A 144,179-nucleotide genomic window follows, 5' to 3' on the forward strand; every position below is an offset into this window, starting at 1 on the left:
ATTTAGGAGTCAGGTTAACGCAAACTTATTGTAGTATGCTTTCAAAATAAACCTTGCTTCAATTAGGTCTTTTGAAGGTTATAACGTGGCTTGGTTCACGGTTTTAGAAACAAAAGGATATAGGCTCAAAGTATATTTGTACCCACCCCATTCTTCGCGATGAACTTCAATCCTACGATCAGTTAAATCAAACTATACATTCAGGTTCCAAGAGGTTTTGGAATTGCACCCATGATAATGATGATCGTTTAAAGGCTAAGGGAATCTTTGAGATGGCAGTCACTTCTTCCTTTCGATAGTCACAACGTGTTATTGTCGTTCAAGGAATTTATTGACTTCTCTTTTTTGTTTTATCCCTAACTTTTGCCTGAACTGTTTCTTTTTTTGAGAATTACAGTCAGCGGGATGCCCCTAGTTTTGCCTAAGTCTCCTTCATAGGTTTTGACTTAGCGGGATCTTTTTTTTTTTTTTGTTTGGAATATTTTCTTTGTATTGGAAAGATAGTGTCTGCCTTGAGAATGATTAATGTTAACCATCTTGGTCACTTTTGATTGAAAACCCTTATTGAAAGGTGTACTTAACGATTTTCTTGAAATCGAATGCACAACCAAATTAACTGAGAACTACCCTGCCCCAGGTTAAAATTGTGGTTTTTTTGTATAGAAAGAAACACCAACTTCGAAGGCTCAAAGGGGTTGACGAGGGATTAACTTCTTATTTCTCCAGTGTTTGGGGATTGAAACAATGCATGTACATCATCAGCAAAGTTCTATTTGAAAACATACAATTCAACAACTTTGGTATTTCGTTATCATCATCCTCCCTCCAATCTTTGCATAAACAAAAGCTTGATAAAGAAAGTGAGAGAGAGATTTTTTTTTTTTAGATAAAGCATAAAGATAAACACAATGGATTGAATCAAAATACGCAATGCTCATTTCATTAAAATTAAACACTCAGGAACAAACAAAGTTTAAATGCAGTACATGAAATAAAACAAGGAAATTGCAAACAACGGGAAACAAGGCCTAGTGACTAATCGGTGACGAGGAGGAGCTATCCTATCACGAAACACTTGGCTTTAGGGAGGTAGCTCGTTAATCTCAGTCTTCAGCCACTTTGTTCATGCTCGGGAAAAGGGTTCTTGACAACATTAGGATTAATATCCTTGAAGTATAACAGATTTGCCCTCATAAGTTCTTGCACTCTAGCCTTCAACGCAAAACAGCTTTCCAAATTATGGCCAGCACCACCTTGATGAAATTCACAATGCAGATCGGATCTGAAACCGGGTGGAAGAGGATTCGGAGGAGTAAAAGCTCTTGTTGTAATTAGACCTTTCGCGACCAATGCAGGGTATAACTCAGTGTAGGTCATGGGAATAGGATTATAAGTCGTCCTACCACGATTCTGATCTCGGTTGGCAGCCTGAGGTTGAGGAATTTGAACTTGTGGAGCTTTGGTCACAGGAGCAGTTGCAACTACAATCGGTTGACCATAGTTATTAGTCCTCTGACGAGGTCTTCTGTCTTCACCAATCACAGCATTTGTTTCTCCTTCCTTTTTCCTAGGGAAGTTTCCAAAAGACTTCCTTGCCCCATTAGAAGATTCACCAGCATTGACAACCTTGCCTTTCTTAATCCCTTCCTCTAGCCTTTGACCGATAGTCACCAAATCAGTAAAGTTGGAGGATACGCTTCCAATCATCTTCTCCCAATAGAAGGGCGAGAGAGTGTCCATAAACATTCCAGTCAGTTCCTTTTCAGCCAAAGGAGGTTCCACTTGAGAAGCTAGCTCTCTCCAGCGTTGAGCATACTCCTTGAAGGACTCTCTTTCTTTTTGTGACATGTTTTGAAGTTGACGGCGATCAGGAGCCATGTCCAGATTGTACTTGTATTGCTTCATGAAAGCATCAGTCAAATCTTGGAAGCAATGGACACGACTCTTCTCTAGTCCCATATACCATTTCAGGGAAGCGCCAGTCAGACTATCTTGAAAACAGTGAATCAACAACTTGTCGTTCTTGGTATAGGCAGCCATCTTGCGGTAGTACATGGTCAAATGACTTCTTGGACAAGTGTACCCTTTGTACTTTTCGAACTCGGGAGTTTTGAACTTGGCAGGCATGACCAGGTCAGAAACTAAGCACATGTTTTCAGCAGCGACCCCAAAGTAATCAGCACCTTCCATGGCTCTTAGTCTTTTTTCCAGGAATTGATATTGTTCTTTGACTTCATCAATGTCACCAGCTTCTCTTTGACTTTCACTTTGATGATCTCCAGCATGGTACTCAAAAAGAGGATTTCCAAAAGTGGTTTGGGCAGCAGTGTGCACAATTGGCTGAGACTCAGTCATGATTGGTGCTTGGAACATTGGGCGTGAAGTTTGACCCAACATAGCAGCAGTAGCGTGAGGTGGAGAATAATCCGGAGGTAAACCAAACTCAGGCCAAGTAGTGGCAGGCCTTTGAATGGGAATGGGGTCTTCAACATCATCGGTTATTTCTTGAATGACAGTCCTTTGAGGTGGTTCTCCTCTAGCAATCAGAACTTGCAACATCTCAGTGAGCTTAGTCATTCCTGACTTCAAATCTTCAATCTCCATTCTGACTTCAGCGTTGTGTTGCTCTTGATCTGCCATTATTCGTCTGACGTTGGCTCTAGTCTCGTAATCGTGTGGAGGAACCAGCTTGACGGTTAACAGAAGACTGTTGAAGATGAACATAGATGGCATGAGTTGACAACTCAAATGAATATGGATGCATGTATGTCATGAATGATTAATATGTAATGGATTTCAAATCATATGGAACAGAAACATTCTGATTTCTTAGCACAAAGTGGCACACAATAGGATAGTTCTAAGGTTTTTTCGAACAAGGTTCTAGACGCAGTTCTCAGAGTTACAAGCTACTTTTGAAAACTTGGTCATCTAGCAAATAACTTCCCACACAACCATGTTTTCAAATGAAGCCTATTCTGAATGTGGTTTTCGCACTTACCCACGGTAATAGTTACGTTACGCAAGTTAGGCGCGAAACCACCATTTCCTAAAAGTCATGGTTCAAGGGTTATTCTAAAGGTCCCTAGAGTTAACGATCCAAATTGAAAACATCATCGCTCGAGTAAATAACTTACTCAAACAAAGACATCCTCTCAAAGGACCTACTCTAGGCGGGGTATTAGCATCTCCCACTTGACACTACGTCAAGCAAGTTTAATACTAACCCACCATCTTATCTTATGTGTTTCTTGAACTCGGGTGTAGAGCTTTGTCCAAAAAGTGCCAATAATCAAAATATTCCAACCATACGATAAGAAAAGACACAATAAAAGAAATAGAAAGAAAATAAATAAAGCTAACAATATCACAATAAAAACTAAACTAGGGTTGACTCTCTTAGGTATTCCCCAGCAGAGTCGCCACTTTCTGTACCGGTAAAAATGTGACTCGACGCGCTTTCGCGCGTTCGAAGTACAACAGAGTCGCCACCGAACTTTATTTGTTCCAAAGAGGAACGGGAAAATATCGATAAAACCCACGGATAAAAATGAAACGGATAAGATGGTCATCGTAACCAAATTAGGGTTCGGGAGTCGGTTAAGCAAGGGGAAGGTATTAGCACCCCTCACTTCCATCGTACTCGATGGGACCCATTTAGTCATTCTTGTGATTGTTAGCTTATATCTATTTGCGTTTATTTATTAGGTTGGAAAAAAGAATGGAACAAAGAAAAGGGTTTTTTATTATTATTGTGCTCGCCAAGACGTTTGTATCTTGTGCCTACGTATTCCCTAGTGCAATGGGAAAGTCAGAGCAATCGTAGTTCGGGCTAACTACGAAAAGTTGTTGATTGATTTTAGCGAGAGGTACTCGATCGCTTTCAAATGGAAATACTACGCGCACATGGATATGATATCACTACAAGAATGGATAACTAAATCAAGATAAGACATGATTTTGGCCATCATCGCATTCGAGTGGAAGATGTTAGATCTTCACATGTGGAAGTATGTTCGTATTGAAATTGAATAAGTGTCTCGTTTTATGAAAAAAGAGAGTTTTAAAATTAAAAGGTGTGAATAAATTAAAGTTGTTTGTTAAGAGAAAAATCAAACATTTAAACAAACGCTTAACGGCCATCGTCTAAATGCTTGAAAGAGAAAATTGTACAAGTACGTACAACCCTCTCGTAGGTGATGAAAAAGATTGATTTGAAGAGTTGAAAGACATTTAATTGGATCCAAGTATTTAAACAAAAGCTTAACGGCCATCGTTTAAGATACTTGAAAGAGGAACTCGCTAAAACAAGTTTTTTTATGAAGTCTTTTAATGGAGTTTAAACATTCGAACAATGGCTTAACGGCCATCGTCTAAATGTTTAAAGAACAAATTGTACAAGTACGTACAAACTCTTCTTTCCATTATAGATAAAATGATTTGAATGTTAAAAGAAAGCATTTTTTTGTTAGAAAGGTGAATTAAATCGAGTTTTATGGAGCGTTTAATGGAATCAAAGTATTCGAATAAAAGCTTAACGGCCATCACCCAAATACTTTTAGGACAAATCGTACAAGTACGTACGAACCCTCCTTTTCCATTAGAACTCAAAACTCGATTCGATAAAAAAACTATTTTTGTATCATTTTAAAATATTTGAAAAGAAATTATATATGTACAAAAGAAAATATATTTTTGTCTTTAAATAAATATAATAAAATAAAATGAACAATAAACATTTTTAATGATTTTAAAGAAAAATAAATCTAACTTTTAATTAAAAAGGAAATACTTATCATTTTGTTTATTAAGCAAAAAAGAGAAGAAATATGAACTTATAAAAAAAGAAATAAAAGAGAAATATATTGGGCCAGTGGGGGTATGAAACTCGGATAGAGTGTGAGGGCCCAAAGGAGTAAAGAAGCTGTATAAAATAAAGGGGTATGTTTGGGCCGGACCGGTTTGACCCGGTCTAACCTTTCGACCCAAAACGAAACGGGTTAAGAGAACCCTAGGGACTACACACACGCCTCTTAACCGTTTCTCTCTTCTCCCATCACTCGATCTCTCATTCTCGCGGATCTCTCTCGTGTACTCTCTCTGCGTTTCTTGTTCTCAGATTTCTAAACAAAAAAAAACAAAGAAGAACCAAAGAACCTGAATCTGGCCATGCCGAGAATCATCAATGTCCAGGAATCACAAACAAAATCAACCAAAATATTCACGGAAATTGATCAAGACGGTAAACCCTTAACCGAAGCCCCATACTCCCCAATTCATTATGATTCGGTAGAGATTACAAGTACAAGTAAATGACAAATCGAACAAAAAGGGAAATGAGAGACGAGTGATTTACATAGAAACAAAGAGACGAACAAAAGCCCAGGTATTCTCGCTCAGCCTTCTCTCTGCTTCCGTTTTGCTCAGTCCTCCTTCCTTTCTTCTTCTGTTTCGATTCTCCGTGTGATTGTTGCGTTTCTAAGTTGTGAAGATCGCTGTGGTGTGTGTTTATTGAGGGATGTGAGGGAGTTTTCAGTTTGTATCAGTTTGTGAAGGTTAATGTTTTTTGTAGGTGGTGAGGTGAGTTAAGGTGAGCAGAGTGAGTAAGGTTTGTCTGGTTGTAAATTTGAAGTTTGAGGTGAGGATGTGTGGTTGAGTGATTTCGGTGGTTAGAGTGTTCAGCGTTTTGTTGTTGTATATGATACTTCTGAGCGTGAGTGATGAATGGTGTTGATTATGGGTAATAGATTGAAGGGTGAAAGTCGCGGTTATGGAATAGTGAGGATAGGTTGTGAAGGTCTGCTGAAGGTTTGTGTTGAAGTCGAATCCCGGTATGAAGGAAGGAGTGTGTTTGTTTTATAGGCAGGGGTTCTCTTTCTGAGAATTTTCGTCGCCTCCTCCCCTCCCCCAGTTCTGAGGTTGTGGTTATATAAGGACTTTAGTTGAATTTTTGGGGGGAAATTGGGAGAGATTTTGAACAATTATGGTATACTGATTTTGGTACTTTTTACTTTTGCAGGTTGTATGGACATCTTGGTGTAAATTTCAGACTGCTATGAAGCTAGTGAAGCAGAATTTTGGAGTGTAATGGCAGCATAGTGGTGCAGAGTATTTGGACTGTAATGGCAACATTGGGAGAAGGAGAAATGCAGAGGCGTGGGAGAAAAGAGATTTGGACATATTATGCAGAAATTTAGACATTTAGACTTATTTGCTTTGCATAGTGTATTTTTTTTCAGCAAAAAATTAGAATTTGAAAAAAGACTTTTCATAACAAGAAGACAAAAATAAAAACTAAGAATAATAAAAAAACTAAATACTCATAATAATTTCAAAAATTAAACTAATAATAATGTTAAAATTTAAACTAATGACTAAGGCATAATTAATTTTTTTTATTGTAATGATACAAATATCTAATTCTAAATGGAACCTGAAAACTGAAAAAACTTAACTAAATCTTTTATATACATTCCTATAAAACTAAAAATAAAAATAGACAAAAATACTAAATCTAAATAGTAAAATAAATTAACAAAATTAAATTAAAGACCTAAAACTATTTTTGTTATTTTGAACTAAAAGATTAAAAGACATTTTTTCATATATTTTTTTTATAAATGAAGTTAAACCAAAAGTTAAAACATGCGAATGAAATCTATTTTTTGCTGACCTTACTAAAAGGTCGATTTTTTTCAAGATATGCGAAAACGTGACGATTGAATTAAAAGATATATAAATGTGACATGATCAAGAATGAATGAAATCAGTAGGTCAAAAATTGGGGTGCGACACCTAGCAGTCAGCAAATGGCAGTCTCTTTCAGCAGAAGACAATTTGCTCACTTTCATCCAACAGGGTCAACGAATGGCAGCCTCTCCCAGTAGAAGACAGTTTGTTCCCCTAGCAATTGGCAAATGGCAGTCTTTTCCCAAGAAAAGACAGTTTGTCTGTTAAACACTCAAAGAGATCGACAAATGGCAGTTTCTTCAAACAGTTTGTCTGTCTCTGGGATGTTTAGTTCCCCACAGAGTCGACGAATGGCAGTTTTCCTATTAGGAAAACAGTTTGTTGATTCCCCAGGCACTAGTCGACGAATGGCAGTTTTCACCCCGAAAACAGTTCGTCCGCCTTCCAACAAAGTCATTAGCCCCTCAAAAGAGCGCAGGCCCACATGACAATCTTTCAAAGATGCCAAGTCAAAAGGGAAGATGGTGAAGTTTCTTTACTACCGTCTAATGGCGTCTCATCTCCAAGTGCTGATGAGAAGTTTGATGAGGAAACAAACCTTTGAAGTTTCTTTACTACCGTCAAATGGCGTCTTATCTCCAAGTGCTGATGAGAAGTTTGATGAGGAAACAAACCTTTGAAGTTTCTTTACTACCGTCAAATGGCGTCTCATCTCCAAGTGCTGATGAGAAGTTTGATGAGGAAACAAACCTTTGAAGTTTCTTTACTACCGTCAAATGGCATCTCATCTCCAAGTGCTGGTGAGAAGTTTGATGAGGAAACAAACCTTTGGAAATTTTCTCTTTATCTGAGATATTGTCCAAACACAACTAAAACTAGTTTCGAGATATAGACATCCGAAACGAGGGGAAGTTGTTTACCTTTCTCTAAGTATCAACACTTAGTTAAAGAAGATGGATTGCGCATCCTACATTGCCATCCATTCACCAGAGTCCACATCAAGTATTTCTACAGGAGTTTATCTCCTCATCCCCCGCCGAATGCGACAACGGGATCAAGTCATGCAAAGACTACGTCAGTTACAACATCTCAGGAGCGCCCAAAATTCGGGCATTCTTTGATATTTAAGTCTCTTTTACGCAGGAGAGATCGAGATATCAATCTCTCTCCCTCCGGATAAAAGAAACTTAAATAGGGGCATCTGTCATACCCTAATTTTTGACCCCCCTGAGATGACATATCTTCAGGATTTTCATCAGGACAAGACAAGTACCCAGAGTAGTCATTTCTCCATCTGGTATCTAATCGAGGATGCTCAAAGACAAGAAAGCTCAGGCAAAGGATCAATCAATACAAAGATTAGTCTCTAATGCAATCATGGGGGTCAAGAACTTCATTTTTTTCTCATCTATGATTGATTAGACATCCAGTCATCTGAGTACAGGTTTACTCAGGTCACCAGACTAGGGTTTTGAGCCTATCAAGGACTGAAATCAGGAATCACATTTGGGAAACCCTAAAAAACTTCAGAGGGTCATTCAAAGACATCAATCATCTTCAAATAACTCATATGACAAGATCTACTGGACATCACACTTCAATTCAAAGTCTACAGTCATTATTTTCACATGGTCGACAAATTAGGGTTTTGACCTAATTCACCAAGATGGTTGACTTTTAATCAGGGCATGAATCCAAAACTCAAGACATGATTCAAGAATCTCTACTACCTCAATATAATCCATTTATATCATTCATTTGAGGAGAAGATCTTGTTTCTACACAAAAGCCCAAAAATTCACTTTGTCAGGAAAAAGTCAACTGTGAAGGATCATCATTGACTTTTAAGGTTTTTGGTCAAAAAATGACTTTCAAAGATCAATACCATCAATATATGGATGTCAAAGTCATTTGGCCAAATAAATTCAAAGAAATTCATCAAGGAGCGAAAAGTCGGGAATTAGGGTTTTTGAAGGCATGGTGAGAACTCAAAATTTCACCTACACAACTCAAAAAACTTCCAACATGAAAGTTGTAGATCTTGCAAAATAAAACAACATCTTACAAGGGAACTTTTTTCAAAAGATCAACCATTTATGAAGTTTTGGAAATTTTGAAGTTTAGGTCATAAACACTTAGAAAATTTTCTAAGTGTTTTAACCTAGTTTTCATCCAACTTTGGGCTCATTTTTCACAAATTTCCCAAATGATTCTGAAGAAGACATAAACTAATGATTTGAAGTAGATGTTTAGGGCTTTCCAAATTATGTTCAACCTTCTCAAAATTCAATTTGAGCTAAGAGTTATGCTTGTTCAAAGTTGGCCTCATGGAGTGAAATTATAGGTCATGCCAAGTTTTGAAACTTGCAATTTTATGCAATTGCCTACACCAATTGGTACCTCTAAACTTCAGAAACAATATAGAGGATAGGAGAGGATCAAATGCATCATTGCAAAGAGATTGAAGAATATTCAAAAATTCAATGCCATGTGATTAAGTAATCATTACAAAATGGAATATTGGTGAATCATCAAGGAATCTTCCCCCAAGCCAATTAGAGGCTTCTCTGCATCAGAATGGTTCCCTCAGATCACACAAAATCGATGGCTAGGGGATTGATCAAATGGAATCAAAATTTGTCATCATTGCACTTTGGATATTTTTGAATTCCTTCGTAACCAAGAAACCAAATCAACCTCACTAAGCAAGCTCTCCACAACCAATTGATCTGCATTCATTTGCCTATAAATAGGAGGGCATACTTCAGTAGAAAAACACACCAAAGCAACAGAATTCTTGCTTTCTCTCTTCTTTCTCCATACTTAAGGTTTTCAAAGGTTCTTTGGCAAGAAGACTCGGATTCTTCAAACCAAAGCTCTTCCTTTGGAATTAAGTATTCAAACACATTAGGGGAGTCATTTAGAGGTGATCCAGACCTCTGAAACACTTCTGGAAGTGAGGAATCATCATCTTCACCACTCACTTGGAGCTGTTGCAGTTGGGGTCGAGCAAGAGGTTCTGGGTACTTTCAGTCCAAGCTAAGCATCTCAACACCTTCAAGGAGGATCACTGAAGCTATCTGGATCGTTGCAACAACTCTGCAACACACTTTGATCAGAGCCCGATCTTCATTTTTCAGGTAAGTTTCCAAAGCTTCAAACTCTATGATTCACGCATGATAAATTTAAAATGAAGTTACCAGTTGGTTTCTGCACCTTCATAGATCATTAGCCCTCAATCAATTGCATCAAAGCATACATATATAGCATTTCATGTTTAATTTCAGTTTTAGGGTTCTTAGTGTTCATGCTTGCGAATTTTATGTTACACTTAGAATAAATGAAATTAAAAGACACCATCATAATCCTCGTCCAAAAACGAGCAAAATCCATGTTTACATCTTTAAGTTTGGTTGAGAAACGAAGGAGATAGCAAATTCAAAAAATCTGAAGCTGAAGGTTGAAGATGAAGATGGTGGCGCCATTTTTCAAATTTCCTGGGTTTTAGTTTATTTTATTTTGAATGGAAGGCGTTTTATAAACGAATGAATAACTTGCCCTAGTGGCCACACATGCGCTCTTAGTCTCCTCATGCCTCAAGTCTGGGGTTCGAATCCCCCTCGCCCCAGACTTTTTGTTTCTTTTATTTTTCCATGATTTTACCACTTGTTTGAAAATATAATGAACTGAATGCATATCATAAACACCATGCGCGCGCTGGCCCAGTGGTATAGTTTTGAGTCAGTGACCTCAAGGGCGTGAGTTCAAGCCTTGGTAGAGACATTTCTAATTTTTTACCACTTTTCACACTTATTTTCTTCACAACTTCACACAATTATTTAACCTATCAAATTAAATCATTTTCACTTCATTTTTCACACACTTTTTATTTAACATATCTATTTTGTGAATAATCAAAAAAATCATAAAAATATTATTTATTTCACATATTTTTATTAGGTTTAAAATAGTATGTTTTTAGGTGTTTTCTTAAATACTTTAATACATATTTTTCACTTTGTTTTAACCTAATCATTTTGTAAATAAAGTTTATGATAAAACCCTAATTGTTTAGGTCTTAATTAAGTAAAAAATCTTTATTTTTACTTTAATTAAGTTGACTTTTGTCAATTCTTAAAACTGTTTTCAATCTCCGATTAAACCAAATGATTAAGGTTTTCAAACAACAAAACCTTGTATCATTCCAAATCATTTTTCAATTGCTTTTACACCAGTACTGTAAAGTACTGGGCCTCTAATAGAGTGTAAGACCCAGCACCTTCTTTATTTTCATAGTTTGTTTTCAAAACTGTATTTTCAAAATCTTCTTTCTGTTTTCAAAACATTCTTCTGGTATTTGAAGGGCATTATTCCCGGTGAAACTCTTCAGATACCTATGTGACCTTTGTCCATCTTCACTTCTTCTGTTTTCAAAAATCATTGACTGTTTATCATATATATTCAACTGTTAACAAAACAAAAAAAAAAGATTGCTGTTGAGGCTCTGTACAGACTTCTTCAAAGGCCTCCACTCCATCCAGGTTAGGCTTTACAAGCTTTCAATTTACAGTCTTTGTTTAAATTACTGTAAAATATAAACTGTGCATATATACATATATTTGTTTAGAACTACGTTTGAGTATAAACCCTAGGACAGTTAAACTATATACATATTATAGGAATATGACCTAGGATTGAGAATGTCTTCCCGGTGAAGGCTCTATCCTAATTAGAGATCTGTAGTTCAAACCACCAAGATGAATTATTCCCGGTGAAACATCTTGGCAAAAACCTTAGAATCCAAAATAATAGGGCACATCTACCCAAAGAGGAATTATTCCCGGTGAAACCTCTTACCCATTTGCTTAGAGCCAAAATAAGTTCAAAACTACATAGCTTTCTCTTGTGCTATAACAAGGACCCTCGATTAGCCTCCTCTTGGGCTTTGTACAAGGACCCACAGGCTTCTTAAAAGCATTTCCAGCTTCCTCTTGAGCTTGTATACAAGGACCCATCAGGTTTCTTATAAACATAGGAACAGGTCTTTAGTCACCTTTTAGCCCACCCTGGTGAGTTTCTTCCAATTTAAACCAGACTTTAAACAAGCTAAGTTTGTCTCAATTTTACATTGAGTACACCTTTTGGAATGAGAGACATGGACAGTCTCTGTCAGCCTTATCTTCATCAATCTTCCTTAGCAGAGTCTAGGATCCATGTTTTGTTCATCCTCAGTAATGAGTCAGCCTTCATCTTGGGCTTTAAACAAGAAGTCTCCACTAGATAATCTTTCTGCCAATCTTTTCATCCTTTAATGGAGTGCTACCCAAATCATTCTTTCAAAATCCCTGGAAAGGGTTAGCCTCCAAAAACAATTAATAAATAAAATAAAGATTCATTTCTCTTAGGAGATAATTTCCTAAAAAGAGTAAAAACCCCTGGAAAGGGTCAGCCTCCACAAAAACATGATAAAGTCAATCTTTCACAAACAATTCCACCAGCTGAGTCAAAATCCCTGGAAAGGGTTAGCTTCCAAAGAAAAACAGTCTTTTAATCTCCAGTAGAGTTAAAACCAACAAAAAACAGTTAGCCTCAACCTTGGGCTTCATACAAGGCACCCAAACAATAAAACTCCCCTGTCAAGAGTCAGCCTCAACCTTGGGCATTGTACAAGGCAGATAATAGAGTCTCCCCAGTGAGTTCTTCATCATTCAATAGCCACAACCTTGGGCTTTGTACAAGGCAGATAAACCATATTTTCATGTGTCAAAGGTTCCTAACACTTAGGATCTTTCCCCATAGAGTCATCCATACTCAAGATTCATTTAAGAGTCTGCCACAACCTTGGGCTTTGTACAAGGCAGAAAATAATGTTTTCCCTAACTAGAGTCAGCCACAACCTTGGGCTTTGTACAAGGCACCCAAAAATAGAGTCATAGTCTAAAAAAACCAATTTCCTCAGCAGTTAGCCACAACCTTGGGCTTTGTACAAGGCACGCAAATAGAGTCTCCCTAAGTAGAGTCAGCCTCAATTCTGGGCTTTGTACAGAACACCAAATAAAAATCCATCAAATAAACACTCTCCAAATAGAGTCAGCCTCAATTCTGGGCTTTGTACAAAACACAAAAATACCCTGTAATTAACCCCCAGTGGAGCCATCTCCCAGAGTCAAATAAAACATTAATAAATCAATCAAAAAGCCTCAAGCTTGGGCCTCATACAAGCCAGCTAAAGTCAAATCTTTTATACAGTAGATAGACATAGCTTATCTCTATAGAGAGATATTTTTACTACTCTACCACATTCAAACAAACAAACATTACATTACATTTCAATTTCAATCAAGTCTCCCATTTAGGATTTTGAAAGGCATGAGCTGGCAGTAAAACCCAGACATGTGCTAACTTTCCCTAATTTGGACGAGCATCTTTCTTTCATTTAAGAGGCATCTGACTGGCATACTTGTACACACAAGTAAGGCCCCCCTCTTGAATGAAATGAATTCAGTTATTCTGTCACTCCTTTAAATGTTTGTGGTAGAATAGTACAAATACCTCTCTGTAGAGATAAATTCATGTCTCTTTACTGTAGACAGAGATTTAATTCCAAGCTTCAACCTTGAGCTTCAAGCAAGGCACCAAAAACATTTAATTTCCCTAGTTAGTTCCCCGAACTACATTAAGCTCTGACTTCCACTAGGGATATGTAGGCATGAGGTTCACAAGGAATCTCAGCGAGCTAATAAAAATACCAAAAATAGTCAGTTTGTTTGTCTGTCTGTCTTTTAAAATCAATTCAATTCCTTCTCCTAACACAAAGGAGAAACTTTCCCAATCATTAGCAGTAAACACAATCACAATGACACAGAGAAGGTTCCTGTAGAGTACTACAGATATGTAGGGTGTTTAAACACTTCCCTATGTATAACCGACCTCCCGGACTCCAGAATTTCTAGTCTAGGTGAAATCCCCACACTTAGCAAACTCCTAGGGTTTAGTTGAGATCTTTTTTTCCCTTTCCTACTCGTAGGACAAATAAGAAAGTTCGTGTGATATCGTAGGAAGAACTGAAACAAAATTCATCCCACCACGGGCGCATCCTCCTTCCAAATTTCGCGTGAAGGGTTTAGCGTGCCGTCCTCCCAAGTGAAATGGGGAGGTAAAGAAAACGACCACCACAGTCAGTTTGGTTACGCTCGAAGAGATGGTCTTCATCCTATGCTTATACAAAGCATTATGTTCAACTATGAAGATGATCCTCAAGGTCACCGACAGAAGTTTATACGTGCTTGGGACATGGTGAGTAGGATTGACAGCAAGAACTTGGGGAAAAAGAACTCCATTCCTTTAGAGCCTTACCTCAGATGGGTGCGCACTTGTGCTCAACATTTTGTCATGCCATATCCATATGTCAGACCTGTAATTGTGGAGCCCGAATACGAAGAAGATGTTCCCCAGGTTATTCTTAATCTAGACATGCCTACCGATCTTGAGGAGATGAAGAGATATTGGATCCAATTAAAGGAAGAAAGAGACATCTTTGAGGATCAATTTCGCGCTAAAGAGAATAAAGTGTTAGAGCTCACAAAACAACTTCAGGACGAACAAAGCATCAACACATTCCTTGGTGCAAAGCGAAAGCGTCCATGGGAGACATGAAGACTTTCTTTTATGCTTTTATTTTTATTTTTACTAAAAATGGAAAACATTTTTATGTTTTTGACGTTATTAATGAAAGTTTCTTTCTTGTTTGGTTTAAACAAATTTAAATTTCAAGGTCCTTCAAAGCATTGCATAAACATGAGCATATCATCCATAACATTGCATAACAGGTTTCTATGACAAGTTACTCATCTTCTCGCTTTTTATTTCAGCTAAGAAAATGAATCATCTCAAGCAATCAGTCAAGGATCTGCAAGCACAAAACGCTGAATTCCAAGCCCTAATCCTGAATTTGTCCAAGGGGAAAGAAGAGCTAAAGACCCTCCTTACTAAGAAGGAGAAGAAGACCAAGAAGCCCGTGGGTGTTTTCAACATAGAAAAAAGATTCAGAGGCCCTCTCAAAAAGGCCAAAGAAGTCGAAATTCTAGAAGATATTGAACAAGAGGAAGATGCTAGTGGAAAGACGGATCAAAAGAACAACAATGGTTCTGTCAAGCAAGACGAGGAAGAGGAGGAATACTACTATAAGGAAGAGTTCCCAGAGGATAAGTACAGACAGTTGGAGGAACGTATGAAGGTTGTGGAAATCTAGAAGGTATTAGGGCTAGACTTTGAGGAATTAGGACTTATCTCAGGAGTCGTGATCCCTCCAAAGTTCAAGACTCCGACTTTTGCAAAGTATGATGGAGTCTCTTGTCCCAAGCTGCATTTGAAATCGTATATGAGAAATATCCAACCTCACTCCGCTGACAAGAAGCTGTGGATTCATTTATTCCAAGAAAGTTTGTCTAGAACCCACCTTGAGTAGTACTATCAACTAGATGGTGCCAACATTCATACTCGGGAAGACTTGGCTGTTGCTTTCTACAAGCAATACCAATACAATGGTGATCTTCCACCGACTCGCATGCAACTACATGGCATGTCTATGGGGCCGAAAGAAAGTTTCAATGAGTATGCTTAGAAATTGAGAGACTTGGCTGGCAGCATTCAACCCCCTTTGGAGGACAGAGAATTGGTGGATATGTTCATGAGTACACTAACCGATCCTTTCTACAGCCATCTGACTGGAAGTTCTTCATCTAGTTTCACTTACCTCATATTGACTGGGGAACATGTTGAAAGTGGTATCCGAAACAGAAAAATTCAAGTGGATGCAACTCCTAGCGCCACAAAAAAGCCATACAATGGGAGAAATGAATCCAACACCGTTGGGGCAATCCTGGTCCCTAATCAAGCGTCGCTACAACAACAAGGCAATCATCATAAACAAAGCGCACCCAAAAGACAATTCACAAAGATCAACATATCAATGACTCAAGCGATGCAACACTTGTTGAAAGCAGAGCTACTTACACAAATAGATCCTCATCCAAATCCAAACACTTCCTCTCCTCTCTATAATCCCAACGCGAGGTGTGCATATCACTCCAAAAGTCCTGGACATGACACCGACAATTGCTGGACATTGGAGAATAAGATTCAAGACATAATCGATGTTGGGGAAATCAAGTTTGACCCTGCTGCAACCCCTAACGTGATCACTACTCCCATGCCCAATCACAACAAGATTGCTAATGTTGTGGATGGCTAGACGAACCACTTTTAGATCATTATATTTACTTTCATTTGCAATTTCTATTTTATTTGTTTAAACATTCGACTTATGATAGACATTATCTGTTTTAATAATCATCATTAATGCATTGCAAATGTTTATCTTGAATAAATCAGTTCGCTATCACTCACTTAAACTGTGTATTTACTTTGTTTATGTTTTGTGATATTCAACTCCTACTAAGTTGTAAGCCTTTTGAGGGAGGATGACAAAAACGATATCGTGAACTTATACAGTAATGCTTTTGAATAGACTATGTTGACGATGTACATGCATTGTTTCAATTCCTAAACAGTGGAGACATAAGGATGTTAATCCCTCGTGTCATACCCCAAAATTTTCCCGATCAATTCATGCTATTTATCAGGAGTCAAAATTAAGAGTCATGGGGTTTGACATTCCTATTGTCAAACCCACGCTCTTATGAAATATCCTGAATTAAAATAGGAGTTAGGATTGGGGAGTATCTGAGCCCAAACATTTGGCCCAATCCAGTCCACCATAAGGTTTGATCGTTTGAAAGTCCATTTTAAATAATTGGCTAATTCTTGGTGCATAACCTATTTTTATCGGATTGTTAAGTATTATTAATTCTAATTACTATTGTTAACAAATTATTAATTTTAATATTATTAAATTAAGAATTTGTTTCTTTAGTAATATTAGGATTAATAGTATTTTTCTATTTAGGTTTATTAATTTTATAATTATTGGGTTAATTGGGCAATAGGCCCATTAGGTGTAAAAGAAAAAAAACCTAAATTGACTAACATAAATAGAAAAAAAGTTTCCTAACAAGGAGGAGGCCAATTCCATTCACAAAACCCTTACACAATTGTACATAGAGGTCAATTTTGCTAACCCTTTTTTTCGGTCCCATACAAACACCGATACGGTGCAGAATTTCACACTTACGTATCTAACACTTGACCACCAACGATTCCTCACCACTAACCTTGACCTCATATACATAAACCAACCAATTACGCAATTGCTCGGAGGATTTATGTATAATTTTTTCCCTTTTTCACTGTAAATCAATGACCACATCCCATACAATACCTTCATAGTCTACCACGACCCGAATTCCACAACCTTCCCCTTAAACCAAACATACACAAACCGACTCACACCCTCAAACATCCAGGCGGCAAAAAAGAAAAAAAAAACAAAATAAAACATCATCACCTTTCATGAACATAACTCCATCAAAAAATACACAACCACGGGGATGAAAGGGATTCAAAAACCGGTCAATAACCTCCTTCCGTTCACGTCTATATACTGCTGTAAAAATTCACTCACCATTCAATCCATTGAATCCTTCCAAACCAGAGACATTCACCACCACCTACATTACCTGCAATTACTCAAAAAAACAACCGCAGAACTATTCCAATCAACACCCGGATCTGCCACTGCAATTCGACCTCGACACCGAGAGACACACGTATCAGATCCGTCCACCACCGATGCAACCGCCGACTAATGCACTCAGCCACGGTGCAAATCGCGAACGGCCAGCACCATGACGACCTCCACGCTTCCGACGTTGCGCTGCAAGCTTCCGCCGTGACGAGATTCGGCGAAGACGATTACTGCGGGTCCATCCAAACGTTCCTTCCATACTATTTACCTCAATCAGCCCACGTTCGCCGTCAACGAATTCACGATGCTCAACCCATCCACCAAGGACAGTTTCAGTTTTCGTTCCGCCATGGGTAAAATCTTTCGGTTCCGTTCTATCTCGTGACGCTATGCTCATGCTACTGTTGGATGTTTTTGTATTTAATCTAAAATATGTCTTGAGAATAGAGGAAACTTGGAATTAGTAGAAGGAGAAATTAATTGTGTGATGCTGAAAGTAGAAAGAACAAAGATGATATCATGAAGGAAGAAGGGGAGAATCCCTCTTTATCTGTTGCTGCATATGCGTGTATGGTGTGAACTTTTCCTTTATGTTTTTTAATTACAATTTCCACGTGCCAGATCTTAATTGGTTAGTGGGTTTGAAAAGTCAAATAAACTCTCCTCAAGAGGAACATTAGCGCCACCGGGCCCACTGAGATTCAACTTTCGAGTTTCCCTGAACTCTTTATCTTTTTTATATAAATTACTCTGGGCATGTTGTAAACAACGAAACAAGCGCAACACAATTGGTTGTTCATCACATTGGTATCCCAAAGGACCCAGGTTCGAACCTGGCTGAAGACAACAATTTTTACCATTTGTAAACTTCGCAGATCCAGTGCTTCGTCCCCCACACGTTCAACATACACCTTCAGGCAACCATCATTGGATCTCCAATGATCCAGATCTAACGCGCACCAAGATGAAGGCACACCATGGAGCCCCACAGGCGCAATACACAGGATCTTGCCCCAGGTTTCTGTTATTTTATTTTTATATATATTGTTTACTTATTATTTTTTTTATTTTTTTAACATATTAAGATATATATAATTTAATTTTTAGATTAGGATTAGTATAAATAAAGGTTAGGATTTAGAATTATTTAGGGTCATTCCGATTGTTCGATTATGTCGTTCATTCGACTTAATTGACTAATTAACCTTAACTATAAAATCACAATAAAAACCCTATTAAAACTACCACGTTAGGGTTTGCTCAATCCCATTGGCCGTTTGGCCAAGGATATTAGGATTTAATTTATTATTCATTCCGACTAAATCTATTGGTCGCGATGGTTAATAATCGATTAATTCAATTAATCAAATCCTATAAATTAAAATAATAATTATTTTGCTAAATGGTTGTAACCAAATCCATTGGTTATGATGATTAGCATATTTCTCCTTATCAATTCGTTATTATTTGTAATCAAAACTATCGGTTATGAGGGGTAACGGTAAATTAAAAAATTAATAATTAAAATACATTAATTCATTATTAGTGATAATCGAAACAATCGATTTGAATTGGTAATGGTGCGAAACCCCAATCTTTTAACTATGGTGATCAAACCTATTGATCATTGCGGTTAATAGTGCCATATCAAAATCAGGGTTGTACGCCCAAAGCTAAAACACTCAAAAAACACTTCAAATCAAACTACGGATTTGCATCCTTATTCAAAACTACGACAGGCCATTCAAAAAGCCTTCAAACAACCTCATACTAATTCTAAGGCGTACAACCCTGTGCCCGAACTACGTTGACTCTGATTCTCCATAAGGAGATACGTAGGCACTTGGCAACAAGGCGAGTCCCCCTTCCTCAAAATCTCAATTTTCCCCCTGTCGAATTCTTTAGCTATAAAACCTTGACAGTTAGCCATAAACCTTTATCTTTGAATATTAGCCTTTAGGAAAGGGTTGAGGGTGCCTAACACCTTCCCTCTACCTGAATATAGTAACTTACCCTGAATCTCACATCTGCGTAGGGTTTCCTATTCGCCCTTCAGAATAGGTGGCGACTCTCTAAAGCTTAATTTTTAGGCAGGTTACTACACCTCGTCAACCCTCTTTGAGCCTAAGAAGTAGAAGTTTTCTTTCTCATACAGATTAAAACCCTTTATCATAACTTGGGGCGGGGTAGTTACTCAGTTAACTCAATTATACTAGCTGTTATTTACACAAATAATGATGGGTTCACGAAACCAATAAGTCAGGAAGTCAATATCTATCAAACGAACAAGTTGTTAAGTCAAAACCTATGAAGGAGACTTATAAAAAATTGAAACATCCCGCTGACTGTAATCTCAAAATAAATAGTTCAGGTAGAAGTTAGGGATAACAAAGTCAAAGAAGAGGTCACTACAAATCCTCGACAAAAGAAAACATTAAAAAAAGGATGACTGCCTGTCCAAATAAAGTGTTGGTGCTTTAACCAGCACCAAATGTCAATGTTACGAGTTCAAGCTCTGCTAGGACTTAAATGCAAAGTTAACTGAGCATAGGATCGAAGAACATCATGAAGATTTGGATGGGTACAAATAAACTTTGAGCCATTATCCTTTGTTTCTTAAATCGTGAACCAAGCCACGTTACAACCCTTGAAAACCCTAACTGAAGCATGGTTAGCTCGAAAGCATACTGTCACCAAAAAGGTATCCTGACTCCTTAAGGTTTACAAAAAATGTTGAGTTGACATTTCATTTTACAAACATCGCGTTTCACAAATATCACGCTTTTACATCTCATGTTTTAATGTTCTTCAAAAACTCAAGATAGACATATGCATTGCATCTCATGAATTCATTATTAAACATATTTTGCTGCATAAATTCAAATGTTAGCATCAGGAAGAATTTGCACAAGATACGACTAATGACTAAAAGTCATCCCGAAGGACGAAACCACTTCAGTTACAATAACTCTTACACTTGACTCAATTAGAAGTCAACATATACAAGGGGCACGACGCAGTCTATCCAGTCAATACAGGGCAATCAGCTCAAGATTCCGAGAATCTCTCAAAAATGCCTGTCATACCCCAATTTTTCCCCTCGATTAATAAATTAATGCATTCACTAAGACATTCGCATTACCAGCATATCGTAGCATGCATTTCATCTCGCATAATGCCTAAAACGTCAACCAAAATATTTTTTTTGATCTATAGACATACTGGTTGAATTAATTCTCAAATGAACGTAAAATTAGCGGACGGAAAATTTCAAAATCGAGCTTGTCGACGTCAGTTTTATTAATCTACGGGTTGCATAGTTTAACCCGGCATGTTCATTTTTTTCCGACTCTTTTAGCGATCACACTTTTACCTGTCAGGGCCTTTTTAATCGGGTATTTTTTCTGCAAAATTCGGTCAAAACCTGTCTATTCACCGAAAGTATATTTTGCGCTTATCATTTTGATGCAGTCATTTTAAATTTTTGAGTATATTTCCATCCCATTTTAATTCATTTTGAGTCTTTAGATTTTTGTATTTTTAAGAAAAATGTCCAAGATAATTAAATATAGTTAATCTCATTTTCAGTTTAATTTTATTTTAATTTAAATTTGGTTGGAATTCTTAGTTAATTAATTTTAAATTATTGATAGACCAATTCAATCCTCTCCAAAGTTTCCCTCACACGAACTACCGCTCTTCAACTCTATGAATTTCTCAACCCATAATTTTCTCACTTAACCCTCAATTCCACAGTTTTTTCGGTCTTCTCCTTCATTCCCTGAAATTTCTCTAACTTCTCGTACACCAAGTCCTGTTTCCTTAACTACAAAACCTACACTCAAGGGAACCAAAAATTGATTTCCCAATCTGTCAAACTTCATAACGCACAATACAACCATCACCATCCTTAACAACCTGTAAAACTCAATTCCAAAACAACACCATACACCAATTCAATCACCATTAACACACTTGGTTTCACAAACCCAAACATACATCACAAAGCTTTAGAATTCAAAGAAAAACAACATAGCATTCAAAGTTGAGATGTAAGCAAAAGAAGAACAAAGCTAAAGAGTTTGGGTAAAAAAAAAGACAAATCCGCAACCGTCTCCTCCGAACAGCTGACGGGACCGCCCCAGCCACCGTCAACCTCCGATTCAGCTACCACCAGCGGCCAGCCTTGCCCAAATCGCCACCGCCGTTTTTCAATTAGTGAGTTTTCGTTGTTGCTCTTTTAATTCTTGAATCCATGTTGAATTTTGTATGATTTGTTTATGAGAACTTTGTATGATTTGTTTATGAGAATTTTGTATGATGTTGTTTGCTTTTAATATTATAGATCACTACCTTTGTGAGAGGTTATTACTGAAATTGTGATAACATACATCACTACTTAAAAATCTAAAACTTGGAAGTGACGTCGTAAACCGGTTATAGCGAAAAATTGGAGATGCGAAACTAAAGATATATGTTAGTCACTTTAAATGTTATCCTAATGAATTTTTTGTCTCTTCTTTCATTGTTAATATTTTAATTTTTATTTAATAACTTGTCCATTTAAATGATAGTTTAAGTATAGTTTAATTACTTAACTCTGTCTTTGTAATTGATTTAGTTCTATAGTAATTAATTGTCATTGACTTTATGTTTGTATTCTTAATACCTTGACCGGACTATCATATGTCCATCTTAATTCAAGATTAAAATCAAACAATTTCAAATATTTCTAAAAAAGCAATTTCTAACACTCGATCCAACGTCGAGTTGTCATTTCCAAAATATTTTCACAATAAACTTGGATATGAAAAAGGCTGGTTGAGCACTGCTTGCTCCTCCAACTCCGAGTATTTAGATTGTTGGTTGTTAGACCTATTGTCTAAGACTCGTCCTCCATAAAAAAAAAAACTTAATAAGTGAACCTTGTTTCACATCACCCTTTTTCATAAGAAACCTTTTGGGATGAAAAACGATTGGTTGAGCACTTTTTTGTTCCTCCGATTTCTAGTAACTGGATCGTTTGTTGTTCTAGACTTGTGATCCAATACTTGTCGTCCACGTAAAAAAAACAACTTAAACTCATCAAACTTCTTTTTTTGCCCTTGTGCGACTCTTCGAAAACATTTTCAAAACGAATGTGTCTTAGCCATTTCGACACGAAGAACGAACACATAGACTTAGCCTCTCAGACGAGCAAACAAGTCAAAGTTCAAACGTTTGAAATGTCTAACGCATCATTCTTCTAAAATCAACCAACAAAAGCGTGGTTTTTTTACCCCGAACTACGGAGCTCTGACTTTCCCATTGCACGAGGGAATACGTAGGCACAAGACACGACGTCTTGGCGAGCCCAATAAAATAAAAAAATTTCTTTCCTAAGTAGAAGATTGCAAACATTTTATGATAGTACTCGAACGCAAAATTAACTAAATGGGTCCCGTTGAGTACAACGGACGTGAGGGGTGCTAACACCTTCCCCTCGCGTAACCGACTCCCGAACCCGATATGGTTGCAATGACCATTCCCTTTTCTTTATAGGTTTTATTCGACGTTTTACCCGTTCTTTAGGAACAAATAAATATCGATGGCGACTCTGTTAATTTTTTTTCCGGCCGCGACAATGCCAAATTGATCTGGGGGCAACCAAGCCAAGATTCTGAGAATCTCTCAAGAATGATAAACAATCAGGGGCATGCACCCAAATGAGTCAGAAGATACTTCCCGATCAGTCAAGGGCATCACCCTAAGTTTATGAGTACTAGGGGCATCACCCATAGTATATGTCCAAAGTCCTTACTAGCAGACAGGCTTTGCACAACTTTGCCTCTGCTAGTAAGGACTTTGGACATATACTATGGGTGATGCCCCTGTTACTCATAAACTTAGGGTGATGCCCCTGACTGATCAGGAAGTATCTTCTGACCCATTTGGGTGCATGCCCTTGATTGTTTATCATTCTTGAGAGATTCTCAGAATCTTGACTTGGTTGCCCCTAGATCAATTTGGCATTTTTGAGAGATTCTCGGAATCTTGACCTGATTGCCCTGTATTGACTGGATAGACTGCATCATGCCCATTGTATATGTTGACTTCTAATTGAGTCAAGTGTAAGAGTTATTGTAACTGAAGTGGTTTCGTCCGTCGGGATGACTTTTAGTCATTAGTCGTATCTTGTGCAAATTCTTCCTGATGCTAACATTTGAATTTATGCAGCAAAATATGTTTAATAATGAATTCATGAGATGCAATGCATATGTCTATCTTGAGTTTTTGAAGAACATTAAAACATGAGATGTAAAAGCGTGATATTTGTGAAACGCGATGTTTGTAAAATGAAATGTCAGCTCAGCATTTTTTGTAAACCTTAAGGAGTCAGGATACCTTTTTGGTGACTGTATGCTTTTCGAACTTACCATGCTTCAGTTAGGATTTTCAAGGGTTGTAACATGGCTTGGTTCACGGTTTAAGAAACAAAGGATAACGGCTCAAAATTTATTTGTACGCATCCCAATCTTCGTGATGTTCTTCGATCCTATGCTCAGTTAATTTTGCGTTTAAGCCTCTAGCAAAGCTTGAAGTTGTAACATTGATGTTTGATGATGGTTAAAGTATCAGAGGTTTAATTTGGACAGGCAGACATCCTTTTTTGTAATACTTTCTTTTTGTAGAGGATTTGTAGTGACCTCTTTTTAACTTTGTTATCCCTAACTTTTGCCCGAACTATTTATTTCGAGATTAGAGTCAGCAGGATGTTTGATTTTTTACAAGTCTCCTTCATAGGTTTTGACTTAACATTTTTATCTCTTTTTTATGGATATTGACTGCCTGACTTGATGATTACAAAAACCCATCATTACTTGTGTAAAAACAACTGCTAATATAACTGAGTTAACTGAGTAACTACCCTGCCCCAAGTTATGATTAAAGGGTTTCAATTTGCACGTGAAGGAAAACTCCTACACCTTAAGCTCAAAGGGGTTGACGAGGGATTAACATCCTTATATCTCCACTATTTAGGAAGTGAAACAATGCTTGTACATCGTCAGCATAGTCCGTTCAAAAACATAATGTATGAGGTTGCAGTATCGTTTTCATCATCCTCCCTCAAAAGGCATACAACTTTAGCAGGAGTCGAGTATCGCAAAACATAAACAAATTAAATACAAATTTTAAAATGAGTGATAGAGAAATAATTTATTCAAGACAAACATATGCAATGCATTGATGATGATTATAAAAACGGATAATGTCTATCATAAGTCAAATGTTTAAACAAACAGAATATAAATTGTGCATGAAAATAAGTCTAATGATTAACAAAGTTCATCCTTCTAGACATTAATCGGTCTTGTCATGATTAGGCATGGGAGCGGTGATCACCGCAAGAGTCTCAAGAGAGTTGAACTCGATTTCCCCAACATCGATCATATCTTGGATCTTGTTCTTTAGGGTCCAACAATTATTTATATCGTGTCCAAGGCAATTGGAATGGTATGCACACCTCGTGTTGGGATTATAGCGAGAAGAGGAAGTACTAGGATTCCTCGGAGGGTCCTTCAAAGTGATCAACCCCAACTTCAACAAGTATTGTAATGCTTGAGCCAGTGACATATTAATCTTTTTGAAATGGCGCTTAGGTGCATCTAACTTGCATCGTTGTCGTGGAGCCAATGTAGAGATCAGAATTGTCCCTATGGATTGGTTGCGTTCATTACGACCTTTCAGATTGTACACATCATTATCCATATGAGGTTCCTCAGGTGAATCGAAATCAATGATCTTGTCATCAATTAAGTCTTGGATTGGTTGCTTTCTCTTTAAACTTATGATCTCTTCTTTGTGCATCTTAATCATCTCGTTTATTTCTTGGATGAGCCTATCAATCTCTTTTTCCCGTGATTGTATCTGATCTGGAGAGACGAAATCCTCAATCTTCCATTTACGGGAGAAATAGTCAAGCATACTATCACGCTCTTTGGCATTGGCCACCAACACCGCTTTTCCACTTCAACACCCCGTAGGCGCCTTTCGAGATCATCCTTTTCTCTTCTTAAAGGAGCAATAGTAGCAGCAAAGTTTTCTGCACTGAGATATATGGAGCGGGGTTTGTCTTTTAAAGCGAAACCTAATTGATGCCGAGCTAAGATGATATTGTATGTTATTCCTCCCCGGGTACCAAGAAGAGGTATATTTGGGAAATCTCAGTAACTATCAAACAAATGGGTTCCTTCAAACTCTTTTTGGTTCCAAACGATATCATCGTAAGAAAGCATCATGACTCTTTGAACCCAAGTCCAACCTTCTTCGTTCTTTATCACGGAACAGGGTAAGTACGAAATAAACCACTTATCTAATAGAGGTGCGCATCCAAGAACGCAACCTTTCCCTTTAGATGATCGATGATGGATGGAATGTAACAAGTCACCCACTAATGTAGGAACGGAGTTGTTGCTGATAAAAATCTTAATGGAAATCACATCAATAATTTTGTCATAACGAGGGAATAAGACTTGCCCATAGATCAGGAAAGCGAAGACTTTTTCAAGAGTGTCCATACTTGCAGCATTAATCAAGATTTCGGCCTGACTATACATGAAGTTAATAGGCAAACCATTATATTCTCTTTTATTCACCCAAGCCTTTTTTATTTCTGACCGAGGCAAATGCAATGCATCAACAACATCTTCCAACCTAGGAATCTCTTCTTCACCAGTGTAGGGCATCTGATTAAGTATCGGTAATCCTAGTATGGAGGAAAATTCCTCCAATGTGGGGACCAGCTAAAAGTCTCTATAAGTAAAGCAATGAAGGAGGGGATCATAAAACTGGATCATTGTGTTGAGGAGCGCTTCATCCACTTTGGTTCGTACCTGGCTGATTAATCTGTTAAGAGACTCAGAAAGCACAGAAGCACCAGAAACATTATCACAAAGAATCTTTAGAGATGTAGGCACTCTGTGGACCTCCGTTTTCGGCCATACCTCTGAGCAGGAGAGATACGTAAACTGACTCTTTTTATTGTTTATGCTTTCGCATTTTTGAAAATTCAGAGAGTCGCCACCGACCTTTTATTTTATCCAATTAAGGAAAGGTTTATAAAAGAAACAGAAAAAAGACCTTTAAGAAATTCTGGGTAAGGGGGTAGGTTATACAAAGGGAAGGTGTTAGCACCCTTTGTATCCATGGTTATCCATGGGCTCTTAAGTTTGCTTAGCTCACTTGTTTTTCGATCAATTTTCAATTGCTTTAGAATGCTCATATGTGGTTTCAAATACCTTTATAAATTTAATTTGTAATGATCCTTGTGCGGATGTATACAAAATGTTTGTATATCTTTCGAAAGATGTTTTGAAAAGAACGTTAACTTCGTAATGATCCTTGTTTGGATGTATACAAAGTATTGTCTTTTTGGAAAGTTTTAAAAAAACAACAGTGTATGAGAATTTTGTTTGTTTTGATTTGAGCAAGCAAACTAGAAGGTCTACCCTGAGTTGTAAGGTCTTTATCCTATTTCCTTTAAAAATCTATCCTTTCACCGGATACAAACAAAAGGTTCAATTTTGTACTCGAAACAGTAGAATTTTGACTTTGATTTTGAAAAGAATGAGAAGGGATTACCTTAGGAGGTGCAAGTGTGATTGTGTTTGGATTCAGATATTTTATCTTTGAAGTTAGTGATCTAACGGTTCAATTTTATCTTTGACATACACGCAGTTTATATATGCTGGAAATTAAAATGCGGAAATGTAAAGTGCGGAAAGTAAATCTACGCTATTACATCGATTGTGCAGGAAATGTAAACTAAGCCTATTTACATGAATTTGACATCCTATACATTTATCTAGGAATTTAAATTGCAAGAAAAATAAAAGACATGTTTTTGGATTTTTTATGATTGATTTTAATTATAATTAATGCATGATTAATTAAATTAAAATGAAGAAAAAAGATGAAAATAGATTTAAACCTAGAAATTAAGTTTAAAATATGTACAAAATGTTTGTCAATTAATTTTAAAACAAAACTAATTTTTTTGGAATTTTGGAAATTGATTTGAAATTTATTAAGTTAATTAATACATAATTATACAAATAATTAAAACTTAAAGAGAAAATTATTCAAAATATGTACAAAATTAGTTTATAATACATAAACAATATTTAATATAAATAATTTTTTTTTATGATTTTTGATTGGTTAAGATAATTAAAAAGCAAATATATAAATATATACTAATTAATTATGCAAAATATTGAAATTATGAAGAAAAATAAAATATTTTTATATCATAAAATAAAATATTATTTTAGAAGTCTAAAAATATTTTTTATGTATTTTTTGGATTTTTAAAATTATTTTTAATTAATTTAACAAAGAAATTAAAATAAAATAGAAAATAAAAGGATAATAATCAGGTGTGATGGCTTATGAGGGAACATGATGTGGTTGCGTGTTGTGATGCGTTGGATTGAAAATTTAATGAGATCTGATGGCTCAGATATTGAGGCACGTGGTAAAAGTGACACCTACAAAGCACAGAATTAGAGGCAAATTTAAAAACACGCGCGCGCGTTTTGTCCAATGAGGTGAAGACACCTCATCGTCTTCAACCTCCAGCCAGCATCTTTAACAGCGTTTTTGTAATAAAAGCGCTGTAATAGATATTTCCTAAACCTGCAAAATAGCGAATAGGGTAAAACGTGAAAATAAATTTGGCGCGACATGTCCATTTAATTCGTCTGGTCCATACGAATTCAATGGTACCACTTAGAACCTCTAATATTGCCTATTTCAGAAAGCCCTAATTTTGAGATGATGAACCCTAAAATGGTAACTTCGTGTATAAGCATTCAAAACTCAATTAAACTTCCAGAAATGATCTACACACCACACTAAGTTCAAATATATGTCTACATCTTGCTAGATATGCGTGTGTTATGAGATATAAGTTAGTTTTAGTTTGAACAAACCGTGGCCTAGGTAGCTCGATTTATGAGGTTTCAAGACTTGAAAATGATTGAGATATGTTCAGTGATGCTTGAGGAATGTATTTGAGTGTTTAGTTTGAACTGAAACAAGCTAGAAATTAAAATTCGAATTTTAGATTTCTTTGAAAAATTCAAGTGGTTACAAGCATGGTACAAGCATATGGATGGTTCTGAATCCGTGTTTTTTTTTATTGTGAAGTGTTATAGCCTTTATATAGACTATGTTGTGCTTAGAATTGAAGCCAGGAAGCATTGATTAGCTTTGTGGAATCTTGACTTTTCAAGCTTAAAGTTTAAGCCACCATTGCTTGATCTCCACATCTCTTGCCCTAGGCCTTCCTTGTAACTTCCTTGCTTCATAATTAAGTCACATGTGGAAGCTTTAGCTTAGAAAATAAGCTATGCTTTATCCTTCCTTTTTTCCCTTTTTTAATTTAATCTTAAATGATAAAATTAAATCAAAAATGGAGAAAAAGTGTTATGGGCTTGGTCTTGGTCGTGGGAGGCCCATAATATCATGGCAAACATGTTTGAACCATGAAAACTTGGCCCCATTTGGAAAAAATGCATTTTTGAGCAATGTTGGTTTTATGCATTTTCCAAAATTTAGCCAACTTCAACAAGGTGTAAATCCCTCAATTTTTGACATATGAAGGAGTTCTTGCACTTTTTGGAAACCTCAAAGAGTCCTCTAACCAATGTCTTTGGTCTCATGTCAAAATGACTTTTGATGCTCCTTGTGTGCCTTTTGAAAAAAGTGTCTTTTTGTTGACTTTGAAAATGACCTGTAATGTCTTTGCTCATATTTTTCAAATGGTGAATCCAATGACCATGGGACCAATTGCATTTGAAATATAATTGAATTTCCTTCAAAATGAGCTTTTGTTTGAATTTTTTGGATGAAGGATGAGAGAGTTATGACCAGTCAAAGTTGAGTTGACTTTTCAGGCAAAACCCCTAATTTTGAATCTTAGGGTTTTGTTGATTTTTGATCTTTCCTTGATGAATTATGATCATCCAATGATCAAATGATGAATCCTTTGACAAAATATGGACTTTGACAAAAAATTTCATTTTTGACTGTCTGTTGACTTTTTTGGTTAAACGGGTCGTTTGTTGACTGTTTGAGCTGCTGACGGTGCGTCTGAGTGAATTAAAGTCTGAAAATTTGTGTGATGGTACTTTGAGATATATGGATGTCCATGAAATCCATTTGAGGTCTCAAAAACTTGTTTCTCCTGTAAAAAAAAGAAAACCCTAGTCAGGGACTGTTTGTGTAGGAGACAGTTAAGCGTACCTGATTTTTGTGCAGTGTTGAGTCTCTGCTAATCATGTGATATTCAGAAGACTTCTAGAACAAAAATCTTGGAATTTTGAATTGTAAAAGATTGATTTGATTGATGGTACAAAACACTGAGAATTGTACTGCCAGCAGTTTGACTGTCGGCTGACTGTTCAGATATTGACGTGGCAGTTAGAGTGAAAAATCAACAGTCAAAATTAATTTTCTTTTTGTTGTTGCTTTTTTTTTTGTTGTATGAAAAAGAGATTTGAAAAGATTTTTTGAAAATAATGGAATATAGTACCGAAATTATTGGGAAACAAAAGATAATAATAATCTACTTGTTACCAGTACAGTCTGAGTTTCCTGATTCTGCGTCTGCAAAAAGATTTAACTCTGTACCAATTGTGTTAGTACTATTTATCTGTAAATAAATAAATAGCATGTGTGAAGTAATAAACGGTATTTGGCGTTTGCGTAAGAATAAATTCAACTGCAAGCCAAATTACTCTATAAGAAAAATTCTAAAAACTAAGTATTTCATATGTCAGGATATTTGTTGAAATAAAAATCCATGATTATATGAGACTCTTAATTTTCAGATTGGAGTTTTCTTGAAAAAAGATGCGGGCAAATTTTAGGGTATAACACACTCCCTTAAAGTTGAGGCAGAAAGGCTTACGAATTTTGATTTCCATGACCTACAAAACAAATTATGGTTAACAAACCTTTAACTCCTTGGAATGGGTTAGCCATGATATGTATGAATGATGCATGGATGCATGAGTCACAAACCCCGATAAGTCCACACAAATCACACAATTTCCTTAGGCTCGGTTTGCATGGAGTTTGACCATGTGAGATACCCTTCCCAAAGGTACTTCTATGGATAAAGAGATTTCAGCAACGGGTTCTTCCAGTGACCCAGAATTGTCAGCCCCTTCCAAAGCACCCTCGAACATGGTAAATACATACCACGCAATGATACTTTAGGAAGAAACCTATCTGAGATGTAGTATCGGGTCGCGACCATAACTTGGCATGCACCAAGAATAGCCCTCCCACTACGTTCCTAAGAGTTAAGATGGGTTAAAGGTGACTAAAGGTCCTTGAGCTCTGACGCACCCAAAGATACATGCGTAAACCTCTCATGCAAAAGAGGTACACAATAACCAGTGGAGGCCTAACTCAATCGCGAACTTCATTTTGACCAATCCCAAGCATGCACAAGGGAGGTCTCTATGACTATGCCGCTCCTATCTTAAGTGTTCTCGAATCCGGGTACAGGATTCGTCCTTCATTTATTTCCCAAAACAGCCCTGAAAAATAAAGCAAGCAAAGCAAACAACAGAAAACATTTAAGTGATCCTAAACTTTTAAGGTAACCCCTCTTTTATTAAAAAAATCTCCAGCAGAGTCGCCAGTTATGTAATACGGTGAACCACAATGTCAGTATCGAGCCCAGGCATGTCTTCATAGGACCAAGCAAATATCTCAACATTGTCTCGTAGCATCTGGATCAATTTTTATTTGACACCCTCTTCTAGCTCAGCCCGTATCTTGATTTCTTTCTTTTCTTTATCGGTACCTATATTCACAACCTCAATGGGCTCTTCATGCAGTTGTATAGTCTTTTCTTCTTGCTCTAGAAATCTGGCAAGTTCTCTAGGCACTTCACAATCTCCCTCACCTTCATCCTCAGCTTGGTAGATCGGATTTTCAAAGTCATATTTAGCAATAGCAGAGTCGTTATCAATGGGATCCAGAATGGATATGGATCTGTAGTGCATTATGTGGGTGTGTGTAAGAACACATAGCTATAGAAGAGTAAAGAAAAATAAAAGCGAACACACAATTTGAATATGAAACGTCCAATGCTTTTATTGAATGAAAATATGCTTATGAAATGACAAGCCCTAACAACGGACCGTTGTGCCCCGGGCAAGACACACGGTTTTAAAGTTTATTGTTTATGGAAGTACAAAAAAATAAAACTAGGAAACATAAAAGCAAAATAAAACTTAGGAATGGCAATTACTCCTGACTATAGGAGATGGAGACTATGTCTTCAGTTTTCCAGTTGTCCAGCCCTTCGTCAGGTGTAGGAACGATCCACTTGTCCAGGTTGCAATCATCTTCATCTTCTCCTATTGTATTGACCCCTTTACTGATGAAACGATACTTCAAACTTTCTGGGAGAGAGTATTGTTCTCCATTCTAATCTTTAGCAGTGCAGCCTAAACCCCATTTGTTGGATTTGTAAGGAATATTAGGGAGTTGCCCCCAGATAGTATAACCACCTTCTTCAACCACAACCCTAGTGTCTTTCAGAGAAGCCATTGTACGAGGAATTCTGGTGACTTTAGAAGCAGTGTAGGCAGGCTTAGCCTCAGGAGCAACTTGAGGGACCAATTCAAACGCCTGTCGGGGAGATTCGAAGGCTTCTCCAGTAAACCCAACATACTTGTTCTCATCTATAAAGCTTACCACATATTCTTCTTCACCATACACAGTGACGATCTTGCCTTTCGCCGAGTATTTTAGTTTTTGATGCAGATTCAAAGTCACAGCATCTGTCCCATGTATCCAAGGGCGCCTAAGAAGACAAGAATAAGCGGGATGGATGTCCATCACATAGAACACGGTGTTGAAAGTTTGAGAACCTACTCTGATTGGGAGCTCCACTTCACCATATATCGTACTCATTGAACCGTCAAAAGCTTTCACTATCATATCACTGGATTTCAGCACGATTCCTTCAAGGTTGAGTTTGTCTAATACCATCTTGGGTAGAACATTCAGAGATGAACCATTGTCAACTAATACGTGGGCCAGGGTGGTGCCCCCATGTTCAATGGAGATGTGCAGCGCCTTGTTATGATTCTTTCCATTGGGACTCAGATCAACATCAAAAAACCCAAGGTAATTGTTTATCGTCAGATTTGCAATACAATTCTCGAGTTAGATGACAGAAATCTCTTGTGGCACATGGGAAACCTCTAGAAACTTCATCATAGCTTTAGCGTGAGTCTTTGAACAACTTAGGAGTGACAACATAGAGTTCTTGGAAGGAGTATGCCCCATTTGTTCAACAATGTCATAATCACTCTTGCGAATTATCTTCAAGAACTCATTGGCTTCTTTAGGAGATGGATTTTCAGTAACAATCTCAACTGTGTCTGGATGGGTCCATGCAACGGTCCTTTACCTCGGGTATCAGCATTCTGATTAGGAATAGGGGTACCAGCAGGTGCTGCAATGTTTGGAGAAATTTTTGGAGAAAACACTCTTCCGCTTCTTGTCACTTTACTAGTTCTAGCAATGTTACCCACGTCAGGATTAACGTCTTCAACAGCCTTGTCGGCTACAAGTTCTTGTTTAACTCGTTGAATATAGACCTCGACACCATAGTTCCAAGGGATAGCCTTATCTGAAAAATATGGAATTGGACCAGACTTAGTGATGATCACAGGAGCCACACGGGGTTCAGCAGAAATCTTGATTGGAGCCTTAGTTGGGATCTTTAGTGGAACTTCGGAAATTACCGGTGTGTCTTCAATCTTCAATCCACGGGAGAAACCTTCACGTAAATTCTCTATAGAAGGAATCTTTTCAAACCTGATAGTGCGATGATGCATCCAGCCTTGAATTCCTCTTTTCAGGTTCTCACAACTATTGGGTTGGGATGCACAATAATAACAACCTAGGTCACACCTCGGAAATAAACCGGCTTGCAGAAGCTTTCTCTTGATATCCGGGAGAGGAGTTGACAGATCTCTCACATCATAGACATGGATCGTGTCCATGATAGCATTACAATTTTGTCATGTTTTGGCATAGGGGCAGTAATAACATTCGGAGTTTCTAGAGGTTCAAACTCAATTTCACCAGCATCTATCATGTCTTGAATCTTATTTTTCAGTGCTCAGCAGTTATCAGCATGGTGTCCAGGACTATTGGAGTGGTACATACATTTTGTATTAGGATCATAGTTTGGAGATGTAGGAGTGATATTCTTCGGAGGATCTCTTATAGTGATTAAATTGGCCTTTAACAGATGTTGTAGAACTTGAGATAAAGGCATGTTGATCTTAGTGAATTACCTTCTAGGTGCGTCTGACCTACGCTGATACCTTTGTCTGGGGGTTTGCTGAGGTGTTGGTGCATAGATTAGAACGGCCGCAACAGACTGGTTCTGATCATTCTTATTACGACCCCTCTGACTATGAATAACATTAGACTCATTTCTTCCATGCTATGGCTTCTTTGTAGTGCCAGAGGTGGTGCCTACTTGAATCTTCCCACTTTAAATACCACTCTCAACATGTTCTCCGGTCAATATGAGGTCAGTGAAACTAGATGAATAACTACCCAGCAGGTGACTATATAACGGCCCAATTAGCGTACCCCTGAACATGTCCACCAATTCTCTATCAGTCAAGGAAGGTTGAACTCTTCCAGCTAGATCCCTCCACTTTTGAGCATATTCCTTGAAACTATCCTCAGGCCCCATAGACATGCTTTGTAATTGCATGCGAGTTGGTGCAAGGTCAACATTATATTGATATTGCTTGTAGAAGGCAGCAGCCATGTCCTCCCAGGTGCGAATTGTGGCACTCTCCAGCTGATAGTACCATTCCAGTTGAGTCCCAGACAAACTCTCTTGGAAGAAATGAATCCACAATCTCTTGTCTTCAGTATGAGGTTGGATCTTCCTCACATACGATCTCATATGCATCTTAGGGCAGGAGACTCCATCATATTCAACAAAGGTTGGATTCTTGAACTTTGGAGGAATAACGACTCCAGGAATGAGCCCTAGCTCCTCGAAATCCAGCCCAGGTACCTTCATAATTTCCATATTTTTCAAACGTTCCTCTAGTAGCCTGTACTTCTCATCAGGATAGTCTTCTTCATGGTAATAGTCTTCTTCGTTAACATCTTGATTAGAAGAGCCTACGTTACTTTCGGCGTTGATCTTGACACTAGAATCATCTCCTTCTTCATCGTCTTTGGGAATTTCACCTTCTTTAGCCTTTTTGAGAGGGCCTTTGAATCTTCTTCCCAAGTTGAGAACACCTATCGGTTTCTTGGTCTTCTTCTTCTTAGTCAGAAGAGTTTTCAGTTCCTCTTGTCCTTTGGACAAATTCAGGATCAAAGCTTGGAATGCAGTGTTCTGAGCGTGGAGATTCTTGACGGATTGTTCGGGATCCATTTCCTTACTGAAATAAACAGCGGAAAGATGAGAGACCTGCTTATAAAAACATGTGATGTAATGTTTATGAAGGATATGCGGATGGGGATGAAATGTTTTCAAGGAACTAAAAGGATTTTAACACATATTGAAACAAAAGAAAAAAGACGTCATTATTAATTAAATTACGAATTCATAAGGTCATAATCCTTTGGTTACATCAAAGTGAAGATGCGAAAAAAAAATAAACAATAATAAAAACCTAGAAATCTAAATTCCGGGACTTTTGTCTTCCTAACGACGCTTTCTTTTCAGAGTCCTGACTTCTTCCTTGTGTGCCTTGATCATTTCTTCCCTTTATTGGACAAGCCTGGAGATTTCCTCTTCCCATGAGTTTATCTGATTTGGAGAAACAAAATCTTCAATCTTCCATTTGCGAGAAAAGTAGTCAAGTAAAGTCTCTCGCTCTTTACCATTTTCTATCAATACTTCTTTTTCAACTTCAGCTTCTCGCAAACGCCTCTCAAAGTCTTCCCTTTCTCTCTTCAATTGGTTGACAGTTGCAACAAGGTTTTCGTTTGGAGAAGGGACATATGGCTCAAACGTAACCGGAATAGCATGAGGAGCTATTCTTGGTACTATAGGCTTATCAAATGGGTATGGCATCCCAAATTCAACCACTCGGTCATAGATCCATTGGAATTATGGGTCTAATGGAATGTAGTTTCTCCTCCCTATGTCTTTTGCACCAACTTTCTTTACTTTTGACCACACTTTAATGAAGAGATCTCTTTTCTTAGCTTCATCAGAATCATAGCTGAAATATTTTTCACTAATATATAAGGAACATGGCTTGTCTTTTAAAGCAAAACCAAATTGATGTCGAGCTAAAATGGGATTATATGTTATTCCTCCGCAAACACCAAGAAGAGGTATGTTGGGGAATTCTCCACAGCAATCAAACAACAAAGTTCTTTCAAACTCTTTTTGGTACCAGATGACATCGTCAAAAGAAAGCTTCATAATTATCTGAGCCCAAGTTAAACCTTCTTCATTCCTTCTTACGGAATGGGGTAAGTGCGAAATAAACCATTTATGCAATATAGGAGCACATCCAAGAACACAACCTATCCTTTTTGACACTCAAAAATGAATAGAATGTAATAAGTCACCAAGTAGGGTAGGAATGGGATGCTTACTGAGGAATATCTTGATAGTAGCCACATTAACAATTTTATCATAATGGTGGAATAATACTTGCCCATAAATTAGCAAAGATAAAACACCCACTAAAGCATCCATGCTTGAAGCCTTAGCAAAAATCTCCGCCTTTTCGTAGAGGAAGTCAAGAGGTAATCCAGAATATTCTTTCTTACTAATCCAAACCTTCTCAATCTCAGCTTTTGGTAGGTGTAGGGTAGCAGCAATGTCTTCCCATTTAGGGTCTTCTTCTTTACCAATATAAGGAATACGAACAAGTACAGGAAGTCCCAGAAAGTATGAGAACTCTTCCAAGGATGGTACCAACTGAAAAATCTCTATAAGTGAAGCAATGTAACAGAGGATCATAGAACTGAATCATAGTATTGAAAAGAGTTTCATCCATATTAGTTTGCACCAAGCTTACAAGCATGTTGAGAGACTCACTGAATCTGAGAGAACCGAAAATTTTGTCACAGAAAACCTTCAACGGTGTAGGCACTTTCTTGAAAATAAGAAAGAACAGTATACGAACTTTGATTTCCATATTCAAAAAACCTACAAAACGACATATGGTTAAGATCCTTCAATTCCTTGAAATGGGTTATTCATGATATGCCCGAATGATGCATGTATGCATGATGCACAAACACAAATAAGTCCACACAAATCACACAATTTCCTTAGGATTGGCTTGCATGGAGTTTTGACTAGGTGATGTACCTTTATCCAAAGGTACTTCTAAGGATAAGGATGATATCAACAACGGGTTCTACCGAGTTACCCAGAATTGTCAGCCATCCTAAAGCACCCTCGAACATGATACATACATACCATGCAGTGATACTTTGAGAAAAAACCTATCTGAGCTGTAGTATCGGGTAGCGACTATACTCTTAACATACATCAAGAGTAGTCCCCTCACTACGTTTCTAAAAGTCAAGATGGGTTAAAGGTAACTAAAGGTCCTTAAGCTCCGACTCACCCACACATATTTGCACGAACCTCCCTCATACAAGAGAAGCATGCAAACATCCATAGAGGCCTAACTTAAGCGTGAACTCTCATATTGACCAATCCTCCACATAGATGAAGGAGGTCGCCATGACTATGCCACTTCCTATCTTAGGTGTACTTGAATTCGGGTGTAGGATTCGTCCTTCATTTAATTCCCAAAATAGCCCTGAAAAATAAAGCAAGCAAAGCAAACAATAGAAAACATTTAAATGATCCTAAACTTTTAAGGTAACCCCTCTTTTATTCGAAAAATCCCTAGCAGAGTCGCCAGTTCTGTAATACGGTGAACTGACTTTAAAGAAATGTCGCGATAAGCAAGAGTCGCCACCAACTTTTATTTTATCCAATTTAAAGAAAGGCTAAAAGAACAGAAAAAAACCTTTAAAAAGAAATTTTGAGTTCGGGGGCTAATTTATACAAAGGGAAGGTTTAAGGCACCCTTTGCATCCATGGTTTTCCATGGGCTCTTAATTGCTTAGCTCACATTGAAATTTTTGAAAATGTTTGCAGTGAATAAATAAAAATATTTGAATAAGTTATTTAGCTTGTAAATAAGCGTAGCCTTTTTTAAGGTTTTTGATAAAAGGGTTCAAATAAATTTAAACCAGAGCAAGAAATTAGGAGGTAATTACCCCTATTAAAAAGATTCTTTTAGCCTTTCAGGGCTATCCATACCATAAGAGGGTAGGAAGTCCTTTTATTGGAGGTTGAAGGGTCATCAAGATATCGTTCGCCATAAAACTGTCCCTACCATAAAGAGGGCAGGTAGTCTAAGGGAAGGATAAAATAGTCATTTTAGGCAACCAATGAGGACGCCTCAGCAATCGAAAGGGACTATCATATCACATTATACGCGACCTTGAGGGACGAGATCATATAACCGAATGCAACATCAAAGGGACTTATGATCTTTAGTGATGAGAATGAACTGAGGGCAATATTTGCTGAGGCATCCTCGTATGCGAGGGACTTGACTATTCTGTAATAAACAAGGAAATAAATAACAAGGCAACAGGCAACAGGAAACAAGAGAGGTTACCTTTAAAGGTGTGTGGGTGCACAATCACGTGATTCAATTCAGATAATTATCTTGTAATTAATTATTCTAAATTCCATTAGAGGTTTTCACGCCCTAAATTACTAACCACGCAGTTAATCAGAAAATAAAGCAGCAAAATTAAACCCTAATTACTATTACAACCTCGAAGCAGTTACATAATAAGGCAAAATAGTTTATGGGCAAACCACAAGAAATAACTAAATAGATGATACCCTGCAATGATAAGGCAAAATAAACCCGTGGGCAAACCACAAGGAAACAATATTATAATCTTGCAGGGAAATTAAGAAATAAAGGGCAAACCCCAAATGGGGAACAAGTTAACCACAGTTAAGTTAATAGAAATTAGCAAGGCAAGACAAAAGGCAAGTGGAGATAAGAAGAAAAAATAAATGGCAAATAAACAAAGATTAAAATGAAGAAGAATTTTTTTTGAAAAGATTCAGGGTAAACCCTGATTGTTAGGGAATGAGGTTTTATGAGAAAAACAATACTGAGTTAATGGATGACACCTACCTAAGACACCTATGGTGTTACCTAGGGTTTCTAAAATAATCGAGGCTAGACAAACCCTAAAAATTAATTATTGGTTTTTAACCTAATTAATTTTAATTCGATTAATCCTGATTAAATTAAACCTAATTATTTAACCTACTTAAATTAATCTAATTAATTAATTAAACCCTAAATAAATTAAACCTATTTTTTATTAATCAACTAAAAAAACCTAATTTTTATTAAGAACCTAATTTTTATTAACTAAAATCAATGTTAAGTTAATTAAAATAAAACAAATTCTAATAAAAAAAGAAGTATTTGAATTAAAAATAAAAAATAAAGAAAACAAAGTATTGGTTTAAAAGAGGAAAAAAGATTTTAGTTTTTATAAAAAAAAAGTTTAAAATTTAAAAGCGTAAAAATAAACAAACAAAATCAAAAACAAAAAAATTTAAAAGAAACCTGGCGCGCGATCCAGTATGTAGGGCAGAGGGAGGTTCATGGTGGGGACGTGTACTCAGACGCGTTGGATGAGAAGTGAGTGGAATCGGATGGCTGCTGGAACGAGGGAACACGGTAACACGTATGTCTTAACGCACCAGATCCCTGGAGTTCGAAATACTTCCGCACGCGCTTCCTAGCCAATGGGAGGAAGACATGTAGTCGTCTTCTTCATTGGGAAACATCAAATATGTTTTTACAGCGCTTTGCATAGATGCACTATAAAAGACTTGAACCTACCACATATGTCAATTGCTAAAACAACCAAACATGCATAAAAATTTATGGGGAGACCATGGTTCGACTCGGTTCATCCTTGCGAACTCAACCACGACTTTAGTTTGGTCTAATTTTGGCTAAATTATAAAGCCCCAATTTGGAGCGCCGAACCCTAAAAATGGTGGAACATCACCCCTGCACTTAAACTCAGATTCAAACATCCAGATATCAAGCAAAGATTATCATGAACATAAATATGGAATTAAAACATGTTAAGGATACATGAATTCATGAGATCGAGCTTGAAAAAAAAGAACAAACCGTGAGCGATTACGAACGATTTTGCGTGCTTGAAGGCCTGGTGATGATCCAGATAGCTTCAGGTATCTTTAAGGAACGTGATGGAATGAACAAAACTCCTTGCCTTGGCTTGTAACCCTGAATTCGATTTTGACTTTTCTTTGGATTTTTAATAACTCAATTAGGGTTCTTCTGGCCCACCAAAAGCGTCCCTAATGTTTGGCACATGCTGGGAATATATAGAGGGAGCAATTAGGTCAAGAAACTTGGATAAAATCTCTTTGATTCCATGATTGAGACTTTGAAAAGATTTGATTTGTAAATCTTTCTTAATACGGCCAAATTTTGATTTCTCTTCCCAATATTTACTATCACAAAATTAGATCCATATAATGTTTAATTGGTGATTGAATTTGGTTAAAAAAATATCTCCAATCAAATCTTTGATTAGTATCAAAATTATTTGATTTATATCATTTTAAAAATGAATAAAAATGAATATAAAATCAAATAAAAATCATAAATTCGTGGCATTCAGATTTGAGACTCTTGGATACTTGGGAACCAAGTTTGGACCATAAAAAGTTAGGCCTCTTTGAAAATAAATCCACTTTGAAGCCTTTTGTTTCACATTTTTCCCTTAAAATATCCCAACTTTGACAAGGCATATCTCCCTCAATTTTTAAGATATGGAGGAGTTCTAGGACTTTTTGGAAACCTAAAGATGTCATATACAAGCTACTTTGGAAGCTTTTTTCCATTCGAGGATTTTATCTTGATGATATTGGCTTTGGCAAAAACTTGCTTTTGGTTGACTTTCAAAAAGGACCTATAATCATTTGATCCATATCTCTCAAATGAAGCATTTTTGGACTTGGCTTGTGAGAGACAAAATTTTAGAAACTGTTGACTTTTTGAACAATTGACTGAGCAATCCTTGGAATTGAAGCTTGTAGTTTGAGCCATCATAAGCCATATGAAATCCATTGGAGACCTTGATTCATTAAATTTCTTTAAAGAATTCATAACCCTAGTACATTGAGCCTTTGTTTAGGAGAGTGTGCTTGAGGTTAAACCTTGATTCTTGAACCTTTGTCTGAGATGGAAAAGTGTAATGAGATGCAAAATTTTTGGGGTATGAAAATCCTTAAGGTTTACCATAAATGCCGAGTTAATATCACGTTCTTACAAATATCACGCTTTTACATCACCTGTTTTAATGTTTTTCAAAAATTTCAAGACAGACATGTGCAATGCATCTCATGAATTCATTATTAAACATATTCTTCTACATAATTTCAAATGTTAGCATCAGGAAGAACCTGCACATGGTACGAATAATAACCAAAAGTTATTCACACAGACAAAATCACTTCAAAAGCAACATCTCATACAAGGGGCATGACATGTTTTGTCCAATCAATCTGGGGAAATCAGGTCAAGATTCTAAGAATCTTTCAAGAATGTCAAACAATCAGGGGCATACACCCAAGTGGGGCTGAAGCTACTTCCTGATCAGTCAGGGGCATCATAATAAGTTTATGACTACTAGGGGCATATCACCCATAGTACACGTCTCATAAGGTCTCCACAAGGAGAATCTCTTCAAGTTCTCTACTAGATGTGGCAAAGCTATGCAAGGCATGTTCGACACGTCGATCAATACTCATTGGCGAGTCCCAATCAATACGAGTCTATGAACGGCAGTTACTATAACCGTTGGGGGCAATATTCAAAGCATCCATGTCTTCCCACAGATCGTATCCCCACAGAGCGCTCTTCAAAAACTATCTTCGAATAATTTCTCCCCTGAATCCACCATCTCCATCAAGGTTGGCACTCATAGTTGAGCTGCATCAGATTAAACTTCGGAGACTATATCCATCTCTCTTATCCTTAGTCAAGGGGGCTAAAGATCAATTATTCAAATTGTTGTCATCCCCAAACAGAAGTTAAAGATCTCCAACTGAATATCTTCCAGCATGAAGCGAGAGTTCCTATACTTGTACTCCATATTCTCCGCAACAGTCAAGGATTTATTTTCCCCGCCAGACGCTACTATGATTTGTCGTCGTCATTAACGACATTTTGCATTCATATATCATATATTTCATTGCATACGCATAACATTCTCATTCATCTAAAAACTGAAAAAATTCTAGTATGTAATACGGTGAACTGACTTTTATGAAAATGTCGCGGTACGCAAGAGTCGCCACCGAATTTTATTTTATCCAATTTAAAGGAAGGCTAAAAGAATATAAAAAATATTTAAAAAGAAATTTTGAGTTCGGGGGGTAATTTATACAAAGGGAAGGTGTAAGGCACCCTTTGTATCCATGGTTTTCCATGGGCTCTTAATTGCTTAGCTCATTTGTTTTCAAAAGTTTAGAAATGTATAGAAAAAAAGCAATTGAATAAGGACTTTAGCTTGTAAATAAGCGTATCCTTTTTGAAGGTTTCTGATAAAAGGTTAGAAAAAGATTGAAACCAGAGCAAGCAATTAGATCTTTGTGAATTGACACCTGGGTATGTCTTGTTTGTTTTGACGACCTTGTTGAGGCGCCGGTGTGGAGATCAGAACTGCCCCAATAGATTGGTCATGGTTTATCCTTTTCTGCCCATGCACAACATTGGACTCAGACTTCCCATTGAAATGCTTCTTTGTAGCACTTGAGGATGGAGCCACTTGAATCTTACCACTTCGAATCAACACGTTCCCTAGTCAGTATAAGTTCAGTGAATCCAGATGATGAACTCCCCAGCAAATGACTATTGAAAGGGCCGGTCAGCATGATCATAAACATATCAACCAACTCTCTGTCAACTAAGGAGGTTGAACTTTTCCAGCCAGGTCTCTCCACTTTTGAGCATACTCCTTGAAACTTTCTTTCGGCCCCATAGACATGCCATGTAGTTACATGCGAGTCGGTGCTAGATCATGTTGCACCCCAAAATTTGCCCATCTAATTTTATTTCTAATTGGCTTAAGCTGCACATTTCATTTGCATTGTCTTCATTAGGTCATCTAACACTTCATGTATCACTAACCAATAATTGGGCAGAGGATCAAAGGTCTTGAAGGTTTAGGATTTCTTCTATTTTTGAAGCTCTAATATTATCTCAAGCTTGTTTCAACTGGTTTTCTCATCAATCATGATTTGTGGGGTTAAGGTTCTAATTTATCGACCATTATGAATTCCCTTCTTATCAAGCCGCAAGAATCATTCTTCATTCAAGTCATCAAGAACAAAGATAAAGGCGCATTTCTTTACACAAGATCAGGATTCAGGTTTTATATGAGGATTGGATTTAGCAGCCAGATAGATGCGGGTTTTTTACACCATAAGTCATTTGGTCAGAATCTTTGTTATTTATCATGAGAAAAAGTAAATATTGGGGTCGTCTTTAATAGCTTTGGTCTTCAATTACCACGTGCATCCAAAGTTCGCAAAAGATTGGAAAGAGAGGGTCACATCCCTAAAATTCGAGTATTCGAGAGAAAAATATAAACTTCAAAGTTTGAATTGGAGAGAGTTATTACAAAAGAGACAAACATCATTCAAAAGAATTCCGAGCTCATTCAATATGCCAAGTTCATTGCTCAATGTCTTTTCATTATAACTTGTTCAAGCATCATTCAAACTCGTCAAAAATACATTGCTCTTTTATGCTCTACCAAGTCATGTGTTCAACTAAATTTCAAAAAAAAGAGAGAGTTACAATTCAATCTCTAATTACAACTGTCTTGATTGTCAAACCTATTTACATTCATTTCCCAATTCTATACTATAGCCTTGCCTCATGATATAGGACATAAAAAAGGATGAAGAAAGAACAAAACAATGGTCAAAAGCTTGCTCTAAAATCTGTCCGGAGGCTTGCTGAAAAAAACTTGATGCCGTCACCGCGCCCTACTCAATATAAATGCTGCTAAATCATCCTGCCATCATGATTGTCTTGCCTCAGTATGCTATGCTGCCAAGCCGTGTTTCAGTCTCATTCCAAACCTGCAAAAATGTGTTCATTTACCAGTCAAATCTACCAAGCTACAACATTCAAGAACAACATACAATCAGCAATACATATCATATTCAGAGCCAAAATCCCACAATCAGAATGCCATCCATAACGCTTCATAAACAAAGTGCCATGTCAAGATCAATTGCACACTATGGTTCCCACTCAATATCTACAGGCTGCAACCATGAAAACCAGAACACACACTCCATAACGGCATACAAATCTGCAGCATGTTTTAGCCACCATAGTACTACCCTGCAGCCAAGAAACCATTACCCTACTAATAATAACAGTTCTCATCCCTAACAATCAGCATCCTAACTGTCAAAACAACAAACCTATAGCCTTTCACTAACTGTCAAACTAGCTTCTAACTGAACTTGTAACCAACCTACAAACATATAAACAGAATTCATAACTAACCTAACAGCTAACAGTTTCCTAACTAACTACTAACAAACTCCTAACAGAATCTCAACAAACTCATAACCAACTTATAACAACCTCTAACCAACTTCAACTGGAAGCATAACAGAAAATCAGAGATTGAACTAACCTTCAAAAATCGATTTTCTCCACATATATATTCTCTTCTCCACCTTCACTCAGGGGCCCCCACCATTCTTTTCTTTATCAGTTTCAGATTCTTCAACAATTGCTCTCTACCATTCCACAATCTTCAACCCTTCACTTCATCCCCATCTTCAACAATCACTCTGCCACCATTTCTGCACTCTGCAACTCTCCACAATCAACTTCCATCTTCATCATTCACCAACACTCCCCTTCTCCACCATTCTCCAATCTCCAAACCTTCCCCCTCTCGGATTCCTCTTTGAAGTTCACCTTCACCGTCACCACCACTCTTCTTCCACTCTTCAATCTTCATCATCTTCACCACTGTGAACAACAACAAACTCCTCATCTTCAATCACCACGACCTTCACAATCTCATTCTTCATCCTTCAATCCACAGAACAACAGACAGAAGAAAGAATCGGAAGAAATCGAAACAAAAAAAAAGGAGAACGATAACAGAAAAAGAGAATTCACCTGCAAGAAGAAAACGAATTGTTCATCTGTTCTTCAATGTTAACAACAATCTCCAACAACATCGCCATCACCGATTCATCATCTGAATCGCTTCTGCATCACATTCAAGCACCGTAGAGTCTTCATCATCACCGCGATGCGTTCACGCCAACACGCAAGAGACTGAGTGAAAGTTCACCGGAGAAGAGGTTCGCCGCCGCTTTGTCACGAAGGAGAAGGCGGAGATAGCGACGCCGCGTTGAGAAGAGAGTGGGAGAGATCTGTCGAGTGTGTGGTGGCCGGACTTTGAATCGGAGAAGGGGAAGTTTGAATCGGTGAAGCTTCAGCCACCGCCGCGAGGGAGAAGAAATCCGAGTGAAGGGAGTCTGAAGGTCACATTACATTTTACCCTAATTCCCTTTTCCTTCTTTTTATTAATTAACGTTATTAATCTGATTAATTTGTATAATAAGAATATAACATAAAGTTTAATGTCCTATTAATTAATCTAATTGACATTAATTAGATAATTTTGAATTAATCAAAGCCATGGGTCAACAAGAGACTCTTGGGCCGAATTCATAGATACACCCCCTATTTGGCCCGTTCACCACTTTTTGGTGTGCTGAAGGAGATAACAAAAACCTGTTGGACCTGATTTAGATGGGCCACGCGCCCTCATCACTATTCGCACCCAGTAATTAATTTCGCACCCCCTGTGTCTTTTAGTTTTATTTGATTAAATTTAGGTTCACTTACCAATTTTTGGAAGTAAATAAAAACTAATTCTTCTACTAATTGTCAGACTTTAATCATGATTTTCTCATATAAAAATGACATAAGAAAATAATAGTTTTAGGCTTTTATTTTAAGTCTTTTTGCTTGATTAAAAATACTTGCTTTGTCATAAAAAACCATAAAAATAAATAGTCCTTTAATTCAATTTTTGTACTATATTGCGCATCATTTGCTTTCATATTTTTGCACCACATTTCAATTAAACTCCCTTAGTCCATTTTACATTAATTTGGTATCATTTGGTTGCTTGTAATTTTTACTTGTAACATTGATTTTGCTACACTTGTATTTTCATTATGTCTTACTCCTAACATTTAGGTATAATCATAACATTAGGCTAGTTGATCATTTTAGGCTAGTTTTCCTTCTTTTCCTTTTCGACTTTTAAAACATTAATAAAGGACGACGCGAATCATGCTAATGCCTTTTTTTAGTGTGAAAGAAATGATTGGGGTGTAGGCCCCGATGTATGTTCTTTCCCACTTAGCGGAAGAGAAATGATTGAGGCGTAGGCCTCGGTGTATTTCTTAACCGTTATTTAGAGAAACGATTGTGGCGTAGGCCTCGATGTGCATTCTCTAATTATTCAAAAACTGTATTTCATTTAGAGAAACGATTGTGGCGTAGGCCTCGATGTGCATTCTCTAAATATTCAAAAAAAAAAACTCTTTTTATGGCATGATTCAAGTCACAAATGAATTTCCCTTAAAAGACACCTAAACAAAAACATTTCAAAATATCTAATAAAGGCTCAGAGCTAATCAAAGTGAGGAAATGATGCGATGCCTTGTAGTAGGTTTTCGTCCATCATGGAATCACATATAAAAGACACAAACCAATCTCTTTTCTCCCTTGCCTCCGAGGCATTCTTTAATCGGACATGTTATTTCCGCTCCATTCCCAGCTTAAGACTCCAGAGGTCGAGCAGCGGAGTGCGAATGTAACTGTTCAACTAAAAAACACAAAAACAAACAAAAACTAAAGAGCCGAACTACGGCGCTCTGATTCCCGAAAGGGATACGTAGGCATCAAGTCGCGGGGCTTGAACGAGCACAACTATTTATAAACCTTATTTTCCCCGTGTTTCTTTTCTTTCATTTGCATGCATTCCCTTAGTAATTAAGCTTTAGATTTATACACCCTTAGAATAGAACAAACATAAGTGGATCCTGTGGAGTACCACAGACGTGAGGGGTGCTAATACCTTCCCCTCGCGTAACCGACTTCTTACCCGATCTTTGGTCGCAAGACCTTTTCTTATCCTTTCTTTATTCCAGGTTTTCTGATATTCCTTTCCCTCTTTGGGATAAATATATTGGTGGCGACTCTGTTCATTTTCGCGAGCGTGCGACAGCTGGCGACTCTGCTGGGGATGTGATAGACCTGTGCTGGTCCATTCCTAGCTTAGTCGATCCTAGCTTGTGTTTGCTTTCTTTGGGTGTTCATTTATTGATTTATTGCTTTATGGCTTTACTTCTTTATGCCTCGCATATCATGACTATTTATTGCTTGCATATCATGTTTATTTTCTCGCATCCTGGACTATATTATGGGTCCCCGTGGGGGCCACATATTTTCTCTCTGTTTACAGGTTGGGTGGGATTTCTATGAGGTAAAAGGCCCAATACCCAGGCCAGAGTGATACCTTAGGAACTAGGAATAGAGTGGCCATGACGGACAGAAGACGTATGTCTGATTGATCCGATCATGTATCCACGGACAGAGCTTGGTTGAAAGAGGCAATATCGTATGATTGCGCCTACTTTCAATCCTCTGTTGGCTTTTTGACCTACCATATACTAGATCCTACCTGTGAGAGGGGTTGGGAATTTTGTTTTGCAGGAAAACATGCCTCCATCCTACCTTAAACCATTCAGACTATCTATCATAATCAACGTCGAATCTCTGAATCTGGAGGTTTGACCTTATGTGACTTATGCAGAGGGTATTCAGAATCAACGTCGAACCTCTGAATCTGGAGGGTTCGACCATCCTTGACTTATGCACAAGTTATTTATCAAAGCAACGTCGAACCTCTGAATCTGGAGGATTCGACCATATCTTATTGGCCATGAGAAGTTGTTGTCCAAGAGGCCTTGATCCTTGATCCTGATTTATGTTGCATTTGCATCTCCATTAACATTTGTGCATTCATGCATTTGCATCCATGGTTACCAAGGACTCTTACACTCTTCCTCTCCATCAGATCAGTCAAAACGATTCCTCCACACCGATATCTGACAAAAGCTCACAGAACAAAGAATCATGGGGGATTATAAACAAGATCAAGCTACTATCAGAGAATCATGCCTCCTCATGAGGGTACCTTCCACCATTGGAGCCTAAAGACTTTGTGTTTGTCAGAGAACATTTCATTTGCATCAAAATAAGGCCAAGCCTGCCATTGTCTAGATTACTTCAAAGTACTTTCAATTGTATTACTTTTGTTGTTATCAAGTACTTCTCATTGTAAGAAACTCATTCTGTTTGAATAAATAAAAATAATGTAACATACATGTTTTTCTCAAATCATTTCATCTTTGTCATTATGTTCATTGATACTTCACTCATTTGTCTTAAGCAACTAAAAAAAAGGAGAATGATGAAAAATCAAAAACACATGAACTACTAACTGTATGCTTTTGGGACAAAGATCCTGCTGACGATGTACAGGCATTGTTTCAATTCCTAAACACCGGAGTTATAAGGGAGTGAAACCTTCGTAAACCCCTTTGAGCCTAAGGAGTAGTAGTTTCTTTTCAAAAAAAAAAAATATAAAATAATATAAATACAATGAAACCCTTCATCTTAACCAGGGGCAGGGTAGTCTTCAGTTAGTGCGACCGAGTGCTCGACTTTCAGGTGTTCCATTAGAGGATCAATCATATCTCAGATCTCACAACAAAAGAGGAAGAGCACTATCCACAAGTGAATGTCTCTCATTCACTAAGAAGAAGGCAGTCACAACCTTTTCATCAAGTCAATCACAAAAGTCATACAACTTGTTCCCGAACGAGACAAAAAGAATGAAAAGAAAGTTATAAATCATGATCAAAAAAGAGAAAGAGACAATAGCCCGCTAAGTCAAAGAAAAAGTCAAAAGAAAGAAAAGCTTTGAAGCAAATGACTTAGGCAAAAATTAGGGCATACCCCGCTGGACAACGAAAACCAAAGTCAAAAGAAACTTCTTGTCCAGGCAAAAGTTAGGGAAAGCAAAAGGCAAAAGCAAAAGAAAAATCCTCCAAGGGACAAGTTGTTGTGACCATCAACAAAAAGCACCAAAGGGTGGCTGCCACCTCCATCAAAGTCACAAAGGATCCTCATCCATCACAATCCTTCCTGAAAGGTGAACACTCGTGTCGAACTAGCTGAATGTAGGACTGGAGAACATCACGAAGAGGGGTGGGTTAAGTAGAGCTTGAGCCTTTATCCTTTGTTTCTCAAACCATGAACCCGGCCACGTTACAACCCTCAAAAGTCCTAATTGAAGCAGGGTTCGTTCCGAAAGCATACAAACTGTGAAATCATGTCAAACTGACTCCTAATGTTGCTTGTCACTTGTGTTAGTATCAGTACAACATTTTGACAAATAAAAACTTTTCTTTGAGATCAACATGTGCATTGCATTCTCATTATCTTCTTCAAAACAAAATCGTCTCTAAATATGAAAATAAGTACTTGATACCAAGGAAAGTTCCACATTGAAATTCCATCGAGTGATCTTACAAAGGCAAAAGTTGGTCATCCACTGAGCAAATATCTCAAACATCCATTTGGTGGAACAATTCCTTTCAATCTGGGGCATTCATCCCTTGATCTACACTAGGGCAGACCATCGCAAATCTCCATGATTCAAGCACTATCAAAGTTTTATCTCAAAAGATCATACAACCTGGGGCAAGCTAGTAACATGCCATCTCTTCATCTTCAATCAAGTGCCAGATATCGAGACAAGTGTCGAGGAGGCAAGTCAAACACCTCACCTTCGCCAACAATTTCACAAGCAATGACTTTTCCGCAAGGGCACTCTCCATCCATCCCTGGTACCTTGGAAACAAATCATTCCATTCATAGTCATGCATTAATCATGCATATCATTGCATTCTCATTGACATTTCTCCCACAACAATCCAATCATCAACAAATCAGGGGCATCCACCCCACCTTGATCCTCGATCAGAGTTTCAGAACTCCGCCTAATCTATTCCCCACAATAGCAGAAACCCTGACTATCCCATCAGTACACTGCATATAGAATTCATTGCATTGCATCTCCAGAAGTGCATAAAACAAATCAAGCATTGCATGTGAAACATAAGCCAAGTTACTCATCAGTTCTTACAAAGCATTCAATTGATATTCCACTAGATCACTCAGAGTTACCATTGTGGTGTCATCTCCCAAAGTTAACATCTTTCTTCAACCCAGAGTTGATGTTTGTTGTGTTCAACCCAGAGTTGATTTTCCTTTCATCTTTTAACCCCGAGTTAATTATATTTTCCTACTCAACCCAGAGTTGACGGTTATCTTTTTTCCTTTCCCACTCAACCCAGAGTTGACGGTTATGTCTTATTGATTTCTCTTTCCCACTCAATCCAGAGTTGACGGTCATTTCTAGTTGTTCATCTTTCCTCTCTCAACCCATGGTTATTATCCAATTCCTCGTTCAACCCAGAGTTGATTTCCTTGCCTTCTTTTTCAACCCAGAGTTGATGCTTATATCCTGTTCCGCTAATAATGATTTCATTTTCCGTTCTCAATCCAGAATTGATGTTTACCTCTTATTCGACCCCGAGTTGACGTCCCCTTTATTCTTCGATCCAGAGTCGACCCACTATTCTTCGTCAACCCAGAGTTGAGTTCTATTTCATTTCTAACCCAGAGTTAATTTGTTCAATCCAGAATTGATACACTTTTCCTCAGTGGAGTTGACACCATTTCTTCCCCAGTGGATCTTATCTCTCATTAGGCAAATTTTCAGGTTCACTTGGTATTTAATCTTCTTCTACCTCGAATGCTCGAAAGGCTAGCTCCAATCTCACCTTCAGGTTTAAGATGATTAAATAGGGGCAGCTGTTGCACCCCAAAATTTGCCCATCTAATTTTATTTCTAATTGGCTTAAGCTGCACATTTCATTTGCATTGTCTTCATTAGGTCATCTAACACTTCATGTATCACTAACCAATAATTGGGCAGAGGATCAAAGGTCTTGAAGGTTTAGGATTTCTTCTATTTTTGAAGCTCTAATATTATCTCAAGCTTGTTTCAACTGGTTTTCTCATCAATCATGATTTGTGGGGTTAAGGTTCTAATTTATCGACCATTATGAATTCCCTTCTTATCAAGCCGCAAGAATCATTCTTCATTCAAGTCATCAAGAACAAAGATAAAGGCGCATTTCTTTACACAAGATCAGGATTCAGGTTTTATATGAGGATTGGATTTAGCAGCCAGATAGATGCGGGTTTTTTACACCATAAGTCATTTGGTCAGAATCTTTGTTATTTATCATGAGAAAAAGTAAATATTGGGGTCGTCTTTAATAGCTTTGGTCTTCAATTACCACGTGCATCCAAAGTTCGCAAAAGATTGGAAAGAGAGGGTCACATCCCTAAAATTCGAGTATTCGAGAGAAAAATATAAACTTCAAAGTTTGAATTGGAGAGAGTTATTACAAAAGAGACAAACATCATTCAAAAGAATTCCGAGCTCATTCAATATGCCAAGTTCATTGCTCAATGTCTTTTCATTATAACTTGTTCAAGCATCATTCAAACTCGTCAAAAATACATTGCTCTTTTATGCTCTACCAAGTCATGTGTTCAACTAAATTTCAAAAAAAAGAGAGAGTTACAATTCAATCTCTAATTACAACTGTCTTGATTGTCAAACCTATTTACATTCATTTCCCAATTCTATACTATAGCCTTGCCTCATGATATAGGACATAAAAAAGGATGAAGAAAGAACAAAACAATGGTCAAAAGCTTGCTCTAAAATCTGTCCGGAGGCTTGCTGAAAAAAACTTGATGCCGTCACCGCGCCCTACTCAATATAAATGCTGCTAAATCATCCTGCCATCATGATTGTCTTGCCTCAGTATGCTATGCTGCCAAGCCGTGTTTCAGTCTCATTCCAAACCTGCAAAAATGTGTTCATTTACCAGTCAAATCTACCAAGCTACAACATTCAAGAACAACATACAATCAGCAATACATATCATATTCAGAGCCAAAATCCCACAATCAGAATGCCATCCATAACGCTTCATAAACAAAGTGCCATGTCAAGATCAATTGCACACTATGGTTCCCACTCAATATCTACAGGCTGCAACCATGAAAACCAGAACACACACTCCATAACGGCATACAAATCTGCAGCATGTTTTAGCCACCATAGTACTACCCTGCAGCCAAGAAACCATTACCCTACTAATAATAACAGTTCTCATCCCTAACAATCAGCATCCTAACTGTCAAAACAACAAACCTATAGCCTTTCACTAACTGTCAAACTAGCTTCTAACTGAACTTGTAACCAACCTACAAACATATAAACAGAATTCATAACTAACCTAACAGCTAACAGTTTCCTAACTAACTACTAACAAACTCCTAACAGAATCTCAACAAACTCATAACCAACTTATAACAACCTCTAACCAACTTCAACTGGAAGCATAACAGAAAATCAGAGATTGAACTAACCTTCAAAAATCGATTTTCTCCACATATATATTCTCTTCTCCACCTTCACTCAGGGGCCCCCACCATTCTTTTCTTTATCAGTTTCAGATTCTTCAACAATTGCTCTCTACCATTCCACAATCTTCAACCCTTCACTTCATCCCCATCTTCAACAATCACTCTGCCACCATTTCTGCACTCTGCAACTCTCCACAATCAACTTCCATCTTCATCATTCACCAACACTCCCCTTCTCCACCATTCTCCAATCTCCAAACCTTCCCCCTCTCGGATTCCTCTTTGAAGTTCACCTTCACCGTCACCACCACTCTTCTTCCACTCTTCAATCTTCATCATCTTCACCACTGTGAACAACAACAAACTCCTCATCTTCAATCACCACGACCTTCACAATCTCATTCTTCATCCTTCAATCCACAGAACAACAGACAGAAGAAAGAATCGGAAGAAATCGAAACAAAAAAAAAGGAGAACGATAACAGAAAAAGAGAATTCACCTGCAAGAAGAAAACGAATTGTTCATCTGTTCTTCAATGTTAACAACAATCTCCAACAACATCGCCATCACCGATTCATCATCTGAATCGCTTCTGCATCACATTCAAGCACCGTAGAGTCTTCATCATCACCGCGATGCGTTCACGCCAACACGCAAGAGACTGAGTGAAAGTTCACCGGAGAAGAGGTTCGCCGCCGCTTTGTCACGAAGGAGAAGGCGGAGATAGCGACGCCGCGTTGAGAAGAGAGTGGGAGAGATCTGTCGAGTGTGTGGTGGCCGGACTTTGAATCGGAGAAGGGGAAGTTTGAATCGGTGAAGCTTCAGCCACCGCCGCGAGGGAGAAGAAATCCGAGTGAAGGGAGTCTGAAGGTCACATTACATTTTACCCTAATTCCCTTTTCCTTCTTTTTATTAATTAACGTTATTAATCTGATTAATTTGTATAATAAGAATATAACATAAAGTTTAATGTCCTATTAATTAATCTAATTGACATTAATTAGATAATTTTGAATTAATCAAAGCCATGGGTCAACAAGAGACTCTTGGGCCGAATTCATAGATACACCCCCTATTTGGCCCGTTCACCACTTTTTTGGTGTGCTGAAGGAGATAACAAAAACCTGTTGGACCTGATTTAGATGGGCCACGCGCCCTCATCACTATTCGCACCCAGTAATTAATTTCGCACCCCCTGTGTCTTTTAGTTTTATTTGATTAAATTTAGGTTCACTTACCAATTTTTGGAAGTAAATAAAAACTAATTCTTCTACTAATTGTCAGACTTTAATCATGATTTTCTCATATAAAAATGACATAAGAAAATAATAGTTTTAGGCTTTTATTTTAAGTCTTTTTGCTTGATTAAAAATACTTGCTTTGTCATAAAAAACCATAAAAATAAATAGTCCTTTAATTCAATTTTTGTACTATATTGCGCATCATTTGCTTTCATATTTTTGCACCACATTTCAATTAAACTCCCTTAGTCCATTTTACATTAATTTGGTATCATTTGGTTGCTTGTAATTTTTACTTGTAACATTGATTTTGCTACACTTGTATTTTCATTATGTCTTACTCCTAACATTTAGGTATAATCATAACATTAGGCTAGTTGATCATTTTAGGCTAGTTTTCCTTCTTTTCCTTTTCGACTTTTAAAACATTAATAAAGGACGACGCGAATCATGCTAATGCCTTTTTTTAGTGTGAAAGAAATGATTGGGGTGTAGGCCCCGATGTATGTTCTTTCCCACTTAGCGGAAGAGAAATGATTGAGGCGTAGGCCTCGGTGTATTTCTTAACCGTTATTTAGAGAAACGATTGTGGCGTAGGCCTCGATGTGCATTCTCTAATTATTCAAAAACTGTATTTCATTTAGAGAAACGATTGTGGCGTAGGCCTCGATGTGCATTCTCTAAATATTCAAAAAAAAAAACTCTTTTTATGGCATGATTCAAGTCACAAATGAATTTCCCTTAAAAGACACCTAAACAAAAACATTTCAAAATATCTAATAAAGGCTCAGAGCTAATCAAAGTGAGGAAATGATGCGATGCCTTGTAGTAGGTTTTCGTCCATCATGGAATCACATATAAAAGACACAAACCAATCTCTTTTCTCCCTTGCCTCCGAGGCATTCTTTAATCGGACATGTTATTTCCGCTCCATTCCCAGCTTAAGACTCCAGAGGTCGAGCAGCGGAGTGCGAATGTAACTGTTCAACTAAAAAACACAAAAACAAACAAAAACTAAAGAGCCGAACTACGGCGCTCTGATTCCCGAAAGGGATACGTAGGCATCAAGTCGCGGGGCTTGAACGAGCACAACTATTTATAAACCTTATTTTCCCCGTGTTTCTTTTCTTTCATTTGCATGCATTCCCTTAGTAATTAAGCTTTAGATTTATACACCCTTAGAATAGAACAAACATAAGTGGATCCTGTGGAGTACCACAGACGTGAGGGGTGCTAATACCTTCCCCTCGCGTAACCGACTTCTTACCCGATCTTTGGTCGCAAGACCTTTTCTTATCCTTTCTTTATTCCAGGTTTTCTGATATTCCTTTCCCTCTTTGGGATAAATATATTGGTGGCGACTCTGTTCATTTTCGCGAGCGTGCGACAGATCAGCATTGTATTGGTATTGTTGGTAGAAAGCAACCGCCAAGTCTTCCCAAGTATGAATATTGGTACCTTCGAGTTGATAATACCATTCCAGTTGTTTTCCTGATAGGCTTTCTTGAAAGAAATGGATCCAGAGCTTCTTATCAGCAGTATGAGGCTAAATCTTCCTTACATAAGACCTCAAGTGTAGTTTAGGATAAGAGACCTCATCATACTTAGCAAAGGTCGGAGTCTTGAATTTCGGGGGAATACCAACCCCTGCGATGAGTCCTAGTTCTTCAAAGTCTAGCCCGGGTACCTTCTGAATTTCCATCGCTTTCATACATTCTTCCAACAACTTATATTTGTCATCAGGATGTCCATCCTCATGGTAATAGTCCTCTTCTTCTTCAGAGGGCTTGGCAAAATCATGGTTACTTTTTGCATCAGTTTTGATACTAGCATCATCATCTTGTTCATCGCCGTCACTGTCTTCAGAGACTTCGGCTTCCCTGAGTTACAAGATCGGTCTAAGATTTTTTCCTAGAGTCTTCTTGCCCTTCTTCTTTTTCTTCTTCTTTTTGGTAAGGATGGTCTTCAGCTCTTCTTTCCCCTTGGACAAATTTAGAATCAAGGCTTGGAACTCAACATTTTGAGCTTGGAGATCCTTAACTGATTGTTCGAGATTCATGATGCTGAAATAAACAGCGAGGAGGTGAGAAACCTGTGGTAGAAACCTGTGATGCGATGTTATGAATGCAGATGCAATGTTTTCAAGGATCTTTAAGGAATATAGTTCGAACGTTTAGAGAATGATTTGGTCACATCTTTGTTCGAAGAAATTTGATTATGGGATGTTATTCTTTAGGAATCAAGCTCACCATATCCAGTGGGTCATAGCCTCTGATTCGGGATACCTTTGAATTTGAATGTATATGGATAGAGGAAAATAAATCCTCTTTCCCCTTGATAGGTAATGAGTCTTTGAATTGGAAGGTATGCGACCAGAGGAAAATAAATCCTCTTGCCCCTTGATAGGAATTCAGTCCTTGATAAGAGCACCTGAAATCGTGCGCCCTAAATTCTTAAGATCCTTGAAAGGGTTAGTTAGCATATGATGTCATGATGTCATGATGTTGTGCGGATGTAATGCATTAGACAAAGCACAAGGTAATAAGGACAAGTATTGCCTACAATCAAAACCTGCAAGGAAATCATGTGGTTAGAATACAAACAAGTCACACAAGAGTCCTTGGGTTTAAAGGCTTGCATGGAGTCTGACCGGTTAATTAACCTTCCCCAATAGGTACCTCTAAGGATAAGATTGAATTTAGTAACAGGGTTCTACCAGTTATTCAGAATTGTCAGTCCTTCTAAAGCATCCTCGGACATGATGCATTCGCATCATGCAATGATACTTTGAGAAAGAACCTATCTGAATTGTAGTATCGGGTAGCGACTAGATTCTCAACATTCACTATGCCAAATTTGTCTTTTAGCAGCACCCCTACTAAAGTGCTTTTAGGAAAAAGCGCTGGTATAGGTTTCGCTAAAAAAACACGCAAAAAAAGCGCTCTGGAAGAGGGGTGTTACGAAAGCGCTTTCAAAAAACGCTCTTATAGGGGGGTACGAAAGCGCTTTCAGAAAGTGCTCTTATATGGGGGGTACGAAAGCGCTTCTCATAAGCGCTCTTATAGGTGGCTTTATGAAAGCGCTTTCAAAAACGCTACTACAGGGGGTAGGGTACAAGAGCGCTTTTCCCTTAAAAGCGTTGGTATAGCTATGTCTACTAAGGCGCTTTTCAAAAGCGCTCTCATAGCCTGTTTTACTTAAAAAATTTAAAACCAAAATTTGATATTACGCGTTCAGAATCCCTAAATTGTCTTTTTTCTCCCATTGACGCTAACTGCCCAAAAAACCAATCTTCCACTTCGTCTCCCCCACTTCGTCTCCCACAACTTTGTATATCAAAGCTCTTCACCGCCGCTTCCGCTATGTACCATCTCGCCTCCGCTGACGTCATCTTCATGTATGTCAGCTTGTTTTCTTTTGCTTTATTTGTAATTGTTTTTGTTCGTGTTGTACCCCAAAATTTGCCAGCATCTTTTTTTAAAAAGAAGACAACAGACTTCTGTCTAAAAATTGCGAGTTTCATATAATCTTGGATTTTATTCCATAAATATCCTGATTTTATGAATACTCGGTTTTCAGAATTTTTCTTATACGGTATTTTGGCTCGCTGTTAAATTTATTCTTACACAAATGCCAATTACTGTTTATCATTTCACACACGCTGTGTATTTGAGATTTATTTGCATATAAATAGTACTGACGCAATTGGTACAGAATTAAATCTTTTTGCAGCCACAGAGTCCAGGGATTCAGACTGTACTGGTAAAGAGTAAATTATTATTAATTTTTGTTTCCCACTAATTTTGTACTATATTCTATTATTTTCAAAAATCTTTTCCTTTCTTTTCAAATCTCTTTCTTTCAAAATCAAACCCTAACTTTATTCTATACATCTCTCTTTTCAAACCCTATCATACACTTTCTTTCAAATCCTACTACCACTCAAATTTTCCTTTTGTACGGAATCACTTCATTTCCCAACGTCTCTATCCTTCTTTTCACTCTATAAATACATCTCATTTTTTCCATAAAATCTCACATCAAATTTCAACTCATCTCTCAAATTTCTACTTCATATTCATTCTCTCTTCTTCCCCGGCAAAAATGGCGAAGCGAATGGAAACGTGTTTTCTTATGGTCATCACCGTCGTGATGGTGATCATGTCCTTTTTCTGTCTGCACAGTCCTGAAAAATGCGGACCTGGGTTGTTTACACTCCCAATCATCTATATGTTATTATTTATAGCATGGGTTATTAATCGTCATTCTTAAAGTTTGCTGTATCTTTTGTTTTCAAATAACGTACCGTTTACTCGTCGTACTGTTCATTATATTATGTAATATTTGCAATGTCAGTATTAAATGTCGTACTATTTGTCGTACTGTAGTTTAATTATCCAAATAATATTTTGTGTGTTTTTTTCCAGTTAAATATTTATTTTTCGGTGCATTAAATATTTTTCAGGGTTATTATCGGTAATTTTGTTCGCATACAGTATATTTTATTTGTTTATTATATCTGTGTTTTTCTAACAACTCATGTAAATAAATTTTCACCATTAACACAACAAAAAACAAAAAGAAAAAATTAACTTTGACTGTTGAATTTTCACTATAACTGCTACGTTAATGCCTGAACAGTCAGTTGACAGTCAAACCCGCTGACAGTGCAATTCTCCGTGTTTTCCACTATCAATCAAATCAATCTTTTTCATTTTAAAATTTCAAGATTTTTGTTCTAGAAGTCTTCAAAATATCACATGATTAGCGGAGACTCAGCACTGCACAAAAATCAGGTACGTTTAACTGTCTCCTACACAAACAATCCCTAACTAGGGTTTTTGTTTTTTTTCATGAGAACAAGTTTTTTGAGACCTCAAATGGATTTCATGGACCTCCATATATTTCAAAGTACCACAATACAAATTTTCAAACTTCAATTCGCTCAGACGCACGGTCAGCAGCTCAAACAGTCAACAGACGACCCGTTTGACCGAAAAGTCAACAGACAGTCAAAAATGAATTTTTTTGTCAACATCCATATTTTGTCAAAAGATTCATCATTTGATCATTGGTTGATCATAGTTCATCAAGAAAAGATAAAAAATCAGCAAAACCCTAAGTTTCAAAATTAGGGTTTTCTCCTAAAAAGTCAACTGAACTTTGACTGGTCATAACTCTCTCATCCTTCATCCAAAAAATTCCAACCAAAGCTCATTTTGAATGAAATTCAATTATATTTCAAATGCAATTGGTCCCATGGTCATTAGATTCACCATTTGGAAAATATGGGCCAAGACATTACAGGTCATTTTCAAAGTCAACAAAAAGTGGTTTTTTGTCAAAGGCCATAACATCAAGTTTTCATGATCCAAACATGTTCCCAATAATGTTAAGGGCCTCCCACGACCAACCTAAGGCCCATAACATTTTATTTCTTTTTTGGTTTAATTTTATTACATTTAAGATTAAATTGAAAAAGAAATGGTGCAAGATAATGTTATGTTGCTTTGATATCAAGCTAGAGCCCTCAAAATTGATTCAACTCTGCCCCAAAGAGATGGTACAACAAGAGGTTGAATAAAATTAAGCCATGGTTGCTTGAATTCAAAGTTACATATTATTAAAAAAGGCAAAAATTCAACAAAGCACTTAATGCATGTTAGCTTAAGATTTAAGTCCCTCCATGGCTTATAAATGGAGTAGAATATTTCAGTAGCAAAGGACACACAAAATCAGAACAAAATCTATGCTTGTAACACACTTGTAACAACTTGAAATATCAAAGAACTTGCAAAATTCGAATTTTATTTTCCAGTCATCCTCAAGCCAAACCAAACACACAAACACTCTTCTGAGCCTTAATATACCAAAACCCAATCCCTACACAAAGCTAAAACACCTCAAAGAAGCCTCACTCACTCTCTCCGAGTTGGTAAATTTTCCTGATTCATATCTCATTCATAAGCATGTATAAATGATATCTAACATTTGAAGGATAGAAAAACACTTAGAAAGGGGGGGTTTGAATAAGTGTAGCTTTAAAAAACTTGACAGATAAAAATAAATTGCATAGTTATTTTTATCCTGGTTCGTTGTTAACTAAACTACTCCAGTCCACCCCCGCAGAGATGATTTACCTCAACTGAGGATTTAATCCACTAATCGCACGGATTACAATGGTTCTCCACTTAGTCAGCAACTAAGTCTTCCAGAGTCTTCTGATCACACACTGATCACTCCAGGAACAACTGCTTAGATACCCTCTAAGACTTTCTAGAGTATTCTGATCCACACGAACACTCTAGTTACAACCTGCTTAGATAACCTCTAAGACTTCCTAGAGTATTCTGATCCACACGATCACTATAGTTCCTTACAACTTAATGTAATCAATTCTAAGAGTATTACAATTGCTTCTTAAAAGCTATAATCACAAACTGTGATATTTCTCTTAACGTTTAAGCTTAATCTCACTAATATATTACAACAGCAATGTAGTGAGCTTTGATGAAGATGAAGATTCTGAGCTTTGATTTGAACAGCGTTTCAGCAAGTTGATATTCACAGAATAGGTGTAGAATTCGTCAACTTTGCTTCTCATCAGAACTTCATATTTATAGGCGTTGGAGAAGATGACCGTTGAGTGCATTTAATGCTTTGCGTGTTCCGTACAGCATCGCATTTAAGGTTATACGCTTTTGTCAACTACCTCGAGCCTTGTTCACGCTGTGTCTACTGACGTTGCCTTTAATAGCTTCCAACGTTCCTTTTGTCAGTCAGCGTAGCCTGCCACTTGTACTTCCTTCTGATCTGATGTTTGTGAATACAACGTTTGAATATCATCAGAGTCAAACAGCTTGGTGCAAAGCATCTTCTGATCTTCTGACCTTGAAGTGCTTCTGTGCGTGATACCATCAGAACTTCAGTGCTTCTGATCTCATGTTCTTCTGATGCTTCCATAGACCCATGTTCTGATTCTGCTTCGACCATCTTCTGATGTCTTGCCAGACCATGTTCTGATTCTGCTTCGACCATCTTCTGATGTCTTGCCAGACCATGTTCTGATTCTGCTTCGACCATCTTCTGATGTCTTGCCAGACCATGTTCTGATGTTGCATGCTGAACCTTTTGAGACAAAGCTTCTGAGCGCTGAATTATGCATACTCTTTATATATTTCCTGAAAAGGAAATTGCATTGGATTAGAGTACCATATTATCTTAAGAAAAATTCATATTATTGTTATCATCAAAACTAAGATAATTGATCAGAACAAATCTTGTTCTAACAATCTCCCCCTTTTTGATGATGACAAAAACATATATAAATGATATGAATTTGCGATCAGAAAGAGTAGACGGCAAAAGACAAATTACACAGCTATAGCATAAGCATATGAATATGTCTCCCCCTGAGATTAACAATCTCCCCCTGAGATAAATAATCTCCCCCTGAAATAAATACTCGAAGAACTTTAATAAAAGACTTCCCTGATTATTTCGGTAGAGACGATCACATAAGCTTCTGTCTTCAGAGAATTCATAGCTTCTAACTTCTGCTTCCATTGGACAGCTTCAGAACTAGAATTTTTTTTTATTTTTAGATCCTTAGAACACTCACAGCTTCTGATTCCTGCTTCCATCTAGGACAGCTTCAGAACTTGAATTTCTTTGATCTTCAGAACATTCACAGCTTCTGATTTCTGCTTCCATTTAGGACAGCTTCAGAACTTGAATTTCTTTGATCTTCAGAACATTCACAGCTTCTGATTTCTGCTTCCATTTAGGACAGCTTCAGAACTTGAGTTTTCTGGATCTTTAGAACATTCACAACTTCTGATTTCTGCTTCCCTCGGATAGCTTCAGAGCTTTGAATTTCTACCAACATCACTTCATGCTAGATTTGTATCAGAACATTGTTGAATGTACCAGAGCATCATCAGAGCATCTCTACATCCTGAAATGTTACAGAACAAAAACTAAACGACAAAAGTCAGCATGAACGACAGAACATAAAATGTATATTAGAACACATGATATGTATCAGAGCCATATAGGCTAAAATAATGTATCAGAGCAAATAGAATTTTGTCAGGGCAAATAGACAAATATGGATCAAATTCTATTATCAGTGCTTCTGATTTCTTCTTCTTTCTTGCTTCTGATTTCTGAAGCTTGACAGCACTCAACTTGCTTCAATTTCCATGAGCTTATTCTTTTTACAGAATAACACTTCTTATGGTTTTGCTTCTTGTGTTTGCTTTGAAGATTCTCTTCACTTCTTTATACCTGCAAAACACTTAAACCATATAGAACTTGCAGTTCTTGTTAGTAAATGTGTGGGAGCTTTTCCCAGCAACTGATAGATTAATCAAATCATTTATCATTTATCTTCTCCCCCTTTTTGTCATAACATCAAAAAGAATATTTCAAAAGATTCAGATGAATAAAACGACAAAGAGGTTCTGAATCAACTTAGACAATGAAACGTTAGTAATAACCGAATCATAATTTCTAAAAGATTTCAATCAGAACTTCTGATAAAAAAAAATCTACATTCATTTCAGAAGATACTCATACGTAAGAACTTCTCATCTTCTCATTCTGGGCATAAATCCATACTGATGTTCTTCAGAATGAACTTAAACCTATCTTCAGCCAGGGGTTTTGCAAAGATATCAGCCCATTGATGGTCTGTATCCACAAAGTTTAAAGAAATAACACCCTTCTGAACATAGTCCCTTATGAAATGATGTTTAATCTCAATATGTTTAGCTTTTGAATGAAGAATAGGATTCTTAGATAAACATATAGCAGAAGTATTATCACAGAATATAGGAATGTTACTCTCATATATCTGATAGTCTTCTAACTGACTCTTCATCCAGAGCATCTGTGTACTGCAACCAGCAGCAGCGACATATTCTGCTTCTGTTGTTGAAAGAGCAATAGTTGCTTGCTTCTTGCTGTACCAGGAGATCAAATGACTTCCAAGAAATTGGCAACTTCCTGAAGTACTTTTTCTTTCAATTCTGTCTCCAGCATAGTCAGCATCGCAGAATCCTACTAAGTTGTATTCTTTAGATTTTCTGTAAACTAAGCCAACATTAGTAGTACCTTTCAGATACCTTATAATTCTCTTAACAGCAGTTAAATGAGATTCTCTAGGATCTGATTGGAATCTAGCACACAAACAAACACTGAACAGAATGTCAGGTCTAGAAGCAGTCAAATATAGAAGAGATCCAATCATACCTCTGTATAACTTCTGATCTACCTTCTTACTTACCTCATCCTTACCTAGGATGCATGTTGGATGCATAGGAGTTTTGGCTTCTTTGCAGTCTAGAAGATTAAACTTCTTCAGAAGTTCCTTCACATACTTGGTTTGGTGAACATACGTTCCTTCTGATGTTTGATTTATTTGTATTCCAAGGAAATACTTGAGTTCTCCCATCATGCTTATTTCAAACTCAGCCTGCATAGACTTAGCAAACTCCTTTCCAAGTGTAGCATTAGATGTTCCAAAAATAATATCATCTACGTATATTTGACAAATTAAAATATCCCTTTTAAAGGTTTTACAAAAGAGAGTAGTGTCCACTTTTCCTCTAGTGAAACCATTATCCAGAAGGAAAGAACTTAAGCGTTCATACCAAGCTCTGGGAGCTTGTTTCAATCCATACAACGATTTCTTTAGTTTAAAAACATGATTAGGAGACATAGAATCTTCAAAACCAGGAGGTTGATGGACATAAACTTCTTCATCTATATAACCATTTAAGAAGGCACTCTTAACATCCATCTGATAGAGAGTGATGTTATGTTGAGTGGCAAATGAAATTAATAGACAAATAGATTCTAACCTGGCCACTGGTGCAAAGGTTTCTGTATAGTCAATCCCTTCTTGCTGACTATAACCCTGAGCCACCAGTCTGGCTTTGTTCCTTATCACCTCACCTTTCTCACTGAGCTTGTTTCTGAAGACCCATTTTGTACCGATTATATTGAATCCTTCTGGTCTAGGAACAAGATCCCAAACATCATTCCTTGTAAACTGATTCAGTTCTTCTTGCATAGCAATTATCCAGTCTGGATCTTCTAGAGCGTGATCAACAGAAGTTGGCTCGATCAAAGATACAAGACCTAATTGACAGTCTGCATTGTTCTTAAGGAATGCTCTTGTTCTGATTAGATCATCCTTCTTTCCAAGAATGACATCTTCTGAATGACCAGAAATGAGTCTGGATGATCTTCTGACAGATGGTTCTTCAGAAATGCTTAGATTGTCCAGAGAAGCTGATATTTGATCTTCAGATTCTTTGCTTCTGAGAAGCTCTGCTTCTGATGCGTTGCTTCTTGGCTCAACAACTTCTGATATATCAATATCACAATCTGCAAAATTATCAAACTGCTTTGGTTTTTCAGAACCAAGCTTATCATCAAACCTGATATTGATTGATTCTTCCACAATCAATGTTTCAGTATTGTATACTCTGTAGCCTTTTGAGCGTTCAGAATACCCAAGAAGGAAACATTTTTGTGCTTTGGAATCAAACTTACCAAGATGATCTTTAGTGTTCAGAATAAAGCATACACATCCAAAAGGATGGAAATATGAAATGTTGGGCTTTTTATTCTTCCACAATTCATAAGGAGTCTTATTTAGAATAGGTCTGATAGAGATTCTATTCTGAATATAGCATGCAGTGTTTATTGCTTCTGCCCATAAATGCTTAGCCATATTGGTTTCATTGATCATGGTTCTGGCCATTTCTTGCAGAGTCCTATTCTTTCGTTCTACAACTCCATTTTGCTGTGGAGTTCTAGGACAAGAGAAATCATGGGCAATACCATTTTCTTTGAAGAATTCTTCAAAGGATCTGTTCTCAAATTCACCACCATGATCACTTCTGACCTTTATGATTTTACACTCTTTTTCAGATTGAATCTGAATGCAGAAATCAAAGAACACTGAATGAGTCTCATCCTTGTGTTTCAAAAATTTTACCCACGTCCAGCGACTATAATCATCTACGATGACTAATCCATATTTCTTCCCTCTGACAGATGCTGTTTTGACTGGTCCAAACAGATCAATGTGCAAGAGTTCTAATGGCCTTGAGGTAGAAACAACATTCTTAGACTTGAATGCAGGTTTGAAGAACTTGCCCTTTTGACATGCTTCACAAAGAGCATCTGATTTGAATTTCAGATTAGGGAGTCCTCTGACAAGATCCAGTTTGTTAATCTGAGAAATCTTTCTCAAACTAGCATGACCTAATCTTCTGTGCCAGACCCATTGCTCTTCAGAAACAGACATAAGACAAGTCACCTTCTGACTCATAAGATCTTGCAGATCTGTCTTATAAATGTTATTCTTCCTCTTGCCTATAAATAGGATTGAGCCATCCTTCTGATTTACATCCTTGCAGGACTTTTGATTAAAGATTATATCATAACCATTGTCACTCAATTGACTGATAGATAAGAGGTTATGTGTTAATCCTTCTACAAGAAGTACATTAGAAATGGAAGGAGAGTTACCAGACTTTATAGTTCTAGAGCCAATTATCTAGCCCTTCTGATCTCCTCCAAACTTGACTTCTCCTCCAGACTTAAGCACCAGGTCTTGGAACATAGACCTTCTTCCTGTCATGTGTCGTGAGCATCCAGAGTCCAGGTACCACGACATGTTGTGCTTTGTCCTTTTTGCAGCCAAGGATATCTGCAATAGGGATAATCTTATCCTTAGGTACCCACATTTTCTTGGGTCCTTTCTTGTTAGATTTTCTCAAGTTCTGATTGAACTTGGGTTTAACATTGTAAGCAATAGGAGGAACAGCATGATAATTTTTAATGTGAGTTTCATGATATTTCCTAGGTTGTGTCACATGCTTTTTGGTGTGTGTTATGTGAAAACTTTGAGCATGTGAAGTGTGCCTAATATCATGGGAGTGGCCATACTTGAACTGATAATACAATGGCTTGTATGTGAATTTCATTTCATCAACAGGTTCAAGTTTGTATGGGGTTTCACCCTCAAAACCAATGCCAACTCTTTTGTTTCCAGACACAGCATATATCATAGAAGCTAGATGACTTCTGCCAATACTTCTAGATAAGAACTTCCTGAAACTTAAATCATATTCTTTCAGAATATGGTTTAGACTAGGAGTGGATTTTTCTGAATCAGAAGGAGATCCAACATTATTGGATAATTTTAAAAGTTTTTCTTTTAATTCAGAATTTTCCAACTCAAGCTTCTTTGTTTCAAATTCAAATAGCTTTTTCAGCTCTTTGTATTTGAGACTAATCTGAGACTTGAATTCTAGAAGTTCAGTTAACCCGGAAACTAACTCATCTCTAGTAAGTTCAGAAAATACCTCTTCAGAATCTGATTCTGATGTAGATTCTGATCCGTCATCTTCTGTCGCCATCAGCGCACAGTTAGCCTGCTCATCTTCAGAGTCTGAATCATCTTCTGACTCATCCCAGGTTGCCATAAGACCTTTCTTCTTATGAAACTTCTTCTTGGGATTTTCCTTCTGAAGTTTTGGACATTCATTCTTGAAGTGTCCTGGCTCATTGCATTCATAGCACATGACCTTCTTCTTGTCAAATCTTCTGTCATCAGAAGATTCTCCACGTTCAAATTTCTTTGAACTTCTGACGCCTCTGAACTTCCTTTGCTTGTTCTTCCAGAGTTGATTTAGCCTTCTGGAGATCAAGGACAGTTCATCTTCTTCTTCAGATTCTGATTCTTCAGGATCTTCTTCTCTAGCCTGAAAAGCGTTAGTGCATTTCTTGATATTGGATTTTAATGCAATAGACTTACCTTTCTTTTGAGGCTCATTTACGTCCAGCTCTATTTCATGGTTTCTCAAGGCACTGATAAGCTCTTCCAGAGAAACTTCATTCAGATTCTTTGCAATCTTGAATGCAGTCACCATAGGACCCCATCTTCTGGGTAAGCTTCTGATGGTTTTCTTTACGTGATCAGCCTTTGTGTATCCCTTGTCAAGAACTCTCAATCCAGCAGTAAGAGTTTGAAATCTTGAAAACATCTTTTCAATGTCTTCATCATCCTCCATCTTGAAGGCTTCATACTTCTGGATTAAAGCGAGAGCTTTAGTCTCCTTGACTTGAGCATTTCCTTCATGAGTCATTTTCAAGGACTCATATATATCATAGGTCGTTTCCCTGTTAGATATCTTCTCATACTCAGCATGAGAGATAGCATTCAGCAAGACAGTTCTGCATTTATGATGATTCCTGAAAAGCTTCTTCTGATCATCACTCATTTCTTGCCTTGTCAGCTTTACGCCACTGGCATTTACTGGATGTTTGTAACCATCCATCAGAAGATCCCATAGATCACCATCTAGACCAAGAAAGTAACTTTCCAGTTTATCTTTCCAGTATTCAAAGTTTTCACCATCAAATACCGGCGGTCTTGTATAACCATTGTTACCGTTGTGTTGCTCAGCAGAGCCAGATGTAGATGTAGACTTTGCAGTTTCATCAGCCATCTTTTACTGAAGCGTTTTTCTCTTCCTGAATCTTTTCTAAACACGGTTAAGTGCTTGCACCTTAGAACCGGCGCTCTGATGCCAATTGAAGGATAGAAAAACACTTAGAAAGGGGGGGTTTGAATAAGTGTAGCTTTAAAAAACTTGACAGATAAAAATAAATTGCACAGTTATTTTTATCCTGGTTCGTTGTTAACTAAACTACTCCAGTCCACCCCCGCAGAGATGATTTACCTCAACTGAGGATTTAATCCACTAATCGCACGGATTACAATGGTTCTCCACTTAGTCAGCAACTAAGTCTTCCAGAGTCTTCTGATCACACACTGATCACTCCAGGAACAACTGCTTAGATACCCTCTAAGACTTTCTAGAGTATTCTGATCCACACGATCACTCTAGTTACAACCTGCTTAGATAACCTCTAAGACTTCCTAGAGTATTCTGATCCACACGATCACTCTAGTTCCTTACAACTTAATGTAATCAATTCTAAGAGTATTACAATTGCTTCTTAAAAGCTATAATCATAAACTGTGATATTTCTCTTAACGTTTAAGCTTAATCTCACTAATATATTACAACAACAATGTAGTGAGCTTTGATGAAGATGAAGATTCTGAGCTTTTATTTGAACAGCGTTTCAGCAAGTTGATATTCACAGAATAGGTGTAGAATTCGTCAACTTTGCTTCTCATCAGAACTTCATATTTATAGGCGTTGGAGAAGATGACCGTTGAGTGCATTTAATGCTTTGCGTGTTCCGTACAGCATCGCATTTAATGTTATACGCTTTTGTCAACTACCTCGAGCCTTGTTCACGCTGTGTCTACTGACGTTGCCTTTAATAGCTTCCAATGTTCCTTTTGTCAGTCAGCGTAGCCTGCCACTTGTACTTCCTTCTGATCTGATGTTTGTGAATACAACGTTTGAATATCATCAGAGTCAAACAGCTTGGTGCAAAGCATCTTCTGATCTTCTGACCTTGAAGTGCTTCTGTGCTTGATACCATCAGAACTTCAGTGCTTCTGATCTCATGTTCTTCTGATGCTTCCATAGACCCATGTTCTGATTCTGCTTCGACCATCTTCTGATGTCTTGCCAGACCATGTTCTGATTCTGCTTCGACCATCTTCTGATGTCTTGCCAGACCATGTTTTGATTCTGCTTCGACCATCTTCTGATGTCTTGCCAGACCATGTTCTGATGTTGCATGCTGAACCTTTTGAGACAAAGCTTCTGAGCGCTGAATTATGCATACTCTTTATATATTTCCTGAAAAGGAAATTGCATTGGATTAGAGTACCATATTATCTTAAGCAAAATTCATATTATTGTTATCATCAAAACTAAGATAATTGATCAGAACAAATCTTGTTCTAACAACATTTTGTTTGAGTTGATGAAGTAATTTAGAGTAGCTTTGACGTGCCACATGGAAGCATAGGTCCGAGAAACGTGTTCCACCATTCTTGAATGTGTTTAAACTTTTGATTCGAACCTCCTGAACCAGGCGATTTCAGTCCAAACTAATTTCACCAATGGATTCCCAGACCTCGATTTAGGGGGGTAGGGTCTTCCTTTGGTATTTATCTAACGTATTTTTGTAGGTGGAAGATGCCTTAGCCGGAGAAGATGACCGAAAACACTGTTACGGCGGTCAACAGATCCAAGCGTGGTTGACTGACTCACGTGGCTCCTTCCAGTCATCTCATTGGCCAGTCAATAGGTCCAGGGCTTGTGTGGCGGAGGGAAGCGCTATGATTGGTTCGTTTGAATAAGCTGGGTCCCACTTCACTTAAGTTCAGAAAAAAAGGGAAACATGGATTGAGCCTGCACGCTGTTGCACCCCAAAATTTGCCCTCTTTATTTGAGCTATAAGTTAATGATGACGTTTATTTCGTCATTCAAAAATGAAGAAAAATAATAAAGAGTTTCATGGGTGTTAAGAAGATAAGGTATGAAAAATGGTTTAAAACAATAAAAGTACGAGAAAATTCACAAATACTATTTGGAAGGTGATATGAGATAAGTTCCCGCGTTGTCCCCACTGTTTCGACGATATCTACAACTTTCGTGTTCGGCTCGGGAGCCAATTCTTTGAGGAAGGTTGTCAAATTTGCAAATTACTTGAGGTTTCATAGTGAAAAACAATGCTGAATGTAGGGTTTTGTGCCTCGGAAAATTCGTATCTCACAATCCGCTCGTCGGATTCGCTTGAAAATTTAACTGGAGCTCCGTGGCATCATTACCAAGATTTCATATGTTCGGACCAAGGGCCAAATATGCACAGAAAATTCCCAGAATTTTAAGGATCGTCGCGTTGTTTCAGTGAAAAAGTGTGTTTTCGAGTATGTCGCGCCAAGTTCGAAAATTCATAACTTCTTCGATTTTTATCGTATGAAGTCCATTCCGGCGGCATTCTCTCAGAAATTTCGTTAGCTTCGATTCTTCGTCACACATGCTTGTTCAGATTCTGATCCGAAGATGGAGTTTTATCGAGTTCTTTGAGCGGTACCCATAAAATTTCGCATAGTCGCGCCAGATGAATCGACTTTTCTCGTCATTCAAACAGGCGTATTTTATTCATCGCTTATCGGATTAAGGTGATTCTCGCGGCGACGAGTCACAAATTTGGTCATCTTCACAGTGGCATCGGTTTTGTTCCGGAATTCAGAGCCGAACCGAGTTTCCTTAAAAACGAGCCAAAATGAGACGCACCGAGGGCAATTTGGACATTTCGCATTGACCATATATAAACATTTTGCTCTTCACAAATCAAAGGAGGATTCTCATAATTTCAATTCACCAATTCTTCACAAACACATTCTCTCAATTCTCTCTCAATTCTCATAGATCAAAACCACAAAAACTCACAAAAACTTCATCAATTCAAGATCAAATCTCAAGAACAAATGAAGATCAAAACACAAATCAAGATCTTCTCCTCCGATTAAAGTGTCGCGGATCTCTCTCTCTCTCTCCCAAGGATCTCACGCGCCACTCTCTCCTTCACATCTCTTGGATTTCGTTCGTGTTCGCGTCGTGTTCGCGTTCGTGTTCATCCGATCTCATTCTCTTCGTTCGATCCGGTAAATTCACTACAAACCTTGCTAGATTATTGAATTTGTTGCTGAATTCGACATTGATCATGAAGATTTTTGATTGTGGATGATGGATCTATGATAGTTGATGATGATAATTGATTGTTGATTGATTGATTCGTGTTAATCTTGATTATTTGATTGAATTTGAGATTTACCGTTGAATTGTTGATGATGCTACATGCATGTTGCTTATAATCCAAGAAATTGCATGCTAAGTGTTTGATAATTTGAATGTGTGAAGCATTTGTGCTTAATTTTGAGTACTAGCATGTGATAATTGATTGTGGAATGATAATTCATGATGCCTATGCTAGATTGAGGCCATTTGAGGTTTGATAACGATTGCTCTTGATGATACAATTACAATGCTTACGATTCAATGCTTGCATGCTAATTGTTCGATAGAATGTTTAAGTTTGCTCACAAAGACCGATCAATATACTGAATAATGTGTTTGCTCTTGACTCATAGCATTGCATGTTTGATATTTGCTTGTATGCTGAACATTCATGAAGGATGGAATCTTGTTTCCTTGCGAAAAAATTCAATTTTCGGCATTTGGCACTGTTAGGTCGACCCAGGGTGAGTTTAGGTCGACCTAAAACCTTCATTTTTGACTATGGCACTGTTAGGTCGACCCAGGGTGAATTTAGGTCGACCTAAAACCTTCACTTTTGACTATGGCACTGTTAGGTCGACCTAGGGTGAGTTTAGGTCGATCTAAAACCTTCATTTTGGATCCTGGCACTGTTAGGTCGACCCAGGGTGAGTTTAGGTCGACGTGGAGCTGTTTATTTCGTTTCTGGACCTGTTAGGTCGACCTAGGTCGAGGGTAGGTCGACCTACTTTTGCTTCCTTTGCTTCCTAACTTCAATCTTTCATATCTTTTTGCTCGTAACTCCGATTTGCGCGTTCTTTATACCGTTGGAAAGCTTGTGAAATGTGCTATCTTGTGAGATGATTGGTATTGATTGATTGTGGTTTATTCATCTTTGTTTTCCCTTTGACATTTTGTTGTTCATTTCATGTTTGCATTAGTTATTCATTTTCTTTTAGATTAGAATGCAATAACGCAATTCCGATTGCGATGTTTTGTTATCTCTAACTTGTGTGCTAGTGTGAAAGGCTCTTGGATAATCACCGACCGGCGCTTATTGCTTGAGTGTTTCGCTTTACTCGCGGAACACGATCCGTATTCACTTGTATCGTGTTCTCATCCGGGAAACACGTTCCTATTACTTTATATCTGCTTGTTTGGTTTGCTTGTTCCTCTTGCAGATGTATTGTGATTGTGCTCGACGCGCATGTCGACTTTTGTGTGCTTTCATGGCTAATCGGTGTGCTGACTATTTGCCTTTGCTTTGCTAGCTCGCTCGCGGGATCCTAGTTTCTTTGCTTTTCCTCGCTACAGTTTACGGATCATCATCCGTTTGGTATTGATTCCGTTTCATTTTATTTCTCTTGCACTTTATTGCTTTCTCGCATCATCCTTTAACATGAGAAGTAGGACCTAGACATGCATCTGGCCAAGCCCTCGAAAGAGGCTCTGTTTTTGTTGGTGTGTTTATATTTGTGTTTTGCGGCAGGGAGTCACGGTGTAATAAGTCCTATATGGCACTCCGTTAAGTCCTTATGGAAGGCATGCGGAAAGGGTTAGCAATCAACCCCCGCCTAGTCTCATCGAGTCTGTTCATTATGCGCACACCTCGGGTCGCTTGCTTTTGAACCTGCACAAGATCTTGTTATCGAGTATGTCAGGAAAAGGGTTCATGCAGCCGGACCCCCGCCTTTCTTATAGTTCGCGTTGCTCGACGTTGATGCTCGGTGTACGCACGCACCGTTTTCCTTTACGATCCGTGACGGCTTGGTTGCTGAGAGGGGTCCGCCCTCTTGTCTATGGCCCGATCATTTTCACGAGGTCTAATGCTTGGTTGACTTGGGTCGAGCTGATCCCCTTGCCTATGGCGGGACCGCTTTTCTACCACTCGGTCAGTACCTTTGGTTTGTTTGCTTTACGAGTGGATGCTCGTTTGTGTGCTCATTGTGTGCTTTCCCCTTTTCCCTCGTAGGTTGTTAGCTTAGCTTAGACTTGTACCCTTTGTATGATAACATTAGGTAGCAAGCTTTCCCCCTTAGCTTAGGTCTTCCTCATGCATTCTTTAAAACACAAACCACACTCTTTGATTTTCTTTTTCTAAGAACTTGTTATTTCCGCTCCATTCCCAGGCGTAAGTCTCCAAAGGTCGAGCAGCGGAGTGTGAATGTAACTCGTTCACCTAAAAAACACAAAACAAACAAAAATTAGTTAGCCGAGCTACGGTAGCTCTGATTCTGCAAAACAGATACGTAGGCAGCGGGGTAGGGCCCGTGCGAGCACAATCCTTTCTTTTCCCTATATTCTGCATTCATTTTAGTCCAGATTAGCGTAGATTTGTTACACACCCATAGATTTAGACACATGCGTGGATACCATCGAGTACGATGGGCGCGAGGGGTGCTAATACCTTCCCCTCGCGTAACCGACTCCCTTACCCTTTTTCTCTGGTCGTGAGACCGTTGTTTTGTTTTGTGGTTTGCTGGCATTCCTTTCCTTTTCAGGATAAATATGTTAGTGGCGACTCTGTTAATTTTCGCGGTAGCGACAGCTGGCGACTCTGCTGGGGACGTCTTGACCTGTTGCTGGTCCGGACTCAGCGAGTCGATCCTAGCGCTTGTGTGTTTATCATTGGGTGTTTTTATTGCTTTGCATATTTACCTGTTTGCATTGCATTCTATGTGCGCTTTTACTTTTCTGCATCATATTCTGGACTGTCTGGATTTCTATCTGTGGGTGGGTGTTTCAAGAGGTAAAAGGCCCAATACCCAGGCTATGAGTGATACCATAGGAACTAGGACTAGAGTGGCCGTGACGGACAGAAGGCGTATGCCTGATTGATCTGATCACGTATCCACGGGCAGAGCTTGGTGGAATGAGGCAATATCGTATGATAACGCCTACATTCGATCCTCTGTTGGCTTTTCGACCTACCTTGGCCTAGATTTACCCGTGAGTGGGGCGGGAATCAATCATTTCTTAACAGGTACATTGATGGTGACTTTGGTTCTTGACCGAGGTTTACCGCTGTTCTTGTTCGAGGGTTACCATGGTTCTTGTTCGAGGGTTACTGTGGTTCTTATTCGAGTGGCTTTGTTCCTGTTATGATGACTATGGTTCTGATTCTATTGATTGTGTCCCGTGATCTACGGGGAGTTCCGAATTGGTGCCGAACCTTTGAACCTGAGTCGTGTAACTTTGAGGAAGTCCAGAATGCCCGGTGGGCGGCAACAAGTCCTACCACTTTGCATCATAGCATATTTATTTCCAAAAGAAATGCAAAAAAAAAAAATAATAATAACAAGCATTTGCATGTCATGCTTTTCAGGGATATTCAGGAGTTCACTCAAGTTGAAGATGGACATTCCCACTGATACTGTCAAAGAATGCACGAGGCATACCAAAGCTTACAAGATTCCGGGTATTGATGTTTCGGGGTTGATTGGTTTGAGTTCTCGGTTGGAAGGGGAGGTTCTCCGTGATTTCAATCATGATTATGGCAATTTGCTCTCCATCCTCAATACATCTTTCGATCCAATGGCTTTGATCACCCTGTTTCAGTTCTATGATCCGCGCTTGAGATGTTTTACATTTCAGGACTATCAATTGGTTCCAACACTCGAGGAGTTTTCTTACATACTCAACATCCGAATCACTGATGATGTACCTTTTGTTCGGGTTCCCGAGGTTGTGAGTTTTGAAAAGATAGCGGAAGCTCTTCACATGGGTATAAAGGAGGTGAAAATAAATTGGAAGTCATCGGGCGGTGTCTCCGGTTTCTATCTTTGCTTTTTGATCAGTAGGGCTGAGGAGGCGGCTAAGAAAGAGCATTGGGTTGATTTTAGTCGTTTGCTTGCTATCATGATCTATGGTATTGTCTTATTCCCATCAAGAGAAAACTTTGTGAGTTTGGCGGCGATTTGTGTCTTTATGAACAAAAACCCCGTGCCAACGTTGCTTGCAGATGCTTATTTTTCGATCCATGAGAGAAGTAAGAAAGGAGGATATGTTGTTGGTTCTTGTCTTCCATTGTTGTATCAGTGGTTCATGTTGCATTTGCCGGTAAGAGGACCTTTTGTGCTCAAGAAGAGTTCTCTTAAGTGGTCAGATAGGATTGTTAACCTCACATCTTATGACATCAGGTGGAACTATTGTGTGGGGAAGATTTGGAACATCATCACTAGCTGCGGTCAATATCCCAATGTTCCTCTCATGGGAACTAGAGGTTGCATTAGTTATAATCCCACGCTCGCCTATCGTCAATTGGGGTATGCAATGGAAAGGGCTCAGGATGATGTAGAGGCGTTTGAATCTGTGTACTTTGCTGATGGTAAAGATCCTTCGGAGCTAGAAAAGATAGCATATGCCTGGACTAAAGTTCACAAGAGAGATCAGACTACTTTGAGCAAGAAGGTTCCTATTGCTATGGGTCCTTACAAGAAATGGGTTGAGGCAAGAGTGGCAAATTTGTTGCTGCCATTTGCGAGGTCATGTCCATTGTAGGAGCAACCTCCCGTGGTTTTATCTGATACAGTTGCGGCTGAACTCTATATTCAAACCGAAGCAGACAACATCAAACTAAAAGCAAAGGACAATGAGGTTGGCTTGGAGAGGTATTTTCAAGATTGTGAAAAGGCGGAATTGGCTCGTAAGCTCAAGCAGGCGCAAGGTGAAGGTTCAAACTTGACACATGCTCAAAGGCGATCTCATGACTTGATGGGAGAAAGTTTGTACCGAAAACAACAAGAATGTGCGAAGTTGCGAAGGTCCGAAAGCAATAGCAAGAGAAGGATGCAGGATTCAGAAAAACAATTGATGGAAGAAAAAGCCAAGTCTGCTCGACTTGAAGAAGAATTAACAAGACTCCGAGCCCAACGAAGAGGAAATGGAGGAGCTCATCCTATTACCAGGCGATCCTAGTATCACTGTGGGGTGGACTTGATGTTTATTCTTGATATTTGGCACCCATGTCCAGGATTGTTGGATGGGGTCGCATTGTGTTATATTTTGGATTTCTTTTGTATGCCTTAAGAGCACTTTGTGACACGATTGTGCCATGTTTGTATGAACTCAAATTCTCAGTTATGATTGAATGGAATATGCTCAGTTTGATGAATTATTCTCGTGTGTGGATTGCTGTTCAAATATATTCTATATCAGGGTTTCTATGTCCTATCTGAAAGTGGGATGAACTCTTGGATACCTGAAAATTGACAAACATTTCATGCATATCATTCATATATCATACATGTCATATATTTACAGGTTTTGCAGGTCTTACATCTTATGTCTCGCTATTTTGTTATCAAAAGGAGTTCTAAGACGGCTAATCACCCGTATCCGACTAGGAGCAATCAGAGAAGGCAGATGGAACAGATCCAGGAACAGATGGCAGAGATGAGAGCTCAATTGGCAGAGCAGATGAATGCACAGATGACACAGTTCATGGAGGCGTTGGCTAACGTCACCAGGGGTCAAGAGGATTTGCGAGTTCTTGTCGAGAACTCTAGGAGGACTGAAAATGACGGACAGCAGTATGGTTTGTTTGATGATGTGTCGGGCCGTATTGATGATCATCATAATGAGAATGAGTTCAGGCGTCCTAGCTATGTGCCTTATAATCCTTTCAACCAGAATCAGGGTTTCCCCCCACCACCTCCGTCTCGTCTATTGGGGAGGAGAGATAATCAGAACCGTGATAATTTGGATTTCAATGTTGAAAACGTTGACCAGTTGTCGAGGCATAGTGCTGAGGGTGCACCTGAGGAAGTCGAGAGGTATCGTCTGATTGAAGAACGTCTCAGGGCTGTTGAAGGCAAAGGGGTGTTAGGCATGGATATCAATGACTTGGGGTTGGTTCCTGGTGTGAGGATTCCACCGAAGTTCAAAGTGCCATCTTTTGACAAATACAATGGAGCGACTTGTCCTATGACTCATGTCAAGGCTTATTATCGTAAGATGTCAGTATACTCTGAGGATGAGGGTTTTCTGATGCACTTCTTCCAAGATAGCTTAGCTGGAGCTTCTTTGGAGTGGTATGTACAACTCGAGCGCACTCACATTCACTCATGGAGAGATCTTGTGGAGGCTTTCATTAAGCATTATCAGTACAATGTTGATATGGCACCCAATCGAACCCAGTTGCAAGGATTGGTGCAAGAGTCCAAGGATTCTTTCAAAGCATACGCTCAAAAATGGCGTGAGTTGGCAGCAAGAGTGCAACCTCCTATGACTGAGCGTGAGATGATTGATATGTTCACAAGCACTCTGTCGGGACATTACTATTTGGCTTGTAGTACGTCCGCAAGTTTTGCTGAGATGGTTAGATGTGGTGAACGTGTTGAGATGGGCTTGAAAATGGGAAGGATTCAGATAGGCACTTCTTCTGGTCCCACAAGTGGTAAGAGACAGTCAGAGGGCTATGCCAGAAAGAAGGAAGGAAATACTGACGCTGTGTATGGAAGAGGAAATCAAGGAAGAAGTAACTCCCAGGTGAATGTTGTTACTATTCCTGTGCCCCAGCAACAACAGCAGCAGGGACAACGTCCTCAGTATCAGAACAATCGATACCCTCCGAGGACTAGACCTAACAGGCACTTTGATCCGATTCCTATGACATATGCTCAGTTGTTGCAACACTTGCTCAATATTGAGAAAATCACATTGAGGGATGCTCCAAATGCTCCAGACAGACAATCACCAAGCTATAACGCGAATGCCCGTTGTGCGTTCCACTCTGGTGGTGTGGGGCATGATACTGAAAAATGCATTGCTTTGAAAAACAAGGTTCAGGACTTGTTAGATCAAAAAGTCATTCAATTCACTCCAGTACCCAATATTGTCAATAATCCGATGCCTGCTCACGGAGGCTCGGGCGTGAATGCCATTGAGAGTGAAGAGATAAATGTTGTATCCGACGTGGGTTGTTTGACTTTCCCTCTCGTATCTGTGAAGCAACATCTGGTGAATAGCGGCATCTTCCCGGGCTGTGGTGTTGATTGTGAGAGTTGCAAAAGCCAACCTGAAGGTTGTGCTGATTTGAAAGGTATGGTACAAAAGCTGATTGATGAGGGTCCTCTGCAGTTCTATCGAAGGTTGAGAGGTGCGAAGAGTAATGTTGGCGAAGTGTCTGTGATCTCAATTCCTTATGATCCAGTTGTTCCAATATGTATTCAAGTACCTATTCAGATACCTGTCAGTATTCCATATGAGGAACAACCAGCGGCGTTGATGATTACCGTGCCTGGTCCTATTCCATATGAGAGTGAGAAGGCTATTCCTTGGCATTATGGCTCAGATGTATATTACCATGGTACAAAGAAAGGGGATGAGCCATCTAAAGGGGAATTTGTTGAGGCTGCAGCTGCAAACACTGACAATTTTGCCGGTACTGGTAGAATTACTCGCAGTGGTAGGGTGTTCTCCCCTCAGCTTGTTCAGAACAATGCAGATGCTTTGGTTAAGGCCAAAGGAAAACAAGTAGTGACTGATGTCCAGAATTCTCCCACCCAAAGTGGGGCACCTGATAGTGCTGTGTCTTCCAAGGATGTGGAAGAATTATTGAGAATCATCAGGAAGTCTGATTACAAGGTTGTTGAGCAGTTGGGTCAAACTCAATCAAAGATCTCCATCTTGCAATTGCTGATGTGTTCAGAAGGTCATAGAGATGCTCTATTGAGAATTCTGAATGGTGCTTACGTTCCGCATGAAATATCTGTGAATCAGTTAGAGGCGGTGGCCAATAATATTTCCGTTGGGAACGGTTTGGGATTTACAGATCGTGATCTTCCTCCAGAAGGGAGAAACCATAACAAGGCTTTGCATATTTCGATTGAGTGTAAGGGGACGACTTTGTCCCGTGTTTTGGTTGATACTGGGTCTTCATTGAACGTGCTTCCCAAGTCAGCTCTAATGAGAATTGACTATGCTGGTGTGGAGTTAAGGCCTAGTGAGTTGGTAGTGCGCGCCTTTGATGGTTCAAGGAGGTCCGTGTTCGGGGAGGTAGATCTTCCAATCCAAGTTGGTCCTCAGATCTTCACTACAACCTTTTATGTGATGGATATTCAACCTGCTTACTGTTGTTTGTTGGGACGACCGTGGATTCACAAGGCTGGCGCTGTGACATCCACTCTTCATCAGAAGTTGAAGTATCCGGTTGATGGTAAAGTGGTGACGGTTTGTGGTGAAGAGGATTATATCGTGAGTCACTTGTCTTCTTTCCGGTATGTGGAGATCGAAGGTGAAATACATGAGACTCCATTTCAAGCGTTTGAAGCTGTGAATGCTGTGAGAACTCCTCCTTATGAGATAATGAAGCCAGAAACGGTCATGTCTTCCTTGAAAGACGCACAGGTTGTTGTCAAGACCGGAAAGGTGGAAGGCTGGGGGCAAGTAATTGATGTGCGCCCCAAATTTAACAAGAATGGTCTCGGTTTCAATCCTGGAAAGCAGAATGCATCGCCCAAATCTGGTGTACTCAGCCCGATCAAGTTTGTGAGTGGGGGTGTCATTCAAGATGGTCAGGTTAATGCCATTGTCAATGGTGAAGAGGTGGAGAATGACTATGACTTTGATAGCTGGATTCGTCCAAGTATTCCTGGGGAGATGCCTTGCAACTGGACAATTGAAGATGTCATTCAAGTTACACAAGCTCAGGAGTAAATTCCTTGTTTTTACTTTTCTTATCATGACATAATTCCTACGCTCTGCCCAAGGCGTAGTGAATCATTTGTAGGGCCATGCAGTTTGCATTTTCAAAGTTAATCATGAAATAAAAGGACGTTTTTGCATTCAAATGTTTTGCTCTTTGTCCTTCTTTTTAACTTTTTCCTTTAAATGGCAATGTTTCGCACACACTTGCACATAGCTTAATAAAAAAATAAAACTGAAATAAAAATATCAATCATGCAGAGGTTCCACTACCGCGGATTTCATTGGTAACAATTCCGCTATTGCTTATTATGATTTTGACAATCCGATCTACCAAGCCGAGGAGGAAGCTTATGAAGATTGTGATCTCCCCGATGAGTTGGCCAGGTTGTTGAAACGGGAAGAAAAGAAAGCGATTCAACCGCATCAGGAGGTAATTGAGATGGTAAATGTTGGCACTAAAGAGCAAGTCCGAGAAGTCAAGATAGGGGCTGCGCTTGAGAACAGTGTGAAGCAGAGGCTTATCTCTATGTTGAAAGAGTATGCGGACATCTTTGCTTGGTCTTATGAGGATATGCCTGGTCTTGATATAGATATTGTAGTACACCGTCTACCTCTCAAGGAAGATAGTCCTCCTGTCAAGCAGAAGCTTCGAAGGACTCGCCCAGATATGTCTGAGAAGATTAAGAAAGAAGTTGAGAAACAGTTTGATGCTGGCTTTCTGCAAGTTGTGAATTACCCGCCGTGGGTTGCGAATATTGTTCCTGTACCGAAGAAGGACGGAAAGGTCGGATGTGTGTTGATTACAGAGATCTGAATAGGGCGAGTCCGAAAGATGATTTTCCTCTTCCTCACATTGACGTGTTGGTGGATAATACTGCTCCTTTCAAAGTGTTTTCCTTCATGGATGGCTTCTCTGGGTACAATCAGATCAAGATGGCACCAGAAGACATGGAGAAAACAACGTTTATCACACCGTGGGGAACTTTCTGCTATAAAGTCATGCCTTTTGGGTTGAAAAACGCAGGGGCAACGTATCAGCGTGCCATGGTGACTCTTTTTCACGACATGATTCACAAAGAGATTGAAGTGTATGTCGACGACATGATTGCAAAGTCTCACACTGAAGAAGAGCACTTGGTTCACTTGCAGAAGTTGTTTGAAAGGCTTCGGGAATTCAGACTGAGGTTGAATCCAAACAAATGCACTTTCGGAGTGCGATCCGGAAAGTTGTTGGGCTTTGTTGTTAGTGGAAAAGGTATTGAGGTCGATCCTGCAAAAATAAAAGCCATACAAGAGATGCCTGAGCCGAGAACAGAAAAAGAGGTTCGTGGTTTCTTAGGGAGATTGAACTACATTGCTAGATTCATCTCTCATCTTACGGTCACTTGTGAACCAATATTCAAGTTGCTAAGAAAAGATCAGACGGCCAGGTGGAATAATGATTGTCAAAAAGCATTTGAAAAAGTGAAAGAGTATCTGCAGGAACCTCCGGTACTAATGCCTCCAGTTCCAGGAAGGCCTTTGATTATGTACCTCACAGTGCTTGAAAATTCAATGGGATGTGTGCTGGGTCAACATGACGAGTCTGGCCGAAAAGAGCATGCAATATACTACCTTAGCAAAAAGTTTACCGACTGTGAATCCCGATACTCACTGCTCGAGAAAACTTGTTGTGCTTTGGTGTGGGCTGCTCGCCGGCTGAGGCAGTACATGTTGGTTCACACCACCTTATTGATTTCCAAGATGGATCCTATCAAATACGTCTTTGAGAAGCCTGCTCTTTCCGGAAGAGTAGCCAGGTGGCAAATGATCTTGACTGAATATGATATCCAGTATACTACCCAGAAAGCCATCAAAGGTAGTGTGTTGGCGGATTATCTTGCGCACCAGCCTGTTGAAGATTATGAACCAATGAAGTTTGAATTTCCCGATGAGGATGTGTTGTACATCATAGATTGTAACATTCCCGGACCAGAGGAAGGACCCGAACCAGGATCGCGATGGACGCTCGTGTTCGATGGTGCCTGTAACGCACTCGGGAATGGTGTTGGAGCTATAATTACTTCTCCATCAGGTTTTCATATTCCGTTTACAGCCAGAATCTGTTTTGATTGCACTAATAATATGGCTGAGTATGAGGCCTGCATTTATGGTATCGAAGCTGCGATCGATTTGCGAATCAAGTACTTAAAAGTTTATGGGGATTCCAATCTTGTCATTAGCCAGATCAATGGAGATTGGGAAACTCGCCATCAGAATCTGATTCCATACAGGGAGCATGTGATGAGACTCATTCCGTACTTTGATGAGATCACATTCGAGCATATCTCTAGAGAAGAGAACAATCTTGTTGATGCTCTCGCTACTTTGGCTTCCATGTTCAAAGTAAAATGGGCCAATGAAGCGCCTAACATTACCATCAACAGGTTGGATGAGCCAGCATTTTGCTTTGAAGCTGATGTTGAACTGGATGGAAATCCATGGTATCATGATATTAAAAAGTTCCTCGAAACTCAAGAGTATCCTCCCGAAGCGTCGGTGACTGATAAGAAGTTTCTGAGAAGGTTTGCAGCTAAGTTTTACCTCAACGGTGGGGTTTTGTACAAGAAGCATCATGACGGTGTGTTGCTTCGATGTGTTGTTAAGAAAGAAGCTTCGAAAATCATAGAGGAAATGCACGAAGGCAAGTTCGGTACCCATTCTAGTGGACTTACGATGGCTAAGAAGATCTTGAGGGCTGATTACTATTGGTCCACTATGGAAACTGATTGTCATAACCATGTCAGAATTTGTCACAAGTGCCAGATCTATGCTGATAAAGTGCACGTGCCGCCTGTGCCTTTGAATGTCTTAACTTCTCCGTGGCCTTTTGCAATGTGGGGCATTGATATGATTGGAGAGATTAAGCCTACCGCTTCCAATGGACACCGCTTCATTTTGGTTGCCATTGATTACTTCACCAAGTGGGTTGAAGCCGCATCTTATGCGAATGTCACCAAGCAAGTGATTACTCGCTTTATTAAGCACAACATAATCTGTCGTTATGGGATTCCTGAGAAGATCATTACTGATAATGGATCAAATCTCAATAACAAGATGATGAAGGAGCTTTGCGAGTCCTTCAAGATCAAGCACCACAATTCTTCTCCGTACCGTCCAAAGATGAATGGCGTTGTTGAAGCGGCCAACAAGAACATTAAGAAGATTGTGCAGAAGATAGTAGTGACCTACCGAGATTGGCACGAGATGCTGCCTTTTGCATTGCATGGCTATCGCACCTCTGTGCGTACATCGACTGGGGCAACTCCTTTCTCACTTGTTTATGGCATGGAAGCGGTACTGCCTGTTGAAGTTGAGATTCCTTCCCTGAGGATTATGAAAGACGTCGAGCTTGACGAGTCAGAATGGGTACAGAATCGGATGGATCAGTTGAACCTCATTGATGAGAAGCGCTTAGCGGCTATCGGACATGGTCAGGTGTACCAAAAGAAGATGAGAAAAGCTTTTGACAAGCGGGTGCGACCCCAAAGCTACAAACCAGGTGATCTGGTACTCAAAAGAATCATTCTTCCTCAGGGCGATCTACGAGGCAAGTGGACTCCGACGTATGAAGGCCCTTTTGTTGTGCAGAAAGTATTCTCTGGCGGCGCCATGGTGCTTGCAACAATGGATGGCGAGAACTTTCCGCACCCTGTGAACGCATATGTAGTCAAAAAATACTTCGCATAGACCTGATAAAAAAAAAAGAGAAAAAAAAGAAAGAAAGAAAAAAAAGAAGAAAGAAAAAAAGAAGAAAAGAATCAGGCAAAAGAATGAAAAAGAACCAAATATACCCGCTAAGTTGAAAACCCGAAAGGGCGGCTTAGGAAAAAAAGGGACAAAAGCGAACGACTACATCTTGCATGCCACCTTGGCAATCACTCTTCACTTTGCTTAGGGCTCCCGACCGAGGGATAAGCAAGACTCCGTGTTCTTGAGTTTGCACCTGGCAGCTCAAATCCCTAAAGCATTCTCTGATTTCAATCGTCGTGTTTAGGGCTCCCGACCGAGGGATAAGCAAGACTCCGTGTTCTTGAGTTTGCACCTGGCAGCTCAAATCCCTAAAGCATGCACAACATCCACTCACTTTGTTTAGGGCTCCCGACCGAGGGATAAGCAAGACTCCGTGTTCTTGAGTTTGCACCTGGCAGCTCAAATCCCTAAAGCACTCACCAAACCCCGTCGGGTCCACAAGTTCCGTGATGTTACATCAGTTGTCAAATCGGGCAGTGATCAATCCTAATGAGTACGGTCTTCCAAAGCAAGGAGATGAGAACGTCAAGGTTATAAAAGTGATAGCGGGGTCGAAACCAATGGATATCCGTTTCACATTGCCATTTCTCTTGTACTCAAAAAAATGTGTGGTTACCTCTTACTAGGAACTACTTCTGAAACATGTTCGCTCATTTATGGGCATCCCTTTTGCAATTAATAAAGATCCTGTTTATCTTAAACAATTGTTTTCTTTTACTGTTTTGTTTGCATAAAACGTCCTGAGTTTGTGCTAAACTTTGCATATGAAAACTGCATTGCTTTTACAATACATGATTAGAAATGACATGACCTTTGAATCTATTTCGAAGTTTTGTGTAATCAGGATGGCAGGACAAGATACCATGCTATATCCTGGGGCATGTTCATTTGTTTGTCTCGCAGGTACATGCTTACTAGCGCTTTGTATCAACATATGGGCGGACCAAACCATGAGATATTCTCACTCCCCAGCCGAGTGCTTCCTAATGAAAGATTCTCATTCCCCAGCTGGTTGCATCTAGATGAGATTTTCTTTGTTCCAAGGTTCTCGTCTCCTCACCAAAGCGCATCTCAATGTATTCTTCATGCTCCAGGAACCCTTTTCCCCGGTAGAATGTTTCTTCCCCAGTTGAGTCATGATTGATTGGTATCTGATTCCCTAGCAGGCTCTTAATGAGGTCTCTTGCCTGAATGCCTCATTTTCCCCAGTAGAGGGTTTTCTCTCCCAACAGATTGACCTGTTTTCCCCAGGAGAGTCATCTTATTCCCCAGTGGAGTGATCTTAACAAGAGGTTCTTATGCCGAGTTCCTTATCCCCAGCGGATCTCTCATATCCGCAGCAGCTCGCTTTGCGGAAGTATTCATATTCCCCACTGAGTTTTCTTTCCTCAGCAAACATTCACATGCATCCTCAGCAGGATATGTTCTCATTTAGGACTTCCCCAGCGGAATGCGTCCTACACCAGCAAGTTGGTTGCTCCTCATCAGAGTTATCTCCATGACTTGCTCTTATCTCCTCATCTCCAGAATGTCGAGAATTTGCTTCTCCAGTGAAGTTGCCAGGGTATTCCCCAAGCAGTCAATCGGGATTTTCTTATCCCCAAGCAGGATTTATTCCTCCAGTAGAGCTCACACCTAGATTCGATCGTCTCCAGCAGATTTCTGATCCATCTTTGTCAGCTCGCAGTTTGTGACTCCTAGTCACTCATATTGTCCTCTCTGCAGAGTTCCAAACTTTCTCAAGGACTTCTTCAGCAATTCAGTGTTCCTCCGTTGTTTCTGTAAGCAGTGTCCGAATCATGCATCATTCGCATAGCATTCTCAAAAGCGTGTAGCATTTCCATCATCGGAATACTACTCCACAAACATTCATACATGCATCATGCATAAATCATATCATATATGTTTCTTTCTGCAGGAAAGTTATCAAGATACGAATGCCTCCCAGAGAGCAACTCGCCTAATCATTACAGGCGCTTATCCTGATGTCTAAGTCAGAAGAAGTTTGTCTCCCTCTCCCTGACATTGTCAGACCAGATGAAAGCCATGCTTATTCCCGATGTCCCCAGATCGGTTGAAGATATCTGTTCCTATCCTAATGTCCAGATTAGTTGAAGGAATCGCCTCCGGATCTCCCGAGATCTTCCGAAGGAGCTAGCCCACTGATGCCTCAGATCAGTCGGAGATATCTCCTGATGATTTACTTCATCAGAAGAGGACTGTCTATTATTCCTGATATCGCCAGGTCAGTTGAAGACACTCCTATTCCCGATGCCCCCAGATCGGTTGAGGATATTTGTTCTTATCCTGAAATTCAGTTCAGTTGAAAGAACCGCCTCCGGATCTCTAAGATCTTCCGAAGGAGCAAGCCCTCTGATGCCCCAGATCAGTCGGAAATATCCATTCCCTGACGATTTAGTTCGTTCAGAAGAAGATATGTCTGCTCAGTCCTGATGTCCACAGATAAGTTGAAGACAATCTTGATTCCCGATGCCCCCAGATCGGTTGAGGAGGTCCATTTTCTTCCTGATGCCCCCAGATCAGTAGAAGGCACAATCCTGATGTTTCCGATCAGTTGAGGACTTCCACCCACCTGACGATTTATTTTCGTCGGAAGAAGACTTGCTTGCTCAGTCCTGATGTCCCCAGATCAGCTGAAAGCATTCTTTAAAATTCCCGATGCCCCCAGATCGGTTGAGGATATCCATTTTCTTCCTGATGTCCCCAGATCAGTAGAAGGCACAATCCTGATGTTTCCGATCAGTTGAGGATATCCACCCACCTGACGATTTATTTTCGCCAGAAGAAGACATGTCTGCTCAGTCCTGATGTCCCTAGATCAGTTGAAGACATTCTTATTTCCGATATTCAGATCGGCCAAAGACGTCTATTTCTCTTTGATACACAGATCAACCGAAGATGTCAACCTTCTCTTGGTACCCATACCAATTGAAGTTTTTCCCTCAGCAATGGGGTTGCCTGTTCCTTCTTATCGCAAGTCGGAGCTACCTAATTATCCAGATCAGTTGAAGTTTTTCTCCCTGCTTACGGGTTGGTATATTCCTTCTTATTACAAGACGGAATCTTCTATTGATCAAGAGTGCAAATTTTCGAGTTCATTCTGGTATTCAATCTCCTTCCACCTCAACGGTTCGAAACTTTCGTTTCTCACTCGCCAGGTTCAAGAAGTTTGAATAGGGGCAGCTGTTGCACCCCAAAATTTGCCCTCTTTATTTGAGCTATAAGTTAATGATGACGTTTATTTCGTCATTCAAAAATGAAGAAAAATAATAAAGAGTTTCATGGGTGTTAAGAAGATAAGGTATGAAAAATGGTTTAAAACAATAAAAGTACGAGAAAATTCACAAATACTATTTGGAAGGTGATATGAGATAAGTTCCCTCGTTGTCCCCACTGTTTCGACGATATCTACAACTTTCGTGTTCGGCTCGGGAGCCAATTCTTTGAGGAAGGTTGTCAAATTTGCAAATTACTTGAGGTTTCATAGTGAAAAACAATGCTGAATGTAGGGTTTTGTGCCTCGGAAAATTCGTATCTCACAATCCGCTCGTCGGATTCGCTTGAAAATTTAACTGGAGCTCCGTGGCATCATTACCAAGATTTCATATGTTCGGACCAAGGGCCAAATATGCACAGAAAACTCCCAGAATTTTAAGGATCGTCGCGTTGTTTCGGTGAAAAAGTGTGTTTTCGAGTATGTCGCGCCAAGTTCGAAAATTCATAACTTCTTCGATTTTTATCGTATGAAGTCCATTCCGGCGGCATTCTCTCAGAAATTTCGTTAGCTTCGATTCTTCGTCACACATGCTTGTTCAGATTCTGATCCGAAGATGGAGTTTTATCGAGTTCTTTGAGCGGTACCCATAAAATTTCGCATAGTCGCGCCAGATGAATCGACGTTTCTCGTCATTCAAACAGGCGTATTTTATTCATCGCTTATCGGATTAAGGTGATTCTCGCGGCGACGAGTCACAAATTTGGTCATCTTCACAGTGGCATCGGTTTTGTTCCGGAATTCAGAGCCGAACCGAGTTTCCTTAAAAACGAGCCAAAATGAGACGCACCGAGGGCAATTTGGACATTTCGCATTGACCATATATAAACATTTTGCTCTTCACAAATAAAAGGAGGATTCTCATAATTTCAATTCACCAATTCTTCACAAACACATTCTCTCAATTCTCTCTCAATTCTCATAGATCAAAACCACAAAAACTCACAAAAACTTCATCAATTCAAGATCAAATCTCAAGAACAAATGAAGATCAAAACACAAATCAAGATCTTCTCCTCCGATTAAAGTGTCGCGGATCTCTCTCTCTCTCCCAAGGATCTCACGCGCCACTCTCTCCTTCACATCTCTTGGATTTCGTTCGTGTTCGCGTCGTGTTCGCGTTCGTGTTCATCCGATCTCATTCTCTTCGTTCGATCCGGTAAATTCACTACAAACCTTGCTAGATTATTGAATTTGTTGCTTAATTCGACATTGATCATGAAGATTTTTGATTGTGGATGATGGATCTATGATAGTTGATGATGATAATTGATTGTTGATTGATTGATTCGTGTTAATCTTGATTATTTGATTAAATTTGAGATTTACCGTTGAATTGTTGATGATGCTACATGCATGTTGCTTATAATCCAAGAAATTGCATGCTAAGTGTTTGATAATTTGAATGTGTGAAGCATTTGTGCTTAATTTTGAGTACTAGCATGTGATAATTGATTGTGGAATGATAATTCATGATGCCTATGCTAGATTGAGGCCATTTGAGGTTTGATACCGATTGCTCTTGATGATACAATTACAATGCTTACGATTCAATGCTTGCATGCTAATTGTTCGATAGAATGTTTAAGTTTGCTCACAAAGACCGATCAATATACTGAATAATGTGTTTGCTCTTGACTCATAGCATTGCATGTTTGATATTTGCTTGTATGCTGAACATTCATGAAGGATGGAATCTTGTTTCCTTGCGAAAAAATTCAATTTTCGGCATTTGGCACTGTTAGGTCGACCCAGGGTGAGTTTAGGTCGACCTAAAACCTTCATTTTTGACTATGGCACTGTTAGGTCGACCCAGGGTGAATTTAGGTCGACCTAAAACCTTCACTTTTGACTATGGCACTGTTAGGTCGACCTAGGGTGAGTTTAGGTCGACCTAAAACCTTCATTTTGGATCCTGGCACTGTTAGGTCGACCCAGGGTGAGTTTAGGTCGACCTGGAGCTGTTTATTTCGTTTCTGGACCTGTTAGGTCGACCTAGGTCGAGGGTAGGTCGACCTACTTTTGCTTCCTTTGCTTCCTAACTTCAATCTTTCATATCTTTTTGCTCGTAACTCCGATTTGCGCGTTCTTTATACCGTTGGAAAGCTTGTGAAATGTGCTATCTTGTGAGATGATTGGTATTGATTGATTGTGGTTTATTCATCTTTGTTTTCCCCTTGACATTTTGTTGTTCATTTCATTTTTGCATTAGTTATTCATTTTCTTTTAGATTAGAATGCAATAACGCAATTCCGATTGCAATGTTTTGTTATCTCTAACTTGTGTGCTAGTGTGCAAGGCTCTTGGATAATCACCGACCGGCGCTTATTGCTTGAGTGTTCCGCTTTACTCGCGGAACACGATCCGTATTCACTTGTATCGTGTTCTCATCCGGGAAACACGTTCCTATTACTTTATATCTGCTTGTTTGGTTTGCTTGTTCCTCTTGCAGATGTATTGTGATTGTGCTCGACGCGCATGTCGACTTTTGTGTGCTTTCATGGCTAATCGGTGTGCTGACTATTTGCCTTTGCTTTGCTAGCTCGCTCGCGGGATCCTAGTTTCTTTGCTTTTCCTCGCTACAGTTTACGGATCATCATCCGTTTGGTATTGATTCCGTTTCATTTTATTTCTCTTGCACTTTATTGCTTTCTCGCATCATCCTTTAACATGAGAAGTAGGACCTAGACATGCATCTGGCCAAGCCCTCGAAAGAGGCTCTGTTTTTGTTGGTGTGTTTATATTTGTGCTTTGCGGCAGGGAGTCACGGTGTAATAAGTCCTATATGGCACTCCGTTAAGTCCTTATGGAAGGCATGCGGAAAGGGTTAGCAATCAACCCCCGCCTAGTCTCATCGAGTCTGTTCATTATGCGCACACCTCGGGTCGCTTGCTTTTGAACCTGCACAAGATCTTGTTATCGAGTATGTCAGGAAAAGGGTTCATGCAGCCGGACCCCCGCCTTTCTTATAGTTCGCGTTGCTCGACGTTGATGCTCGGTGTACGCACGCACCATTTTCCTTTACGATCTGTGACGGCTTGGTTGCTGAGAGGGGTCCGCCCTCTTGTCTATGGCCCGATCATTTTCACGAGGTCTAATGCTTGGTTGACTTGGGTCGAGCTACTCCCCTTGGCTATGGCGGGACCGCTTTTCTACCACTCGGTCAGTACCTTTGGTTTGTTTGCTTTACGAGTGGATGCTCGTTTGTGTGCTCATTGTGTGCTTTCCCCTTTTCCCTCGTAGGTTGTTAGCTTAGCTTAGACTTGTACCCTTTGTATGATAACATTAGGTAGCAAGCTTTCCCCCTTAGCTTAGGTCTTCCTCATGCATTCTTTAAAACACAAACCACACTCTTTGATTTTCTTTTTCTAAGAACTTGTTATTTCCGCTCCATTCCCAGGCGTAAGTCTCCAAAGGTCGAGCAGCGGAGTGTGAATGTAACTCGTTCACCTAAAAAACACAAAACAAACAAAAATTAGTTAGCCGAGCTACGGTAGCTCTGATTCTGCAAAACAGATACGTAGGCAGCGGGGTAGGGCCCGTGCGAGCACAATCCTTTCTTTTCCCTACATTCTGCATTCATTTTAGTCCAGATTAGCGTAGATTTGTTACACACCCATAGATTTAGACACATGCGTGGATACCATCGAGTACGATGGGCACGAGGGGTGCTAATACCTTCCCCTCGCGTAACCGACTCCCTTACCCTTTTTCTCTGGTCGTGAGACCGTTGTTTTGTTTTGTGGTTTGCTGGCATTCCTTTCCTTTTCAGGATAAATATGTTAGTGGCGACTCTGTTAATTTTCGCGGTAGCGACACACGCGTTTGCTTTTCACACATCCCTCCTGAGCCTAGTTTCCACAAAAACAACTAATTTCAGTTCAATTTCCAAACTGCTTAATACACCCCCTGCATATTAATTGAAACTAATTGATATTTCACATTTAAATTAAAATCAACCAATCACAAAACCCAAAAAATATTTTCTTTTTACCATTAATTTGATAAAATGACAATTCAATTTTTGACATAAAAATATTTTATTTTTCTTTATAATTAAAATATCTTGTTTAATAAATTAGTATATATTTATATATATTTGCTTTTTAATTATTTCAACCTATCAAAAAAATCAAAAAAAAATTTTCTTTTTATTTAAATTAAGTTTATATATCATGAACTAATTTTGTACATATTTAAAAATATTTTTCTCTTTAAGTTTAAATTATGTGTATAATTATTTATGTAATTATATGTTAATTAACTTAATGATTTCAAAAACCATGTCAAAAAATCCAAAAAAAATTAGTTTTACTTTAAAATTAATCAACAAGCAATATGAACATATTTTAGATTTAATTTTCAGGTTTAAATTTTATTTCTACCTTATTTCTCATTTTAATTAAATTAATTATGCATTAATTCTAATTAAAATCAACCATACAAAAAATCCAAAAACATCTCTTTTATCTTATTGCAATTTAAATTCCTAGATAAAGTGTATAGGTTGTCAAATTCATGTAAATAGCGTAGTTTACATTTCCCGCACAATCGATGTAATAGCGTAGATTTACTTTCCGCATTTTACATTCCCGCATTTTAATTCTAGTACATATAAAACTGCGTGTATGTCAAAGATAAAAACTGAAGCGTTAGGTCACTAACTTCAAAGGTAAAAATATCTGAATACACAAACACAATCACACTTGCACCTCTTAGGGTAATCCCTCTGTTAATCTTTTCAAAAATCTAATTCTATCGTGTCAAATGCAAAAACAAACTTTTGTTTACATCCGGTAAAAGGAAAATTTTCTAAAGGAAATAGGAAAAGACCTTATAAACTTAGGGTAGACCTCCTAATTGCTTACTCAAATCAAAACAAACAAATGTCTCATATATCATTGTTTTTCAAAATAAAACTTTCAAAAAAGATAATACTTGTTATATATCCAAACAAGGATCATTACGAAGTTAACGTTCTTTTTTCAAAACATCTTTCGAAAGATAAAACACTTTGTATACATCCGCACAAGGATCATTACAAAGTCAATTTATAAAGATATTTTAAAACCACATACAAGCATTTCAAAGGCAAGACAAATGATTCAAACAAGTGAGCTAAGCAATTAAGAGCCCATGGATAACCATGGATACAAAGGGTGCTAACACCTTCCCTTTGTATAACCTACCCCCTTACCCAAAATCTCTTAAAGGTCTTTTTCTTTTTCCTTTATAAACTTTTCCTTAATTGGATAAAATAAAAGTCGGTGGCGACTCTCAGATTTTCAAAAACACAAAAGCAAAAGAAGATTTAGTTCGTATATCTCTCACAAGAGGTATGGTAAAAAACCGAGGGCGACAGAACTGGCGACTCTGCTTGGGATTTCAAATTACAAAATGTTTTCAAAAGGGGTTACCTTAAAGTTTAGATCACTTTGATGTTTTCAATTGCATGTCTTGATTGCTCTATTTTTCAAAGGTTTGTTTGGGTATTTGCTTGTGTGAAAGATTCTAACCCGAATCTCGAGATACCTTAAGTATGTGACAATAGACCAAGGAAATTGTACGGCATGTACCGATACGGTTGATCTGGTAGTCACCGTTAGTGTGACACTTTGGTCTATACTGATATCCCTTGAAAACGATCAAGGAGTATGTTAGGCTTCCGAAATGTCATTAAACACTAATTTGTCTTAGAACCTTTTAGTTGAACATGACATGTGGCCTATTAAGTGACTAGCTTTGAAATTGATCGAAGTTAGTTATCCTCGAGGAATATTTTGATCGGCCGTCCGAGCGCCGTATTGAAATGTTGTCTCCAAGGATCATAGAACCCGAATACTATAGTAGGACAGGTTTTAACCAACTCAACTTCAGTGGGGATGGTATCACCTATCAAACTTCATGCAAGCCTTTAAACCTAAGGCTATTGTTTGATTTGTTTGTGTGTGCCACATGTTTGACATCATGAAATCATAAGCATTATAAACATATCATTTTCTCACTAATCATTTCAAGGATCGAAGAGTTTACCTTTGTTCTGTTATTGCAGGTAATGGCTCCCCCTACCAGAGATTATATCCGGATCAACATTTCAACATTACCATCTGAACTTAAGGATCTAATATCAGAATTTCCCAGAAATGTTCAATTCACCAAAAAACACGGTCACCTACTCCATTTGGTTACCTCAAAATTTGAAGAAGACATGATACGGGTCCTGTTCCAGTTCTTTGATCCTGAACATCATTGTTTTACCTTTCCTGATTACCAGTTAGTACCCACTTTGGAAGAGTTATCTGAACTGATTGGATTACCTGTTCGAGATCAATTACCTTTCACTAGTTTAGAAAAGATTCCAAAACCTGAAATCATTGTTGCTTCCTTACATTTGCGAATGTTAGAAATCGAGTCCAATTGGGAAACAAAGAGTGGAGTCAAGGTTTCTTACTAAATTCTTAATGGAAAAGGCTCGATTATTACTAAAAGCAGAAGTTACCTAGCTTTTGAGGAAGTTGTGGCTCTTTTGATCTATGGGTTGGTTTTATTCCCTAATCCCGATCAGTTCATAAGTGTGCACATTATCAACATTTTCTTAACCCGTAACCCGGTACCTACCTTGCTGGAGACATTCTACATTCTCTACACACTCGTACCATGAAGAAACGAGGAACTCTTATGTGCTGTGTACCACTACTGGCTAGATGGTTTACATTACACCTTCCCCGATCAGTGTTGAGAAATGAACAAAGGATGCAATGGTATCGCAGGATTATGTCTTTGTCTCATTCAGATATCCGGTGGAACAACTTCTTTCAAAGAGACATTACTATCATCGACCATTGTGGAGAGTACCCTAATGTGCCACTCCTTGGCATCAAGGGAGGCATCACTTACAATCTCTCTTTAGATTTACGCCAATTCGGATATGCACGGAGAAATGGTCCTCATGCAATGATTATCCGTGGCATTGTGTTTGACTACGAAGATGATTCCCAAAGATATCGACGAAGGTTTATACATGTGTGGGGCAGTTTCTATAAAGTAGAAAGTAAGACTTTAGGACAATGGAACTCTATTCCCATGGAGCCTTACCTCAAATGGGTGCGTGCTCGTGCTCAGAAGTTCATCATGCCATATCCCGCTATTCTACCTATGACTATTGAGCCAGAAGTCGAAGGGGACGAACCTCGAGTTATTCTACATCCGGACATGCCAACTGACCTAGAAGAACTGCAGAAATCTTGGGTTCAACTAAAAGAGGAAAGAGACACCTTCAAAGCACACTGTCAAGACTATGAGAGGAAAGTGTTGGAGCTCACCAGACAACTCCAGGAAGAACAGCATATCAACACATTCCTGGGTGCAAAGAGAAAGCGTCCATGGGAGACCTGACGGATCCTTCATTTTTTTATCTTGTAAGCCCGAAAGAGGCAAATAAAAGAAAAAAAAAGAGAAAGAAAAAAAAAGAGAAAGAAAAGGAAAAAAAGAGAAAAATAATTGTTTGACTAATTACTGTTTGTTTCTTTTTTTGTTTAAACGAATCTAAATTCCAAGATACTTGAAAACATTGCATATGCATTTCATTCATAAACATTGCATAACAGGTTCACATGATGGGTTTCTCATCTCCTCGCTGTTTATTTCAGTTAGAAGAGATGGATTCCAAAACAAGCGCCAAGAATCTCGAAGCGCAGAACGCCCAAGTTCAGGTAGCAATTCTGGAACTAGCAAAGGGCAACAAGAACTGAAAGCCGTGATAATCAAGAAGAAAAAGAAGCCCAATGGATCTGTAGACTTTAGTCACCTGATAAGGAAGGTCAAAATCCCAGTCAAAAGGCCCAAAAAGGCACCGATCTCTGAAATAGTCGGTGAAGGTGAAGGTGACAATCACAGTAACCAGGGTTCTGCCAAACCCTCTCTCTCTCTTCTAATGAAGAAGATTATCATTCCGAAGACGAACAGGGTGATGACAAATACCATGGAAGAACGCATGAAAACTATGGAGATACAAAAAATACCTGGTTTAGACTTCAAAGATCTGGGACTCGTCTCAGATATTGATATTCCTCCAAAGTTCAAAGTTCCTGCCTTTGCAAAGTATGATGGAGTTTCTTGCCCAAAACTACATCTGAGGTCCTATGTAAGGAATATACTACCCCATACAGCAGATAACAAATTGTGGATTCACTTCTTCCAAGAAATTCTGGCGGGTACACAACTCGAGTGGTACTACCAACTGGAAAGTACAAAAGTTCATACCTGGGAAGATCTGGCTACTTCTTTCTACAAACAGTATCAATACAACGGTGACCTTGCACCAACCCATACTCAACTAAGGGGCATGTCTATGGCACCAAATGAAATTTTCAAAGGGTATGCACAAAAGTGGAGAGATCTGGCTGGAAGGGTTCAACCACCCTTATCTGATCGCGAGCTAGTCGACATGTTCATGGGCACTTTAACTGGCCCTTTCTACATTCATTTGCTGGGAAGCTCATCATCAGGTTTCACTGACCTGATATTAACTGGAGAGCGTGTCAAAAGCGGTATTCAAAATGGAAAAATTCAAATAGGCTCTTCCTCTGGTACTACAAAGAGGCCCATCAGTGGGAGAAATGAAGTTAATACAATGCACAGTCAGAAAGGTCGCAAAAATGAGCATCACCAATTTGTAGGGGCAGTGCTGATCTCCGCATCTGCACCTCAAAAAGATCAACTGTCAAAATATACACGTCGACCAGATGCACCAAGAAGGAATTTCACCAGAATCAATATGCCAATATCTCAAGCATTGCAGCACTTGCTAAAAGTAGCTCTGATCACATTAAAAGATCCTCCGAAGAATGTCAACACTTCCTCTCCGATTTATCGCCCTGATGCCACATGTGCATACCATTCTAACTGTCCTGGACATGACGCAGATCACTGTTGGGCCCAGAAAAATAAAATACAAGACATGATAGATGCTGGGGAAATTGAGTTCGATCCTCTAGAGACCCCAAATGTCATCACTGCACCTATGCCAAAGCACGACAAGACCGTTAACGCTAACATAGACACTATTTACATCTATGATGTAAGATAGTTGTCAACTCCGCTCCTTGAAGTCAAAAGAAAGCTAATCTGAGCTGGTTACTTTCCAGGTTGTGACCCTGATTGCTTTTATTGTGCACACCTACCCAATGGTTATGAGAATCTGAAAATAGGAATTCAAAAGTGGATGGATCGTCGTATCATTATGTTTGAGAGGCTCCCTTCTATGGACGATTTATACGAAGTCTTTTCAAATGGGATGAGAATAGAGGACGTCTCAGTGGTTTCTAACATACCATTGAAAATCCCTACCAAAACTCCTTTCAAAATTTATGCTGCACCCAAAGTGGCATCGATAATCATTACCAGTCCGACTCCATTTCCATACTCCTCAGACAAAGCTGTCCCGTGGAGTTATGACACTAATGTTTATGTCCATGGAGTTAAGTAAGATACCTTGACTGAAGAGGCCACGAATTTTACTTCTCCAACTGTTGATAATATTGTGGGTACTAGTAAGATTACGAGAAGTGGAAGGATATTTTCACCAGAAATTTCTCCAAATGTTGCTACTAGTCCAGTCAAGGTCCCAATTCCTAATCAAGATATCAACGCTCGAGGCAAAGAGCCACTAGTTGAACCAATTCAAATACCGATGGAAGTCACTGTTGAAGATCCATCAAAGTAAGAAATGGAGGAAATATTGAAAATCATCTGAAAAAGTGATTACAATATTGTCGAACAGCTGGGGCACACTGCTTCAAAAATCTCAATGCTATCTTTGCTAAAATATTCCAAAGCTCATGTCAAGGCCCTGATGAAGTTCCTGAAAGCTGCACATGTACCACAGGAGATTTCAGTCGATCAATTTGAAAATTGTGTTGCCAATCTAACAGTGAATAATGGTCTCGGTTTCTCTGATGTTGATCTAACCCCTGCTGGAAAAAATCACAATAAAGCCCTGCACATCTCTATTGAATGTAAAGGCACCACTCTGTCTCATGTGCTGGTAGATAACGGTTCCTCTTTGAACGTGTTACCAAAAGCAGTACTGGAAAAGCTTGACTTCGAAGGATGCCAAAGCTGTGATCGAAGAAGGTGGTGGCACAGTATGGGGACAACTCCTCGATGTACCTTACAAGTTCGATAAGCTAGGTCTGGGTTATGCTGATGGAAATCAGAAGAACGATCAAAGCCCTTGTTCTAGAGGATTAATGTCACATTTTATCAGCCAAGGAGTGAATGCTATTAAAGACGAGGGAGTGTTCTTGAGCCATATTATTCATCAATATCTAGATGAAGTTCCACCTGTTTCCATGGAAGTTTGGAATACTTTGGGAGAACCAAGCGGCGGGTATGATTTTCTAGTAAAGTATACTGCACCTCAGAGTTCTTTTATTGCTATGAAAGACATTACCCCGACTGGATGTGGTGATCAGTTTGAATATTGCAAAAGTTTCACAAGTTCCATCACTGAGCAATACCAAAGTCCACCTAGTCCAAAAGAAGTTTGGGATACACTAGGAGAACCAAGTGGCAAGTATGACTTTATGGTGAAGTATTCTGCTCCCTTGAGCTCGTATATCGCTATTGAAGACATCACCTCAACTGGATGGGACAACCATTTTGAAGACAATATGACATTCACAAGCCCTGAAGCTCCTGAAGAAGTCTGGGAAACACCAATTGACGAGAATGATTTCCTAACACAATACACTGCTCCCCAGAATGCACAAGTCTCCCTTGAAGACATCATTCCAAAGGGATGGGAAAATCTTATCGGGTATCTCGCTCAGCCAATAGAAGTATCTCAGCCTGAGCTCTCGTATCCTGCAGAGTATCTTACTTATCCCGAAGAAATTAATGTTGTGGAAGACGAAGAAGACAACTGCAACTGGAGCAGCTGGATACTCCCTGCTCACAAAAATGGATTGAACATCTGGGAAGTTGAGGATGTGATCTTCTTTGATCAGGAGTAAATGAAATTTCCTATTTTCGTTGTTTATATTGTTCAAAGATAAAAATGGTTCCTATACTATCGAACCATAAACTTGAAAGCCGTGTGCCTTGCCCGAAGCACACTGGTCCTTTTTATAAGGGTTTGTCATATCATGATCATGTTTATTCAATAAACTCATGGGACGTTTGCATATTCAAATTTGGTGATCCTTTTTCTTTCTTTATTTTATTCATTTTCAAATAGCTATGTGTTCTTACACACACCCACATAAATAAATGCAGATTCACATTCACTCTGGATCCTGTTGATAACGATTCTGCTATTGCCAGCCATGACTTTGAAAATCCGATCTACCAAACTGAGGACGAAAGTGAGGAAGATTGTGAAGTACCAAGGGAACTTGCAAGGCTGTTAGAACAAGAGGAAAAGACTATGCAACCGCATGAAGAACCAATTGAGGTTATCAACTTGGGCAGTGACGAAGAAAAGAAAGAAGTCAAGATATGGGCTGATCTAGAAGACAGTGTCAAGCAAAGACTGATTCAAATGTTACAAGACTACGTTGAGATATTCGCTTGGTCCTATGAAGATATGCCTGGCCTTGACACGGATATTGTGGTTCATCGCTTGCCAATAAAAGAAGGTAGTACTCCAGTTAAGCAGAAGCCACGAAGAAGTAGGCCAGATATGTCCAAAAAGATCAAAGATGAGGTAAGTTATCCTCCTTGGATAGCTAACATAGTGCTTGTGCCTAAAAAAGACGGGAAAGTCAGAATGTGTGTAGACTACAGAGATCTGAATCGGGCAAGCCCCAAAGATGACTTCCCTTTACCTCACATCGATTTACTATTTGACAATACTGCACAATGCAATGTATTCTCCTTTATGGATGGATTCTCAAGGTACAATCAAATCAAGATGGCACCCGAAGACATGGAAAAAACAACCTTCACAACACCTTGGGGAACCTTTTGTTACAAAGTAATGCCCTTTGGTTTAACGAATGCAGGAGCAACATATCAGCGTGCAATGGTAGCTCTGTTCCATGATATAATTCATCAGGAAATAGAGGTTTATGTCGATGATATGATTGCAAAGTCCGACACCGAAGAAGAACATCTGGGTCATCTGCACAAGCTGTTTGACAGACTCAAGAAGTACAGGTTGCGACTGAATCCGAACAAGTGTACCTTTGGAGTAAGATCCGGTAAACTCTTAGGTTTCATTGCCAGCAGCAAAGGTATTGAAGTTGATCCTGCCAAGGTCAAGGCCATTCAAGAAGTGCCGATACCCCGTACCGAGAAACAAGTCAGAGGATTCTTGGGACGTCTGAATTACATAGCCAGATTTATTGCCCATATGACTACTACTTGTGTGTCGATTTTCAAACTGTTGAAGAAAGATCAAGTGGAAAGATGGAATGACATATGCCAATTAGCCTTTGATAAGATCAAAGAATATCTCCAAAAACTTCCAATCTTGTTACCACCAGTAGAAGGAATACCTCTGATAATGTACCTAACTGTGTTAGAAGATTCAATGGGGTGTGTACTGGGGCAACGTGACGAGTCCGGACGAAAGGAGCATGCAATCTACTATCTTAGCAAAAAGTATACCGATTGTGAAACAAGATACTCACTAATCGAGAAAACTTGATATGCCTTAGCATGGGTGGCTCGCCGACTAAGACAGTATATGCTAAACCATACCACTTTCCAGATCTCCAAAATGGATCCTATCAAGTATGTGTTCGAAAAACCTGCTCTCTCTGGAAGAATAGCAAGATGGCAAATGATCCTAACAGAGTATGACATCCAGTACACTTCACAAAAAGCAATCAAAGGGAGTGTGGTAGCTGATCATTTGGCTCATCAAGCAGTAGATGATTATCAAGTGTTGAACTTTGACTTCCCAGATGAAGATATTATGCTAGTTGCTGACTACAGACAACCAGGACCGGAGGAAGCACCCGAGCCAGGGTCCCTATGGACTATGGTTTTTGACGGAGCCTCTAATGCGCTTGGCAATGGTATCGGAGCTATGATCATTTCCCCTGTAGGAGGTCATACACCATTCACTTCCAGATTATGCTTCAACTGCACTAACAATATAGCTGAATATGAAGCATGTATTCTGGGTCTCAAAGCTGCAATCGATCTAAGAATCAAGTTCCTGGAGGTCTACGGAGACTCGGCCCTTGTAATTTATCAAGTTAAAGGGGAATGGGACACGAAGCACCCGAATCTAATTCCATACAAAGAATATGTGATTAGTTTGATTCCTTATTTTGAAGAAATCACTTTTGAACATATCCCGCACGAAGAAAATCAACTAGCTGATGCCTTAGCTACCATGTCATCTATGTTCAAAGTCAGGTGGGACAATGAGGCGCCGATGATCACCATTTACAGACAGGATGAACCATCCTATTGCAATGAGATCGATACCAAAGGAATGGAAGAAAAACCATGGTTCCATGAAGTAAAAAGATATTTCAAAGCTCAGGAGTACCCTGAAGGGACATCCATTAATGATAGAAAGTTTCTAAGAAGATTTGCTGCCAAATTCTTTCTAAGTAATGGAATCTTGTATAAACGCAATCATGACTTGACTTTGCTTCGTTGTGTGAACAAGAAGGAAGCAGGACAGATTATGGAAGACATACACGATGGTGCTTTTGGTACTCATTCAAGTGGACATACAATGGCTAAAAAGATCTTAAGAGCAGGTTATTACTGGTCTACCATAGAGACAGACTGCCATCGTCACTCCAAAACTTGTCACAAATTCCAGATATATGCCGACAAAATACAAGTACCTCCAGTCCCGTTAAACGTCCTGACGGCTCCTTGGCCATTTGCAATGTGGGGTATTGATATGATTGGAGAAATCAAGCCTACTCCCTCCAACGGACATCGTTTTATCCTGGTCGCTATTGACTACTTCACAAAGTGGGTAGAAGCAGCTTCGTTTGCTTCAGTCACCAAGAATGTTGTGGCCAGGTTTATCAAGCATAATCTCATTTGTCGGCATGGCATCCCTGAAAGTGTCGCACCCAAATTTTTGACCCGCATCACTTACATTCATTTGCATCATTCTCAAAAAAATATATGCATATCATCATTTTATTGCATCTTGTTCAATTTTGTGATTTATAGTATTTTTTATTCATATTTCACTAACCATTGATGATTTACCATTTTTAATTGGAGTTCAATTTGAATTTCTATTAAAAATTAAAGATCAATTTTGTTGTCTTTGTGTTATAATTATTTTTTTGTAGAGGGCAAATGGAAAAGATGCATTTTGATTCAAATTTGCTAAAGGCCCATTCAAAGAGAGTTTTTTATTTCTAGTTTAGACCCATCTTTAGAGAAAGTTCATTACATACAAAAATCCAAAAAATATAATAATTATGTTTTTACATTAATTTTTTTCTTTTATTATTATTATCATTATTTTTAATTCCTTTACTAACCAATTTTTATTATTATTTATTAATATTTAGTTATTATTATTTTTATTATGTGTTTTGTTTTGTGTGTTCTAATTGTCAAAATAAAAAAAAAGGATAAAAGTAGAGTCTTTCACGTTTGCTTTATGATACAGCTACATTTATGTTCCTTTCTTCTAATATCTCAACATCCAAACAATACCAGCCAAAATTCTGCTACTCTCTACTCTACATCTTGTTACCATCCTGCACCAATTTCTTGTCCTGCGCCAAAAGTACAAACACAATGGTCCAAAAGGACTGCTGCAACTGTCCAAAACATGTATCAAAATATCCATATCAAACCTGAAAGATCCTGTGACAAGAAGTGCACACCTCTTGAATACCTTGATCTTTTGAATTAAAATACATTAATCAAACCGAAGGATCCTGTGACAAGGGGTGAACACCTCTTGAATACCTTGATCTTTTGAATCAAAACACATTAATCAAATCAAAGCGATCAAGTGACAAGAAGTGCACACCTCTTGATTACCTTGATCCTTTGAATAAAAAAAACATTAATCAAACCAAAAGATCTTGTGTCAAGAAGTGCACACCTCTTGAATACCTTGATCTTTTGAACCAAAATTAATTAACTTGGACAACAAGTGACAATGGGGCTCGCTCCTGTTCAATACCTTGGGTAAAGACGCGCTAGGTGAACACCTATGCTCAATCATTTGCTAAATGTCCCTTTAAAACACGACTTCAATTTCAATCAAACCTTTTTGCCTTATGGCTTTTAAAACTCTCCTTTTAAAACGAGACACTTATTCAATTTTAAAATGCGAACATACTTCTACATGTGAAGATCAAATATCTTCCACTCAAATGCGATGATGGCCAAAATCATGTCTTATCTTGATTTAGTCATCCATTCTTGTAGTGATATAATATCCATGTGCGCGTAGTATTTCCAATTGAAAGCGATCGAGTACCTCTCGCTAAAATCAACCAACAAACATTTCGTGGTTCTTTCCCCGAACTACGGTTGCTCTGACTTTCCCATTGCACTAGGGAATACGTAGGCACAAGATACAAACGTCTTGGCGAGCATAATAATAAAAAATATCTTCTTCTTTCCTCATAATAATAAAAAAATCATTTCTTTTTCCTTCATAACAATAAAAAACCTAAAAAACACCTCTTTTATCTTTTCTCAATCAATAAGCTAAAGAACACAAACATTACATTAACACTCAAACACAAAACTAACTAAATGGGTCCCATCGAGTACGATGGAGGTGAGGGGTGCTAACACCTTCCCTTTGCTTAACCGACTCCCGAACCCTAATTTGGTTACGAACGACCACCTTATCCATTTCTCTTTAGCTATGGGTTTTATCGATATTTTTCCTTTACTTCTTGGAATAAATAAAGTTCGGTGGCGACTCTGTTGATACTTCGAGCGCGCGATTCCGCTCGAGTCACATTTTTACCGCTACAGAAAGGATCATCACAGACAATGGCACAAATTTAAACAACAGAATGATTACTAAACTCTGCACACAATTCAAGATCAAACATCATAATTCCTCTCCATATCGACCAAAGATGAATGGAGCGGTGGAAGCTTCCAATAAGAACATTAAAAAAATCATACAAAAGATGACGGTAACCTACAAAGACTGGCATGAGATGTTACCTTTTGCTCTTCATGGTTATCGCACATCTGCGCGTACTTCAACAGGGGCAACTCCATTCTCCTTAGTCTATGGTATAAAGGCAGTTCTTCCAATTGAAATTCAAATTCCTTCCCTAAGGATTATGAAAGAAGCTGATCTAGACGAAGACGATTGGTTTCAGACTCGGTTGGACCAGATAAACTTGATTGATGAGAAGAGGCTCGTGTCATACCCCAAAATTTACCCGATCAAATCTGCGTCTTTTAAATCATCAAGGGTTAGAATTAAGAGCCACGGGATTTGACATTCCTATTGTCAAACCCACCCTCTTATAAAATACCCTGAGATTAAAATGGGGGTTAAAATCAGAAAGTGCTTGAGCCTAGTCATCTGGCCCATCTATTCTATTTTTGAGGTTTTTAAGTCCATTCTCACAAATTATTCACATGGTTTATTATTTATATTAATAATTGGTTTAATCATTTTGTTATTATAACTAGCTATTATTATTAATTAGTAGTGGTGGCAATAATATTATTATTAAGATTATTATATTTATTTTCAATTATTATTGTTATTATAAATATAATATACAATTAATTAATGGATTAGTAATTTATTTGGGTTAAATTGATTAATTAGATGATAGGCCCATTGGGGTAGAAAAACCTAATTTGTGCATTATAAGAAAGAAACCAAGTCAACAAAGAGAAAAAAAGAAGGGGAAAAAAGGTTGCAAAAGAGGTTCAGTCAAAGGAAACTCATGAAGTTCTGATACGACGAAAACCCACCGCTAACAATTTATTCCCAACAGGTTTGACATGTCTAAGGAGAACTCAAGGTTACCCTTCACTTCTACCAGTTCATCAGCTAAGGAGTAAAACAAGTTCGACGGATTTACGAAGGAGATTGTCCCTAGGATCAATAGGTGTTTATCATGTCAGAATTTCAACCCCTATGATCGCTAAGTGTTTCGCAGGATAAAAGTTGTACCTTCAAATAAGAAATTCTAATGGGATGACTACACAGGTTTTAGAGTCAATTCATTCGCTCACTACCATGACTTTTCATTCGCACACTTCTGTGCCATTTTCAAATTCAAGGATTATTAACAAACTTAAGGGAGAATGACTAATACAAGTAACTAAGTCCAGCTAAATATATGCTTTCAAGGTAAAACCGAGTTGAGGATGTACAGGCATTGTTTCAATTCCCAAACAGTGGAGATATAAGGATGTTAATCCCTCGTTACCCCCTCGAGCCAGGAGTTGGAGTTTGTTTATACTTTTTCAAATAAACCTTGATTTTAACCAGGGGCAGGGTAGATTTCAATTAACTCAGTGGTGTATTTTGGTTGTCAAGAGAATCAATCAATGAAGCAAAGGTTCAAGCATAAGGATCGAGCAAAGGTTCAAGCATATCTTCTTCCTCGCATTCATCTAAGATTGAGGAAACAATGGAGGTAACCTTCACGACATCTTCTTCCTCAATAGATCATTCAAGATCGAGGACGTGTCAAAGACGAAGCTTGCAAATCCAAGACGACATGGTAGTCACAACATTCAATATCCAAGGATCAAATCTCAAAAGGAGCCTTCAAAAGAAAAACGCCCGCTAAGTCAAAAGGGAAAACAAAATTACTTAGGCAAAAATTAGGGCATCCCGATGGATCAAATTCAAAGGATTTGGTTCATGCAAAATAAAGGATAAAAACAAAGGCAAAATACAAAGGATAATTTTGTGACTACTAAACCATCAAAGCTTCACGTCAATGCTTGGATCTTTATAACATTTTTCATCAATGCTTGGATCTCCACTAAGGCTTCTTCTCAACATCAAAACCAAAGCGATTCTCTTGCAAACAAAGCATATCCATTGGATTAGGCGAATTTTTAGGATCTGAAGAACATCAAGGAGAAAGGGGTGGGATAAATAAATTTCGAGCCTTATATCCATTGTTTCTTAAAACATGAACCAGGTCAAGTTACAACATTTAAAAGTTCTAATTGAGGCAAGGTTAACCACAAAAGCATATTAAGCAGGATTATGTTATACTGACTCCTAAAGTTTGTTAAAACTGTTTCTAACCACTGTGCTTCTTCAAGCATTCATTCCAAATCATCCAGTCCTAATTCATAACGGACTTCGATTCCAAAACTTGCATACACATCGCATTGTGGTTACTTCTCGAAGGGTACAACGTCATCTACGAGTATACACATAGCATCGAAGAAATCTCAAAATTGGTTTAATCAAAGGTGATCATTTCTAATAAAGACCCTGGAGTAGGGGGAACCACATCTAGAGGGTTCTCCTAAACAGGGGGAAAATTTCAAAGATCACAGGGGCATGCAATCAAATATCCTATTCACTAGGGGCACTCTTCCTAAGGTTCAATCGACTCGGGGAACCTCTCGAAGAAATCACAAACAGGGGCATGTCAAACATGGGAAGAATTCAAATTCAAAAGGATAACACGCTACGGATAGCCCTCCATATCCTAGAGATCAAGGGCATAAACTTCAATATAAATGTCAAAGCATATGACAAGGTTATTTCCCGGGGCACTTACTTCATAGCTTGGAGATCATAAGCACCTTTTTCCACTAAACATCGGGGCAATGGATATCAAATCCATAAGGTGTGGAAAACCACAAAGGTTAAAAGTGTGAAGAACCTCGAAAGGGTTAAAGGTGCGAATTGCAAAAGGTGAAAGACATGGAGAACCTCAAAAGGTTAAAGGCGTGGAGTAACTCAAGAGCCAAATCAGAGCAAGGCGCACAGCATAAGATAAAGGCGTTCTCGTACTTTACAACCTCGAACAAATATTTCTCCTAACTACGATCTTCAAAGTTCAAACAAAACAGGTATTGGGAAATCGCACTAGCATCACACCTCGTCTTATCAAACAAACCAGCAACTCCAGCGAACTATATACGCTTTGGTTATTAATAACCTACCATTGGAGCATCATACAAATACATAAAATCATGCATTACATACATTGGTTACCATGCCTTTTTAGGTAGTCTTCTTTAAGACAATTCATTATCCTTTCTAAGAGCCTTTTAAGGTAGTCTTTTAAGACAAATCTTCATATCCATTCCAGAAACCTTTTCAGGTAGTCTTATAGAAGACATTGCTTCGTTCCACTCATTACATCAATTAACATATACATGAGCATAAGCATTATCCCATACATCAATACATTCAATTCAAAACTCTGGTGCAAAGCTATACTATCCACCTGCTTCCCGGTAACCATTTTGAAGACAATATGACATTCACAAGCCCTGAAGCTCCTGAAGAAGTCTGGGAAACACCAATTGACGAGAATGATTTCCTAACACAATACACTGCTCCCCAGAATGCACAAGTCTCCCTTGAAGACATCATTCCAAAGGGATGGGAAAATCTTATCGGGTATCTCGCTCAGCCAATAGAAGTATCTCAGCCTGAGCTCTCGTATCCTGCAGAGTATCTTACTTATCCCGAAGAAATTAATGTTGTGGAAGACGAAGAAGACAACTGCAACTGGAGCAGCTGGATACTCCCTGCTCACAAAAATGGATTGAACATCTGGGAAGTTGAGGATGTGATCTTCTTTGATCAGGAGTAAATGAAATTTCCTATTTTCGTTGTTTATATTGTTCAAAGATAAAAATGGTTCCTATACTATCGAACCATAAACTTGAAAGCCGTGTGCCTTGCCCGAAGCACACTGGTCCTTTTTATAAGGGTTTGTCATATCATGATCATGTTTATTCAATAAACTCATGGGACGTTTGCATATTCAAATTTGGTGATCCTTTTTCTTTCTTTATTTTATTCATTTTCAAATAGCTATGTGTTCTTACACACACCCACATAAATAAATGCAGATTCACATTCACTCTGGATCCTGTTGATAACGATTCTGCTATTGCCAGCCATGACTTTGAAAATCCGATCTACCAAACTGAGGACGAAAGTGAGGAAGATTGTGAAGTACCAAGGGAACTTGCAAGGCTGTTAGAACAAGAGGAAAAGACTATGCAACCGCATGAAGAACCAATTGAGGTTATCAACTTGGGCAGTGACGAAGAAAAGAAAGAAGTCAAGATATGGGCTGATCTAGAAGACAGTGTCAAGCAAAGACTGATTCAAATGTTACAAGACTACGTTGAGATATTCGCTTGGTCCTATGAAGATATGCCTGGCCTTGACACGGATATTGTGGTTCATCGCTTGCCAATAAAAGAAGGTAGTACTCCAGTTAAGCAGAAGCCACGAAGAAGTAGGCCAGATATGTCCAAAAAGATCAAAGATGAGGTAAGTTATCCTCCTTGGATAGCTAACATAGTGCTTGTGCCTAAAAAAGACGGGAAAGTCAGAATGTGTGTAGACTACAGAGATCTGAATCGGGCAAGCCCCAAAGATGACTTCCCTTTACCTCACATCGATTTACTATTTGACAATACTGCACAATGCAATGTATTCTCCTTTATGGATGGATTCTCAAGGTACAATCAAATCAAGATGGCACCCGAAGACATGGAAAAAACAACCTTCACAACACCTTGGGGAACCTTTTGTTACAAAGTAATGCCCTTTGGTTTAACGAATGCAGGAGCAACATATCAGCGTGCAATGGTAGCTCTGTTCCATGATATAATTCATCAGGAAATAGAGGTTTATGTCGATGATATGATTGCAAAGTCCGACACCGAAGAAGAACATCTGGGTCATCTGCACAAGCTGTTTGACAGACTCAAGAAGTACAGGTTGCGACTGAATCCGAACAAGTGTACCTTTGGAGTAAGATCCGGTAAACTCTTAGGTTTCATTGCCAGCAGCAAAGGTATTGAAGTTGATCCTGCCAAGGTCAAGGCCATTCAAGAAGTGCCGATACCCCGTACCGAGAAACAAGTCAGAGGATTCTTGGGACGTCTGAATTACATAGCCAGATTTATTGCCCATATGACTACTACTTGTGTGTCGATTTTCAAACTGTTGAAGAAAGATCAAGTGGAAAGATGGAATGACATATGCCAATTAGCCTTTGATAAGATCAAAGAATATCTCCAAAAACTTCCAATCTTGTTACCACCAGTAGAAGGAATACCTCTGATAATGTACCTAACTGTGTTAGAAGATTCAATGGGGTGTGTACTGGGGCAACGTGACGAGTCCGGACGAAAGGAGCATGCAATCTACTATCTTAGCAAAAAGTATACCGATTGTGAAACAAGATACTCACTAATCGAGAAAACTTGATATGCCTTAGCATGGGTGGCTCGCCGACTAAGACAGTATATGCTAAACCATACCACTTTCCAGATCTCCAAAATGGATCCTATCAAGTATGTGTTCGAAAAACCTGCTCTCTCTGGAAGAATAGCAAGATGGCAAATGATCCTAACAGAGTATGACATCCAGTACACTTCACAAAAAGCAATCAAAGGGAGTGTGGTAGCTGATCATTTGGCTCATCAAGCAGTAGATGATTATCAAGTGTTGAACTTTGACTTCCCAGATGAAGATATTATGCTAGTTGCTGACTACAGACAACCAGGACCGGAGGAAGCACCCGAGCCAGGGTCCCTATGGACTATGGTTTTTGACGGAGCCTCTAATGCGCTTGGCAATGGTATCGGAGCTATGATCATTTCCCCTGTAGGAGGTCATACACCATTCACTTCCAGATTATGCTTCAACTGCACTAACAATATAGCTGAATATGAAGCATGTATTCTGGGTCTCAAAGCTGCAATCGATCTAAGAATCAAGTTCCTGGAGGTCTACGGAGACTCGGCCCTTGTAATTTATCAAGTTAAAGGGGAATGGGACACGAAGCACCCGAATCTAATTCCATACAAAGAATATGTGATTAGTTTGATTCCTTATTTTGAAGAAATCACTTTTGAACATATCCCGCACGAAGAAAATCAACTAGCTGATGCCTTAGCTACCATGTCATCTATGTTCAAAGTCAGGTGGGACAATGAGGCGCCGATGATCACCATTTACAGACAGGATGAACCATCCTATTGCAATGAGATCGATACCAAAGGAATGGAAGAAAAACCATGGTTCCATGAAGTAAAAAGATATTTCAAAGCTCAGGAGTACCCTGAAGGGACATCCATTAATGATAGAAAGTTTCTAAGAAGATTTGCTGCCAAATTCTTTCTAAGTAATGGAATCTTGTATAAACGCAATCATGACTTGACTTTGCTTCGTTGTGTGAACAAGAAGGAAGCAGGACAGATTATGGAAGACATACACGATGGTGCTTTTGGTACTCATTCAAGTGGACATACAATGGCTAAAAAGATCTTAAGAGCAGGTTATTACTGGTCTACCATAGAGACAGACTGCCATCGTCACTCCAAAACTTGTCACAAATTCCAGATATATGCCGACAAAATACAAGTACCTCCAGTCCCGTTAAACGTCCTGACGGCTCCTTGGCCATTTGCAATGTGGGGTATTGATATGATTGGAGAAATCAAGCCTACTCCCTCCAACGGACATCGTTTTATCCTGGTCGCTATTGACTACTTCACAAAGTGGGTAGAAGCAGCTTCGTTTGCTTCAGTCACCAAGAATGTTGTGGCCAGGTTTATCAAGCATAATCTCATTTGTCGGCATGGCATCCCTGAAAGTGTCGCACCCAAATTTTTGACCCGCATCACTTACATTCATTTGCATCATTCTCAAAAAAATATATGCATATCATCATTTTATTGCATCTTGTTCAATTTTGTGATTTATAGTATTTTTTATTCATATTTCACTAACCATTGATGATTTACCATTTTTAATTGGAGTTCAATTTGAATTTCTATTAAAAATTAAAGATCAATTTTGTTGTCTTTGTGTTATAATTATTTTTTTGTAGAGGGCAAATGGAAAAGATGCATTTTGATTCAAATTTGCTAAAGGCCCATTCAAAGAGAGTTTTTTATTTCTAGTTTAGACCCATCTTTAGAGAAAGTTCATTACATACAAAAATCCAAAAAATATAATAATTATGTTTTTACATTAATTTTTTTCTTTTATTATTATTATCATTATTTTTAATTCCTTTACTAACCAATTTTTATTATTATTTATTAATATTTAGTTATTATTATTTTTATTATGTGTTTTGTTTTGTGTGTTCTAATTGTCAAAATAAAAAAAAAGGATAAAAGTAGAGTCTTTCACGTTTGCTTTATGATACAGCTACATTTATGTTCCTTTCTTCTAATATCTCAACATCCAAACAATACCAGCCAAAATTCTGCTACTCTCTACTCTACATCTTGTTACCATCCTGCACCAATTTCTTGTCCTGCGCCAAAAGTACAAACACAATGGTCCAAAAGGACTGCTGCAACTGTCCAAAACATGTATCAAAATATCCATATCAAACCTGAAAGATCATGTGACAAGAAGTGCACACCTCTTGAATACCTTGATCTTTTGAATTAAAATACATTAATCAAACCGAAGGATCCTGTGACAAGGGGTGAACACCTCTTGAATACCTTGATCTTTTGAATCAAAACACATTAATCAAATCAAAGCGATCAAGTGACAAGAAGTGCACACCTCTTGATTACCTTGATCCTTTGAATAAAAAAAACATTAATCAAACCAAAAGATCTTGTGTCAAGAAGTGCACACCTCTTGAATACCTTGATCTTTTGAACCAAAATTAATTAACTTGGACAACAAGTGACAATGGGGCTCGCTCCTGTTCAATACCTTGGGTAAAGACGCGCTAGGTGAACACCTATGCTCAATCATTTGCTAAATGTCCCTTTAAAACACGACTTCAATTTCAATCAAACCTTTTTGCCTTATGGCTTTTAAAACTCTCCTTTTAAAACGAGACACTTATTCAATTTTAAAATGCGAACATACTTCTACATGTGAAGATCAAATATCTTCCACTCGAATGCGATGATGGCCAAAATCATGTCTTATCTTGATTTAGTCATCCATTCTTGTAGTGATATAATATCCATGTGCGCGTAGTATTTCCAATTGAAAGCGATCGAGTACCTCTCGCTAAAATCAACCAACAAACATTTCGTGGTTCTTTCCCCGAACTACGGTTGCTCTGACTTTCCCATTGCACTAGGGAATACGTAGGCACAAGATACAAACGTCTTGGCGAGCATAATAATAAAAAATATCTTCTTCTTTCCTCATAATAATAAAAAAATCATTTCTTTTTCCTTCATAACAATAAAAAACCTAAAAAACACCTCTTTTATCTTTTCTCAATCAATAAGCTAAAGAACACAAACATTACATTAACACTCAAACACAAAACTAACTAAATGGGTCCCATCGAGTACGATGGAGGTGAGGGGTGCTAACACCTTCCCTTTGCTTAACCGACTCCCGAACCCTAATTTGGTTACGAACGACCACCTTATCCATTTCTCTTTAGCTATGGGTTTTATCGATATTTTTCCTTTACTTCTTGGAATAAATAAAGTTCGGTGGCGACTCTGTTGATACTTCGAGCGCGCGATTCCGCTCGAGTCACATTTTTACCGCTACAGAAAGGATCATCACAGACAATGGCACAAATTTAAACAACAGAATGATTACTAAACTCTGCACACAATTCAAGATCAAACATCATAATTCCTCTCCATATCGACCAAAGATGAATGGAGCGGTGGAAGCTTCCAATAAGAACATTAAAAAAATCATACAAAAGATGACGGTAACCTACAAAGACTGGCATGAGATGTTACCTTTTGCTCTTCATGGTTATCGCACATCTGCGCGTACTTCAACAGGGGCAACTCCATTCTCCTTAGTCTATGGTATAAAGGCAGTTCTTCCAATTGAAATTCAAATTCCTTCCCTAAGGATTATGAAAGAAGCTGATCTAGACGAAGACGATTGGTTTCAGACTCGGTTGGACCAGATAAACTTGATTGATGAGAAGAGGCTCGTGTCATACCCCAAAATTTACCCGATCAAATCTGCGTCTTTTAAATCATCAAGGGTTAGAATTAAGAGCCACGGGATTTGACATTCCTATTGTCAAACCCACCCTCTTATAAAATACCCTGAGATTAAAATGGGGGTTAAAATCAGAAAGTGCTTGAGCCTAGTCATCTGGCCCATCTATTCTATTTTTGAGGTTTTTAAGTCCATTCTCACAAATTATTCACATGGTTTATTATTTATATTAATAATTGGTTTAATCATTTTGTTATTATAACTAGCTATTATTATTAATTAGTAGTGGTGGCAATAATATTATTATTAAGATTATTATATTTATTTTCAATTATTATTGTTATTATAAATATAATATACAATTAATTAATGGATTAGTAATTTATTTGGGTTAAATTGATTAATTAGATGATAGGCCCATTGGGGTAGAAAAACCTAATTTGTGCATTATAAGAAAGAAACCAAGTCAACAAAGAGAAAAAAAGAAGGGGAAAAAAGGTTGCAAAAGAGGTTCAGTCAAAGGAAACTCATGAAGTTCTGATACGACGAAAACCCACCGCTAACAATTTATTCCCAACAGGTTTGACATGTCTAAGGAGAACTCAAGGTTACCCTTCACTTCTACCAGTTCATCAGCTAAGGAGTAAAACAAGTTCGACGGATTTACGAAGGAGATTGTCCCTAGGATCAATAGGTGTTTATCATGTCAGAATTTCAACCCCTATGATCGCTAAGTGTTTCGCAGGATAAAAGTTGTACCTTCAAATAAGAAATTCTAATGGGATGACTACACAGGTTTTAGAGTCAATTCATTCGCTCACTACCATGACTTTTCATTCGCACACTTCTGTGCCATTTTCAAATTCAAGGATTATTAACAAACTTAAGGGAGAATGACTAATACAAGTAACTAAGTCCAGCTAAATATATGCTTTCAAGGTAAAACCGAGTTGAGGATGTACAGGCATTGTTTCAATTCCCAAACAGTGGAGATATAAGGATGTTAATCCCTCGTTACCCCCTCGAGCCAGGAGTTGGAGTTTGTTTATACTTTTTCAAATAAACCTTGATTTTAACCAGGGGCAGGGTAGATTTCAATTAACTCAGTGGTGTATTTTGGTTGTCAAGAGAATCAATCAATGAAGCAAAGGTTCAAGCATAAGGATCGAGCAAAGGTTCAAGCATATCTTCTTCCTCGCATTCATCTAAGATTGAGGAAACAATGGAGGTAACCTTCACGACATCTTCTTCCTCAATAGATCATTCAAGATCGAGGACGTGTCAAAGACGAAGCTTGCAAATCCAAGACGACATGGTAGTCACAACATTCAATATCCAAGGATCAAATCTCAAAAGGAGCCTTCAAAAGAAAAACGCCCGCTAAGTCAAAAGGGAAAACAAAATTACTTAGGCAAAAATTAGGGCATCCCGATGGATCAAATTCAAAGGATTTGGTTCATGCAAAATAAAGGATAAAAACAAAGGCAAAATACAAAGGATAATTTTGTGACTACTAAACCATCAAAGCTTCACGTCAATGCTTGGATCTTTATAACATTTTTCATCAATGCTTGGATCTCCACTAAGGCTTCTTCTCAACATCAAAACCAAAGCGATTCTCTTGCAAACAAAGCATATCCATTGGATTAGGCGAATTTTTAGGATCTGAAGAACATCAAGGAGAAAGGGGTGGGATAAATAAATTTCGAGCCTTATATCCATTGTTTCTTAAAACATGAACCAGGTCAAGTTACAACATTTAAAAGTTCTAATTGAGGCAAGGTTAACCACAAAAGCATATTAAGCAGGATTATGTTATACTGACTCCTAAAGTTTGTTAAAACTGTTTCTAACCACTGTGCTTCTTCAAGCATTCATTCCAAATCATCCAGTCCTAATTCATAACGGACTTCGATTCCAAAACTTGCATACACATCGCATTGTGGTTACTTCTCGAAGGGTACAACGTCATCTACGAGTATACACATAGCATCGAAGAAATCTCAAAATTGGTTTAATCAAAGGTGATCATTTCTAATAAAGACCCTGGAGTAGGGGGAACCACATCTAGAGGGTTCTCCTAAACAGGGGGAAAATTTCAAAGATCACAGGGGCATGCAATCAAATATCCTATTCACTAGGGGCACTCTTCCTAAGGTTCAATCGACTCGGGGAACCTCTCGAAGAAATCACAAACAGGGGCATGTCAAACATGGGAAGAATTCAAATTCAAAAGGATAACACGCTACGGATAGCCCTCCATATCCTAGAGATCAAGGGCATAAACTTCAATATAAATGTCAAAGCATATGACAAGGTTATTTCCCGGGGCACTTACTTCATAGCTTGGAGATCATAAGCACCTTTTTCCACTAAACATCGGGGCAACGGATATCAAATCCATAAGGTGTGGAAAACCACAAAGGTTAAAAGTGTGAAGAACCTCGAAAGGGTTAAAGGTGCGAATTGCAAAAGGTGAAAGACATGGAGAACCTCAAAAGGTTAAAGGCGTGGAGTAACTCAAGAGCCAAATCAGAGCAAGGCGCACAGCATAAGATAAAGGCGTTCTCGTACTTTACAACCTCGAACAAATATTTCTCCTAACTACGATCTTCAAAGTTCAAACAAAACAGGTATTGGGAAATCGCACTAGCATCACACCTCGTCTTATCAAACAAACCAGCAACTCCAGCGAACTATATACGCTTTGGTTATTAATAACCTACCATTGGAGCATCATACAAATACATAAAATCATGCATTACATACATTGGTTACCATGCCTTTTTAGGTAGTCTTCTTTAAGACAATTCATTATCCTTTCTAAGAGCCTTTTAAGGTAGTCTTTTAAGACAAATCTTCATATCCATTCCAGAAACCTTTTCAGGTAGTCTTATAGAAGACATTGCTTCGTTCCACTCATTACATCAATTAACATATACATGAGCATAAGCATTATCCCATACATCAATACATTCAATTCAAAACTCTGGTGCAAAGCTATACTATTCACCTGCTTCCCGGTAACCTTATCGATGCCAGTAACCTTACTGAGATATTCTTTCCAATCACCTGATTGATGTTTTCCGGTAACCTTACCGATGCGAGTAACCTTACTGAGATATTCTTTCCAATCACCTGATTGATGCTTCCCGATAACCTTACCGATGCCAGTAACCTTACTGAGATATTCTTTCCAATCACCTGATTGATGTTTTCCGGTAACCTTACCGATGCCAGTAACCTTACTGAGATATTCTTTCCAATCACCTGATTGATGTTTTCCCGTAACCTTACCGATGCCAGTAACCTTACTCAGATATCTTCCCAATCACCTGATTGATGCTTTCCGCTAACCTTACCGATGCCAGTAACCCTACTGAGTGTTTATTTCAATCGCCCGATTGATGCTTTCCGGTAACCTTACCGATGCCAGTAACCTTACCAATGATAGCAACCTTGTTGTTCATTCACCCATAAACAATCTACGCATACGCATGTGCATAAGCATTATCCACATTACCAAGCAGGCATAAGCATAGCCGTGGTGTAGGCGCAAATATGGTCTAAACAAGCTCAATAAGGAGATAAAATCTTAGGATTGACATCAGCATCAGCATACATACATACGCATTAGCATATGCATATCATCTGGGGCATTCACACACTACATATCACAAAAAGCCCAATTTTTATTGGCAATCCAAATCATTTCAAAGTCCAATTCTCGTCCTAGAAAACCGTTAAATCCAGTTCCCGTCTAGTAGTCAGTTACCGTCTGACTGTTACATCAAAATTCAAATCATACTACAAAAGACTAGTTTCCAACCCTCGTGTTGTGACAGGTGTATTTTCCGACCCACGTGTCGTGAGATTTCCAACCCTCGTGTTGTGAAAGGTGTATTTTCTCCGACCCTCGAGTTGTGAGTCTCCAAACAGGTGAATCTTTTTCATGTAGGTGAAATTTGTCCGAACCAGGGCAAATGATCCAAATGGTGCAGGTGAGTTTGCGATAACCCTCGCAAATAATCCTAAATGGTGCAGGTGAGTTTGCTATAAACATAGCAAATTATCCTAAATGGTGCAGGTGAAGTTGCTATAAGCATAGAAAATTATCCTAAATGGTGCAGGTGAAGTTGCTATAAGCATAGAAAATTATACTAAATGGTGCAGATGAGTTTGCTATAAGCATAGAAAATTATCCTAAATGGTGCAGGTGAGTTTTCTATAAGCATAGCAAATGATCTAAATGGTGCAGGTGAAATTTGTCTGAGCCAGGGCAGATGATCCAAATGGTGCAGGTGAAGTTTGTCCGAACCAGGGCAGATGATCCAAATGGTGCAGGAGAAATTTGTCCGAACCAGGGCAGATGATCCAAGTGGTGCAGGTGAGCTTGTCAGAACTATGCCAAGTAATCCTATTGGTGCAGGTGAACTTGTCAGAACTATGACAAGTGATCCTTTTGGGGTTCACAAACTACGAAATCTTGCTAGCGCTATAGCAAGTGGTTCTTTTGGGTTTATCACGTTAGTCCCTCGGCAGTGATTTACTTCCAAAGAACAAAGAGGTTTTACAAAGGGGTTTTACAAAAGGTTCTTCAATGGGGTTTATCACGTTAGTGCCTCGGCAGTGATCTTCTTCAAGACTACAAAGGGTTTCACAAAGGGGTTTTACAAAGGGTTTTACAACAAGGTTTTCAAAAGGTCTCAATTGGGTTTATCACGTTAGTCCCTCGGCAGTGATATTCTCCAAAACATCGTCAATAATAATCAAAGGTGCTATCTTTCTTTTCAGAACTACTAACATACTTTAACTGACAATCATGCATCATTCAACTTACATAATTCATTCATACATACATAACATACATTGCTATCATTTATTTTTTAGAAGCTCACTGCATCATACATGCATCATAACATTGCATAAAACCCAGGTTGCCTTTTTAGGCCGTGCTACAACCAAAACACAGTGGTCCTTTTCAAAGGCGTTTGCTCCACACTCTGAAAAATGGTATTCACCTCGGGTGGCATCTGTAAACCCATCTCCTCCAAAACTCCTTCCCAACAAGTGCAAATTTCGGGGAATTCAATATTCAATCCTCTTATACCTTTAGATCACGATAGGCAGACGTGCCTATCTGCCTCTTCAGGTTTAAGATTGAATAGGGGCAGCTGTCATACCCCGAAACTTACCCGGTATAATCCACATCTTCTAATTTATTAAGGGTGTTAAAAAATTAAGAGCCATAGGGTTTAATATATCTATTACTAAACTCGATCTCTTATAAAATTCCCTTATAAATTGTTCGAAATAAAATTGGGGTGTGAATAGAAAACATGGAAATCCAATTTGTTTTGGGCCCATTTGTTCCCCATCATTTAATCCTTTTTTTTACTAACTATTAGTGTTATTATTATTAACTTTATTAATCTAATCATCTTTTAGAATTTTTATACATTATTAGGATTATTATTAAAATATTACTAGTACTAACTATTATTATTAATCTTAATAGGAGTACCATTACTATTAAAAAAAAAATTTGTCACTTATCATTATTAGAATTATTAGAATTTTCTCATTTATTTAGAATAATGAGTAAAATACAAAAAAGTATTATTATAAGATAAATAAATAAAAAAGAGAAAAGAGAGTTGTTGGTAAACATCCAAGGGCCCAAGAATGCAAAAGAAACGTGAAAATGGCAAGGGGTAATCCATGAAAGGAAAATCTTGATTCTTTAAAGGATTTAGAGTGAGTTTTTTTAACCTAATGCAATCATATATAAGAATAGCAATTGCAGACAGAGGAAAAAAAAGGAGGTTTTTTGGCGGCTGGAGAGGTGTTAACCGAATGCAAAAAAAAAAAACCAAGGAAACTTCAAAAATGTTTTGAGGATTGGAAGTTGTTTCAAGGCATTTTTAATATTACAATCAATCCTTTGGTGTCTCCTGAAGCCATTCCGATTGTTGCCGGATTCAAAGCGTTCAGAACCTTAGTCATAACAAGTCACGGTTTATTTAAATTTTTGGTGCATCGATTTCCTTGATTCTTGCGTAGTAAATACAATTCGACTGCAAATTCATGTTTGTACTGATGTTTGGAACTTATCTGGGCTGTTTAATTGAAGCTTGAATGCAGGTATAAGATTCCACCATAACTAGGGTTTTGTAGCTCCAAATTGGGATTATTTGATACAAGTTAAATTGGACGAAATCGAGGCCATTATCTTACTCAGAGGATCAAACTGAATTGATTCGGGCCCTTCAATGTGATTTATAATTAGTATTTTTTCTATTTTATGATTTTAGGTGATATGGCTACGTTTTAAAGCTGTTGCTAAAAGCCTGTATATTCTGAAAAAAAATGCAGGATGAATATGATATAATGCGGGCCGCGAAATTGGTTTCATTTGAATTTCCACGATAATATTTTTTATATATTCATTCTGTTTCGTGTCAATATCACTAACGTGGTCCAGTTCAGTTGGCAAGGGGTATATGTTCGTGACTTAAACGCCGCGAGTTCGATTCTGGCTGGGGCGTGTTTTGTTTGTTTTTTTCTCTGTTTCTTTGATAAAAATTGCAGATCCACAGTATGTTGAGCGTGCATCCTCACCATGGACCGTCATGTCCTCACCATTGGATCTCCACGAAGACGGATCTGAAGGCCTGCTGTTGCACCCCCATTGTGGAGTTTCAAAGACTAAGCAATACTGGATTGCAACGCCTCCACCGGATCCAGTGTACGCCATCAATAAATCCCTACGATGCACCTTCGGTTATGAGCCACTAGATCAATTGCAAAGCCACATCAAAGGATCAAAACGCACCTCTACCATACTCCTTCCCAATTGTGCCGCATAGGATCACTGCCAGGTTTTATATATTATTTTTTTTTATTATTTAATTATTAGTATTAGATTTGGTTAATGGTATTTAGGTTTAATTAATTAAATTTAGGTTTAGCTAATTTACTTAGGATTAGAAATTAAATTAGTATTAGGTTAGTGACTAGGGTTTAGAAGTAGATTTCCCAATTATTTCGATTATATCGATTTAATTTATTTAATTAACTTTAAATATAAAAAATCACAAAAAAACACTAGAAAGTAATACATGAGGGTTTGCCCGATCTCATTGCTCATTTTAGTGAAACGGTAACATTCAATTAATTTTCTCCCCGAACTGACTATACCTATTAGTCGCATTAGGAGAGAAATAATTTGGATTAATCTAATTTATTTATTAATAATAATTTAATTAGTCCTTTACTTAATTCTCTCCTCGACCCGACTGAAGTTATTAGTCGCAAAGACGAGAGATAAAAAATGGTAAAATTATTTATTTAATTCTCTCCTTGACTCGACTAAATCTATTAGTCGCTTTAGACGAGAGATAAAAAATATAAAATTAAAACACATTTAATTTGCTGCCCGCGACGATCAATCTATCGATCTGAGTAACCAGCAATGCCCCATAATCCGTTAGCTATACTGACCAAATCTATTGGTCACTGCATCTAACGGTGCCATATCAAATCAGGGTTGTACGCCCAAAACATCTAAAAAAACACTAAACCACGATACTACGGATTTTCATCCTTTCCAATCAGGCAATTCAAAATGTCTTTCAAATTACAACTCAAAACTACGACAGGCTAGTCAAAAATCCTTCAAACAATCAATTCAATTCTAAGGCGTACAATCCTGTGCCCGAACTACGTTGACTTTGATTCTCCATAAGGAGATACGTAGGCACTTGGATAACCAAGGCGAGTCCCCCGCCCTAAAATCTCAATTTTTCCCCTATTCAATTCTTTAGCCATTAAATCCTAATATTTTAGCCATAAACTTTTACCTTAGATTCAAAGCCAATAAGAAAGGGTTGAGGGTGCCTAACACCTTCCTTCGACCTGATTATAATAACTTACCCTGATCTCCAAACTGCGTAGGGTTTCCTATTTGCCCTTTAGAATAGGTGGCGATTCTAAATTTAATTTTTAGGGCAGGTTGCTACAGCTCGCAGCTATTTGTCATGGTCAGTTGTACTAGAAACGTATGATCAAAGCCTTCAATAAGAAAGTCAAAAGTCAGGCATACCAAACCGGTGATTTGGTTGTCAAACGCATCATCTTACCACAAGGTGACCCCAGGGGCAAGTGGACTCCCACTTATGAGGGACCGTTTGTAATCAAGAAAGTATTCTCCGGTGGAGCCATGTTGCTTACCACCATGGACGACGAGGATTTCCCACACCCTGTAAATGCGGACATAGTCAAAAAGTATTTCGCTTAAAGAAAAGCACGCTAAGTTGAAAACCTGAAAGGGAAACTTAGGCAAAAATGAGCGTCTCGGTGGATTGAAAACCTGAAAAGGCGATCCAGGCAAAAATTAGAGACAAAATACATACTATCCCAGTAGGCTGAAAACCTGAAAAGGCAGCCTAGGCAAAAGTTAGGGAATAAAGCGTACGACTATGTCCCGTTTTGCTACCCAATAACCTTCAAGGTTCAACACATCAAAGGCACCAATCAGTCCAATTACTTTCTTCCAACAAGTAAGGGATGAGATGCTCGAAGACAGATTGGCAATAGCAGAGTTGAAACATGACTGGATCGTTTTCACATAGCTATTTCTCTTTATAAATACTTTTCAAAGCTTTATGACAATTTCCTACTACTGGGATTTTTGTCTCCTTGTACTAATCCGCCTATTATGGCTCTCTTTCAAAAATCAATACATCTCATGCTCAAAATCAACGTTTTCACTTTTTTCTGTTTTGAATACATAAACGTCCCAATGATAATTTTGAATGAACATATGCATTTGAATATGGTTGATGTTTACAAGAAAAACAGGAATAGCATTCAGGTAATGTCCCAATCATTTGGACATCATCCAGAAACCAGCATCAGAAGAAAAATCCCCAACAGAGATGCATTTCTCACCAAATTCCTCAATGAGATTTTTCTCTCCAACAAAGTGATTCGAGAAATCTTATTCCCCAGCAGGGCTGTTCAAGAGTGCTATCCCCAGAAAGTGTGGTCTCCACACCAAAGCTTGGTCAAATAGTGCATCGGAGGATTATGCATCTTCCTCATTCCCACTTTAAAGGGCATCAAAATCAGAACTTTCAAATTACCTTTCATCCCCAGGAGGTAGTCAAAGATCCTTCAACAAAGCACCATGGTCCTCAAAGAAGGTCCCCAACCGAGTGTACTCGAACAAGACGGCAAAGATCATCGACGATCACAATGCCTTCATTTCCAAATGGCTGATAGGGATTTATTTTCCCAACCAAAAGCTTGATACGCTCAAGACTGCATAAGTCATACATCATACATCATACATCATACACATATTCATACACAACATATAATGTTTCATGAAAACGCATACATAACATGCATATTTCTCCTTTAGTTCAAAAATCTTATACATTACATGCATCATGACATTGCATGTCACTAATTTGATTTTTTTCAGGTGGACGAATATCCTCAGCAAAGTTATTCTCAATCACATGCAGTATTCTCCCGAATTCTATTTTGATAAACATTCCTCTCAGATATAATCAAGCTGAAGATTCATTCTGAAGAGATCTCTCTTTCCAAATCACCTATCAACTAAAAAACAAGCAACACAGATCTAAGTCGATACCTTGGTCGGTTCCATAATGATCTACCATCAAAGATCTAAAGCTGATACATCAGACGGTTCCAGAATGATCTACCTACAGATCTAAAGCTGATACATCAGACGGTTCCAGAATGATCTACCATCTCTCTTTTCAAACCCTACCATACACTTTCTTTCAAATCCTACTACCACTCAAATTTTCCTTTTGTACGGAATCACTTCATTCCCCAACGGCTCTATCCTTCTTTTCACTCTATAAATACATCTCACTTTTTCCATAAAATCTCACATCAAATTTCAACTCATCTCTCAAATTTCTACTTCATATTCATTCTCTCTTCTTCCCCGGAAAAAATGGCGAAGCGAATGGAAACGTGTTTTCTTATGGTCATCATCGTCATGGTGGTGATCATGTCCTTTTTCTGTCTGCACAGTCCTGAAAAATGCAGACCTGGGTTGTTTACACTCCCAATCATCTATATGTTATTATTTACAGCATGGGTTATTAATCGTCATTCTTAAAGTTGGCTATATCTTTTGTTTTCAAATAACGTACCGTTTACCCGTCGTACTGTTCATTATATTATGTAATATTTGTACTATCAGTATTAAATGTCGTACTATTTGTCGTACTGTAGTTTAATTATCCAAATAATATTTTATGTGTTTTCTGCCAGTTAAATATTTATTTTTCTGTGCATTAAATATTTTTCAAGGTTATTATCGGTAATTTTGTTCGCATACAGTATACTTTATTTGTTTATTATGTGTGTATTTTTCTAACAACTCATGTAAATAAATTTTCACCATTAACACAACAAAAAACAAAAAGAAAAAATTAACTTTGACTGTTGAATTTTCACTTTAACTACTACGTTAATGCATGAACAGTCAGTTGACAGTCAAACCCGCTGACAGTGCAATTCTCCGTGTTTTGCACCATCAATCAAATCAATCTTTTGCATTTTAAAATTTAAAGATTTTTGTTCTAGAAGTCTTCTGAATATCACATGATTAGCAGAGACTCAGCACTGCACAAAAATCAGGTACGTTTAACTATCTCCTACACAAACAGTCCCTAACTAGGGTTTTTGTTTTTTTTTTTAGGAGAACAAGTTTTTTGAGACCTCAAATGGATTTCATGGAACTCCATATATCTCAAAGTACCACCATACAAATTTTCAAACTTCAATTTGCTCAGACGCACAGTCAGCAGATCAAACAGTTAACAGACGACCCGTTTGACCGAAAAGTCAACAGACAGACAAAAATGAAATTTTTTGTCAACATCCATATTTTGTCAAAAGATTCATCATTTGATCATTGGTTGATCATAATTCATCAAGAAAAGATCAAAAACCAGCAAAACCCTAAGTTTCAAAATTAGGGTTTTCTCTTAAAAAGTCAACTGAACTTTGACTGGTCATAACTCTCTCATCCTTCATCCAAAAAATTCCAACCAAAGCTTATTTTGAAGGAAATTCAATTATCTTTCAAATGCAATTGGTCCCATTGTCATTAGATTCACCATTTGGAAAATATGGGCCAAGACATTACAGGTCATTTTCAAAGTCAACAAAAAGTGGTTTTTTGTCAAAGGCCATAACATCAAGATAACTTCTCCAAATGAAAAAAGTTTCCAAAGTGGCTTGTAGAGGACATCTTGAGGTTTCTAAAAAGTACAAGAACTCCTTCGTATGATAAAAATTGAGGGATTTATGCCTTGTTGAAGTTGGCTGTTTTTTGGGAAAATGCATGAAATCAACATTGATAAAAAATGTTCCCAATAATGTTAAGGGCCTCCCACCACCAACTTAAGGCCCATAACATTTTATTTCTTTTTTGGTTTAATTTTATTACATTTAAGATTAAATTGAAAAAGAAATGGTGCAAGATAATGTTATGTTGCTTTGATATCAAGCTAGAGCCCTCAAAATTGATTCAACTCTGCCCCAAAGAGATGGTACAGTAGAAGGTTGAAGAAAATTAAGCCATGGTTGCTTGAATTCAAAGCTACATATTATTAAAAAAGTCAAAAATTCAACAAAGCACTTAATGCATGTTAGCTTAAGATTTAAGTCCCTCCATGGCTTATAAATGGAGTAGAACATTTCAGTAGCAAAGGACACACGAAATCAGAACAAAATCTATGCTTGTAACACACTTGTAACAACTTGAAATATCAAAGAGCTTGCAAAATTAGAATTTTATTTTCCAGTCATCCTCAAGCCAAACCAAACACACAAACACTCTTCTGAGCCTTCATATACCAAAACCCAATCCTTACACGAAGCTAAAACACCTCAAAGAAGCCTCGCTCACTCTCTCCGAGTTGGTAAATTTTCGTGATTCATATCTCATTCATAAGCATGTATAAATGATATCTACCATTTTGTTCGAGTTGATGAAGTAATTTAGAGTAGCTTTGACGTGCCACATGGAAGCATAGGTCCCTGAAACGTATTCCACCATTCCTGGCCGTGTTTAAACTTTTGATTCGAACCTCCTGAACCAGGCGATTTCAGTCCAAACCAACTTCACCAATGGATTCCCAGACCTCGATTTAGGGGGTAGGGTCTTCCTTTGGTATTTATCTAACATATTTTTGCAGGTGGAAGATGCCCTAGCCGGAGAAGATGACCAGAAACATTGTTCCGGCGGTCAACAGATCCAAGCTTGGTTGACTGACTCACGTGGCTCCTTCCAGTCATCTCATTGGCCAGTCAACAGGTCCAGGGCTTGCGTGGCGGAGGGAAGCGCTATGATTGGTTCGTTTGAATAAGCTGGGTCCCACTTCACTTAAGTTCAGAAAAAAAAGGGAAACATGGATTGGGCCTGCACGCGTTTGCTTTTCACACATCCCTCCTGAGCCCAGTTTCCACAAAAACAACTGATTTCAGTTCAATTTCCAAACTGCTTAATACACACCCTGCATATTTAATTGAAACTAATTGATATTTCACATTTAAATTAAAATCAACCAATCACAAAACCCAAAAAATATTTTCTTTTTACCATTAATTTGATAAAATGACAATTCACTTTTTGACATAAAAATATTTTATTTTTCTTTATATTTAAAATATTTTGTTTAATTAATTATTATATATTTATATATTTGCTTTTTAATTATTTCAACCTATCAAAAAAATCAAAAAAATATTTTTTTTTATTTAAATTAAGTTTACACATCATGAACTAATTTTGTACATATTTAAAAATATTTTTCTCTTTAAGTTTAAATTATGTGTATAATTATTTGTGTAATTATATGTTAATTAACTTAATGATTTCAAAAACCATGTCAAAAAATCCAAAAAAAAATTAGTTTTACTTTAAAATTAATCATCAAGCAATATGAACATATTTAAGATTTAATTTTTAGGTTTAAATTTTATTTCTACCTTCTTTCTCATTTTAATTAAATTAATTATGCATTAATTCTAATTTAAATCAACCATACAAAAAATCCAAAAACATCTCTTTTATCTTATTGCAATTCAAATTCCTAGATAAAGTGTATAGGTTGTCAAATTCATGTAAATAGCGTAGTTTACATTTCCCGCACAATCGATGTAATAGCGTAGATTTACTTTCCGCATTTTAATTCCAATACATATAAAACTGCGTATATGTCAAAGTTAAAAACTGAAGCGTTAGGTCACTAACTTCAAAGATAAAAATATCTGAATCAAAAAACACAATCACACTTGCACCTCTTAGGGTAATCCCTCTATTACTCTTTTCAAAAATCAAATTCTACCGTGTCAAATGCAAAAACAAACTTTTGTTTACATCCGGTAAAAGGAAAATTTTCTAAAGGAAATAGGAAAAGACCTTATAAACTTAGGGTAGACCTCCTAATTGCTTGCTCAAATCAAAACAAACAAATGTCTCATATATCATTGTTTTTCAAAATAAAACTTTGAAAAAAGACAATACTTGTTATATATCCAAACAAGGATCATTACGAAGTTAACGTTCTTTTTTCAAAACATCTTTCGAAAGATAAAACACTTTGTATACATCCGCACAAGGATCATTACAAATTCAATTTACAAAGGTATTTTAAAACCACATAGAAGCATTTCAAAGGCAAGACAAATGATTCAAACAAGTGAGCTAAGCAATTAAGAGCCCATGGATAACCATGGATACAAAAGGGTGCTAACACCTTCCCTTTGTATAACCTACCCCCTTACCCAAAATATCTTAAAGGTCTTTTTCTGTTTCTTTTATAAACCTTTCCTTAATTGGATAAAATAAAAGTCGGTGGCGACTCTCTGGTTTTCAAAAACACAAAAGCAAAAGAAGAGTCAGTTAGTATATCTCTCACAAGAGGTATGGTAAAAACCCGAGGGTGACAGTTCGACTGGCTATGTTTCTTAATAGGTTATAATCCATGAACAAATCAAATCTTTTGCTGCTTTGTTGTTGGTGTCATACCCCAAAATTTGCCCTCCTATGTTCAATCAAGGTCTCCTCATTTCATCTCCAATAACTCAGGGCTCAAGGCTCCTTCTCAAGCAACAGTCTCCTAATCGAGAACTTCTAAAATTATGGGTTTCATTTCATCAAAGGATTGTGAATATTAATGGCCTCAAATGGATCTCAAGGTGTCTCACATATATCAAGGCACCTCCATGTCAAAAGTCGAGCTGCTATCCCGAGGATTGATCACTCAATGGCTCAGATGATCAAAAATCGACTATGTTGACCTAAAAGTCAATTATAGGCAATGTAGAGTCAAACTTCAAGATTTTTGGTCAACATAAGTATGTGAGGTTATATCCATCATTTGATCAAAGTTTGATCATGATCCATCAATAGAAACTCAGAAATGAACAAATGCAAAAGGGCCAAATTAGGGTTTCTTTAGGAGAAAGTCAACGCAACTTTGACTGGTCATAACTTTCACACGGAGTATCAGAAATTTCTCAACCAAAGCTTGTTCTCAAGGAAATTTCATCCTCTACAACTTTGATGTTGGGCCCGGAATCAAGAAACGCACCATTTGGGAGATATGGACGAAAACATTATAGGTCCTCCACAAGGGTCAACAAAAACACCTTTTGGGTTAAAGCTCATAACTCGAGCATGGAAACTTCAATTGAGATGAAATCAAAGACATCATTTATAGGACTCTCTAAGCTTTCTAAAATGATCAAGAATGCCTCCATAGGGTTAAAATTGAGAGAAACACGCATGGTTGAAGTTGAGCAATTTTCAAGATATGCACGAAACCCTAATTGCCCATAACTTGGTTTTTGAACTAATGGGCCTAAGATTTTCATTCCAAACATACTCATGACTCAAATAAAGACCTCTAAAACCATTATCATATTTTTGGAATTTTTAGTTATATTTTATTTGAAGTTTATTCAATTAAGTGGAAAATAAATTAAGGAAAATACCAAAGGTAGTGAATTAAATCATGGGGTTTTGTCTGGTATCATATAAGGGCCCAAGAAACACCTTGAGAGCCAAGGAATTTCGTTGGTTCATGATTGGTATATTTTTATTTATTTTTATTTCTTGATTTTATTCCAATTAATTCAAGGAGAAATAAATAAAAATCAAATATGTGCATGATTTGATTTTTTTAATCATAAAAACATTCTTAAAATACAAATGAACCAATTATGGTGATGGAAGAAGAGATTGAATAAAAATAGAAGCTTTTGCATGAGATTCTCAATCAAATCTTTTCATATTTTTTTTCCAACTAATCACTTGATTTACCTCCAATCTTTTGCCCTAATTCTGATCCATATATATATATATACATGAGTTTACTTAGAATAAGAGTGGATGAAAATTAGACAATGGAGAGCATACATTAGGGTTGCAAGGTTCCAAAAAAAAAGAGAAGAAAAACTAGGGCAATTCTAAAAGTTTTTTCTCAACAGGTTTTAACCATGTTGAGTTGTTCCATTGATTTCCCAAAGGTCCCATGAACTCATCCAGATCATATTTGAAGCCACCCACGCGCCAGAACCTCTTCATGCATCTCCACGGAAATTCGCTACAAAAACACGTAACAGGAATCGTAGCAAAACTGTATGGATTTCGTAGCTAAGCTTTTGAGGAAGACAATGAATAGTAATTTTGAAGGTTTGACCACGTGTGGAGTGATTTGGTTGGTCGGTCAGTAGCTCCAAATTTCTCTCTGCACGCGATTGGCTACTCAGAATACTCAGGGGGGCCCACGCGTGGAAATCAGGTTTTTAGTTAATATATATTTTAAATTCAGTTTTATTATATATTGTTGTTGGTGCATCGTTTTGGCAACAAAAGCAAATGGTACATATGGCAAGGTGAGAGTACTTGGAACCAACATGTCCTGGGTTCGAATCCCTGGACCGTCACTTTATATTTTATGAGAGTTTTCCATGAGATTCAGCGCTTCAAGCAAGCATATGCGCATGATACACCCTCAGCTATTAGCCATCAGATCCCCTACAATCCAGATCTAACGCACTCAAGCTAAAGGTCCACCATGAAGTCCCAAAGCACATCCTCAGCTATTAGCCATCAGATCCCCTACAATCCAGATCTAACGCACTCAAGCAGAAGGTCCACCATGAAGTCCCAAAGCGCATCCCATACAATCAGGCCCCCAGGTTTTTTTGTTTTACTTGTTTTTTTGTATTGTTTTTGTTTTGTTTTTTTATTAGAATAAATGTTTGTTTATTTAATTTATTTGTTTTAATTAGAATATAAATCAGGATTTATAATATTGTTAGGATTAATACTGACTATTTCCCCGATCATTTTTCTCGATTTTTCGAGTTTATTTATTTATTTAATTATTTTTTTAGCATAAGAAATCACAACAACCCTAGGAAAGTTTATAATGCGTTAGGGTTCGCCCAATCTCATTAGCCACTTGGCCAAATTAGGATTCAATTTATTATTCGTTCCGACTAAATCTATTTGGTTGCAATCGTTAATAATCAAATTATTTATTCAAAATAAATTAAAATAACATTATTCTGCTAAATGGTTTTAACCAAAGCTATTGGTTACGATGATTAGCATTTTCCCTTTATCAAAATTCGTTATTATTTGTAATCGAATCTATCGATTATGAGGAATAACGATAATTAAAATACACACAATTGCTATTCGTGATAATCGAATCTATCGATTATAGTGGTTAGCAATCCTCCCTTCAATCCGTTAGCCATGGTAATCAAACCTATTGATTATTGCAACTAACAGTAACATATTAAAATCAGGGTTGTACGCCCAAATCTTAAAACACACTAAACCACGACACCACGGATTTTTATCCTAGGCAATTCGAAATGCCTTTCAAACCAAATTCAAACTACAACAGGCCAGTCAAAAAGCCTTCAAATACAATCAAATTCAATTCTAAGGCGTACAACCTTGTGCCCGAACTACGTTGACTCTGATTCTCCATAAGGAGATACGTAGGCACTTGGATAACCCAGGCGAGTCCCCCACCCTAAAATCTCAATTTTCCCCTATTCACTTTCTTAGCTATTAAACCTCAATATTTTAGCCATAAACCTTTAACATAGATTCAAAGCCAATAGGAAAGGGTTGAGGGTGCCTAACACCTTCCCTCGACCTGATTATAATAACTTACCCCGATCTTTAAATTGCGTAGGGTTTCCTATTCGCCCTTCAGAATAGGTGGCGACTCTAAAAGTCTAATTTTTAGGGCAGGTTGCTACAGCTGGGTACTGAATGTGTTGTGCTGAAGAACACAATTTTTCAAGAATAGAACACATTAGTTCCATTTTAGCTAAAAACAGAACTTTGATATTTTTATATCTAAATTGCAAACACATTTGTCAAGAATAGAACACATTAGTGCCATTTTCGTTTTTAATTATAATGGGTTATTTGAAATGAAAGCATGAAATGAAAGCTATAGTATATGATATGAAATGAAAGCTATAGTATATTATGAAAGCATGAACTACTTGCTGCATAATTTCTTCTTTGTCATATCATTGAGTTATTTGAATTGTAATGGGTAGTTCAATTGAGGGTTAACTTGTCTACACCAAATGATTATTAAGAGAAACTGTGTTCACTTTAATGTTTTATGGTTTTACTTGATTCTAAAATATGAGTGAGGATTCTTTCATTTCTTAAAAGGAGTAGAGTTTTGAAAATTGGAGACCTTTGTTACTAAAGTTTGTTTAATTGTATAAATGCATATATGTTTGAAAGTGATAATATTTATTTTGTGTAATTTGATCTTTTATAATCTCAAAGCATTACTAATTCGATATTTATTTCATTTCATATTAAAAGTAATGTATGAAAAAATTGAGATTCTATTTTAAAAAGATAGCAACAAATAACAACTAAGTAGGTTGCACAACTTAACTTCATAAGTTATCTATGCTTTTATCTAAATCTGATTATTAAAAATGTAAGCATTTATAATAGAGTTACCTTACAATAGAATCCACCCGTCTATTCTTTTTATAATACAATTTTCATGTTTTACTTTTAAAAGTCTAAGTCACTTAATCCTACTAGTGGTTATGTTGTAAGTTAGTTATAAAGTTAGACTGTTAGTTGAGGTTAATTGTTAGGACTAATGAACTAGCCTCTCATTTACGAACCAATGTATGTTGAACAAGCCGTGGTACACATGTATGCATCCATTCTTTCTCTTGTTTGTAGTTACTAGCTAATTGATAATTGATTTCATATCATTTTAAATAACTGAGTTCTAGATTGGGTTTATTTTGATATTTGTTAGTAGTGGTGTATTGAACTGCATCGTGTGTGTGTTTAATTTTACATCTGAAAGTATCAGTTGATGTTGTATTAGATCATGATGCAGTGCTACCGGTACCTGACATGGTCTCAGAGACAACATTGATGCGAGATGCAATAGGGTCATTTGTTGCATGGCCCTCGGAGCTCATTATCATTGGTGATGAGGTATATTGAAAACCATTACGAATCATTTAGTTTTAATTTCGATTGTCAATTCTACACCGTTACGTTAATTATTTTTTACATTTTAATTTTAGACTGCTCCTACAAAACCCGCAATTAAGGGTAAAGGGATTTTACAAGAGGAGGAGTTTGTTGCATCACTAAAAGAGGTACATTTAAGGTGTTAATATATAATTTGAATCTAAAACTGCATGATTTTATGTTTTACCGATTGTTATATGATTTTTAGGCATTTGCTCAGGAGTCACAACAAGTGACACAGCAAGTTCGTAGCGTACCGCCTAAGGGTCCTCCGAAGCAAGCGGCAAAAAAGGTGGTGCGTACCGGACGACACTCGGAACACTTGTTCATATGTCCGATTTGAAGGAAGGTGCTCTTCGTCATATCAATATGGATGAAGGTATCTTTGGTGTTGAAATCATGTCACACATTGCAATAGATGACTTGAAAGAGATTTTTACACATGAACAACTAGGCGTCGCTAATATGCACTCATACATCCGGTAATATTCACTCATCTGATATATTATTTAATTAGTCGAACAATTTATTTACACATTTCAATGAAAATAATCTAATATTTTTATTATGTTTTTATTTAAGGTTGTTGCATGACAGAGTGTTGCGCGGGACTACATTGTCAAACAAATTCCGTTTCGTGTCTTCCGCCCATTGCAGCGGAATGACAATTGCTTCGGAACCAGATTCAGTTAGAGAGCGCTTAGTCGATAGATTCATATCCTTCGGCAATACAGAAAGTCTAATTCTTTGGGCGTATAATACCCGACCAGTAGGGTTAGTTTCTCATTCTTGGTTCATCTAATATTTGTTTCTTTTGCGTAGCAAAATTTTCATATAACCTATTGTTTTAATTTATAGAGCACACTGGTTGTTGCTTGCTATCAACCCGATAAGAGAAGTGGTATATTTCCTGAATTCGGTAGATGGTTAGTGTAACACCCTTCTAAACCCCGCGGATATTTATAAAATAATTCAGAGTAAAACATGATAACAAGGGTGCCACAATTCAATTTAAGCAAATCATCATAAATTCATTGTCATGCTTTAACTAAGGAACAATTCATCATAATACATAAACATCTCATGTTAACACAATGGAAAATTCATCATACGGATAAGCATAACATCATCGATGCATTATCCCACCGAATTAATACAATAACAACACAATAGAGTATCCTCATAAACTCTATACTAGCGTTCCCCTAGTGTTACAATATCAGAGCATGACACCCGATGCTACACTAATACACTGACTTATGAGCTAGTCCTCCCCAAGTCGAAAGCAGTTATCCTCAATCTGAAAATGTCAACAGTAAGGGTGAGTCTCATCACAGTTAACAAATGTTATTGCATCTTAAATAACAACACATCATAGTTATATTATTCACCCAATTTCATCATATTCAGATTATCAGGAACATCCATCATTTACACAAACGTCAACAGAACACATCTTTCAAACAGACAATCATACTCAACATTAATTCAACAAAACACGCAACCAACACATCATCAATATTTATAACACTGGAATACTTCCAATCATGTTATAAAAGTATGCATATGTATGAACTAACACTATGCATGTGGTATCAACCTCATCAAATGGGAATAACCCATGACCGACCCAACATCATCAAGATACGGCCCTGCCAGCACACATTCTACACAATGGGAATCACGCCCTTCACGGATCCAACACACCCTTATGGATACAGTGACATCAATGAACATGAATGAATGCAACATATACAACATACTTATAACATCGTCAAGTATAATGAGTAACATCATCAAATACCCATTTCATCATCATCATCGTCATCATCAAAGTATGTTTATATACATTAACATCATTCAAATACAATCAATCATCATCATCATCATCGTTAAAGAACATACATGTGTCCACACCAATCAACATCATCAGTAAGAAGAACACACATGTATCCACATCATTCCAAGACAAATCAATCATCATCATATAATTCTCAACAAATCATCACATCATAATGTTTTTCAAAGCAATGTCTTATATTGTCACATTTCATCATATATGTCAACAATACATCATCTAATTAAACAAATCGTCACATGATTAATATTTCAACATAACATGTATTTAACACATCTCATCACATATATGTGCAATACATCATTCACCAAGAAATAAAATCATATTTAAAAATAATTGGATTCACACCTCATTCCATCATTTAAACACGCAGGCTATCTCATAAGATTCATCATACTCAAAACGACACTAAAAACAGACCTATGGTTCGAATGTTACACATCATTTAAATTTCCCAAGAAAATAACTATCGCTACAGCACGCGGCGCAACCAAGGTTCGCGGCGCGACCAGAACCACACAAACGCGTTCGCGGCGCAACATATGCACGCGGCGCGAAACCAGAAAACATGTACGCCTTTGTTGCACCCCAAAATTTGCCCATCTGATTTTAGTTATAATTGGCTTATGCGTCTCATAATTTCATTCATTAGGTCATCTAACTCACCATGCATCATTAGTAAATAAACCTGACATTAGGATCAAGGATCTAAAAATTGGGGCTTCTATTTCAAGAATGATTTATTTAAAGTCTCATTACAAAATTCAATTACAAAATTCAAGGATACATTACAAAGACCAAAAGCTACATCACATACTCTATTGAAAGTCACAAAGTACACTTTATTTATCTCAAATCCATCACATTACATTTTACAATTTCAAACTCATTACAAAATCCTATTCATCCAAATATCCAATTCACTACAAAATTATAACAACAAATCTATCCATTTACATAGAGATAAGCATTACAAAATTGTCCTAAATCTATTCTCTATGTTAGTCTTCGTTTTCTCTTCATCTTTGAGACCCCCACCGCCTGTATCATGCAGCCAGTAATAAACATCCAGTACATCTCCATGCCACTCTTCTGAACTTCACTTCGGCCTTGAGTATACTGCGCCTTATATAACACATCCAAAACCAGCAGCCTTTACACACACAAACAGTCCCATGTCACCAATGCCAAAATCTTGCTATTGATTTGCTTCACCAAACAAATGTCAAGCCAACTCAGCCCTGTATTACTGCACAAAGAAAAAGCTTCATTCACAAACCTGCAAGTACAAGAAAAGAAACAAGAAAAATCAAGACAGTCAACACAGAATTGGATTCAAAACGATGCCCAATTTTTATCCAGTGCATAATTTAGTTCAGTTTAAAGCCTCATTTAACTAAAGCTAATTGCCAACAGTAGTTACGCATTCAAACCGGACTCGCGTCAACAGAAAAATAAGATATTCTGCATAGTAGACTAACCGAAATTAGAAAAAACCACATTCAAAGTCAAGCTCTTTCAGTTCAGACCCACATCAAATTATGAAAATCAATACAAACAGCATAACCAAAACCATTCATATTTTAGATGCAGTTTCAGACTTATTCAAACTCTGTTTTCTCATAATTTTTAGTCGCGATAAAACCTGCAGCATACACTAAACTATTTTCAACTAGCAATCCCAATAACCATTTGGTATCTAATTTCTTCTCCCTCTAACCTAACAGTATCCCTCTAACCAGTTTTAAACCATATTCATAACAAACTTCTAACCGTTTTAACAACATATCCTAACCTCCTAACAAACTACCAAACCTGTCAAACAAAATTTATAACTAACTTTCAGCCTTTAACCAATTACCTAACAACCTACGACCAACTTTCATTCAGTTCATAACAGAATAACTAACTACCTGAATTCGGTTACAACTAACCCAACTACCAATTAACAGAAAGAGATCCCTAACTGAAATCTAACAGAATCATCTAACAGAAAATGGGAAAGAAACTCACCTATATATACTCTGCTCCACCTTCATTCAAGCCCCTCCACCATTTTTCCAAGTTCACGCTCATCATTCTTCCACTCTCTCCACCATTTTCAATCTTCTCCATACACATTCATCTTCATCTTCACTCAGTATTTCACCTTCATCCTCTCCTCCATTTTCCCTTCACTTCCATAACCATCCTCTCGACCATTTTCATCACCACTTCACTGCCTCACTTCACCACCTTCATCACCCTCTCAACCTATACTACACGCTCTCCACCATGACTCTGGGAGCTTCAACCTCTGAAGCACTAAGTAGTTGAGCTAAACCTCAGATAATCTCCCCGATTCATTCACCATCATCATCTCTGAACTCCACAATTCGCTTCACGATTTCTTCATCATCTTCATCATTCACACGCAGCTTTCAACCTTCATTATCTTCAAGACGCACTTGCAGAATCAATTACTCGACATTCACGGAAGCAGAAATTCAAAAAAGAGAAAAGAGGAAGACGAAGCGGAAACAATTCAAAGCACGAGATTCATATAGAGGTTTACCTGGATTTTCTTCCATTTGCTCGCGCTCATCTCTGTTTTGGCATCCCATCGCTCGAAATCTTTTCTCCGGTTTTCTCCACTCTCAGCAATCGATCGTCATTTCAGGTATGTCTCCAAATCTCCATCATTCTGCGTGCGCCGAATCATGTGATGTGGAAATTAGGAGTTTGAGACGCTTAATCTCTAGGGTTCTTCTAAATGCTGCGATTAGGGATTCATTGAATTTTGAACGGAGAAATTAGGATTAAGAATTAGAAGAGGAGGTTGTGACGGTGATCAGAAGGTTCACGGTGGCGTTTGGATTCTATTTAATCGGAGGAGAAGGATTGATCGACGCCGTCGCGTTTGAGCGAAAGAGGAGAGAATGAGTCTGAAGGGTAGAGGATGAACGAATCTGAATAGCCACATAACCCTAATTTCCCAATTTCATTTATCATTTTCTTTTATTAATTAATTTCTTTTTATTATTATTTTTGTAATAACAAATGAGGATCAATTGTACTGGGCCATAACTGTTAGTCGCACTTCCTGAGGCCCGGTGTCACGCTTTGTTTTGGCTGAAGAAACTATACAAAATTCTGCTGGGCCTGATCGCTATTGCCATACCCCCAGGGCCCAGTGTTCTTTTCTTGCAAATGAATTCTGAATTCTGTAACAAAAACAATCCTTTGGGCCGGTTCTTTGGACCCTGCGCCCAGACTTACTTATCACACCATGTAATTCAGAATTACACCTCCCTGGTTCCTTACATTTTTAATTAATTGAATTCATTGTTCTAATTAGTTTTTATACCATTTCTTTGGGTAATTAAATTGCTAACTTTTCTTACTAATTTTTAGACGTAGACATAATTTTTCACATAAAAATGCTCATAAAAAATATTAGTTTTAGGCTATTGTTTTAATCCTTTTTGCTTGACTTGTAATTCAATTCTCTCATAAAAATCAATATAAAAATAGTAGTATTTTACATCATTTTTGTACTATATTTTTGACTTGTTACTATATGCTTGTATGCCAATTTTTGTACCATTGTGTTACTCACTATTGACTTCTATTTGTGACTTTATTCTCATGTTCCTTTTATTCCTAACCTTAGGTAGAAACCATGATAACATTAGGTAGAAATTCCCTTCATTTAGGCTAGTTTCTTTTCCTTTTCAACTTTAAAATACTTAACAACTACTTGATTTAATTCCCATAAAAAATACCAAGAAAACGACTCATAAAAAATGACTAATAAATACTTTGACCAATAAAAAGGGAATGGAAGCTTGTAACTTCCCTTGCTTAAGGGATGTTCGAGTGCTTGGAGCTCCCTTGCTTAAGGGTTCCATTCAGGCGTAAGTTCCCACTCTAAAAAACACAAACCAAAGAGCAACTCGAGTTTCCCTTGCTTAAGGGATTTCCTCGAAACGCTCAAAATCTCTTCTTCATATCTTGCCTCAGAGGCATTCTTTCTCCTGCCTTCAGGGCATTCTTTCTTCTAATCGGACATGTTATTTCCGCTCCATTCCCAGCTTAAGACTCCAGAGGTCGAGCAGCGGAGTGCGAATGTAACTTCGTCCACTAAAAAACACAAAAACAAACAAAACTAAAGAGCCGAACTACGGCGCTCTGATTCCTGAAAAGGATACGTAGGCATTAGGTCGCGGGGCCTAAGCGAGCACAATTATTTAAAAACCTTATTTTCCCCGTGTTTCTTTTTCGTTAATTTGCATGCATTCCCTTAGTAATTAAGCTTTAGATTTATAGTACACACCCTTTAGATAGCAACAAACATAGGTGGATACCATCGAGTACGATGGGCGCGAGGGGTGCTAGCACCTTCCCCTCGCGTAACCGACTTCCGTACCCTATCTTTGGTCGTAAGACCTCGTTCTTATTCGTTTTAGGTTTGCTGACGTTCCTTTCCTTTTAGGATAGATATGTTAGTGGCGACTCTGTCTGTTCATTTTTCGCGAGCGTGCGACAGCTGGCGACTCTGCTGGGGATTACCTAAGCAAGTCGATCCTAGCCTTTGTTCGTTGTTTGTTTATTTGGGTGTTCATTTATTTATCTATTGCTTTATGGCTTTATTGCTTTATTATTTTATGCTTGCATATCATGACTATTTACTGCTTGCATATCATGTTTATTTTCTCGCATTCTGGACTATATTATGGGCCCCCGTGGGGGCCACATATTTTTCTGCTTTGTTTTGCAGGTGGGGGGGTTTTGTGAGGTAAAAGGCCCACTACCCAGGCCAAGTGACACATAGGATTAGCGTGGATGCTCATGTTGACTACCGTAGCGCTTGCTATGGGTGAGTTCAACATGAGGTACCACAACTGGGCGAGGTTCTTTCATGGAACACTGTGTCTGGCACGATTGTTGCCTCAAACACTTTGTACCCCATGGGAACTGTAGACCCTGGTGACCATTAGGGACCACTTGTCCGTGTCTAGACTACATACCTGTGAGATTGGGATGGGACAGGAAACTTAACCTCCATCATACCCGGATTTCTGTTATTCAACAAAAGACGTCGAACCTTTGATCTTGGGACGTTTGACTTATACAGAAGTTCTACATATGTTATCTATCTACGTCGAACCTCTGAATCTGGGGGTTTGACCTTATTTGACTTATGCAAGAGTTATCTATCAGAAGCAACGTCGAACCTCTGAATCTGGAGGATTCGACCGTCCTTGACTTATGCACAAGCTATTTATCAATGCAACGTCGAACCTCTGAATCTGGAGGATTCGACCATATCTTATTGACCATGAGAAGTTGTTATCTAAGAAGCCTCGATCCTTGATCCTGATTTATGTCGCATTTGCATCATCATTAACATTTTGCATTCATGCATATGCATCCATGGTTACCAAGACTCTTACACTCTTCCTCTCCATCAGATCAGTCAAGACGATTCCTCTATACCGATATTTGACAAAAGACAACAGATAAAGAATCATGGGGAATTACAAACAAGATCAAGCTACTATCAGAAAACTGCATGCCTCCTCATGGGGGAACCTTCCACCAGTGGACCATGAAGACTTTATGTTTGTCAGAGAACATTTCATTTGCATTAGAATAAGGCCAAGCTTGCCATTGTATAGATTTATTTAGCATTTTCAATTGTATTACTTTTGTTGTTATCAAGTACTTCTCTTTGTAAGAAACTCATTCTGTTTGAATAAATAAAAATGTAATATACATGTTTTTCTCAAATCATTTCATCTTTGTCATTATGTTCATTGATACTTCACTCATTTGTCTTAAGCAACTAAAAAAGGAGAATGATGAAAAATCAAAAACACATGAGTCACTAATTGTATGCTTTTGGAACAAGATCCTGCTGACGATGTACAGGCATTATTTCAATTCCCAAACACTGGAGTTATAAGGGAGTGAAACCCTCGTCAACCCTTTTGAGCCAAAGGAGTAGTAGTTTCTTTTTCAAAAATACAAAACCCTCAATCTTAACCAAGGGGCAGGGTAGTCTTCAGTTAGTGCGACCGAACGCTCATCTTTCAGATGTTCCATCAAAGGATCAACCATATCTCATATCTCACAACGAAGGAGCACAATCCACAATGGATGTCTCCCATTCACTAAGAAGAAGGCAGTCACAACTTTTTCATCAAGTCAATCACCAAAGTCATACAACTTGTTCCCGAACAAGGCAAAAAGAGAATGAAAAGAAAGTATCGAATCATGATCAAAAAAGAAAGAAACAATAGCCCGCTAAGTCAAAAAGAAAAGAAAAGCTTTGAAGAAAATGACTTAGGCAAAAAATGGGGCATATCCCGCTGGACAACAAAAACCAAAATCAAAAGAAACTTTCTGTCCAGGCAAAAGTTAGGGAAAGCAAAGGGCAAAAGCAAAAGAAATCCTCTGAGGAACAAGTTGTTGTGATCATCAATGAAAGCATCAAAGGGTGACTGCCGCTTCCATCAAATTCATAAAGGATCCTCATCCATCACCATCCTTCCTGAAAGGCGAACACTCATGTCAAACTAACTGAACGTAGGACTGGAGAACATCACGAAGAGGGGTGGGTTAAGTAGAACTTGAGCCTATATCCTTTGTTTCTCAAACCGTGAACCCGACCACGTTACAACCCTTAAAAGTCCTAATTGAAGTAGGGTTCGTTCCGAAAGCATACAAACTGTACAATCATGTCAAACTGACTCCTAATGTTGCTGTGTCACTTGTGTTAGTATCAGTACAACATTTTGACAAATAAAACTTTTTCTTTGAGATTAACATGTGCATTGCATTCCCATTATCTTTTCAAAACAGAATTGTCTCTAATCAGAAAGTAAGTACTTGATACCAAGGAAAGCTTAACATCGAAAGTCAGTCAAGTAATCTTACAAAGGCAAAGGTTGGTCATCCACAAAGCAAATCTCTGAAGCACCCACCTGGTGGAAGAGTTCCCTTCAATCTGGAGCATTCATCCCTTCATCCACACTGGGGCAGACCATTACAAATCTCCATGATTCAAGCATATCAAAGTTTTATCTCAAGAGATCCTACAAGCTGGGGCAAGCTAGTGACAATTCATTTTTTCATCCCCAAGCAAGTGTCAGATATCAAGACAAGTGCCGAGGAGTCAAGTCAAACACCTCACCTTCACAAGTTCTATCCTTCAAGCAATAATCTTCCACAAAGGCATACTCCATCCACTCCTGGTATCTTGGAGACTATCATCCCATTCATAATCATACAATCATCATGCATATCATTGCATTCTCATTACCATTTCACCCGCATGATCCAATCATCAACAAATCAGGGGCATCCACCCTATCTTGAATCAAGCAGAGTTCAGAACTCCACCTAATCTATTCCACATCGAAGCAGAAGCCTTGATCAATCAATCAGTACACTGCATATAGAATTCATTGCATTGCATCTCCAGAAGTGCACAAATAAATCAAACATTTGCATGTGAAGCATAAGCCAAGTTACTCATCAGATGGGTTCTCTACAAGCAATCAATTGATATTCCACTGGGGCACTCAGAAATACCATTGTGGTGTCATCTCCTCAAGTCAATCATGTTCATCTTTTATTCAACCCAGAGTTTACCCTTATCTTTTCCACTCAACCCAGAGTTGATGGTTGATCCTTATCTTTTCCCACTCACCCAGAGTTGACGGTCACCTTTTACTCAACCCAGAGTTGATGCTTATCTTTTGTTCAACCCAGAGTTGATTCTTATCTTTTTCCATTCAACCCAGAGTTGATGTTTGACTTTTATTCAATCCAGAATTGATTCTTTTCCCACTCACCCAGAGTTGACGGTCACCTTTTATTCAACCCAGAGTTGATGTTTATCTCTTTCCCACTCAACCCAGAGTTGACAGTTATCTTTTATTCAACCCAGAGTTGATCCCTTATCTTTTTTCCCACTCAACCCAGAGTTGATGGTTGTCTTGTTTCTTTTCCCTTTCAACCCAGAGTTGATAGTTATCTTTTACCTCTTCTACTCAACCCAGAGTTGACGGTCTTCTTTTCTGATTTTTTTCTCAACCCAGAGTTGACGGTTTTCTTTCTTTATTTTCTTCTCAACCCAGAGTTGAAGATCATCCCTAATTGTTCTTCTTTCCTTTTCTCAACCCAGAGTTGATATCCTCATCTTATCTTCGACCCAGAGTTGATGTTCTTCTTTCCCTTCTCGATCCAGAATCGATGTTTATCTTTTATCTAACCCAGAGTTGACTTTTCTCCGTTCTTCAACCCAGAGTTAACCCACTTTTCTTCTTCAACTCAGAGTTGAATTCTATTTCATTTCTAACCCAGAGTTACTTCGTTCAATCCAGAATTGACGCAGTTCTCCTCAATAAATGACACTATCACTTTCCCCAGTGGATTCTATCTCTCATAAGGCAAATTTTCAGGTTCACTTGATATTTAATCATCTTCTACCTTGAATGTTTGAAAAGCTGACGCCAATCTCATTCAGGTTTAAGACGATTAAATAGGGGCAGCTGTTGCACCCCAAAATTTGCCCATCTGATTTTAGTTATAATTGGCTTATGCGTCTCATAATTTCATTCATTAGGTCATCTAACTCACCATGCATCATTAGTAAATAAACCTGACATTAGGATCAAGGATCTAAAAATTGGGGCTTCTATTTCAAGAATGATTTATTTAAAGTCTCATTACAAAATTCAATTACAAAATTCAAGGATACATTACAAAGACCAAAAGCTACATCACATACTCTATTGAAAGTCACAAAGTACACTTTATTTATCTCAAGTCCATCACATTACATTTTACAATTTCAAACTCATTACAAAATCCTATTCATCCAAATATCCAATTCACTACAAAATTATAACAACAAATCTATCCATTTACATAGAGATAAGCATTACAAAATTGTCCTAAATCTATTCTCTATGTTAGTCTTCGTTTTCTCTTCATCTTTGAGACCCCCACCGCCTGTATCATGCAGCCAGTAATAAACATCCAGTACATCTCCATGCCACTCTTTTGAACTTCACTTCGGCCTTGAGTATACTGCGCCTTATATAACACATCCAAAACCAGCAGCCTTTACACACACAAACAGTCCCATGTCACCAATGCCAAAATCTTGCTATTGATTTGCTTCACCAAACAAATGTCAAGCCAACTCAGCCCTGTATTACTGCACAAAGAAAAAGCTTCATTCACAAACCTGCAAGTACAAGAAAAGAAACAAGAAAAATCAAGACAGTCAACACAGAATTGGATTCAAAACGATGCCCAATTTTTATCCAGTGCATAATTTAGTTCAGTTCAAAGCCTCATTTAACTAAAGCTAATTGCCAACAGTAGTTACGCATTCAAACCGGACTCGCGTCAACAGAAAAATAAGATATTCTGCATAGTAGACTAACCGAAATTAGAAAAAACCACATTCAAAGTCAAGCTCTTTCAGTTCAGACCCACATCAAATTATGAAAATCAATACAAACAGCATAACCAAAACCATTCATATTTTAGATGCAGTTTCAGACTTATTCAAACTCTGTTTTCTCATAATTTTTAGTCGCGATAAAACCTGCAGCATACACTAAACTATTTTCAACTAGCAATCCCAATAACCATTTGGTATCTAATTTCTTCTCCCTCTAACCTAACAGTATCCCTCTAACCAGTTTTAAACCATATTCATAACAAACTTCTAACCGTTTTAACAACATATCCTAACCTCCTAACAAACTACCAAACCTGTCAAACAGAATTTATAACTAACTTTCAGCCTTTAACCAATTACCTAACAACCTACGACCAACTCTCATTCAGTTCATAACAGAATAACTAACTACCTGAATTCGGTTACAACTAACCCAACTACCAATTAACAGAAAGAGATCCCTAACTGAAATCTAACAGAATCATCTAACAGAAAATGGGAAAGAAACTCACCTATATATACTCTGCTCCACCTTCATTCAAGCCCCTCCACCATTTTTCCAAGTTCACGCTCATCATTCTTCCACTCTCTCCACCATTTTCAATCTTCTCCATACACATTCATCTTCATCTTCACTCAGTATTTCACCTTCATCCTCTCCTCCATTTTCCCTTCACTCCCATAACCATCCTCTCGACCATTTTCATCACCACTTCACTGCCTCACTTCACCACCTTCATCACCCTCTCAACCTATACTACACGCTCTCCACCATGACTCTTGGAGCTTCAACCTCTAAAGCACTAAGTAGTTGAGCTAAACCTCAGATAATCTCCCCGATTCATTCACCATCATCATCTCTTGTTGGAACTTGGAATGATGATAACTTGGAGGAAGAGTTGGAAAGATTTATTGACATTAAATGAGCAATAAATGAACACAAGTAAGAGCTAATATAGAGATGAATTTGAAAAGGTTCATTTAAGTCCCACATTGGAGGGAACACAAATATTAGTAGTGTATATATATTCCAACTTGAACAATTGTTGTTGGGCCCAAGGGCACCTACAATTTTATAAAGGAGTGAGGACACACCAATATGCCAAGAAGACACACACACGCGCGCGCGCCGCCGCCGCCGTCCGTCCGGCCGGCCGGCTCGGCTCGGCTCGGCTCGGTTCGGTTCGGTTCGGTCTACATGAATTAATTTTTTGGAACCCGAATTAATGGAAATTAATTATCATTGAATAATTAATTAATTCGGTAAAAATTAAATACTATTAAATAAGGAATTAATTAATATTTAATATTAAATAATACGAATTGGTGACGTGTCCTTAGACCAAGTCTTAACCTAGATTTTGACTAGGTTTACTTGTCCTCCAAGTCTGACCAAGTGAATAACGGTTACTTTGACTGGGCCGGTTCAACTCTCCCACTATTTTCGCCCACGATTTGGTCCATGCGGGTGGATCCTTTTGCCTATAAATACATTTCCCTCAGTCACTTGTTCTGTACTCCAGAATTCATACCCGAGTTCTTTCCTCTCTCCCTTACTCTGCTTCATCTTTTTAAATATTCTTTTCATTTTCGACTGGATTTACTCCAGATACTGAGACTGGTTTTTACCATCAGAAGGTGTATCATTTAGAACGATTCATCACACGTGCAAGTGTGAATCGTATTGAAACGAGCTGTTTTATCCTGGAGGCGCCGTGGGTATTTACGAGCTGCTTTGCATAAATCTGGCAGTACCACGAAACGTCTTAAAGAAAGCGTACCGATCCGCGACTCAGCCGATATTTTCCTCTGTGGCATTATTTTCTTAAACCGAAAAACAACAATTTTAAGACGATTTCTGTAACTGCCATGTCGACTGAGGAAACTATCGGTAATACTGCGGCCGCTTCTGTGAATGACAAACCATTCAAGTTTGAGGGATCCAATTTCAAACGTTGGCAATCTAAGATGAAGTTTTTCCTAACTCTGAAAAAGGTTGCCCACGTTCTGACTGAGGACATCCCAATTGTTCCTTCTGGATCAATCGAGATAACTAATGGTAAGTCAACGGCTGAATCTGACGGAACCTCCAAAAAGGACGCAGCTTCCAAAACATCTGATGGAGACTCTGCTGCAAAAGAAAAAGCAGCAGCAGATGACTTACAGCTCCGAAAAGAAATTGCCCTATGGCAAGAAAATGATTACCTATGCAAACATCACATTCTGAACAGTCTTGCTGATGACCTATATGATTACTATAGTAATCACAAGACTGCTAAACAGGTTTGGGAAGCTCTCCAAAAGAAGTATGACACCGAAGAAGCTGGTGCAAAGAAATATGCTGTGAGCCGCTACTTGAATTACAAGATGGTGGATGAAAAGTCTGTGGAAGCTCAAAGCCACGAGCTTCAGAAAATTGCTCATGAAATCATTACTGAAGGTATGCCCCTCGATGAACAATTTCAAATTGCTGTAATAATTGACAAACTGCCCCCCGGTTGGAAAGATTTCAAAAATGTCCTTCGACACAAAACAAAAGAATTTTCAATCGAGAGTCTGATTACTCGCCTCCGAATTGAAGAGGAAGCTCGAAGACAAGATCAGAAAGATGAAGTCTTAGTTGTTTCGAACAACAAAAAGAGATTCGGTGCGGTTCTGAAACCTACTGGAAAACCATTAAAGAATCAGAACCGCAATGCTGTGAACCGAATTAAGAATGGGAATCCCTCTCGGGCCCCATCTGCTCCATTTGCTAGGCAGCAACCACCACCACAGAGAAATGACGCTCCGGTTTTCACTTGCTACAATTGTGGAAAACCGGGTCATATGGCAAGGAAATGTAAGAGCAGGCCTAAACCTGTTGCTGGATCAAATGCTCAAATTAATATGACTGATGAGCCATTTGTTGCTATGATCACTGAAATCAACATGGTTGGTGGAAGTGATGGCTGGTGGATAGACACTGGTGCCTCTCGCCATGTCTGCTATGACCGTGCTATGTTCAAGACATACACTATTGCTGAAGATAAGAAAGTGCTGTTGGGAGATGCTCACACCACTAATGTTGCTGGAATTGGAGATGTTGAGCTGAAATTCACCTCAGGAAAGACTTTGATCTTGAAGGACGTCATGCACGTTCCTGAAATTAGGAAGAATCTTGTTTCTGGTTTTCTTTTAAATAAGGCAGGGTTTAGTCAAACTATAGGGGCAGATTTGTACACCATCACTAAGAATGGTATTTTTGTTGGGAAAGGGTACGCCGCTGATGGCATGTTTAAGTTGAATGTTGATTTTA

The 144,179-nt window shown here is 38.2% G+C and overlaps 2 protein-coding genes and 3 long non-coding RNA genes across 5 annotated transcripts; 2 read left to right on the forward strand and 3 right to left on the reverse strand.

Annotated features, from left to right (window-relative positions):
• Positions 1-43,186: 43,186 nt before the first annotated feature.
• LOC131606213 (uncharacterized) lies at positions 43,187-45,132 on the reverse strand. The gene is made up of 2 exons (XR_009284762.1): positions 44,177-45,132; positions 43,187-43,607 (listed from the first exon to the last, which is right to left on the reverse strand). It is a non-coding gene; the product is annotated as an uncharacterized LOC131606213 (long non-coding RNA).
• Positions 45,133-51,171: 6,039 nt separating this feature from the next.
• On the reverse strand, positions 51,172-53,117 carry LOC131606214 (uncharacterized). The gene is made up of 2 exons (XR_009284763.1): positions 52,162-53,117; positions 51,172-51,592 (listed from the first exon to the last, which is right to left on the reverse strand). It is a non-coding gene; the product is annotated as an uncharacterized LOC131606214 (long non-coding RNA).
• Positions 53,118-73,490: 20,373 nt separating this feature from the next.
• LOC131604124 (uncharacterized) lies at positions 73,491-75,053 on the forward strand. Its single transcript, XM_058876612.1, has 2 exons — positions 73,491-74,585; positions 74,637-75,053. Exons 1-2 carry the CDS (start codon positions 73,491-73,493, stop codon positions 75,051-75,053), a joined length of 1,512 nt encoding a protein of 503 aa, XP_058732595.1.
• Positions 75,054-75,521: 468 nt separating this feature from the next.
• Positions 75,522-117,813, forward strand: LOC131604125 (uncharacterized). The gene is made up of 4 exons (XM_058876613.1): positions 75,522-75,956; positions 76,077-77,681; positions 78,366-78,603; positions 117,536-117,813. The coding sequence occupies exons 1-4, from the start codon at positions 75,522-75,524 to the stop codon at positions 117,811-117,813; spliced, it is 2,556 nt and encodes an 851-aa protein (XP_058732596.1).
• A 14,211-nt stretch (positions 117,814-132,024) lies between these two features.
• On the reverse strand, positions 132,025-134,345 carry LOC131606215 (uncharacterized). Its single transcript, XR_009284764.1, has 3 exons — positions 133,976-134,345; positions 133,435-133,855; positions 132,025-132,700 (listed from the first exon to the last, which is right to left on the reverse strand). It is a non-coding gene; the product is annotated as an uncharacterized LOC131606215 (long non-coding RNA).
• Positions 134,346-144,179: the final 9,834 nt, after the last annotated feature.

The sequence above is a fragment of the Vicia villosa genome, linkage group LG5, assembly GCF_029867415.1.
Source record: "Vicia villosa cultivar HV-30 ecotype Madison, WI linkage group LG5, Vvil1.0, whole genome shotgun sequence".
Classification (NCBI taxonomy): domain Eukaryota; kingdom Viridiplantae; phylum Streptophyta; class Magnoliopsida; order Fabales; family Fabaceae; genus Vicia; species Vicia villosa.

Bases quoted from the DNA above. Each gene is read 5' to 3' on its own strand.
- LOC131604125 (XM_058876613.1), top strand. From the start codon at position 75,522: ATGGCAGAGATGAGAGCTCAATTGGCAGAGCAGATGAATGCACAGATG. The intron at 75,957-76,076 runs GTGTTAGGCATG...ACTCATGTCAAG, and splicing joins GGGCTGTTGAAGGCAAAGGG to GCTTATTATCGTAAGATGTC. The intron at 78,604-117,535 runs GTGTACTCAGCC...TAAAAATTGCAG, and splicing joins GAATGCATCGCCCAAATCTG to ATCCACAGTATGTTGAGCGT.
- LOC131604124 (XM_058876612.1), top strand. From the start codon at position 73,491: ATGGACATTCCCACTGATACTGTCAAAGAATGCACGAGGCATACCAAA. The intron at 74,586-74,636 runs GCAAGAGTGGCA...TGTCCATTGTAG, and splicing joins CTTACAAGAAATGGGTTGAG to GAGCAACCTCCCGTGGTTTT.